The 119168-nt window shown below is 37.4% G+C and overlaps 5 protein-coding genes and 2 long non-coding RNA genes across 12 annotated transcripts; 2 read left to right on the forward strand and 5 right to left on the reverse strand.

Moving 5' to 3' along the window:
* Positions 1 to 9002: 9002 nt before the first annotated feature.
* Positions 9003 to 13305, forward strand: LOC139967614 (uncharacterized). The gene is made up of 3 exons (XR_011793055.1): positions 9003 to 9188; positions 10323 to 10481; positions 11336 to 13305. It is a non-coding gene; the product is annotated as an uncharacterized lncRNA (long non-coding RNA).
* Positions 13202 to 41490, reverse strand: LOC139967612 (TBC1 domain family member 12-like). 2 transcript variants are annotated; one of them, XM_071971575.1, is made up of 13 exons: positions 41332 to 41490; positions 38460 to 39623; positions 28005 to 28253; positions 27359 to 27441; positions 25023 to 25140; positions 24040 to 24146; positions 22861 to 22944; positions 22107 to 22192; positions 20196 to 20267; positions 19462 to 19590; positions 18665 to 18774; positions 18009 to 18112; positions 13202 to 17516 (listed from the first exon to the last, which is right to left on the reverse strand). In XM_071971575.1, the coding sequence occupies exons 2-13, from the start codon at positions 39563 to 39565 to the stop codon at positions 17320 to 17322; spliced, it is 2445 nt and encodes an 814-aa protein (XP_071827676.1). In that variant the 5' UTR covers positions 39566 to 39623; positions 41332 to 41490; the 3' UTR covers positions 13202 to 17319. The 2 variants fall into 2 exon arrangements, with proteins under 2 accessions (XP_071827676.1, XP_071827677.1); XM_071971576.1 differs by lacking the exons at positions 38460 to 39623; positions 41332 to 41490 and adding an exon at positions 33498 to 33802.
* A 2061-nt stretch (positions 41491 to 43551) lies between these two features.
* LOC139967620 (fidgetin-like protein 1) lies at positions 43552 to 57608 on the reverse strand. 2 transcript variants are annotated; one of them, XM_071971586.1, is made up of 16 exons: positions 57454 to 57608; positions 56950 to 57097; positions 56451 to 56587; positions 55501 to 55580; positions 54157 to 54664; positions 53279 to 53394; positions 52676 to 52764; positions 52131 to 52199; positions 51252 to 51387; positions 50572 to 50672; positions 50094 to 50173; positions 48908 to 48978; positions 48089 to 48250; positions 47051 to 47273; positions 45959 to 46059; positions 43552 to 45480 (listed from the first exon to the last, which is right to left on the reverse strand). In XM_071971586.1, exons 1-16 carry the CDS (start codon positions 57455 to 57457, stop codon positions 45358 to 45360), a joined length of 2148 nt encoding a protein of 715 aa, XP_071827687.1. In that variant the 5' UTR covers positions 57458 to 57608; the 3' UTR covers positions 43552 to 45357. The 2 variants fall into 2 exon arrangements, with proteins under 2 accessions (XP_071827687.1, XP_071827685.1); XM_071971584.1 differs by lacking the exon at positions 57454 to 57608 and adding an exon at positions 57206 to 57351.
* A 3555-nt stretch (positions 57609 to 61163) lies between these two features.
* Positions 61164 to 95114, forward strand: LOC139967616 (uncharacterized). The gene is made up of 19 exons (XM_071971578.1): positions 61164 to 61342; positions 62710 to 65967; positions 66304 to 66622; positions 67270 to 67321; positions 70134 to 70238; positions 70523 to 70669; positions 71390 to 71464; positions 72123 to 72213; positions 72896 to 72991; positions 73493 to 73639; positions 74345 to 74402; positions 82638 to 82778; positions 83327 to 83407; positions 83884 to 83962; positions 84995 to 85116; positions 85320 to 85398; positions 85948 to 86076; positions 86901 to 87053; positions 87591 to 95114. The coding sequence occupies exons 2-19, from the start codon at positions 62757 to 62759 to the stop codon at positions 88281 to 88283; spliced, it is 5778 nt and encodes a 1925-aa protein (XP_071827679.1). The 5' UTR covers positions 61164 to 61342; positions 62710 to 62756; the 3' UTR covers positions 88284 to 95114.
* LOC139967617 (uncharacterized) lies at positions 75969 to 82587 on the reverse strand. 3 transcript variants are annotated; one of them, XM_071971580.1, is made up of 3 exons: positions 81743 to 82587; positions 77565 to 80128; positions 75969 to 77144 (listed from the first exon to the last, which is right to left on the reverse strand). In XM_071971580.1, the coding sequence occupies exons 2-3, from the start codon at positions 80107 to 80109 to the stop codon at positions 76717 to 76719; spliced, it is 2973 nt and encodes a 990-aa protein (XP_071827681.1). In that variant the 5' UTR covers positions 80110 to 80128; positions 81743 to 82587; the 3' UTR covers positions 75969 to 76716. The 3 variants fall into 3 exon arrangements, with proteins under 3 accessions (XP_071827681.1, XP_071827680.1, XP_071827682.1); XM_071971579.1 differs by lacking the exon at positions 81743 to 82587 and having other exon boundaries at positions 77565 to 81734; XM_071971581.1 differs by lacking the exon at positions 81743 to 82587 and having other exon boundaries at positions 77002 to 77215; positions 77565 to 81732.
* Positions 92678 to 114510, reverse strand: LOC139967619 (lateral signaling target protein 2 homolog). 2 transcript variants are annotated; one of them, XM_071971582.1, is made up of 12 exons: positions 114315 to 114510; positions 112464 to 112617; positions 110942 to 111066; positions 109636 to 109785; positions 108881 to 109023; positions 107671 to 107760; positions 107463 to 107564; positions 105664 to 106956; positions 104299 to 104450; positions 98654 to 98911; positions 97670 to 97773; positions 92678 to 96972 (listed from the first exon to the last, which is right to left on the reverse strand). In XM_071971582.1, the coding sequence occupies exons 1-12, from the start codon at positions 114348 to 114350 to the stop codon at positions 96856 to 96858; spliced, it is 2724 nt and encodes a 907-aa protein (XP_071827683.1). In that variant the 5' UTR covers positions 114351 to 114510; the 3' UTR covers positions 92678 to 96855. The 2 variants fall into 2 exon arrangements, with proteins under 2 accessions (XP_071827683.1, XP_071827684.1); XM_071971583.1 differs by having other exon boundaries at positions 104299 to 104447; positions 114315 to 114509.
* A 2816-nt stretch (positions 114511 to 117326) lies between these two features.
* Positions 117327 to 118641, reverse strand: LOC139967621 (uncharacterized). The gene is made up of 2 exons (XR_011793057.1): positions 118026 to 118641; positions 117327 to 117599 (listed from the first exon to the last, which is right to left on the reverse strand). It is a non-coding gene; the product is annotated as an uncharacterized lncRNA (long non-coding RNA).
* Between the last annotated feature and the right edge of the window lie 527 nt (positions 118642 to 119168).

Here is a 119168-nt window from a genome sequence, read left to right on the forward strand (position 1 = left end):
TTCAAAGTATGAAAGGAAAAAAAGTGTCATCTTAGTCAGTGAAAGGCCTAATTGTGGTCTTGCTGGCATGAATATATCGGAATGATCGCTTCACTATATGTGTCTACATCTTATGTCCTAACTTCCATCAACTCGATTTAAAGAAAAATCTGCCAACCGTGTAATATGATACAGATGGATATAGGTGGTTGGCAACTTGAAAATCAGGATCAAGCGAAAATAGTCAATATAAATATAGTCGATATATAAATATGTAGTCGGTATATAAAGTCGATATATATATATATAGTCCATATATATAGTCCATATATATATAGTTGATATATATATGGTCGATATATATAGTCCAAATATATTTGTATGGTCGATATATATATATATAGTCGACATGTATGTGTATATATATATTTATCGACTATATATACATATATGTCGACTATATATATATCGACTATATATATCGACTATATATATATATATATATATATATATATATATATACATATATATATATATATATATATATATATATATATATATATATATATATATATATATATATATATATATATATATATATATATATCTCGACTATATATATATATATATAGTCGATATTTTCTTTTGGAGTAAACGTGGATTTTCGTTATATTATATATATATATATATATATATATATATATATATATATATATATATATATATATATATATATATATAAAAGAATAAACTGCATTATAATTGCTTGAGGTTTAACTTGAAGTAATGTTCAATTCAATCGATCGATCGATATCACACGATTATCATAAAAAATAACGCTAATTTATTCCATTAAGCTTTAAAGGAATATTGCAGTGGCTGAAGTTCAGTGTTTAATAAAATTCCTAGACAATTTTCTGCACCTTTAGGTCAAATCTAACTGACCTTTTTTATCGTGGAAATACAAGTTAATACACTTGTGGTGATTTGTTTTCATTGCATCTGGCAACAGTAGAGTTAGTGATGTCATCATGTGCAATCGAGCTTATTGTCTTTCTGTTATTTTTCTTTCTGTTATTTTTTCTTCTCTTAACAATGTACTAATCGATGATCCACTGAAGGAGATAATATTCATATAAAAAAGTTGCATATTAATTGGAAGTTGCAAATTCTATATCTGAAGAGAACATCAAAAACAAATATCATACTAGAAGATAAAAGAATAAATCTTTGAAGAACATCCAGTGTCATCTGAAATAAGTACGGTGGACAATACTGGCTAAGGTGTCGGACTTGTGATACAAGGATAACTGACTTGATCCCTGTCTAGTTCATTACGTTGTGTCCTTGGACAAGATGCTTTATCTCAATTGCCTCTCTCATGGGTTAAATGGGTACCTGTGAGGTAACTACATATATTAGTACAGCCGCATGGAGGGATTGTATCTGAGACAGGGGTAATATAACGTCTGTAAAGCGCTTTGAGACCTACTGCTGGTATAAGCGCTACGTAGAGCGAATATTATCATTATTAATATTATTATTATTAATATTATGATCATTATTACTATTATTATTATTATTATCATCATCATCGTCGTCGTCGTCGTCACCATCATCATCATCATCATCATCATCATCATCATCATCATCATCATCATCATCATCATCATCATCATCATCATCATCATCATCATCATCATCATCATCATCATCATCATCATCATCATCATCATCATCATCATTATTATTACTGTTATTATTATAATTATTATTATTATCATCATTATTATTACTGTTATTATTATAATTATTATTATTATCATCATTATTATGATTATTATCATCATCATTATGATGATGACATTACAGCATCTAGAATCATCCACCTCTTAGTGAAAGGAAAGGTCTCTCGGGTAGTAACAGTAATTAACTTTTAACTTACAAACATATATAACCTTAGGTTGAAAAGGATAATGAGATTGGACAGTTTTTTTACACTAACGATCTGGTATTTTTTCCTCTTCCATAATACTTTTTTTTAAGGAAAAGTCGCCCAGGAAAGAACCTGGGCACGAAAACCAAACTACCAAACGACTGATCCGCTCTCAACCCCAGTCCCCTTGCATCGGGACGGTGACTGTGTGATCATCGTCAGGTGTGCATCACCATTCCCCTCGAAATAATAAGTGTCCCATGCATTGTCTGCCACCGGGAAGCATGCCATAAGTGTGAATTTGTGGCCTGTTTAATCCATCAAATTCGTCCGCACGGACCTTGTCACAGAAATGACGTCACACATTTTAACTGTTTACGATGGAATTCCTACCATCTGACAATCATCCGTGCAGAGTTTCATTTTAAAGTTGACTTGTATACGCATATCAGCAGCAACCGCACGTTTTGAATGAACGTTCTAAATGTTATATGCTCCACTTTTAAATATTTTTAAGTTATTATGACCTGGACAAAACTTTATATTTAAAAGGATGACTTGAGGGCAAGAAATTAATATTGACACTATATTTGCAGACCAAAATGACTATACCTTAGACTGTTTCCTCAGTTCAAGACGCATTTATATAGACCACAGTAAAACAGCTTTGTGAAGTTAATTTATAGTCAACTTTGAACTCAGTGTCTTTAAGTTGAATCTGTAACAATATTGTGTCACCCTTAGAGAAAAGAAAGGATAGTTATCATTTTTTTTTACTTTTCTTTTACCAACATTTTGCAGAGAAAGAAAAAATCCGGTGTATAATGAAAGTGACGATTTGTACGAAATATTATGTACGAAATATAATATTTTAGAAATCCATCGAAATTAGTAGTTGACGGTGTTGAATTGCTTCAATTACATATTTCTTCCTTTCTTGTTTGATAACGTAATCGTATATGTTGCTAGCAATTGGTGACACAAGGAAACACATTGCAAAGCATGTAGCATAAGTGAAGAAAATACTTAATATTATAAGACAGAAGTTTAACTATGGATTGCCTAACAGCTTACTTGTGTTTCATATCATATATTTTTTTTTTCAGGGTATTTATCTTAAACTTTGTTGTAAGACTGCTTAAATTTAGCCAAAGGCAAAATTACTTGAAACTCAATTTATTTATTTTCTAAATGGAAAAAATAATCAATTAAGTGGGGTAACTAAGAGAGAACCGATAACTCAGCTGTTTTGTTGTTGTTGGTTTTTTGCAAATGTTTTGAACTGAATATAATTTGAAAACTATACTAAAGGTACAAAGAGAGATAGAAAGGAGGAGTTGGGGGTCGGGTGGGGTGGGGGGGGGTACGGAGAACATTTACTAAATAAATTTCACACGATCAGGTTTCATACATGGATATAATGAAAAAGTTGGACCTTTTTCAGGTCGACATTTTGAGATCGCTTCATTATACTGATCCTACAATCATGACGACACATTCTAATTTTGTTGAACTCTTCAATCATCAGAACATCATACTAAGAACATAACTCCAACCCCACCTGGCAACACGCCCTTTATGCTAACAACATATAGAACAGCAACGGAAACAAGCAAGGTATTTGTAAGATAGTAGAAGTTTCAAGTGGACGTTTAATGAACTATTTTGCGCGCTCTCCGAAGTGAAATCGTACTTGAGAATAGCGAGTTTGAGTCGCATACACCTTAACTTGTATACAAAGTCGAGTTAACATTCATTTCAAATCATGTAATGTTTCCAAAACAAATGTGCGACGTCATTGATCTGCGTTGGATGAACTGTGTATTTGATTGAATAATTGTCCATTAGACCTATACACATGATATAGTGTTATACTTCTGTATTTATGGGAATTCTCAAATAACCTTTGACATTCCAACTACGTATATCTCCATTACTAAGTTATTGAATTCATTGAGTTAACTTTAGTACTTTGGATAGCCATGCATGAACAACTACTTTCTTAAGTTGAAGCAGGTATTATGGCGCCATGAATACTGTATATGATACACACTTGATCATGTACTCAGTCTGTACACTATATATATATATATATATATATATATATATATATATATATATATATATATATATACTATATATATATATATATATATACTATATATATATATATATATATATATATATATATATATATATATATATATATATATATTAGAATAGTACAATTAGTTGTACAGTGTATATATGTTTTATAATGTTTTATAAAACCAAATCGTTGTCGCAGACAGACAGTGTCACGCATCAGCGAATTGGTTTTTTTTTTTTTTGTGGAATTTGTTTTTTACTGCATGTATATGCTACTTCAGATAATACTAACAATAATGCATACACATCTACAGACGTGCTTGCAATGCTTTGTTGTATTATGTGACAGACGACAACACCACCTTTATAGCCTAATACCGACAATTATACGTTAATATATAAGAAATATATTAATTCCAAATATATTGTTCATTAAATCATTTGCTTTTTTTTTGGTCTCATTGAAGGAGACTGAGATTTTACAGACAAGGTGAAATTTGTCGATCAATCTCATCCCTGAGGTAATTTAAATTCCAGACAAAACATTTGGCAATCATAATATAGGCCTTCCGCGAGGTCCTTGAGAAGGTACTTTCGTTTATAACGTTTTGAGGGCCTGGCATTTCGTTCTTAGTACATAACGCTTCTTACGAAGCTAACTATTTAATTAGCCTCTGAAGAAGATCGTCTATCCAGGCTCTCTAACTTTTACATATTTACCTATACACCGGTCTATTACAGTAGATAAGACAGTTTTTAACAATTTTCTCTTTCTCTTTTTCTCTCTCTATCTTCGATAAAATATTTTTGGTTAGTTACTGAATATACCGTATCGATAAATATGCTGACATCACACAGGTACACATGGAGTAGTGTATAGTAAGTGTTCTGGTCAAAGGTCACCTGTAATTGACTGCGTGTATGCCTTCAGTATATGGAAGGTGTTCTTGATATTATTATGACATCATATGTTTTTTTAAAGTATTTATTTAAGGCTTACTGCCGGACAGAGGTACATTTTATACTCAAGACTGTTTGATTTTGCTTGACAAACAGAAACCACGAGAGGATTAACAAGGTTACTCGATATAGTTGCAGAGTATATTATGCTAGTTGATTGAGGGAGATCCCACAGTTAGTGCACCCGATATGTATACAACGTATAGGCATATATACTTGAATATATATACCCGGTCTAGGCAGACTACATGATATAATCCTGGCAACATGCAACTACAACCGCTCGGTGGTTGCGTGGATGTTATACAACCCTTGACCCTCACGGCCTACAGCTTCTGTTCCGTAAGATATACGTGACTTACCCATACTTCCTTCTCATTTGCCGGGGAGACTGAGACATATAGTTTCCAATGGGAAACGAGACTCAAGTTCATGCTTTGAATGGGTTTGTGTATTTATATATCTGTGAGTTTTGTAGACTAAACGTGTAGTTTACTGAGGAAAATTCCACGACACAACGGGCCTATACATCGGCTGATTGACAATCTTTTGTCTTATTATAGTCGCACCGTCTGCGTCTGTTCCCCTTCATCCGTTACCATGGGTATCAGACGTGACAATATACAGAGGGAGGGAGTGAAACCCAAAACTAACAGCGGCACAAAAATAATAAGTTAGCCTAGACATAAATAGAGTTTACTAAATCGACTCAAAATATGGTTAGGTTATCTATGGGACCCTGCTGTGCAGAGAAAACAACCAAGACCCACATGCTTATATATGCCGACTGAATGCATCGCTCGATAACATTGAATGCTGTGATCTAAGTTACCAAAACATGGTCATCAGCGTAGAAAACCGACAGCAGTAGACCAACCTGCTGTCACTGAGTATATGAAGCTATTGCATGGGCGTCAGCAGGGGTGGGGGTTAAGGAAAGGGGAACACCGTACCCTAACCCTGGAAAATCAAAGTAGAAAAAATAGAACCATAGCATGAGTTTGATCATTCGCTTATAATAGGGTTGTAGCCGTTTATATATATATATATATATATATATATATATATATATATATATATATATATATATATATATATATATATATATATATATATATAGCCGTTAAGTTAGGATAAGCCACTCTTCAAGTATGAATGATAACCTCTCTCTTAACTGATTAAGTGTGGGAATCGCATCTCCTTGGGCTTCCAAATACTTACAAAGCTTTTCATTGGCAAAGCATAAACAATAAGTGCCGAGAAAATAAGGCCTAACAAATGACTCCTATATAACTCTGAGAGGTCATCCAGCGTGAAATGTAGAAAATAGTAAAGCTATAGTTGTCTAGGATAAAAATAGCTAAATTTGGTGAAAATATATTCTTTACATAACTTGTCGACCTCTAGTTGACACTTAAATGTGAAAACAAGACATTACATAAGCATGCATGGGCAATTTGTACATGCCCTATAAACACAACTGACGATTCAATAAGAAACATAAGCAGACTTGTACTTTTGATAAAATACATACCGTAACAAATTCACAGAAAATTTCACCATCGTGAAAATGTAAGAAACTTTTAACAGAATTGATTTTCTGATTTGAGAAAATGTAGGAAACAATTGCAAACAGACAGGCGATTCCATCGTCTGTGAAATCATTGAACAAGTTAAACCTGTCAAAATTGTGAAGACGTAACCAGTAGCCATCCATCACATATCTGACCATTAACCCCTGTAGCACCATTAGTTGAGAATAGAATCAAATCTCCCAAGATTGCCTACCATGGACGTCAGTGCCCTGAGGAAAGATAATCCATCTGAATATATATAAACGTCTAAAAGGGAAATTTCTCAATATCAAAGGGTTTTCTTTTTCTGACAGAGGGTATATTTATTGGCGGCCCTGCAGAGTTTTGGATTATATGGAACTTTGGATAAATAAGCTAGGATAAGTAATAGATTAACAGTGTTAATACACATGTAAGTACAAACATATCACCCAATGTGTTTATGTCATTTTTTCTCCACAATTTACAGTGGGACATACTATTGAAATTAAATCATTATCAGGAAACTAAATATTTGTCTGTTGTCAAGTCGACGTTGCTGGTCTTATTCTCCACTTGTTGGAGCTATAGTTTACCAACAATAGGTGAATCTGAGCCTGAACGTAACGTACGAAGTCCAAACAATTCTGCTTCAACATTTGCCTTGTAAAAGATTCCCATGGTAACCGATTGTGTAAACAAGCTATCAGCTTTTTCAATTAAATTACGGTAGCGTATTAGATATGCCTTTGTAATATTGAAGCAAGGTCGATAAGTTATCAAATATTATTGTATGAAATACCACCCGATTCACATGGTACCATACAATAATATTTTATCATAAGAATATAATATAAAACACGCACAATAATAATTGTTGCATATATAGTATCAGCTGTTCACATACTTTCATACAATAATATTGTACCATAATAATAAAACAATGTAAAACATCCACAATAATATTGTTGCATATAGTATTACCTGATTCACATAGCATTATACAAATTAATATTGCATCATAATAATATAATATAAAACATACACAATAATATTGTTGCATATAGCATAACTCGATTCACATAGTATCATACAGTAATATTGTATCATAACAATATCATTTTTTAATATCCACAAAGGTATCATGTTGCAAACATGGTACAATGATATATTATGATAACAATTATATATATATATATATATATATATATATATATATATATATATATATATATATATATATATATATATATATATTATATTACAATACGATAGTATTGCGTACTAGCATTTGAAACGGTTGGACAGTTAACTGCTCTGCTTTTACGAAAAGTCAAGCGCGCCATCACTTGGGTAGTAGTAAACTATTTGTAAAGACATTATTACGATTGACAGTTTGCAATACGCTATAGCTTATATTATTTTAATGTTAAGTATACAGAAACGTATTTGCAACACTGTCCATTTCATGATCGTGCAGAAACATGGACTTAAGCTAAGCCTATACTCTCTTCGACGAGTATTCAGATAATTATGAGGCAGGGGTGTAACTTCGCACCTATTCCTACTCTCGAGACCGCCACATAAAAGGATAATCCAGAGTAAAATATGACTTATGAAAAAGGAACATACTCGAAGCCTCTGGATGAAATTTACAAGCAATACTCAGTATTCTTGAGATATTGAGGATTGAGTTTGTCCCAGTTTAACACTAACCGAACTTGAAAACAACAGGGTTCATGCCATAGTCGCACAATGACTAATATATTTTGCTTTACTTTAATTTATTTTTCACTTGTGAAGTTATAGCAATACTATCATTTCTGATATTGTTTTCACACTAATTTGCATCCCAAGTTTGAAGTAGAAAACTAAAGGGAAATTTGAAACAAAATCACACGCTTCTGTGTGACGTCACACATGTATATGTTCGCTTTCATGTTCATGTCTACTGCCAGATGTAAGTTATCACGGTAGGCTATATTATTTTTGCTACAGTTAGTTTTATACGATATAGACCTATACACGACCACTAAAAGGAAGGAGTAAAGTATAGGCTTTCTCATTACTTTAGTCCCCAAGAACCTGCAAAAAGGTGGGTGAAATAAGGCGTTAACCTTAAAGACCTGCAAAAGTATAAATATAAACACCATTAGACCTTATACATCTAATTCATTGGGGAATTCAAAAAAAATACGGTATTAGACTAAACCGTTCATTACCCGATTACTATAGGAAGAGTAAAATGACTTATTCCATCATTCGACAAGGCAATCCCGGTGAAGCTATTGTCACGTTCATAGGGGAATCATGGCACCATGAATCCACCCCAAGTTGATGTCACAGCTCTATCTATAAAGGGACATCATATTACTCATCCCCCATATAGGTCACAATAGACGGATTTCATGTTAGCTGTTACAGACTCACTGGGTTTACTTGTGAAGTAGCCTGCAATAAAATAAAGTAGTAGTAATTAAAACGGGACATGTGATTGGTTGGATTACAACCAGGTCACAAAATATATAGAGGTTTTACACTCTTTGATGAGGATGACACAGTTTGAACAAGGGTTATCAGGAAAGAGATAACAAGTCTGAGGAGAAACAGATATTGAATTATTTTTGTTATCGAGGAGAAAACAACGATTGGTTGCAGCACAAAGCAGTCAGGTAAGATTAACAAAAAACAATCACTAGAACCGTCATTTAATCAAGTAAGTGTTTCTATATATGGTAAAGTAAGTGTTCATATATATGGTATTATGCATTTAAAGGCTCCGTTAAACCAGTTAGCGGTTGACGTTAATTGACGGGAATTCTCAAATTTATACCAGCCAATTGCGTCTGAAGTTAAATATTATCCTTTCATTTTGCTTTCTGACATCGCTACAAGGCAAGATTGGGGTAATCGTATTCAGTAACCGATATCGATGACTATCGGTTATATTGTTTTGAAGTAATCGTATAATCGATTACTTTTGATCAAAACGAAAAGTCAGTCGTAAAGTTGATTATTTTTAGCAAAGCAATCGTAATCACGTTACGATTACAACTGATTTATCAATCAATAATTAATAACATAATATAGAAGTGAAGAAGACTTCAATGACACCCAGGGACATATGGCAAGCCATTTTAACATTTACCCCCTTAAGATTACTTAAGTGAAATACGTTCTACTTAAGTGAAATTTAATTCCACTTAATTAAGTGAAATTGTATGTCACTTGAGTAGAATTGAAGTTTACTTAAGTAGAATTGTATTCTACTTTTCTTCAGCTTCCTATATAGGCCTATTCCCCTGTGCCCTGACGTTGTTTTCACTGTTTTACATTCATTTCACAGAAAATGAAGTCATTTCTGTTTCTCATAATCGTGTCCTGTGTGTCTATATTTTCATATATACTCCCCCTCCCCCCACCCCACGCTCCACAAGGCTTCACCCAAGTGACTCACCTCATTGAGGTGCTTTTGAGCTATTCATCTTAATATTCCACCAGTACGTAACTGTTGTATGCCGCTCGGCTCATTACTACCCCCCCCCCCCCCACCATCACACACATGAAGTAGAAAAGAAAAAAAAAGAAGATGAAAAGAGACATTATAATATACTTTTATAGAGTGAATATTAATAGTGAATATTAATATAGCTAAATAAAAGAAGAATGTCTTTATGTTTTGGCATGTGGTTGTATTTTTTCTTAGTTCATTTCTGGATTTCCCCCTGTATTAATTACTATTTTTATTGTTATTATTATTATTATTATTGTTGTTTTTATTATTATTATTATTTATTCCCCGACAGCTGCACTTTTTTCGTGCGAGACGTACAAAGCCTGGGGTGCTAGCACGTTCGACTGTAAATTCACAAATCAATGTTTTCCCGCCAAATATGAATGCGATGCTATTATTGACTGTCTGGATAATTCTGATGAGGATCACTGCGCACATGCATGATGGGAAGGTAAGTTTTAATAATTAACTAAGTTCAAGGCATCGAGGGAGTAAAAGAGTAGTGAGGGGATGAACACTCTTAAAAAATTACAACTTTCCAATATTCAACGATTTCCCAATGCGGAGAACTTAATCGCTGTTCTTCCGGGTTTTGCTCCTCTTTCTGTAAACAACTGCAGTTATGGAACAATGTGAGCGCGGGATTAAAACACGAGTATATATTACTGTGCGTTCCGAGGCAGAAAAAGATGATTGCTTCGAGAGACTGTAATGTTCAAAGGGTAGATAAGACCTCTCCCATCCACATAAGTGAACTGGGCACGGCGGTATTTAAAGATAAAAGTTCTCCTCCAGCAGCCGGAGCATACCAATTATTGTTTATGTATGTCTATACCTTTAAAATGAGCGATTAACGAACCTCATTTAGACAACACCCCACCGTCTTCTACATACCCACCCGCTGGGGCGCAACCAACATTTTTTTGTACCAGTGGGGGCGTACCAAGATGTTATGCGGTTGAGAGGAGGGGCCGGTCTATGGTGGAAGGCCGGCTACCCTTCCCTTTAAAAGGCAATTTCCCAATAACAAGTTCCTGGAGCATATTTGCCCTATATGTACCAGGTTCACTAGTGTAGGAGAGGAGCAACGAGAGGGGTAGTGAGGGAGGGAGGAAGTGGGATCAGGGTAAAGTACTGAGGGGTAGGGGGAGGGGCGTGTAACGATGAGAAGATCGGGAAAGTCTTTTCGACCTCTCCCCGCATCTACTTTCAGACGTGACAAGACACACGACTACATTACGTCTCCGACAAGATGTGTTTGTTTTTCTTTAATTTTACATCTTTTTTTCTTCTTCTTTTGTACAGAGAACTGTATCAAGGACTTTCAGGATAAGTTTATAAAGAACGGTGAGCCTTTATCGATGTATAAATGTGGTAATGGCCAGTGTGTTTTAGGCTGCGCACGATGCGATGGAGAACACGATTGTGTGGATTACACCGATGAGAACGGCTGCTCTGCGGAAGAGATCCTGAAACCTCCTCTTTGTAACTAAACTATATAGTTACCGACGAGCTTCCTCTATACAGGGAGTTGTTTCCATAACAACGAGCTCCCTCTATCTATCTATCTACAGTGTCTTGACAGCGGACTTTAGAAATGGAGAAAAAATTCTCTCAACCAACGTCACCTACAATTATCGTCGAATTTTGCAACTGTACATGCTGAATACATATATATATATTAGTAGTTGTTTTAAATTACGGTTGCGATGTAAAAAAAATCGCCATGGTGAGTCAGTCTTTTCAATCTTGTTTAGTTCAATTCTGTTTGTCAGTGATTAATTTACATTCTTTATTGCATTTCTTTCTCTCACTAAGATTTTATCCCGATATTTACAAACCATTTAAATTTACGTGAAAATGTATTTCTAAAACTCAGACTTTGACGTAAGATTATTTGAGTAAATTCATTTTGCAGACAATTTATGCCTGAATAGATATGAATATTCATGACAACGGACTGATCAGTATATACAGTTTTGGAAGTTTCGTCTTTATCATACACACGGTAATGCAATCAAACACGAGTCGTCCGCGCAAAGGTGGGCCTAGATTCTCATTTCTCACGGACTAGTTTTCGTCGACCTCCAATTTGCTCCTCCCTGCCCCCCCCCCCCTTTCAAACCCTTCTTCTCTGCCATGTTGATCCGTCTGAAAAAAAATCACCACAGGTATAAACACAAGACATACTGTTATTCTGGGGTGGTCGCAGGCACTCTATACTTCCTTATACATTTTTATGACAATGTTCAACTTGACAATTTTTTGTTGTAGATATCATGTGGGAACTGCATCTTAGAAATAATGTTTTTTTTTTGGTAACACAAATATTCATATGCACGAGATAATATCTCCTATAATCATATAAATATACATAATATCCATGTGTATTTAATTGTTTATTTATTTTTGGCAATTGTTTGAAAATAAATAATCAAAGAAAACAACATCCACACAGAAACCTCTTTTTTTTTAATTCATTATTTATTTTGTATTGCCTATTGATCCTCATCAGGATGAACAGCTCCCTCTATTGAGAGTTAATAAAATATTTTACATAATTTATTGAGCAATATGGTTGTCATTATATCCATATGTAATTAAATTTAAGACCAAAAAAAAAAAATTGGAAAAGTGATAATTTTAATACCATATATGAGGAAATACAAGGAATTTTACATTATTTACATTTTCATGACCATATAATTGTGTTCTTCTTCCATATTATCTTCCCTTTTGTATGGTTTTAGAATTTATACATACATACAAGATTGTTCACTGACACTTATAGTACTGCATACATTAAGACTGAATTCGTAACTTTTGCCCTAAATAAAAATTAATAAACAGGGTGTAATTCCGTAAAATGAGAAATGGAATCGAGAAAAAATAGACATGGACCAAAAACCAAGTAGCAGCAATCCGTTATAACCACAACCCTAACTGATACCTTACTCTGCAATCTCTGTTATTACTATTCATGTAGTAAGTAATCACACAATCACTTCAATCTACATTTCTTCTGTGATGAGGGTCATCTAAACCCTGATTCATATAGCGATAAACCTAATTCTGCCTGATGAATTAGCATTAAGGGTCATGTCAACCTTAATTGTGTTGTACCATGCACAGGACAGGACCTGTTAGATTCTTTTCTCTCTTCAATTCAGCTATCTTAGCTTTGATTATATCAAACCAAAAAATAAATAATCCCATAGATTGGCCTATTAATTCTGGAAGATACAACCAAAACTAATAACATGGAATTTGGCGAGCCGGCGACAGTGTAAAACAGACTGCAATCATAAGACTAACATGGTTTCTGGATTGGTGTCTATAGTGTATGTGATATTAAAAGAAAAAAGAAGAGCTTACATAATGATGAATAGAAGAGACTAGAAACCAATCGTCGTACTCCGAAATTTCATCCATTTTAAATGAAAATATATCAAATACTAAAGAAGAATAAAGGGAAAACATAACCATGTTGTAAGAGAGATCTCCAGTTTGTTGGCCAATCACTGATGAAGATGAGGCTTTTCAAACATATTTTATAACTCTCAGAGAGACTCTGGCATATTTTTAATGGAAAACCAGGGATCAAACGAACAATTAATTCATATATGAATGCATGAAAAATTGAGGTAACGTTACAATCAATGAATAAACAATATATATGGCAAATGGACAACAAAAGATGGGGGGGGGGGGTGAGGTGGGGTGGGTTCCTCATGCTGCTTTATAAACTCACAAATAATGGTGTACATTTATTTCCCCCAAAGTTATTCACAAACATAAACTGTGTCATCATCACATACTGGCCAAATGATACCTATAACTCAAGACTTTTTATGTCTTTTCTTTTTATTGCAAAAGAACAAAGAAACGTTTAGCAGAGATTGGAATCAGTGTGCTCTACCAACTGAACTATCCAGGCCTTTAGTTGATGGTGATCCCTATATATATGCCATTTATTTGTGGTGGGTGCACTCAGTAGCCACAGTATCTTCTATACCAGATAACCAGGGATCATGCCCATAGTTTCATTCGCTACAGAGAATATATATATAAAATATATATATATATATATATATATATATATATATATATATATATATATATATATATGTATATATATAGTAAATTGTCTTGTACTTCATCATATTGTTAGCTCAGGTGGTGGAACCAAGACATCTAATGCTTAACCGATTCAAATCCCAGTCTAGCCAATAATGTCTGTGCTCTTTTCATGGTAATAGCTTCCAAGTCAGTATTATGTTTTGAAAATAGCTTTATACTAGAGAAATTTTGATATTAAAAACTCAAAACCGTGAACTGAAATGTAATCTCTGTCCAGAACGGCTTTTCATCACATTTAGGGAGAAATATACTGGATATAAAGAGGGATTAAGAACAAAAATTTTGTTTTTAGGAAGAAGACTAATGAAAACTGTGGGAAAAAAGAAGTATAAGAGAAATTATGCATGAAGCAAAATCCATAGCTTCCATAAAGTTATCAAAAGTTCTTAGAACTGAAATTTTCTTGAATTGAAAGGAATACAGCTACATTTATTGTAAATTCTTGAAGTTTTGATTCTGAAAATACAAATTTGTTTGCAATGATTTGTAAATTGAAATATATATATACAATTTCACATAATCTGTTATCCTTTTCAATGCACAAAGTGAAAGCTTATCTAAGATATTTTTCTCGTTTGTTGGAATATTGAAGACATCTTTTTACAGTGCCATATGATGTAATAAAAATTTATCCATGTCCGAGACGTCTCACAAAAACACACTAGCTAGTGTACTAATCAACATCTCATGAGAAGATATTACCCAAGATTCTAACGTTGAACACAAGTGTGCATTAATAGAGAACTGGCTATATTATTCCGTCCTGCACATGTTGACCATTGACCAGTTTTATCATAGATGGACACCTTAAAACTAAAGGGATCCTAATCTCAACCTGGCCAAGGACAGTACAAGACATATGAACAGTATTAATGAACACAAAGGTTTCACACAGTCTTATCAATACTGGACCAACATTGGATGTAGAAAATATATTGCTATATACATGAATTATATGGCAGATCAATGTGTTATAAAAAGAAGCAGTGCTCAAACCGCCCAGCCACCTCCATAAACGTCCATCTATTCCCATGTCATGGTCCATCAACTAATGAGAGAACTCTCTTTCCCATGTAAAATGTAGTGATCTCAGATTAACAGATCAGAACAGATTAATCATGATCATCAAAAGATTTACAGATCAGAGGTAATGCCAACTACACACATCTCAGATTATTAGATCAGAGGTATGGATATCATCACACATCTCAGATTAACAGATCAGAGGTAATGACATCACTCATCTCAAATTATCAGATCAATGACAACTACACACATCTCAGATTAATGGATCAGCGGTAATGACATCCTCACAAATATCAGATTAACAGATCAGAGGTTATGATATCATCACATATCTCAGATTAACAGATCAGAGGTAATGACAACTACCCACATCTCAGATTAACAGATCAGAGGTTATGATATCATCACACATCTCAGATTAACAGATTAGAGGTGATGATGTCATCACACATCTCAGATTAACAAACCAGAGATAACATCTGATATCACCACACATCTCAGATAATGGATCAGAGGTAATGACATCCTCACACATCTCAGATTAACAGATTAGAGGTAATGACAGCTACACATACCTCAGATTAACGGATCAGAGTTAATGACATCCTCACACATATCAGATTAATGGATCAGAGTTAATGACATCCTCACACATATCAGATTAACAGATCAGAGGTAATGACATCATCACACATCTCAGATTAACAGATTAGAGGTAATGACAGCTACACATACCTCAGATTAACGGATCAGAGGTAATGACAGCTACACATACCTCAGATTAACGGATCAGAGGTAATGACATCCTCACACATATCAGATTAACAGATCAGAGGTTATGACATCCTCACACATATCAGATTAACAGATCAGAGGTTATGATATCATCACATATCTCAGATTAACAGATCAGAGGTAATGACAAGTACCCACATCTCAGATTAACAGATCAGAGGTTATGATATCATCACACATCTCAGATTAACAGATTAGAGGTAATGATGTCATCACACATCTCAGATTAACAAACCAGAGATAACATCTGATATCACCACACATCTCAGATAATGGATCAGAGGTAATGACATCCTCACACATCTCAGATTAACGGATCAGAGGTAATGACAGCTACACATACCTCAGATTAACGGATCAGAGGTAATGACATCCTCACACATCTCAGATTAACAGATCAGAGTTAATGACATCCTCACACATATCAGATTAACAGATCAGAGGTTATGATATCATCACACATCTCAGATTAACAGATCAGAGTTAATGACATCCTCACACATATCAGATTAACAGATCAGAGTTAATGACATCCTCATACATCTCAGATTAACTGAACAGAGGTTATATTTCTAAACCTCATGTTAAGAGGTTATGAAATAGTTGCTATCACATTACATAGATACCCTGTTTAAACTGCACACCCACATTATCTCCAAAAAAACAAAAACAAAATATAAAAGGAAACATCTTAATGCTTTAAATGTTGGTTTAAATTGATCTGTTTCAATATTTTGTTAAATATGAATGTGGATTCTCTGTGTACAGCAATGATTTGGTTAACTAAAGCGCAGTAACTTTAACTTTATTTTAATTCAAGATGACTAATAGTTCACTAATGCTTTTTTTTCCTCAATTTCTTTGTCCAATTGAAAGATACCAACTCATATGCTACTTTGTCACTGTCATAAGTTAATATTGCATAATAAAATGAAAGAAAATCGATAACATTTCCCAAACCTTTGTCCTTTTAAATGATAAGTACCAATGATCAGGGATTGATAATGGAAAGAGTAATTTTAGGGAAGGGGGGGGGGGTAAATAGTAAATACTTTATATCTACAAATTTTCACATGATACAATTTATCATCTCCTCGTTCCATTCCCAAAAACTACAGCTCAACTTCTTCATCTGTATTCTGATTCCCTCGATGCACGTCATCGAGTAATCTTCTTTATAATCCTTTAAATGGCATTATAAAGCTATTTTGGACCGACCGGCTGTATTCTATAGACACCAGTCTCGTACGATGAATCAAGCACAAAGTGAGATACGGTGAACTGTGCTTTCGGTAATGATTACTTCATCCGTTGCGGCTAGAGGGGCGTCAGCTGTTTGTGGTCAGGGCTTGAGCCAGATGACCGGCGAGAACCTCCTTAAACCGCTTCTGATTGTGCATGTCGATCTCTTCGATGGACTGGAAGAGATCCTCTGAGCTGAGTTGCGAAGGTAGTTTGCTGAGAAACTGGGCAATCTGGATAAAGTCCAACTGTAGAAGTACCTCCTCATAGTGTCTTAAAATACCTGTCAAAAGGTGAAACGTAAAAGTTATCTTACTTTCAATCCTACAATTTTACCTGCTGATAGTGGCCATAAAAAGTAAAACAAACTTCTATTTTTTTACAATTACTTATCATTTTTGTTGTTGTGGTTAACCCGCTTATAGTCTTTCTGAAATGAAATTAAAGTAACGATTCATCGATGCAATCAGATCAGCCGGCTCACAAGATTTATTCCGCTTTCAAGTACCTGCTGTATGAGAGAGACATTGAAGCCTGTAGGAAATCAGCCGTTCCAGTCTTTGTTACATCCTACTTTCCTGTCGTCGTCACAGAAATGATCACATGATCAAACTGTCAAAACAAAATCCTCCATCTCACTCTACAGTCGTATTACGACACTGGAGTTAATTATTTTTCATATTTTTTAAATTTTTAAATGAGAATATATATATATCAATAAAAAGCCAAAAGTTTAAGTCAAGTAGCATTTTGGAGAAGGTCGCCATCTACTTACCGAGAGCTGTCCTGAAGAGGAATTCTTCGCCGTCTCTGAAGAAGACGTCTAAGATTACGCAAGCTACGTCCAATGGCATGGATTTAATGTACAACGTGTACATCCTACAGATTGACAATCAAATATCACATAAATGATTAGGTCATAGGCTGGTAAAGTTATTTTCAAAAAGACATGTTTAATACATGAAGGCAAATAACAAAGTGGAGTGTTAGCTGTTAGCTGTGGAGTGTTAGTGTTAAAAGAGTTAGCTCAGTGGTTAACGCCGGTGCCTTCCAATCATAAGGTTCTGAGTTCGAGTCACTCCAAGATTAATGTATGTCGTCCAGTAATAGAATTGTTGACAATTAACAATTCATAATCAAGGACATTAAATATGAATGTAAGAGACTGACTTTGGTCAGCTTGCCGCTTTGATAAGCCAATGAGGCTTCTTCGCGAGTTCCTGCTTGCAGGAGGATCTAAAATACATACATCAGGTATCGCACTGCAAGAGAGCGATGTGAAAAATGGGCAAAATTGCTGTATTCCAAGTTTGGTATACAGGAACCATAGCATATTGTGAGAGAGAAAATCTCAGAGCCTTCCAAATTAATACACAAAATTTGGACAATTAAGTTATTCCCTATCTTACTCTGGTAAAAGGTAACACTTACCAATCTATAATGTATATATCTGGAGTTAATTTCTGTTCTTGGAAGTGTTCATAAAGTCTGGGCATGTTTTCTTGAAAGTATTCTTCATATGTGGCAAAATATGCGTGCATCTGGAAGGAGAAAGTTACACTTGGTCAAAACATACTACATGGAGAATACTAACTAATGCATCTGTATTAATGAAGTCACTTTAATACTTACAACAGGGATGGTTAATGTGGCTCTCTCCAGCGTTTTCTACAGAGGGCACAAGTAATGCGACCACAAGAAGAGCTCACCAGTGTGCTAACACCGGATAAAATTGCATACAGACATGCTTGGTGATTAAATAGTTCAAGCTTCCTCTTGAGAAGAGTTTGGCCGTACAAAAAAAATTGCTTTAGGGAGCAAAAGTTGTTAAGGTGCTTAAAACAATTTTTTTGACTTAAACCATGACACACATGACTACATTTACAAGAGACTGCTCAGGTCCCCATTGATACACCTGGATGAAGAGAGGCAAATAAGATCAGATGCCTTAGCAAAGAACACAACAATATGATCCAGCCAGGACTAGAACCTGTGATGTTCTAAGTCCATTGCTATATAAACCCCATGACCATCATCCTCTTAAAAATTGTTATCAAATGTTGAGACTTTTGTTGAAACTACTGAAGTTATCGACAGTTAATTGCACCCTTTTTGTCGGATGAGAAGGGGGAAAAAAAAGGAAACTTTTTCATCCGATGATCAGTGCTCGTAGGACAACAATTGCACACCAGAAAATGCAAATAACTCTACGCTTCAATTCTACTTACGACTTGCTGGTCCAATCTGAAGAAAGCTAGCTGGCAAGATTTGTTAAGTAGATTTGCAAAGCAGTGGAATGCCTGAGGTGGACTAAGGTAGAGAAGAAATACGGCAGCGATAAAAGACATCCCCTGTACCTGTGAACGGATGCAGCGAAAGAGAGAGAGAAAAAATAGAGTAGAAGAATAATACCAAAATCAGTGACGGAGATCCATGTGTATTAGTTAAACCAAGTTCTTGGCTTTGCATTGATCCAACAGCACTAATAGTGACGATATTCAAGATATGAACAAATCTTCTTCCATGAGCGAAAGCATAATTCATGATTTACATCACAAACATTCCACCCTCTAAGAGGTAAAGGGAGTACAGAAGATAGATGTTAGACCCTGCTTAGAGGTTACCTTTTTTCATATGAGTCAATATATTACATTGCTATGGTAACAAAAATGTATATTGCACAGTTTGGATGACATAAATAACGTTAACTTTTCACAATTACTACGTGGATAGTACTTCAAATAACTCAACCGAGAGTTTAATCATTGCTGAGATGTAGGTCATGGACCAAATCAGGGTTGCAAACAGACACTAAACAGTCTACCATCTGTGGGACAGACGTCTCAAAAAGTTTCAGGCCATCCGAGACGGAGTGACCCTACGTGAGTGACGCAAAGAACGTGGATCAAACCCACAGGATCGACTACGATCAACGTTGTGTCCTGGTTGCCAAGATACTTACATAACCGACGTCGGGTCTGTAACAAGCATAGGCACCCAAGACGCTGTGTAAATAGTCGTAGTACGGGCCACCCTGACAAAGATACAAAACAAGGAATCAAGATTTAAGAATATTTGTAAAGAGAGGCATGCAAAATTAAATGAGAGTTTACAAGAGTGATGATAAACCCAACCATTTTATCTTCTACCAATTAAGAAATATCAAAATTGCTATTATTTAAGGAAGGTCACCCTATTTTTCATTTGAGAGATGACAAGAATTTGGTGATTTTGTATTCAAGACAAACATTTTCAAAAACAATGTGATAAACAACAGATTAACTTCATCATCACATTTTCTGTTCCTTTTTTTTGTGATTTTATTTCTTTTCTTTCACAAGAATTGTACTTGCAAACACTGTTGGTAAAAATATGAAAAGTTCTTAAATAGCAAGAATTATTTTGGTTAGATGGAAGGTTAGACTGACATCAATCTCCACTTTTTCCTCAAACTGCGAGAGGAGAAACAGACCAGAAGTGAGAAGTTCATATTTGGTGGTATCTCTAGGTACACCAACACCAGACAAAATTGGCAGCCACCTCAGCTCCCAAAATCTGATATTTAAAAGCTTTAATATTTTCCACATGAAAAGAAGATATTTTCCACGGTACATTGGTGAATTATTTCACGGTTGGAATGTCACCCACAGAAATTAGCCATGAAGATACCCTGCCTTTAGTTTTAAATTGTGGCAAACTTGGAATGCGTCTAAATGGGTTCTTTGTAACATCGGAAGAGGAAACAATCAAATAACAACGTAAACAAATACAAAGACGACGAAATACAAACAAATAGAGGAAATAAAACAGAAACAATCTCTTTCTCTTTCTTTGTTTTTACTCTATCCCAGGTGTCACTTTGGAGGGTTGCCCAATGATGACGATCGCTACGCAACTTATCTATATAGGATTGTTTACATGGAAGTGACACTCAAGGCAACATCCTGTAATAAATCAGGTCACCATCACAATACTTCATGTTATATTCCTCAGATCTGTCTGTATTGGTTAAAACCTACCAGTTACATTCTCCTCACCTCACAAGCAACCTCCTTTAACCCCCCAACCCCCCCCTCAACCCCTCCCATCCATACACCCAAACAAGCTAATTCCCAACCAGTTTATTAAAAGAGAGCTACCCAACTTTCCAAGTATTATGCATTGAAAATAGGCCAAGATTTGCACAAATATTAGACACTTTGCTAACAAAAAAAAAGTAAAAAAGAAGCCAGGTTTTAAAATTCGACTGGCTAAATTTCTCACTGGCATTTTTCTGAATAAACAACACACATACATCAGTTACTGTACAGGATCCTATGAGAGGAGCCCAATAATATTTACTGATAATAAGCAGTAAATACACTGTTTTAGTTAGGAACAGAAATCAAGCCAATTCTATGACTGACGGTCGTTAACAGACTCATCATGAGTTTATGTTCTTAATATCTGCTGGCAGAGAAATTCAAATGGCTATTTTTTCTACTGGCAAACAGTGACAAACTACTGGCCATTAAGCCAGTTAATAGCCCAAAAAAATGTTGAGGCTTGCATTATCTTTGAAATCTATAGAGCTGTGACCTAGGAATGCCAATTTTGTTTGAAATTGCAGTGGGTGGATACAATTATACAGATTTGGATAGGTGAAAAGTATGAGACTAGGAGACAGAAAATGTGACTGATTTCCAAAAAACATTCCTTTTAAATGAGTAATGGAATAACTGATTGGGTAATTTGTAGACAATGTTGTCACCCAGAAGTCATTAGTTCAAAACATCAAGTTTCCAGCCATTAATTTCATTGCTCTTGTCCAGCTTTCTAAAACATGATTTAAAACAGATGATTCTCTCAAGGTTATCTAACTTGCTAAATTTACCTTTTGAAAGATGCATAGATTAGGAAATGTTCTGGCGATGTCTAATTTGATCACATCTACACTGTCCTCTAGACTCCCCGCTTGAGCTGAAAAGGGGTTAAAAAAAATGTATCGCATGAGAATAGACAAATGTGCACAAAAACACCATAAAAAAGGAAGGGAATAAAAAATCATGTAGGGATTTAATTACAAAATAATAAACAATCCTGCTCTTACACGAATGGGTGAGAATACTGTAGATGAGATTGGCGATATCAAACTAATAATAAATTCTCATTAAGGTACATCTACATAGTTGATGATCATTAAAGAAACATTAATTAACATGAATTAAAACTGTAGATGTGTATACAATAAAAATTAAATCAAGTAATACATGACATCAATTTATTTTTGTGGCGTTCTTTCCACAAAAAAAAAAAGATTTGTAATCAACCCAGTTAGGCCTCCAATAGTTAATGACAATAACTGCAGAATTTGTTTACGATTTCTAATATGCAAATGTATGTTAGGCTAGCTACCTCTGCAATAGAAACATGGTAGGTCTGGCCTAAGTGTACACATTTTGTCTTGAAAAAAAATATATATAATTTCCAAAGATTTACAGCAACTGCAGGTTAGAGGCCATTCATTCAGGGATTAGAACAATCACTTCTGCTAAAGCCTATTTGACGAGGAGAGCTTATAATTGATGGAATTAAAAATTTGGCGAGTTAAGTGATTATTTAGGGGAAATCAAACCAATCTATTCTACCTTCTTCTGATTCTCCATCTGAATCTAGGTCACTGATGTATTTTATCCTGTCCCTGGCTCTTAAAAGGAAAATCTCAAATAATTCTGCAAAAAAAAGAAAACATTAGTGAAGTAAAATAAACAATGTAGGATGCAGAAAGTGAGACTGTAATGTGCTTTATCTGTTTGCTAATATCATTACTAGAATTATGTTTATCTTGTCAGGGCTGATAACAGACAGATTTAATTTTCCGCATATTTTATCTATCACTAGCGAAAAAATGTTTCCATGGTGATGGTTCTCACTTTTCCTGAGCTCATAGCTCCAGATAACAAACTTTCTGAGGGTTTGTGATGACCGAACTGACATAAAATTACAGTGCGTTGATTGCCTTTAACCCGCTTATGTTTAATATTTGATTCCAATTCTCAATTTCTATTGTTCTTAATTTTGAGTTTAAAAGATAGAAACTACAAATACAACTGTCTTAATAGCTGTGTTGATAGCACACATTATTTATGTAGTCCCTCCTGTTGTCTACTACCCAATAATGACTTTCACTGCAACAGATATTTCCATGGTGGGTGAGATATGATTCTCTCTTAAAGATCCATAGCACTGGGTTACTTAATTTCAAAACAGCTTTCTGAAGGGTTTGTGGTGAAAGATGAAAAAAAAAAAAAAAAAATGAAAAAAAAAATTGCGGATATATTTTAACTCCTTATAATGCTTAATGTTCAATACTAGGTTCAAGTTTTCAACCACAAGTGTTTTTAATTGAGTCAGATATGATTTGATAAGTACTCGTTGGTTCTATTTAATAGGGTTACCAGACAGGTGACCAGGTCCCCCTCCCCTTCCCCCAAGAGGGTATTTGCTTTATACTAACTAGATCAGTATTGTCCACTTCTCAATAGAAGGTACGACCGCAGTGAAAGAGACATGTTGCTCAAAATTATCATATATAATTTATCTAAATAGGTTTTGATACGGCTGCAGCTAGCCATAAAGCTGTAGTATCTTATTCAACATCACACAAAAGATCACAGCCATTGTTATATTTAAATGGCACCCAAAAAAGGAGCAGGAAAGCAGGGTTATCAAAGATTTTTCGCAAACACCTGCCACTTTTTTAAACCAAGGCATTGGGTGCAGCTAGGAAATGAACAGACTGATCCTCTTATCCCTTTCTTTAATACCTGGTGTGATATTGAGTTCGTTGCCGATTGCTAACATCCACACACGACCCCTGACACTTGGAGGTATTCCTTGCCACCACAAGTCTCTTGCCTTCTTGTTATTTTTCCTGTACAAAGGAACAAAGGAAGGAAGATCAGTAGGATTACACATGCAACGTAAACACACTGGAAATTGACTGAGACTTCTGATGTAATCTAAACAATGGATGGTACCTTGATTCCTTATCATAACAATGCATCCAAATCTTTCTTTCTCTTTTGGCCTTTGTAGACCTTTTTGCCTTTGCACAGGACGGTACCCCAGGTCTCACTAATACCTTGGGTTTTAATACTTTTACTGTTTATTCTAAAGTTTTGTATTACTTACATTATTATAGTAGCAATATATATATACTATAGTACACCTATACCGTAACTTACAGCATGTTGTTACTCGAGTTTCACGCCTGAGCGGCGATCGTCAGACAAATGGACGTAAACGGTCGTGTGACCCTATTTTATCCTAGCATGGTTGGCCGGTTTGTTACCATGGCAACACTTTGAAATGAGCTCTGTTTTTTTGTATATTCTGTCCTTGGTGCGCAAGGATTGCCAGCTTTTCTCCTACGCAGAGGTTACACTGGCCCGATTCCCGTTTGTGTGCGTTCCATTCGAACACACACATTGCAAATGCACTTGGTGCATACGGTGTTATATATATACCACTAATTCCCATCGTCTCTTAGGACTCTCTCTCCCAAAATTTGGAATGTGGCTCAATTCAATAGAAATAATGCTTGTTTAACCAGGGCTCTAAATGAACTGAATGCACCAACATCAAATTTTCGTTGATGCCCCCCCCCCCCCCTACCACTATGCCACATTGCCCTATCAAAAACAAACAAAAATCACCCCGTACCGACATTGACTATTGTAAGCTTTTATGTTTTTCAAAGTTTATTTTTTCATCATCGTTGCTGATATTTGTTCTTTCTGTCACTTACATGGTTTCCCAGTTTGGTAGTATCTCATCCTGCCATGTCTGTAAGTGCATCTGTACACCATCCTCGTGTCTCAGTCTCACCTCCAGCTCTTTCAGCTGCTTTTTATGGTCTCGCACCTCTGAAAATATCCAAATAAAAATAGACATGAATCAAACCAAACTACAGCCCACGGAACCAAACAATAGGTTTACGAGTTCGACGACGGAATGAGAGAGGCCTGATCGTCAAAGGTCATAAATTTATTCTATGGATAATTAGAGAATGCATTCGTCGCATGCACGGAGAGCCAGGGTAACTGAGGGGGTAATGAACATTTTTGCACTCTGGTCAAATGTTTGTGATGGAAACCTCCCAATCTGGCTGAGATTTTGCTGGGCTGATTTGCGATCGACAGTGTATTAATGTCTACGCTCAATAAATACACACTGCCGTGTAACCAACCTGTGGAAGGTGGTGACACAATTCAAAACTGGGATTGAAAGAGTTCCAAGTCACAGAGGCACTTCCTTTGAAACTGTTTGTCAGGTTTGAAGTTTACTTGACTGCAGAAGGCTTGAAATCCCTAACTTATTGATCAAAAAATAGAAGGACGAATCACTTTTTCAAACGATGGTGAGGAGGAATGAGGTTGGCACCAAACAAGAGGTCTTAAATGATCCAAAGTCCATCCAGGGAATAATTTATCTGGGTAACGCATCGCAAAATGCTCATGCAAAGTGAACAACTTGCTATGCAAGTGCAAACATGTATAGCAGGTTTGTGCACAGGAACGATAGTACAGTATTTTATGAGAGACATTATTCAGAGCTGTTCAAACTCCTACACAAAATTTTAAATCTAAAATTAGAGATAGTCTTTGCCTTTAACATTTTACAAGCAGGAAATAGTATCAGTTGAATGTAACGTCACATTTCCTATGAAGATTTGAAATAGGAATAATAATAATAATCATAATAACTGGTTACTCTAACATTTAATAAGAGCAGGTCAACATCTCAAAGCATGTATTAAGATTGATAGGGTACACTGAATGGTTTCAAATGGGTATTACTGTAAATGACAGATGGGGAATCTATTCCCTGCTCGAATTAAGTTTCTGATTCTTTTCGATCTGTTATTATCACACCACACAGGGATAAACCGAAGACCACTCTTCGATGGGAATTACATTCAGTTTGACTCAGCCTAGGTTTCACCAACTTTTCTCCATATTCCGCTCACAACTGGCTGCTAATGCCTTCTCTCTGGGATTGTGAAGTGCCAGGTAATCAACCAATGGCGCTCTTTGCTTCAAGAGAAGTGTCGTACCTTTGGACTGTAGCTCACGCCTGTCCATTCCTTTCAGTTTGGTCTCTAAATCTTTGTGACAATTAGTCTATCAAATCTACACCAAATCCAAACAACTTGAATGAATTCCAAAGCTAAGACACCTTCCTAGCCATTTCTTAAGTCATAGCAAAAACTAATCGGTGAATGATTTTATTTTTATTTTTAAAATTTTCATTTTAATTAGTACACTCTCTCACATTGACGTGAACATTGAACACCGAGTCATATATTAATTGGCTACTGTAAATGATGACCATTGGAAAGTTAAAGCTCAAGAATCGAATCAAGATAAAAATATGGTACGGAAAAGGCATCAGATCGATGCAAAATATGTACTTGGGGGGAAACAAGATTACACTGTGTGTTTCAACACAAAGCAGAATGTTTTGGTCACAGTGTAGTTGTACTTCTATTGCTTGATTATGTCACACTGTTACAGTCCTTATGGTATTAAACAAATGACACAAGTATTTTCATCACGCATGACAGTTTCTTTATCAATGTTGTTCATCCATAACGCGGTTAAAAAAATTACTAAGGTTCTGCTTAGTCCTAAAACTGTAAGTATCGTTTGCATAATTTGCAACCAGATAGGATATATCTGACCTAACTCAGAAGACTATAAAACCAAGACATACAACCCATAGATGCAATGTTGGGTGTCCCATGAAAAACCGATCCGAGAGAATGATTTAAGACTCAGATGTGCAATTAACATTTGCTGGAGATTCGCTTTAACGATTTGTTAAGAGTTTTGATCACAAAGTGACAGTTCTGCGTACGTTTATTGCTTCTACACACCACGATTCCCCAAACCTTGTCGGTTTGGGGTTTTACAAGAGACGAAACTTACCTGTCCCCCGGTAAACGTATGCACTTTCCAATCTGCCTATTAAACTACACTACTGGAACATTTTAGTACTGCACACTCACTTTATGGGCACCGCCCACTACTGTACCTGTTCTTCTTTCCCAATCTACCGTTAGGAAGTTTATCAGATTCATACCTTTCTTTTTGGCACCTCTGATCATTTCTTGATATTCCAGGACGTGTTTCTGCTGTTCTTCTGGATTCTTCGCTGGCAAGTGTCTAAAAGAACAGAAGCAAAGAAAAAAAAGTTTGAAAGTAAAGGACGAAAGAAACCTCAGGTAGTTGATGCTCTAACCAAACCAGCAACCGCCTTTAACCTGTACCGGTACCTGCACAACATGTGTGTCGAGAAAACTGCTTCCAGAAGATGAAGTCCAGAACGGAGAGGAAATGTCCAAAAAAAAAGGGATTCAACGAAATATCGTCACCAGAATACGTCTGTACTTCAAGAATGGTAGAGGAAGAGGGTCAAGGGGGCGCAGTGCTAAAATATTACCAGTTTATTAGGCTAGCAAGATGGGAAGGTGCAATAGTACAGTTGAGACAGGTAAGAGAGGAGCCCAGAAAATACAGAATTTGAAAAGGAAGTTCTTATACAGTGCTTGAAGAAGGTGTTAAAGAGAATAATCTTGTTCCAAAAGACCAATCACCAAAAGGAAATGCAGTGGCCAATTCTTGGATGAAAAAGTCATAAGAGTTTACGACTTATATAACTTTTCTTTTTGTTTTCAAAAATCGATGAAGAAAGACTGTGTATAACAACCAGACCGAGTTTGACTTACGGTGGCCTGTTCTCAAGAATAAGAGCAGTCGTTGAGCTGGCATACGTCAGACCAGGTTTTCTGTTCTTCCAACTATTTGAGGAGGTCGGAGGGTGGGTTTGGCCCTTCTTCTGTCGTTCTTCTGCTATCTGCTGCAGACTCCTACCGGGGCTCCCTGGCGGTGTCTGGCTTAAAGATCCCCATGATGGATCCACACCAGGTACTGTATCCGTGTTGTTGGCTGCTTTGGTGGATTTTCTAAACGGATTTCTGTCAAAACAAGGAAATACCGAGATTCGTTATATGATGTGTTCAGTAACTAACTGTAACAATTACATGCAAAATTATCCTCTTAAATTTGCCCTTTCTTATCCACGGGTCCAGATTGTTTATATACTGCATGTAAAAACTTAACCAGTACAGTCAGTGCCATTTTGAAACAATGTTTAATGGTTTAACGGCAAAGTTTACAGAAAGTGTGTTAGATTTGCTGATACAGTATAAAAATAAGTTTAAATTAATAAATAGTGTTTCCTGAGGTGTACGAAGCCAACAGAAGCTGATGAGAGACCCTATTAATGTATTAATGAACACCTGCTTATCCCCAAGCCTTCGCTCTTCGATGAGTCTTCAGAAAGTTACGAGGCAGGCATGTAACTGTCACACCCATTCCAGCTACCGGGGACCGCCACTTAAACTCCCCATCTGACAGACAAGAGTGTACCTTCAGCATCCGACCGTACATATTTATAAATAGGACATAGTACATGGACAAATACATACATGTGACAATGTGCTATTGACACACTGATTTTAAGCATTTACACTATACAAAAATAGCTCTGTACAGTACAGTAGACCCTGACCCTAACTTCAGGTTGTGATGAGAGAGAGCAATAGGGCACAATGCACCAGTGACTGGATGAGGACAGGGCTAGAAAGGTTAACAAAGTAGGACGAGAGTACAAAACTGTGAGGAGACAGGTAAGTGAGGAGTGAAGTAAACCTTATGATATACTATACTACAGTACAAGAAGAATTCAAATCTGTGAGTACATACTAGACAACTAATAGACAGACTTGTACTATACACAGGTAGCTGGGAACTACAATGTAAACACCGGTTTGATAGATTTCGTGTCAGGATTCTTAGTGCGCAAAAGTGACAAAATTTCCGGCTGACGATAAGTAATAAGTATACAGTACTTTATCCAATGGATACATTGCCATATACTGTAACACTGCTGCAATAATTGGTCTCTTGGAATGAGGAACCAAAATAAGTCACTTGAAACTACACTTAATATATCCTCGAGACAGTGTACTATGTGATCAAGTCAAATTGTTGATTAGTTGAAAAACACTCGCACTGACTGAAGGGCAATTTCCCTCCATATTAATATCTCAGAGCTACACGTCACTGAATGTACAAGTAGGATACACGTTGTGTACATGTGGAATGGTTGTACCGATTGACTTGACCCAGTTGGAATCCTGAAACAGCTTAAATATTGTTACAAACAAATCAACAGAAGTGTTCTCATATTTAAAATGTAACTGTGCAACTTCCACTTAGGGCATTACAATTCTAGACAGTCATCACCAATTCCCTATGTGCACACTGTCAATAAAAAATCAGAAATTTTAACAAATAACATGGGAAAGCAAAAAAGAGATTTGATAATCCATGGCACAATGACATATCAAATTTGACAACACTGTCTGCCCTTGTCTGACGTGACATTTAAGCTTAAGTATTTCACAGCACGTTTTCCTGTTTTCACAGTAAGGCAAACATTTCTCTGCTGATGGGGAAAGTCCTTTTGTGGTGAAATATCGAGAATCTTTACTTGTTATATTATTATAGCTAGTGGTATTACGACACCCTTTAATCCTACCGTTATTTGATCTTGTGACAAGAATTTTGAAACTGTTTTTTGGGAGGATGCCAGGAAGTCGGAACAGTAGAAAATCAAATATTGGTTAAAATGCTGGCAGCAGAAAAGCTTGACACATTTATGTGAAAAAAGGGAGCAGATGTACAGGGAGCACATGAGTGTGAGTACAACAGCATGAGTGTGAGCACAACAGCACGAGTGTGAGTACAACAGCATGCGTATGAGCACAACAGCATGAGTGTGAGTACAACAGCATGCGTATGAGTACAACAGCATGAGTGTGAGTACAACAGCATGAGTGTGAGTACAACAGCATGCGTGTGAGTACAACAGCATGCGTATGAGTACAACAGCATGAATGTGAGTACAACAGCATGAGTGTGAGTACAACAGCATGCGTATGAGTACAACAGCATGAGTGTGAGTACAACAGCATGAGTGTGAGTACAACAGCATGCGTATGAGTACAACAGCATGAGTGTGAGTACAACAGCATGCGTATGAGTACAACAGCATGAGTGTGAGTACAACAGCATGCGTGTGAGTACAACAGCATGAGTGTGAGTACAACAGCATGCGTATGAGTACAACAGCATGAGTGTGAGTACAACAGCATGTGTATGAGTACAACAGCATGAGTGTGAGTACAACAGCATGCGTATGAGTACAACAGCATGAGTGTGAGTACAACAGCATGCGTATGAGTACAACAGCATGCGTGTGAGTACAACAGCATGAGTGTGAATACAACAGCATGCGTATGAGTACAACAGCATGCGTGTGAGTACAACAGCATGTGTGTGAGCACAACAGCATGTGTGCGAGCACAACAGCATGAGTGTGAGTACAACAGCATGTGTGTGAGCACAACAGCATGAGTGTGAGACTGTGAGTACACGTAGAATTTCCCATAAATATAATAATAATAATAATCAGCAGTTATTTTTACGACGCTTAAGCGACCACAAATGTGGGAGAAACCTGCAAGGGCTGATGGATTAACATTTTAATTCAAATTTGGAGTAATTCCCTTGATGTAATTATGAGTACAGTACAAGGATCTAAGCATGAGTATATAATTGTGTACTGTACATACTGTACATGAGTACTGGACATAATTTCGCACTAGTTCATTTGCTCCTTATCAAAATGCCTTGAGTACTTGTACGAGTACAAATCCACAGGACCCAGTACGACCGACCAGTACAGCTGCATATACTGTATCAAATCTGTCTTGAAGTTTACATACCAAACTAACTAAACTGACATCCCAACAGTTCAACAATCAATGATTTAGAGGGAAAAACATTGTTTGCACAGAATGTACCTGCATATTCGGAAGGAAAACGAGAGCGACCCAGAAGTGGGTCAAACCAGTGGTGGGATGTAAATCTGATGAGGATGGTAGATGATGGGTATGTGCAGTAATATAGGGAGACAGGCTGAATATTGTGGATAGGAGTGAAGTACAGTAAATACTATGTGAGTAGCGTGTGACCTGGTTTCAAACCCGCAGTACTGATTCCTGTAATAAACCTTTGATGTTCCCCATTCTCTACGGCAGTGTAACTGCTTTCACCAATCCTACATGCCCCCATATTATCCGTGATCACCGTACAGCAAGCCGTGATTTACTGCAGATTTATCACCGGTCGATTTATTGGATCATTTGTCTAATAAAATGTCATTGGCCAACCTACATTCACCGAAGAAGCAACCTCAGAGGCCGCTGTACACAACATCAATGATGAAGCTTTTAATCTAAATATTTGTGCCTGTGAGATCATTTTCGTCCACTGTAATGATTCAGTCCACTTTTGTTTCACGAACCTGTCTGCCTGTCAAACATTACAACTACACGTACTGTCTGTATAATGCATGTGAGAGAATCCAATCTCCCATTGAACAGTTAGCCTTAAACTGGCATCTTCAAATCAATACAGACAGAAAATTAACTGTCAAAATCAATCGTCCTTTCTTTGGCATCCTTAGAGTTCAACTCAAGCGCATAGACAGTACCTTACGTACAGTATGCTAGGTCAATAATAATTTGATACAACAAGGTCAACTTTATGAAAATAAATCAACACCATTACTGTATACTAACTCCAACAGCTACAGGCTCTGTAAGATAAAACCATTTAATGCAGTATACTGTGGACTACATACAGTGCTACTGCTGTCATCAAAACACAGCACATTTCATATATATGCCGTATGCAGCGATTTTTTACCCAGCCACGTTTTGTATACTACTGTAGTCAACACATACCGTAATCGTTATGGTTGAAAGCATCCAGGTTTCAAATTTGACGGTAAATAGGAAAATCCTTTTGTAGGGCTCTTAAAAGGGTGACGTCTGGAAAGTGCGATGCAGTACCCAAACACTTCAAGCAGAATAATGTCGAGACAGACAGGGCTGATAAGTAGGGTAAATTTCTCTCTCTCTCTGCAGAATATTTTGATAAAATAATTAGAGCTGAGTAGGTACACATTACTTTGTGCTGAGTAACATAAGAGGCCTCTGGCTAACAGCTGTACAGTATGGTGGTATGAAATTTGTGGAACAGAGAAAACAAAATAATGTCAAAGAGGACTTGACAAACATGGTACGATTGGGTACGTGCTGGTACTGGATGGAACGTCATAAGAGAATATTAAAGCAATCTCAGGGGTTGGCTACACATTTTTTAATATCTAATAATTAACATACATATATACAGTACTATATATAGCATAGGCTGCAATGATAGTATGATGTATGATCTTAAACCAAAAATCAATATCTCAAATATCAAATCTACCTCATTCTGGAGGAATATTCGGATCAAACAGTCAATGAAATTAAATAGCTGAGTGATTAAAACAAAAGTATAGCTCAGCGCCGCACAGACTAAGCAAAATCAGAGAGATTCTCATAACCATCATATATTTTTGCTTAATTTTGCCATTAGCATTGCTATAAACTTATTACAGTACTACTGTACTGTGCGATTCCATTTTACAAAGAAATTGATAGAAACACACTTTTAAGTTGCCTAAGTTATTAACTGACCAAGCCATGTGTGTTTGTAAACAAATTATTAATTGTTAATTATCCCCCCCAAAAAAACTTCTGTGCTTATCAGATTAATATGATTTACAGCTACTGTATTGCATTTCCCTAACATAATATGTGAGTTATTTGTTTAATTCAACAATATGAACATTTGGCTCCTACAAAGAAATATGGTTTACTGTTCCATCAGCAAAATTTGATCTCTGATTCAAAACTTGTATGAGATTTTGGGTGACCATTAAAAGAACAGAATGTTTCCAAAAATGATTAAGCTCCAAGAGAAATCGCAACATTGGTAGCCATCGTAGACAATGTCCCGTAAGTAACTTTGGAGCTCTACTGTTTTACAGGGTTTGCGAAATGCGTGCACATGTGTCGTCATTGTTTTGAATTTGAGACGTCAACCCATCCATCATTCTAATTCTACAACTGACACGCAACAGACAAGGCTTTGCCAGTTTTTTACACTCTAGAGATCGAATCATGACATAGACAATAAATCTGAAACGACCAATTATCGACATTGCTTATAGTAGTGCCGTACGATATATGACTCACCTACTGATGAGAAACATTCTGCATCCTCTGGCAGAGCTACAAAACCGTTACAGACACTTTCCAAGCTGTCAAGTCACGGATTCGCAGTAAAAAATGTAAAGGCCAGTAGATACTACATGAAGCAGGCTGGAATTATAAATTGTTCGTATTTTTGAGAAATTCTGAGTCTTTTTGTTTTCTTTTTTAATCAAACACTGACCAATGTTAAGTATTCCTCTGAAGTTTTATGAGTTCACTTTCAAATGATTAACTACAGAATATCCTTCCATGGTTTGATATATATGTATATCCTTGTTTCCAGAGCTTTTGCATCAGTGGACGTGACAGAGACTAGACCCTTTTGACAGCATGAGGGATATGTTCTTCAGTGGAGTAGTAGCATTAGAGACACTATTTATACAGTCCTTAACAGACCAATTTGTGAGCTCACTGTTCTGGCCAGAAAGAAGATAAAAACAGTTTCCTTAAAGCTCTCGGAGGTACACACTTTTGTAGAAGCTGTCCGCTAAATGGCGACAGCATAGATCTATTTGTGCTACTTTTCGAGCCTGGCTCGATCGGTGAATCCATTCCATGGCCATTTGGCTCATTTTGCTGTACAAACGATGTATCCACATCCTACTCAACAGGAAATCATACAACTATTCCAAGCTTTGTTAAAAGAGGTAATCACCACGATCCTTGCCAAGGTTTTATTTCTTTTAATAGCCGCCCTCTGACCCATGATCTTTTGTCTATATCCAGTGTCATAATGATGACATTCTGACATTAGAATAGTAGAAAGTGAGGATCATACACTCACAGGTGTTTATTAACACAATATAACAGATTGGTGACCATCTGAGCAGTCAGTGTGTGTTACTGTAAAGAATAAAACTATGTAATTTCCTGCTAAAAGGACAGTGCACTGACACTTGTGCGGTCAGCTTGACTCTTTGATGACTGGTATTCCTCAGACCAAAACCAACAATAGTATTAAACAATGGATCTGATCTTAGTACTGCCAGAATGACTCATAGATCTACATTCAGAAACAATATAGCAAGGATCAGAGAGAGATATTTAAAGTGATATATACCATTTAAAAGTCATAAATATGTGTGGCCACAACTACAAGTTATACAACTTCTGATCACCCCTCCCCCCCCCCTTACCCCTACATAGACTCACACACATACACTATTTCTCCTGCCCATGTTCCCAAACAAAAACCTGTGTTAATTGCTCAGTTTCCCAAAGGGAAACTTTCCTGTATGGTTCTGAATTTCAAACTTATTCATTATTTGAGGCCAAATGTCAGTTTGTGATTCAGTTGAGGAGGAGGGAGGGGGGAGGGAGGATGTATAAAGAACATGAAACCTACCCAGTTTAAATGCCTCTTTAGCAGATTTAATAGAGAATCATGACTCACTTTTATTGACGTTACTTTAACCTAGAAGTTAAATTACATATGACTGTGTGTGTGTGTGTGAAGTTGTGAACCATGATGTGGCAGAGTCCATTGAAGGGATATAAGCAAACAGTACACTGTGCAGAAGAATTACACTATTTACCACTCTGCAGAATCACACCGAATAATTTTTATGTTCAAATATAATTTTGAGTATTGTCAGACTTTATAAAATAATAAAGTTTCTGTGTAACCAATTCTGCTTCGTAAAATCTTTGCACATGTTTGTAGCCCAATTGTCCATTTTGCATAGCATAGCAACAGATGTGATATCACTGAATACATTACTCCCTGGCCAGTGGTAGCTCAAAACCATATTGGTTCCTAACCATGTAAGGTTCTTTCAAAGGTAACCTACTACTACCAGATAAATCTGCCAAGTTTTTCCCCCTTTACCAACGAAATGGATCATTTTGGACACTGGGACAAGTAGTCCAATGGATTGGGTAGTGCCAAACAGAAGTACAAGGGTCTCAAAAGTATGGGGCACGACCCACTATTGGGTCACAAACAAATTTCTGGTGGGTAGTGAAGAATTAAGTTTTCTAGCTTGCCGACAGAGATCAATTAAGTCCTTTTATGTAATGTCAAATCGATAGTCAAAGTTAGCTGTCATTCATTCTGAACATTGATACTGAGCTCTAGGTGGGGTGGGGGGGAGGGGATATCTGGTGGGTGGTGGGTCACGATTCAGCCCTCATGGAAGGATCCTTCAGTAGGCTGTGGGTTTAACAACTTGCTGAGTGCTGCCCTGGTATAAAATGTTGCTGAATCCTTGACATACGTACCAGTATGAGAGCATGAAGCAGTACCATTGGGATCATGTGAGATCATGTGACACTGTATAACAGAGTGCATCATGTATCAGGTAGGTAAGCTTGCCTGTCTAAATATTGTCTACATGGCCTGCAACAGTGCAACTTGTTGAAATTTTATTCCACAATGTCATGTCATAACATACATTGAGAAATAGACTTGTAAGTAAACATTGCGGAAACGTGTTACTGACTGAAAAATTAAAATAGGTTAGTATTTACCATTCAGCTTTAATACAGTCAGTATAAATTTCCCAGTTGATGTAAGGCCTCAAGTTTAAAAAACACATAGCATAGAAAAGTTAAGAAACCCTCCCAGGGATCCCAACAGTCTTGAGATGGAGGAAGGGGGGTTTATAGAAGCAAATGTCTAATGGTTTTGAACATGCTGCCTATGTTGACAACTCACCCCTGTGAAAATCATTACTTTCAAACTTATTGCTTCCTCCTCCTCCCTTCCTCCTCCCTCCCTCCCCCCCTCCCTTTTCCCTGAAACCTCCAGTGTCATGTAACCTGCACCCTTTATCATAAAGGCTAGAGAAAGGGAAATCCAATGTTCAAAAAAGGTTAGTGAGATTCTGTATCGAAAAAAAACAACCCAAAAACTACAAACAGTGGCAGTGAAATGTTGCTGTGACAAGTACCCTTAACGTATCAACGAGTACTAATTCTGAGTCAGCAGTTAAGATGATAATAATTTATACCCTCGTCCTGTCTCATCATTATAGAGTTTGCCACTGATTAGGCATACTGTACTTTATAATGGAAATTCATCACAAAACAGCAGGTTTGTCAGATTCAGTGTAATACAATTTGCACAAATTATTGCCCCCATTTCCAATTTCAGGGGACCCCCCCTGCTCCACTTTCCAGTTTCATAAAGGGAAAAGGATTTAATCAAATGTTCCAAGCAAGTTAAGTCATATTTTGTATACAAAATAACAACATAACAGAGCTCAGCACTTTGAAATGTTGTTCTCACAATTACCCTTTCTGAAAGAGTTTAGCAGTTACATAGATGATAACAAACACCCTCAACCCATTTCATCACTTCCTGATGAGAAATTTATGGCTAAGGAAAGAAAAAACTGCAGACAAGTACCAGCTCAATGATCAAAGTTACCAGCGATAAAGATTGGGGAAAGTCATAAACATGGTCGTCGCAACGTTAACCTTCTCTCAAACTTGTACAATCACTGTGAACAAGGTTGATGTGTACAAAATATCTTTGTAAGGGTCGACAATGTACACTTTCACTTTCCATTTTAGAGTCCACCAACGATCACAAGAAGTGAAACAGCAGCGTTACATCACCGATACAGTGCAATACAGTCCAGTTACATTATGACGGCTACATGTACAGTAATGTAATGTACAACCTGGTTAAACAGAAACGAGCATCTTCATGCAAAGTTGCAATGCAGCAATCACTTTAAGACTAGAAAGGACTAACATATATAAATATATACTGCAAAAATCGTCACCAGCCCATTGAAATACTGTACTGTTAAAATGACAGCTCTGTACTGTACAATACATGTAGAGAAGGCTATGGACAATACAGTTATGCAAATTAGTAGGAAATGAGACTTATCTGGTTCACATTTGGTGTAGAATTTCCTGAACAGTATATAAGTATATTGACCGCCACGTTAGTATACTTCCAAGGTTTGTTTGCACTGTACTGTATATATAACAGTATGTACCTGTCATGTGTTCAGGTTGCATGCATGTGATGCATTTACTGTATAGGTACTGTGTACATTAAGAACCCTTACGGTATTTGATATCACACTTAACAAGTTGAATCCGCTATGGTTTCCAGTTATGGAACACATGCGCCAAACATAGTCTCCTTCGACTAAAGATTTAAATGCTTGTCTCAAGACTCAAATGCAATCACACTGTTAAAATTTTCCTTTGCTTCATTTTATAATCACTTTTCCCTCAGTCCAGAAGGAGTGACTATAATTGTTAAAGGTCATGGTCAGGTATTACAAGCAGGACTTTGTGTTCAATGAGTAGTGAAGATGTATATAAAGAATACTCGCAGAGAACTGGTAAGGCACAACAGGCTAATCAAATTACCAAAAAAACACTGTTGACAAATACAATATTTCTAGTGACAAAGCTCTGCAACAGAACTGTTACTAGATCTTTGATGTGTTCTCATACAAATCACGTCTAAGATTGGAGCAACAATTTTTTGATTTTTTGGTTTCCCGAAAGGGTAAACTATGGAGTCAGTTTTGCCGACCTTGCAAACTGTGAGAGGCCGGCAATTACTCTAAAGCAGATCTCAAAATCGGTAATTACTATTACGGTTAGATCTGTCCCACACTGCAGCATACAGAAATGCTGCAGGCGAAGACTTTGTTGGTATAAATACTTTGGCCAGCAACGGCCACCCTAACGCATTACGAGTAGAACCCTGTGACAGTGTAAGGATCCTATACATCCATATTATTAGAGTCATAATATCAACCAACACCGCCCTCATCACCTTTCGAGAATCCTTTCAAACAGTAGTTTTGATTATTGAGTGATATACCAAATGTCAGTTTAACTTTTCTGTGTATGTGTTTAACTTTTCTCCTAATTGCTGACTAAGATATAGAGTCTGGGAAGACGCCAGGTCGTGTGTGCCTAACGGCAAGCTGATTAACATATAGGTCTGTTTACGTGAACATTACTTACTTGGCAAAAAATCCAGACAGGCCTTTCTTTTTTGGTTTGGTCCCAGTTTTCAGAGTGTTGCCATTAGTGGACGTTGGCTGACCCTGGAGGTTGACCTCCACAAAGTCTGACTCAACATCTCCTACACTTAGATCCTCTGTGGCAGCTGATGTACTGGAAGAATACTCTGTACTTTGGCTGTTAGCAGTGCTAGTTCTACTCCGGCTAACACCCTCGGGGGAAGAAACAATCTTAGACTGACTCTCCCCGCCATCGATCGGTGAATCAGACTGAGAGAGTGGCAGCGTTCCTGAGTGCGATACAACTGACGTGGATGGAGTTAGTGGGGTTAGTTTTACGGAACTCTCTCGTACCATCTTTGTGGAAGTTTCGGTAATCTGAGCATCCGTACGGTTCGAATTTAAACTAGTCTCAAAATCCTGCGGTCTTCTCAGTTCACAAGATTCCAATTGTGGTATTTCTGTGACATCTATAGTAGCAGGCGAATCTGGAGGATTATTCAATTCTTCCAATATTTCTGAAGCATTTTCTGGCGATATTTCCCCAAACAAATTAGTGTCGCTGGAATCCGAGACGTTCACATTCGAGGGTTCCTTACTTAAAGCAGACTGCGGCTGTTGTGTAGCGTCCGAACCATCACCTGGAAAATCGCCATTGTCCCTCCGTTGTAATGAATCCTTGTTACTCTCAAAACTGTTACTATTATCTGTAAGCACTTTAACGCTATTAGCGAGTACCTGATGCTCTGCTATATGCACAGTTTTGTTAACGGAAGTCGCCTTCCCATCATCACTTCCTGAATTGAGTGTTATGTTTCCCTTTCCACTGGCATCTTCGCTTTCCATTCCGTCGTCTGCTATGTTTGCGTGATCTGGCGTCTGTGAGGTGGTTTCCCTTATGTGCAACGCTCTGCCGTTGCCCTCATCCACCTGTTGACCTTTTGGAACCATGCTATGCGACCCATTCACGAGCAGGCCAACTTTTCTGTGGCCTGCAAGCTCAGGAGATCCACATTGGATCTGGTTTGTGGACATTGCTAACACAAATGGCTCGATTACATCTCTGGTCCTGATTGTGGTAATAGAGCACTCATCAATTAGTATCATCGTTACCTTGTTCTCATCATGCCGGAACTTGTTTATAATTTCCCTGTCTTTTCATTCACTGCAATGAAAACAATCCAGGTATCAATTGAAATTAATACAGGTTAGAGATTAGGTTATTCAAGGTATATTGCAATAGCTGAAGTTGATTGCTTAACAAAAGTGCTGAAAATTGTCTGCATCGTTATGTTAAAACCACATCCTCATAGCATTTTGTTTGGCAAAGATATGAAATTTTTAATTTGGTATAGTTTTTGAATGCATCTGGCAAAAGCAAAGTATATTACATCACATATTATTTTCAAGTCAAAATATTCCTGATTATTTTCCCGTTGTAATATTTCACTCACATATTCACAGAGGAAAATAATATTTCTACAAAAATTTTGCACTTGGATGAAATTCTGAATGAAGAGAACATTGATAACTTGGTAATCATTTCAAACGTATCACAATTAAAGGATAAATCAGCAAGAAGATTTTAATAGGAAAATAAAGCTTTTGAAAACATCTCAGGACTGTCATGGCATCACAGACCACCTACTGTCATCCATCCAAGAGAACAATTGAAAATTAAGCCATTTCTAAAAGGTTATATCATCACCATAACTCAAGTTGGGAACAAAATATAGAGATCGGGCGTTCAGGTAACATTGTCTTACATTGTCTGCCACTGGAATGTCCCTTTAGGAGTACTGTATTGAGATGTATGTACAAAGTACAAACATTAGCATACATGTGATAACAGAGATGTTACACTTGATACAAATAGTTTCTTTCATACTTAATGAATAGGCCTTCTGCTGTTCTGACTGAGGTTAGACCTGACATAACAATATAACAATGTTTTTAGAGACTTAGAAAGGCCAGATGCAAAAGCAAGTATTTTGTGAACATTCAAACCCTGATCCTGAGTATCAGTATTTAACTTACATTAGGTACTTATATTGCAAACCCCATTTAAAGTGAAATGGGATGATGTGTACTGTCAATGGAGAACTGACAACATGTACAAAATAGCAGTCTTCATTAAATAACTCTTAGGACTAGGCAATCCGTTAAGCATCCAGGCTAAATAAAATTTAACAGTTACTACTTACTAGGCTAATACTAAAGGCAAAAGTAAGGGTAAAAACTTACATCTTTTTGTGTGCAAACACTGACAGAGTGGTGAGATAGCCCAAGGACCTAAGCAACTGTCTGCTTGCAAAAATGTTCTGTAGCTTTTACACAATCATCTCTAGCATGTCTCTAACTAGGTCCTAGACTAACTCTAACACTTTATTAGGTCTAACCGTGGCCTTCATCTTTCATGTTTTAACCAAATAGGTTCAGGGCCCTTGGGGCTTATCCTAACCTTCCTCGTCTAGCTTTCGTGTTGACTTGGGTCTTCAGGATTTTAAGTCGAGTATTGTCGACTGTTAGTGTGCAACGTCGTGTCAATTTATTTCATAGAAGACATTTAAACTTATCATTACTAACGGGCCCCAGTATACAGAGCCATGACCTAACTGATCCGGCCTAGCCCAAGTTAGGCTACAACAATAACCTACAATAGTCACTAACATTAGTTAGGCATAGGCCTATGCCTGAGTTACACACAGTAGCCGATTCTGACGTAGTTGTACGAGCGGAAATGATAATGAAGAACCTTGTCGGCAATGCAACAAATGACGTTCGTCGTATTGGCGAAATAAAAAAGTCATATTTGCGTGTACAACACTACAGTTGGAGATAATGAAATTACAAAAATAAAGAATTTTTCACACCTTCTTTTCTATCGACCATCACCCACGGAGGATGTATAACAGTCCACCGTCAACATTTTGTTTGGGGGCGTAGACATAACATGTGTACGGGAATGTACAGTACCATTGCGTTGTTAGTATCACACTATTGTTCAGGGCCTAAGCTGCTTCTTTGCGGTACCGTGTCAACCGTGTCAATTTTTGTGAGTTTTTCTAATTTGCGTTATAAATAATAGCTTTCTTGGTGAGACGGGAGCATTGACCTATTCACATTTGTGAAAAATGTTGAGACTTCGTTATATGTTTTGCTCAGAAATATGAATTAGGATTCGTTGTACTAGATATAATTTTTTTTTAAACGAAACTAGGTCACTTTCAGACCGAAAACCAAACTAATTCGTCCAGACGTAGTGAGTTGGTAAGCTTGTAGGCCCACTCGATCGAGCTCCAATCATTATGTTTATTACAATAGACAAGTGCAAAGAAAGTTTTGGCTAGAACGGGATTCGAACCAGTGTCTTCATGATAACAAACCCCGTAATTATTCTCATTATTAGAAGTAGACCCGACCATCAGTTTCAAATTCTGCAATAGGTGTAATTATGATAGCAACTTGAACCATGATCTACCGTACTTTACAAACACTTTACATGGAATACGGTAACTTATTCCCGACAAGAAATTTTATGGTACCCATAAATTGAAATAAACTTTGTTGATATTCCTTCTTAAACAATTGCGACTTGGGAAAGCAATCAAAAGTTTACACCGGAAACGTAGAACGGTGTATATTTGCCGGATTGGTACGTACACACATCGCTAATGGGAAATACCGCTTTAAAGGGATAGTCCGATGGCTGAAAATGTTTTTTTTTGGCAATTTTCTCATCGTTATGTCAAACCACAATATTATAATAGCCTTTAGTAGCCTATGCCGACGGTATGATTATCTTTTAATTTTGGTGATGCATCGTGAACAATTAAATCTGGCAAAATCAGCGAATGACGTCATCATGGCGTAGTGTGCATGTCACAATTGAGCTGAAAATGTTATATTTTTCCTTACAATATACATGAGAAGAAAAAAAAATATCTAAAAAGTGTGTTTTCTGATGAAATTAAAAAAAAAAAAGAGAACACCGTATAACAGTTAAACAAACAGTCTGGATTACTGTACGTAATCTATGATACGGAATTAACAGACGACTATATACTTTGTCTAAAAGTTTTCAGGAAACTTTGTGGTTTGCCCGTATAAGTCCAATAAGTTCCATTGTCCAGTGGCGGAGCTAGGGGTATTGGTCAGGGGGGTCGAGAATAGTCTGTAGGGGCGCTTTCGACACTTTCTAAGCGGAGCGCCACCACAGGTTGGCGCGGAGCGTACAGAAATTTTATGAGTAAAGATACTCCCTAGATCGCCGGAAATGACCCTTTCCAGGCCTTGCTAATTTGCAGATAAACGAAGAATAAATAGGTGTCATCGCCAACAAAATGTGACAAATGTCAATAGGTAGATGAGAGCGCAATAAAAAAGTAAATAATCGCGAATAAGTAAAAAGTTGTAAAAAGCGGAAAAGGGCGCCAGCAGTCCATTTGAGTCCGTCAGGGGGGGGGGGCACCCGCCCCCTGACTGTATGGACGCTCCGCCACTGCCATTGTCTCTCAAAATGTTTCACCAACCCCACCCTACCTCCTTCGTCATATTTAACCCACTTCCCTTGCCCCTGTCTTGTCTCAGTCGGATTTATACTGGGTTCTATAATGCGGTAGACAATCAATTTACGAATGACAACTGGAGTTGAGGTTTCTGCGTAAGGTTAATCTTTCCTGGCAGGTCTTTGATTAGACTGTCTGTCGGTCTTCCTGATCCCGATTTTTCCATTAGTTTTACTATTTGGGGTCTGAACGTCCAGCCCGGCGTCACTTTTACATATTAACTGACACAGGCAATAGCAGTGTTAACTTTTCATGTGCCAAACGAGTTTAACTGAGGGCGCTCTCAAACAAATATGTAACTCAGTCATAATTTTGTAAGGGAAATACAAGGTGTGTAGAACTTTCTCCCAGTATTGTGGAAAATCATACACCTCATTCGAAACTAGGTCAAATTAACGGCATTAGACGTTTCTTTTTGCGCGAGTCTTCACACCCTTTAAACCAGAATGAGATTAAAGGTTACTTCACCATTTATATTTATGAAATGAGACGAGTGACGAGAGAAAGAAAAGATAAGAGAAAATGTTATGTTACCAGTGTTACTGGTACCCCTGTTATATTCAAGTTTGACCTGATTCTGTTATTGGACAAATATCTTCTTCAGCACTGATGCAACTTTACTTCCTGATGCCCCATTACATATACTAACATTTCTTACATAGAGAGTACCATGTGATGTAGATCTGGCTGTGCACTTACTAACATACACAGATTATGGATAGGTTTACAATATACTCTTTGTCACATCACTTACTCTAGGGGCTGACTGCATTTTCTTAAGATGTGGCACCTTTATGAAATTTGGCAGTCAATCTTGTACTTACAATCATATCAATAAATCACGACACCAGTTTTTACCTATTCTCAAAATTGAAAAGACTTCAAAAGATTTCGGACATTGTTTTCCCCCCTTACGGCAGTAACAGTCACCTGACCAGACAGGACAAGAAAACTACTGGGAATTAATCAATGTGACCTTTGAAATGAATTCCTTTCTTGTGGCATAACAAAAAATAAAATATATAGATTTATAACTACATACTTACAGCACAAATATTACCCTTACAAATATCACAATGCATTGCATATTTATGAGCTACCCCTAGAAACAAATGTAGGAGAACAGGTCACCTATTGAGTAAACAGCTGCTGCACACATATTAGTCACATGAACAGGTTAACCCCTTTAAAAACTCCTCAAATAATATTCTGGTTGTCTTGCTGCATGATGAAGGCCTGACATTGGACTGACCCCCTAAGATACACAAGGCAGCTCACAAAGAATGAATGCTCCCATGCCATTAATGGCAGACAATTATCTTAAAGTTACCAACACACTCTGAATTAAAACAATATCTTAAAGACAAAACTATTCCACACTATCTTGGCCCTAACTCAAAATATGGTTGATTGAATGTAATTGTTCTTGGCTAGCTAAACAAGTAGATCACAGAAAGTGATCTGTGATGTCATAAGAGCAGATGCTCTTTAAATGCTTTTACTTTCCTATTTTAATCTATCTGACTAATTTATCCTTGAAAATGTTTGATACATTTGGAACTTTAGCTTAACTGTTAATGTTCCTATCTGGTTAAGAATTTCATCCAAATGCAACTTTTTCATGCAAAAATAGTTACGTTACTATGCGGATGAATGATTTAAATATTACAAAGAAATAAAAAAAAAATTCTTTGACTCAAAGCTATGACGACATCTTTCCCTCTGTCATTGCCAGATGCATTCACACAAATATTAAACAAATTACATGGATTTTTCATCGCACAAAAAAATATCAATAAAATTACATGGATTTTTCATCGCACGAAATGCTAGGATGTGGTTTTTGATCTAAAGATGTTGAATTTTTTTGTGAGCAAAGTTTGTTAACCCATCAGCTTCAGCCATGGAAATGTATCTATGAAACTCTATTAGCACTGGTTACTAAATGAGCAGGTCAGAATCTTCCATCCGGCTTTTTGCACTGATCAAACAGTCTGCTAAGTACAATAACTATGTATGATTTGCGGTCTGATTACTACTTTTGCAATGAGTTGTCAATTGTCCTTGAGATCTAATGCAACAACCAAAAGCTGTATCTTTCCTTTGCATGCAAATATCTGTTTTGAAAGGAGAAATGAAACCCATTATTGTTTTATTAAATTTTGGTGGTGAAAAACTTAAGTACTTTCTTTACCTTTTTCATCTACTTTGCATCTACTTACAGTAGATATATGTACTTTAAGATTGATTACCTAATGCAATGTCTCTGAAATAACTAAAATATTTCTTTGTGAATATATTTCTTCCTTCTCCTATCTTTACATTGACTTATTATGTCTTCCCACTGCCATACGTCTTGTTCCATTCTAGATAGATCTCGAGGTCTTTCTGAGAGACGCTGGGCCTGACGTTTTCCACTGCCTGGAGGAAGTCTTGGTAGGAAATATCACGAACCTGAAAGAGAAAAACAGGAAGATATTGATTAGATAAATAAAGTAACACAAGATTTTCTAATGGGAGACTGGCAAAGAAGGGTGAGGGGAAGGAGGAGGGTGGGGGGTTGGCAATGACCGCTTCTACTTATAGGTATTGGTTGAGATGAATTGACTTACCAGTTCTTGTACTGAACCACCACAGCAAAGGGATCACATGTAATAATGGACTAGTTAGATAAAGAAACACAATAAACCTAACAGGAAGTGGACACAGAATGGAGGGGGAGTGGGGAAGGGGAAAAGGAGGCGTGCTGGGGGTGTCCCCTACCACCTTTAGGTGCTGCAAAGTTTGATACGTTATCCATGTAAGCCACCGAAAAAAATAGGTCAAAGCTTGTTATTTCTGTGCATAACATGGACATCTAATTTGTCCGACATTGGACACAAAAATTGTGTAAAAAAAAACAACAACGAATGTAAAGTATGCCAAGTCTAACCTCTTCAGCTGACACATGTTGGATACTTGAGGAATGGATGCTTCTGATTGGTCCAAGAGCAGCCTCTCGACACAGGTTAGCAACGTCTGCCCCAGAGTATCCTACCAGGATAGGCATGAAAAATAAAAGGTAAAACATTGCATGTTTCACTTCAGTCTACTTCCAGTCTCATTTGGTTGAGCTGATCACTTGAATTTTAAGCAGTTGGTTGCTTTTTTCCAATATTAAAGTTATATTCCATATTATATTCCACTTTCATCAGTGAAAAACTAGTTGGATGTTCCACATGAGCAGTATGATGTACTTGTTATACTTCTAAAATGTAATGTGAGCTTAAAATAAGCATAATTAGCGATGAGACAACTTCTGCTCTGATTCTTCTATGGAACAAAGGTACTTTAAGTCTGCTATGGAAGTTAAGCCAGACACAAACCTGCATGACTGAACACAACCCAACATAATCTGACTGCAGTGACCTATTTCAATAGTCCTAATTACACCTGCCCCCCCCCACCCCCTTTCCTGGCATGCTAAAAGTCTAATGAATGCACAGCGAACCTGTTTTGGTTAAAAGGCAGGTGCTTGGTTAGGTCACATGTAAAAATACTTCCCAGTGATTGGTAGTTACTATTGTTAAAACTGGGCAGCTGCAGTTGTGAATCAACGCACATTCCCAATTGCCAGTCAGCAAAAAACCCTACATGTAACTACTCCAACTGAATCTTGATCAATTGTAGTCTAAAAGCACAAGTACACTTCCCAAACTATCAACAGTGTTTCATGTTAGAAAAATGGAGAAGAGTTGGTGTGCATTCAGCCAGGCAGTATGTGGCCAGCTTTACGCTCAATGCTTTGAAGATAAGTGAATATTGTTAATATCATAAACATCTCATCATATAATCTTGATGCTGCCTTTAGGTCTGAGCACTCTCTGTCTGTTTGTCTTACCCTAGGCGTATTCACACACAATCTTGATTCTTGCTTTACTGTAGTCTAAAGAACCGACACATTGCCCATCATTAATGTTTTCACAAGTTAGAACAGTGGAATCTTGTGGCTGATTTTATATTCTTAAATATCTGTCTGCCTTACCCTCTGTCTTTTGACACACAAGAGAGACCTCATTTTGGGCCAATGAATAGTTTCCCTGTTTGGAGAGGAGGTTGAGGATGATTTGCTCTCGAGCCGATGCATCTGGCAGAGGTATGTAAAGTCTCTTGACGAGTCTTCTACGGGCGGCTTCGTCAATCTCTTGAGGCCTGTTGGTGGCGCCAACCACCAGGAGTCTGTCCTCATCGCAAGATGTTGCGCCATCCTAGGGGGGAGAAACGCAAAGAGATGTTTTTGGTGAGGAGCGGGTCTGTGAATGCATCTGTTGATATCGTCATGGCATATGTACTGTAAACGTGTTTTGTTGCTCTGCTTAATAGATACTGGAAGTACAATCGTACATCCACAGAGTAAGATAATATTCTTACAAACCTGTTTTGCAGGAGGCTAGAATCTGGAGGGAATTGAAAGTTCGAACAGACGTTTCCTAATGTAGCAAATTTTCATGTAGAAAAGGTTACAAAAGGACAGCAACATTTTCAAAGAAGGTTTGCAATCATGATTACACGAACAACACATTTTCTAGGTAAAAACTGTCTATCTGGGGAATAAAATTAAAATCTAGTGTTTGAAACACTAAAACAAGGTGTGGTTTTATGCTAGCAGTGAAGAATGTGTCTATTTACAGCAAGTTATCCTGTTTTATTTTTCAACAAAAAATTAATTAAAAAAAAGTTAATAATAAAATTGTTTTTGAAAAAAGAGGAAGATATCATACTACAAAAAAACAAACCATGAATGTTACATGATCCTGCATAAATCTTTGTGATTTACAAACCTGGAGGATGTGCTTCCTGTAAGTATTGTAAGATAATATGATCTGAGGAACTTTGAATGTTTCAACCTGAATTATACAACAAATTTAAGGTTGAATGGAGCCTCTCCTTTAATAGTTTGACCTTTATCGATGCCACCTTTGTCAAATTTGATCTTAATATTCACCAAATTGACAATTAATGATATAGCCGTTTCTTTGATTCAAGCTTCCTGTCAAACCTGATCTCTGCTTGCAGTGCTTACCAACTGGATTAAGAATTCCGTTTTGATCCGACGAGAAGATTCGTGTTCGTCACTCGAGCGTTGTGAAAGCAAAGAGTCAATTTCGTCGATGAATATGACGGCTGGTTGGTAACACCTGGCTACCGTGAACAGCGCTCGCACCATCTTCTCTCCTTCGCCGACCTGTAATTTAAGGGATATTACTTTAGCAATGACACCTGCGAATCATCAATATCCCGACCTGGAGGTAAGATGCATTGCTTTGAATGTCTCCCTCTCTAACCCTGTCGCTCCCCTCACTCCGCTCCCCTCCCTGCCGCTCCCCTCCCATCAGTTCATAGTACACCAGTTACCAGTCTCTTGCACTATGAAATTAGCACGACTTAAAGTAAAGATAGGAGATGAGAGAAACATCGCAAAGGCTTCAGAAAATATTTGTATTGATTTATTTCAGAAACATCGCAGTAACTGTGGTACTCCTCCGTTGATCTGTTAACTTCAGGATTCAACCTTGGGCAGTGGGATGTGCATCCTGTTTCTAACTTTGGTTTTGAAAATAATATTTGTACAAAACTTCCACGCTTGCAGACTCCAAAACTTGAACATTGTGTGAAGATGTGTAACACCTACCTAAGTGAGCCATTTGGTGAAACACCTAGCTTACATAATTACTGCAGAAATTTCCTTTCTTGCCTTCTTATGAATATGTCAGTTGGAGAATATTCTCCAATATAATATACTAATATATGTATCTTCCATATTAAAACGAAGTTGACTTTAGTAGGAGTGTCAAGTGGCGGTGTACAATAAAAGATGACCTAGGGTCACAACAAATCTTACCCATTTGGATGTCAATGACGAGGCACTGATACTGAAAAACGTTGATTTGGATTGCGAGGCAATACACTTTCCTGGACGGTGAGAATAAGACAAATAAGTACATTTTAATTTTATACGTCGGATCAGCACTTGGGGAAAGTTCATCCATAATTTTAACATTTTATCTCTTGTATGACAATTTCACATATCTATGTTGGACATGATTTCATCTTTAAATCAGCACATGGTAAATAAGGCTTCAGAGAATGTTCAATGTAAAGCTATCATGCAGAAAGCTATATGAGGATGGGTGTATTAAACCAGTGTGAACAGGGATATTCGTACTCCGGGTCGAACTCTGTGCAAATCAACATAGAATGGAAAAACTTTAGTGAGTGAGAAAAGTACAAACTATAAACCAAGTCATGCAAAAGTCAAGAAATTGTTTACATTGCAGATCATAATTCCCATCATGAACTGGGAATGAAAAAAAATGTTCTTAAGTTATGCAGCATGTTAACATGTATGCATGCTGCTTCATATTCTACAGCATATCTATTTTTAGGTGGTAAGGGTGGGAATATTGAGCGGTAGTCACAACAACAAAACAAAAAATGCACACTTAATACAACATTTATGAAAACACTTTGTCCCTGTGCTGAAAGTCTTTGCCCTCTTCTGCTTCCTTATCTACACATGCCCCCCCCCCCCCCGGCACCTTCTCAGGAAATAAGACTGAAAATATAACATGTAATATCTAACACAACTCATGATGAGAAAAAAAGGGAAATGTATACCACAGGTCATATAGAGCACATGTAGAAGAAGAACATGCTTTATAAATATGATCAAAAATGTATATTTTTTTATCTTGCTTATCATTTTCATTTCATTTAATTGTTTTTCACAACATACATTTAAACGTTTACAAATAACAAATAACATGTAGTCGTAGTGAATAATACATGAAGTGAAGGAAGCGGAACAAAAAACCCTTGCTGGCTTGACGGGGTGCTTCGCTCCCTAAAATACAGAGAAAGCGACCAATCAAAGTACAACAAAGCAAAATGAACAATTTCATACAATAGGACAATTAGACCATAACAAAACAATAACACCCTCCCCCCCCCCCCCGAAAAAAAAACAATCCAGTGCATCTGAACACCTGAGTTTGTCCATACAACAAATTGGAGTCTTTATTACTCACCAATGAGAGTTTTTCCTGTACCCGGAGGGCCAAATAGTAAAAGGCCTTTAGGAGGGCCCCGTAGTCCATGAAAAATGTCTCTGTGAGCAAGCAAAAAAAGTTACTAAATAAATAAATGTATAAATAAAAAATGCATAAATAAATAAATATGTAACTAAATAAATGTATAAATCAATAAATGTATAATAAATGTATAAATAAATTAAAAACACACAAATTTCTGATCTATGTTGATGACAATATTTCTATCTTGGGCTAAATATATTTGATCTTCACTGCTTCCTCAAGCATGGAATCTAATGGAAAGTATGTTCTTACTTTTGATTAATTTTTGTTTATTTTAGTCAACCTTATCCTACTTGAAACATCTATGTAACTTTCCTTAAAAATGATTTCCTGGTTTATTTTAAACCTGTTTAAGTAATACAACACTTGTATAGCCAACTACTAGACAAGAATATCTGATAATACAACTTACGGTCTAAGCATCGGCCACACAACGATCTCTTTGATAGTCTTCTTTGCATATTCCAAGCCAGCAATGTCTTCCCAGTGAATTGGAGGACCATGATCCATTATCTACAAGAAGATTCAAATAACATCCAGCACCATATACTAGTTTCGTAATATCCAACATTATACTGACACGCTGCATGTCAAAGGTTGTTAGGGACAAAAACCCAAGCCACACAGCTAACACTGATACTTTAAGCTTTTCAAACTTTTTATAACTCCATTCCACTCGTCCCAACATGATCACATGCTACCTATGTTGGCAGATTAGCATAAATGAAACCCAAAGTCGTCCCAATTGGAACGTGTCATACAAAACAGTCAAGACGAGCTTGTAGCTTTTTCCTCCAAGTAACACTGAACTCTATTTAATAATGATTAATATGTTTTGTGTACTTCAGACAATGAACCCTGAATGACACCCTTAATGACCTTGAAACCTTTCTCAGCACCCACATCACCCCCACCATCTCCCCCCCCCACAGTTAGACCTGTTACATCTGATAATCTTCTCACTACAACATCCATTTTTCCATGATAGTTTCTTTCACATGCTATGTTGTTTATTAATTCAATCTGTAAACAATACTAAAATTCTGCTGTTTGACAGAGAGTATCTTTCCTACTGTCAAAGACTGAACATACCTCTTTCATGATCAGCTCCACCATCTTTGGGTCGACACCTTCCAATCTTTCATCGACCTCTTCTGATTGTGGTTGAGGCTCATTCCTCTTGCCGAACAATGATGATGATGTTGATGAGGATGTTGTTGGGAAACTTCTGAAGACCAAAAGAATAAAGCAAAAAATCTCTTCTCATAACAGTCAATATGACAAAGAAATTATGAATCCAAAACCAAGCCGTGTCGATCTGAGACTCATCAACATTTTTCAATGCACACTGGGTTTATAAACCATAATATGAAAAAGTATGTTGTATTTGGAAGTATAAACTTCTAGCCATACAGCCAACATTGATACAGTAGGCCTTTCAATATCTTCCTTAACAGTTTCACACAATAATTGAATGAATTTTTTCTCCAGGATGATGTAACAGAATATTTTTCTATTGCATAAATTAGTCAAATCTTAAATTCTAGTGTTAAAGAGGACATTAGATATATCCAGTTTCATGAATTAGTTAAAATTAGTTAAAAAATCTTGAACTGAATTTCCTTAAATGTAGTGTTACCATAGTGTTATACAAAATTTGACCGTTAAAGAAACCTTGACGTCATTGAAACATAACCTGCAACTTTTCTTTCTCCTGAAATCAACAAAGGAATCGTGAAGTTGGGCCTACGATTTCAAAGGTGGCATAATGGAAAAACAGTAGATGATTTCATTAAATTTGTGAGAAAAGAAAACAAGAAAAGGCTTTAACTTGTAAATTTAGAGCAGCAACCTGGTTGTAACCTCACAGATAACATAGTTAATTCAGAAGTATGCATAAAAGTGTCAATTTTACATAGGTTGGTAAGAATGACAAAAGTTTTTTAAATGTTGAATAAACTCAGAACCAACCTCTGTTGCCCTTCTGGCTCATCGTTCACTACTGGAGGTATAAACTTGCTGTTTAACCCTCTTCCTTTCCTTTTTAAAGAAAAGTTTACAAGTTATGAATGAAAACATTAGGTTTGTCGTAGAACTTCCTCAAGAATGGAAAGAACCAATTAGACAAGTCTAACTCATCCCTCCATCAATAACAGTATAACATTGTGGTCTGCAATCATGACAAATTAGCAAGAAGAAGAAGAAGGAAAAAACCAGCAAGGCGAAAGGAAGTTTTAAGAAGGTGATTAACAGTTTTGAAACATTCAATGTTTATCAAATGTATCTGGTCAAACCTGACCAGCTTCTACCTTAGACCAGAATGAGAGTCCCTAAGCCCTTACACAAACTTCTAAAAGTATGCAAATTCCTCTTTTCCTCTGCATCAGGCTCTTCGGCCGGATGGATAGCTTTTTTGAAAACTTGAGGGCAGCACATAGCTTGCACTTTGTCCACCTGTACACTAGATCATGCTAAATTGTCAAACACCTCCCTTGTTGTTGTTGTTGTTGCTTTACCTTGAAACACCCAGTACCTTCCTTCCAGTCCCATAAGAAGATACACTCGGTGCCTTTCCTCTTGAGTTGTTGTTCTGATTATTGATGGACTGAAATCAATAATCAATTAGTAATCAATATCAATTATAAGTAGTTCTGAAGCAATCGTAACTGAGTAGGTTCTGCAAATGGAAGAATTTAGCTTTTTCGATATTAAAGATTGGATGACATGCTAGCATGCTATCAAGACCAAATTCTCTTTTTTGTATTCAGGTGTCATCTCTAGCCTCACAATATGTAAGCAATTGATAAATATAGGAGTAAATGTACATCACATTGAAATATTGTTGTGAGAGTTTGACTTTAATGGTTCAAAAGATAGAACAAGCAAATCTCATATAACTGAGCTTCATTCAATATCCATCAGCATTAGTGACTTTTGGGTCACTGCCTTAAAATAGCATTCATACTTTTCATTATTGCAATTTCTTACAGCGATGTCATTTACAATAATATGACTTAGACCTCTTCCAGCTTGAACTGTAGGAATATCCTTTCCCTCCTCCAAACCCCCCCCCCCCAATCCTCATCTGTAAACTTTAATGCAAGCAAAATAAAACTTACCAGTTGTTGTCGTGCAGTTTTAAAGTTTCCGAATGCTGACGATTCGGTAGTCTTCTCCTGTCTTTGCCCCTGATCAGGATCGGTTTTATTGAATGGCACCTCGGCAAGGTATGAACCTATTAGTATTGTAAACAATTTATATATTAGGTGTATTACAGTGTTTGCTTTTAATCACCAACTGGAGTTGTATATGTATATATATATATATATATATATATATATATATATATATATGAATATGGCACAATGGGAAGTAGCAGACACTTTTTGTAATATGAAAGTTATGTTCTTTAAATTTTTACAAATGAAATTATAGAGTCCCACCGTAGGTAAAATAACTTAATATACAAATTAAGCATATGTGTACTACACTACTTGCATTGCAGGAATCATTCCAAAAACCATCGGGTACAATAAATCTTCACTTATTACATTACAGCACTATGTCAAAAGTAGGATGCTGACAAGGCTGCAGCATAATGCAGTCAGGCTGTGTAGGATGCAATCCACAGTTTAACACAATATATGCACTACTGTTCGGCTGAGATAATCTCTATGGCTTGATATCGATTCGGCTTAGCTGCAGCATTTCTTTATGACACGGTGATTAATGTGTATAGAGTTACCCTCTTCACACTTTCAGTAAATCTTTATGTACTATATTAAGGCACTGTGTAAAAAGTAGGATGCTGAGGGGGCTGCAGCATCATGCAGCCACGCTGTGTAGGATGCAATCTCCACAGTTTTACACAATAGGCACTATTGTTATGCTGATATTATCTCTATTGTTTGATATCAATTCAGCTTGGCTGCAGGGGATTTTGCAGCTGCTGCAGTATTTCGTTCTGACTCAGTGCCTGATGTATCTATAGACTTACCCTCTGAAGGATTGAATTTTCTCTTCATCGGCTGATTCTGCCAGATATTTGGCACACCTCTCCTTCCTGTAGAGTGAGAGACGGGTTCTCTCCTCATCGCAGTTGGCTCCGAGATTAATTCTCCCTGCCCAGAGTTCACATCTTCAGGCCACATGACTTCATCTCTACTCGGCACTGTTCTGCAACTACTGGGAAGATGAGAATGCAATTGTTCTTTCAAAGAGCCTCCCTGGTTACTGCTACCTCTCCTGTCAAATGCAGGTTCCCAGTTTGCTTCGAATTTACCAGCGTGAGGATATTTTCCGTAAGTGTCTCGTGAGATGTCATTCGAATCGTTCCGTCTTGGATTAACTTGAGCTTGTTTCAGATCTCTCGGTGTATCTTGAACTCTGCCAAATGAAGAAACTGATTGATTACTGCCATTTTTCTTCTTCCCCTCTGAAGAGGATGCCGTCATTTCCAAAATGGTTAGAGCCTCCTTGAAGTTAGCTCTCAATTTAGCTTGTTCCTGTGACCAAAAGGAAAAAGATGGCTGGTAAGTCCTGTTCTGTACTGATATGTCCGGACCACTGATTCTAAATGGTAAGTCTAAGTTTTATAGTCCGATCAAGAGAAATAGTACATTATATCAATTGAAATGGATTGATGAGCTAGTATACAGACATCTGAGTCATTTAATATTGAAGGGATGTTTTTGATATTTGTCAATATTGAAAAGTCTGAATTGATTCAACAATTATGGAATATCAAGTTTGTTTTCTTCTCTTTGAAAGTACACAACCAACAATATTTCAAAAATGAAATATGGAATGTGAACCAACTGTGCCAAATGTGAATACAAAAGATATACAGAATTGAAAACTTGTGCAAAAGACATGGAATGAATGAACTTATGGACACAAAATAAAATACAGGAAGTGAACATAGACAAGTTTGATTGTGATAATAAAGGGAAATACAGAATATAAACGCAAAGGAAATGTCAACCCAAAGGCAAGATGAACATAACACTGGCAATGTACTCTGTGAAAACAAAGGAAATATGGAAAAGTTCCTTAGAATGCCTAAGTATGTACATTCTGTGTCCTTAGTTTCTGACCATTAATTTCACAATGTGTACAGTAAATATGCTGTTCAGTTTTATAAAACAGCATCATTGTTGGCATAGCATCATTGGAAATGAAATTTTAACTCATTTCAGAAGATTAGGGTCGTTGATGTATTAATCGATTTAAATAAAAGGTTAGTTGTTAACATATCAATTACTTATGAATGTGGAATATAAATCTTGAACAATATCACAATATCCAACCACAATACGAGAAATCAAGTTCAGTTCTTCACCTGTAAGGTGTGCGGCATTAAATAATCCACTGCCTTTATCAATTCATCTTCACTCAGAGAGGATTTCCATTGACTGCTATCTGCGAATGACAATCACAAACTAATGGTCAGTTTCGAGGCAAAGCAACCAAAGAGCTTAGATCTTCATGTGTTTATGGCACTTTTGTAGGTACATTTTATTTTTTTGTTCATCTTAATATTGTGACTACATTTCCATATTTTGTACATTTTATAGGAACGTTTTCATATCTATGTATATTATTTTACGTCTAATATGTTGTTTACAATTTTAAATGTTTTGAGCTCTTGTTATCAACCAAGTTCGATTGTATTTTTATATGATTGGCTGAAAAAATATCTATCTATCTATCTATACAGCATGTAATAGGCATAGCTGACTCTGCCATTCGCAAATGTTTATAGGAACTTTTGCTGGATAGGCCGAGTAAAATATGTAATAGAACTGCCCAGTAGGCTATAATCAGGTACATGTGGTAACAGCATCCGATGCAGACACGGTGTGCACACAATAACATCTACGTAATCAATGAATTACTGACTTATCCTCACATTCCAAACTTATAGACCTGTGCAGTGATGCATGCTGGAACTTGTTAAACAAATTAAGCTTACGAGTCATGAATATTCAGACTGAATCGTTGCTCTCTACGACACTTACAACACCTTTACAGGTCGAGGACTGTCACAATACTATAAAAAGGTCGATCTTATATCAAATGGCAGTATTAACATAATTATGGATTAACGGACACAGATTCATCCCCATAGCTGGATCTTAACGTCATACGTTTTTATACATTAGACAAAAGATCAAGAGTTAACAAAAACCTACACATATGAGCCGACTCTCAAAACAATGCAATCTACATTACCTATGTAATATATTTGGACATTTCTAAATGGTGATGAGTTCACACTTTCATGTATACCTGCAGCATGGTTACCAGCGAGAGCCAACGCACCATCAGCGTAGTTATTGACACCTTTTTCCGAGCTACAATCAACGGTGGCGCTGTACTTCTTCATTAAATCGTGCATAATGCCATCCCATGATGCAGCTGGAATTCTAGAGATCAAACAGAAAAGGACATATTTTGCTTTTAAATTTTGATATAAATGTACACTAGTTTTGGAGTAATAGTACTTGAAATGTTCTTCCTTTGAAATAGGATACATGTACAGTAGTTTTTACTTTGAACAAGAAATTAGTCCATAGAAAAGGATGGAAGGGATTGATAATTTTGCTTGAAAATGATATTAAAGAAAATGGCATCTTCCAAGCTAAATTGGGGACAGTTTTGCTTTATTTTACAAACAATTTGTAAAGGTAATATGCATCCTGAAACCACTCCATTCTTCTGAGTGTCTAGAGTCTTTGTTTTGGTCAAGCAGCCTCATTCACTATATAGAAAATACTCTTTTGCTTACCTGTTTGATGCTCTTCCCACGCAAACCTGAGACAAGGAACTTAGCAAGGCATCAGCTCTTTTTCTTGGTTGGTTCTCTTCATTGCTGAAGTTGAAGTAGTTGTCTTGTAACTTATGAAGCATGAACTGATCCTCAGCCATCATCAAACCTGCCAAATTTAATGAAAGGCAATTTCTTGCTGTCAACCACTGAACCAGATCATGATTTGATGTCAAAGTTTATTTGATAACATTTAAAGTAACACTACTGTACTCACAAGAATTCCAAGTTTTGACCGATGTTGCCGACATTCTGGTTTCTTGCACTGACTGTGATACTGCCTACATGTATGATATTATATTTCAATACAAGCCCAACAATTAGCCTATGAAACTTCAAAGTACTGAGTATTTTGTAAACATACCTATGAAGTAGGATAGGCCTAGTCTAGGAATCGGATCTGTAGAACCAGAACTGAAATATTGTGGCAATTTTAGCAATATACACCTACATAAAGTTACTTACGCATTGACGGTAAAAAGGTTAACAAACACCAAATTTAAAAAAATCGGACAATGCAAGAAGAACTTGAATCAAAGTTTCGTCTGCTGTTTAATTACGAGATGATGCGTGTAGTACTAACTACTAATGCATTTTTATTTCTCGCGCGAAAAGTACATAGCGCCGTCAATTTAGAGGTAGCACAATGGAAAGAGTTTCCCCAACTCAGGGGAAGTAATGCATACCAGCGTTCGCTGTTGCTGTGAGAAACCAAACCTACTCTTCACATTTTCCTAAATTTTAAACTAGCTAGAAAGGTTTGTTCAGGCAAAATTTTCCGCAACAAGTAAGAGAACAAATCATCTCAAAGATTTCAGTTGAATAGCATGTCTCTTCGTTTGTAAATGAAACTATGCCTGCATTAGGCCTGAGATTATGTACGCTCAAGTTGTTGCATAGGCTAGCTTTGGGCCTAGACTTGGTTTTACTGTGTAAACGTATTGTGATCAAGCGTAATATAGAATATTATTAGAGTAATGCCGAGGTGTATCAATTCCGCTGAGGACAGGTTCCATTGTCATTTTTCTTTAAGACTAGTAAGGTGAAACAGTGAACTATTTCACCTTTATATTGCATGAGTAATCCAAATTTGGATGAAAACATTGACAGAGACTATATCAGTATAATCTTGGTTAAGTTAGGCATAAGTTAGCCCTTCAATTTATGCTGGACAAAGATTATGTGCAAGCAATCATTCACAACCTCGCCTGTAGCCCCCATTCCCTGCTGTACCTTATAGTTTTGAAATATTTACATTGAATTACACATAAAATAGATTATACTGTTAGATGGTTAACTTATAACTTACTGTTGATAAATCCAATTAAATCATCAGTTACTCATGGCCTTTTGAACTAAATAACATGATTTATGATAGTATAAATGATAACCCATCACATTCTTTCTTTACAGGGTATTTAGAGGAACTTCACCATGCAGGAAGATAAGACTCGCTTCAAGGAGGTTTTACCGAAACAGGGACTTCTCTATCGAGAAGATCAAGTGTCTGTCATCCTTTGTAAGCCCAAAGTCTTGCCGCTTAAATCTGTCACTCTTGAGAAACTAGAGAAGATGCAGAAAGATGCACAGGAGAAAATTAAAGAGCAAGAAAACTCATCAATGGTCCTGGGAGATTCCCTAGCTGGGTCTCAATTACAGTCCTAATGCCGTATACATACAACCAAAGAATGATTGTGAAGATGTCATTACGAGGAAACTGAACAAGATGTGCCTTGATGTCGTGGCAGCTTCTCAAAGTAGTGAAGAATAGTGGCACAGTGTCCATTCAAGAAAAGAAGTGTGTGATATTAGGAAAGAGGAAATGACTTTTCCAGTCTAAAATCTTTTACATGCTCCTAAAGTCTGACATGATAGGTCACTTGTCACTCAAGTTCATACGTAATGGAATCCATTATTGTAGAACTATAGTGACCAAAACACTGGTTTGGAACATTCAAACAGGTATTCCAACATAACATTCGCAGTTTGTAGGTTGCACTATGTCAACTTTGGAAAATGCAGACACATTTTTTGTTTGTAACTGAGGCAAAATCATTTGTGTTTACAATTTTGGAATTGAATTTATGTTAAATTAAATTTAACAGTACAGTACTGCATGTACAGTATCTATGTTGCTACATAATTCTCTTTTTGTGAGCAGAGATGTGCATTTTGTTGCTGGACATTTTCAGTGATTTCAAGGTCATCAATGCTATTACCACAAAATTTTAACATGCTGAGAATTTGAAAATAAATCAAAAATAATGTTCTGGTGGTTCTTACCCAAATCTTTCTTAGACAGTGACAATGTTAGATTGAAATGTTCTTTTAGCCAAAGTTAACATCTCATAAAGGTTGAAAGTGCTTTAAATAAAATAACTGGGTATATCTTGCAAAACAATGCATCGATCATTCCTTGAATTGCAAAATGATGAAATGGAAGTTGATTTCAGTCTTGTATTGCTAGCAGATTGGAATGATTTTGGCCAAAAGACAAATTTCACAGCTTAAAATAAATACCATGAATGAGGTATTGTGGCTTCATTTGATTTGATATAATGGGAAGTGTTCTGAGATTATTTAATTAGTAATGAAACAATTCAAGTGAAAAGATATTAATTAATACTGTATTTGGTTTTGTAGTTTTTATAATTTGATACGGTCATACTGTACTCAACTGTTTAAAGAAATCTTAAAGGTATGGTAAATATGGGATGTTTGTTTTCAGTCCACTTAAATTGCACGAGTAGTTAATGGAGAATTTGGGTATGAGGTTGGCAAAATAAACAAAATGAGACATTTTAAATTTGTGTGACACAAAATTATATGAGTAAAATAATTAATAACTGGTAAACCATGAGTAAAACACATGAAAAGCTTAGTTACAAGGAAAGACATCCAGTTAAAAGGTGTAGTAAATATTAAATGAATTTGTGAGATCAACTGTATCCAAACTATCAACCTAACTCAAAATGCAGTTACACTGTCTCAGACCAGAGTATGCTCTTTTTGACATGAAGTGACTTTTCATTCTTGTAAAGTAAGCAAATTCTTAGCAGCATACCTGGGTCGGTTTATTAGGCAATCAACCATAAGGGTTGAGTTTTGCAATCCTGTTTTCTGTTTTTTATAGTATTTATTTTTTATTGTTAACTTCTGTATCTTTGCTGTTTTAGATTTGTTATGGTAAACATTTTAGTTGCTTCTGTAGTCAGCTATTTTTCTTTTTAGTCTAAGTGGACTTAGTCACCTTGATCTGGTCGTAGCACTCATATGCATATATATTTATTACACTCTGTCTGGTTAATTTTATATATTGGCAATCCAAATTTCCAGTTGTGAACATGAGAATGATTATAGAAATCATGTAAAAATTGTTGTGCTTATGGTATCATTTCTTTAAATGTATTGAGTACTTAAAAATTTACTTGCAAAATTATTGGATTAAGTTGACACATATAAAGAAATGAAAAACATTATTAGATACACAACTGTGTGTGGTCCAACAAACTATACATATTAAAAAAAAAAATTGTTTGTTTGCAGGTGTCAATTGAAGGATAATTAACATTGGGTTTCAACGGACAATTCTTCATCGAAAACCTATTGTAATGCCAAAATTATTATCAAGTTGAACTTAAAGCAGCTTTCCAGACATTAAAAGGCACACAAAATGAAACATTGAATATCAATACAGTCAATGAAATATTTTTCAAACTGATTAACATCAAAGGGTTGTATAGGTAGAGTTAACATATACAGTACACCATGTGTAACCATAGGTAAGATAGTGGGTGTTATGGGAGACTTATGGTCGATTCTTGTTGATTGGCAATTACAACATATATGAAAGGAAGTCTAGCCTATGTACCCCTAACTTGTTCTGTAGGAACCATGAAACAGTATTTGTAGGTGGGGAATTCACTGATAGGGCGAAGAACTCTAGTGTCCGTCCTTGGAGTCACCATTAAGTAATGAATACCACCGAAAACTACGTCGATTGACAACCTTTTGGGTAATTTTACACAGGCTTGCGAAGTCGATAATCCGATCCCCAAATTTAAAGCTGATCTAGCCTAGAGTCGATTATCTTATGTACAGAAGATCAGTTGGCGTGCCATAGCAAACGAATCAAAAGTGAGTTGTGTTGAATTTCAGTGGTTGTTATCCTTTACGCGCAACTTTAGTGTTATGAAAACTGGTGGATCCCCTGATCAATCATAGATGTAACCTATACATATGCAGTACCTGAAGTTCCCTAACGTTAGGAAATGCTGGCTTTGACCGGAAAATAAAACAGCCAAGAAGCGGTAGTAAGCGTTGTTTTTCACCAACGATGCATCATAGAAAAATGGTTGGTATATCAGGCATTAGTAGAGCATGTAATTCGCTATTCATCATGTTAGGGACATATTAGCTTCCATATTTCCCCAACTAGCGATAGCGGACTGCCTAGGGTCAGTCATAATTCACCTTTAGCTTAACGTTAGCCCTAGCCTAGGCCTAAGGTTAGACTCGACAAAGTTATTAGAGGCCAAAGCAAAGATCATGGGCATGTACCAGCCTACGTACTACTAGTAAGTAGTAGAATGGTGGGCTCATAATTGATGCACTTAAGCCTTGATCAACGATGTCTATCAAGGAAAAGTCCAAATCGCTCAACTGTATGTGTTTTTCAAATGTGTGGTTCCTCAACTGTAACTTTTGTTTAAGTAAACATCAATCGACTCTGAATGCTGTTAGTCTAAGACAGGTCAGGTCCCAGAGAGTAGTGTTATCATGCTGAGGTTATATTGGTTATATTTAGGGAGTAAGATTTCTAAATCCCAAAATATGTGCAAAACTGGGGTGCAAAACTGGTGTTAAAAGCTTAAAACACACAAATTGATCAGCACATAGCTGAAATGGATTCAAACTCATGAAATATGTTACTCTGCTTTGCTGCAAAAAGTTAAGGTTGCCTGCTATATCGTTGCTAGTAATATTGAAGGTGCTTTAATAACAAAGGTGCGTAAATTATGAAGCCTTTACTATACTACTAGTCCAGCGAAACATCAATGACTAATTTTTTCCAAGTCTCAGCTAGCCTGAAAGAAATATACATAGGTCTCTCTCTAGCATGATATAATTTAAAGACATGCATGATGTGCCCTCTAGACTCAGATTCCATTGGAACCACATTAGTCGTCTAGTTAAAAAAAAAACTTGGAAGATAGGTTCCAAACAGATAGATTATCCTGTCAATAGGTATGTTGTACTAAATTTAGCAGATCTATACAGAGATATTCTTGAGAATAAGGAGGAGAAATTTTAAGAAGCAAAATGGTAAGTGTAAACTGCCTGCAAGATCTTAAATTGCGCAATTTGTGGTAAAATTTGGAACTTATTTACAAAGAATTGAGGCCCCTCCAGCTACAGGCCTGCCCAGTCAGATATTCTGGGCCTTATGCCTCAGCCCCTCCTATAGGCCTGCCCAATCTGGGTATATATATAGTGCATTTTGTTTTTTCTCTTTGGGCCTGGAAGAAAATTAATTGAGAACTCCTGCACTGGAGGAAAGAAAGAATGTGGAAATTTGGACTCCATGGGAAATGACGCAGCTAACTTAAGAATGCACTGTGTTGTAGAAACTGTGTATTATAGATCACCTTATAGTTAGGACTAATTTTCAAGTAAAGCTCTGGAAACACATTTCAATATCATTTATGTATCTCCACACAGGGAAAAACGTGACCCTCATAGTAACACTCTGGGAGACACATTAAAACATGGATCAGAAAAAGGATCAATTGGGTGGAAGTGTCCAGATGGTACCAACTATCATTCAGTCAACAGGCCACAGGGGGCCCCCAGCTATTTCAAGGAGGGCTGATAGTGAAAACTTGATCGTTGTACCGTTAGCGTCCCAGAATCAAATTCAGGAGAAGAGACCTATGCCATTTAACAATGCACCCGCGGCATCAGCAGGCCACGGTATTCCAGTTTTGGGGGCACCAAGCAATGTTATGGCATTGCCACAGCCCACTGCAGTGGAACCTTCACACAGCTCCAGTGTAAAGCAAGCGGTTCCGATGACTTCTGTTAGTCCATCATTGACTAGTCCAACTACAGGGGGTCGGCTGATTGATAGTAGTAACCAGTCCAACAGTAACCATTCAAAGCTGGGAGTAACTTGTTTGGGGCAGTCTAAGACATTGCATGGTAACATCTCAGGTGTGAAACCACTTAAAACTATTAATATCACTTCTTGCCACAATGACAATCCTCCCACACAGTCACATGTCGCGGTCGGGTCGTCTCGAAAACCTGCCGAAGAGAACGTCCATGCTTCGAAGAGAGCAGCCCAGCAATTGCCAAGTCCTAGAAGTAGAACACATATTTCACCTGATATTCACCCGAAATCACAACATTCTGTTTCCTCGGTGACAACTGTTTCGGATCCAAACCATAAAGGTCTTTCCGTTGTGCCAACAAGGTGCTCGCCGAAATCTTCTGTCCAAGACAAGGAAAAGAAACGAGAAACGCCAACTGTGGTCACTTTGAAAAATGCACTTTCAGATCTAAGCGTGGCTATTAAGCTATATACAAAGACGAAAGATGGGAAAAAAGATAGTGTACCTACAAAGCATTCAGGGGTTCCTAAAGAAACTCATCAAAGTGTTGATAAAGAAGTGAAGTCAGGTGTTAGAATTACAGAATCCAGTAGAACTGTCTCTTCGACAAATGATATGGGAAGGAAACCAACTGTAAACTCTGATACAGATCACCACCTTCTAAAAGCTGATAGACTGCAACCTCTGGTGCCTGGCTCAATGCCGGCCGGGAGCAAAAAAGTACCAATTTTGGGCCTGCATCCTCTGCAGCAGGTGACCAATACCAGTCCATATAAAAGCCCAATAGTTCAACCTAATGTGCGGAGGAAACTAATGGTAATGTCTAATACCGATCGCCACCCTCTAAAAGCTGATAGACTATTGCAACCTGAGATACCTGCGTCTATGCCGGCAGGGAGTAAAATGATTCCGATTTTGGGCCCACACCCTCAGGTGACCATACCTAGCCCATCTAAAAGCCCAAAAGTCCAACCTGATGTGGGAAGGAAACCAGTGGTAAAGTCCGATGCAAATCACCACCTTTTAAAAACTGATAGACTATTGCAACCTGTGGTGAATGAAGCTATGCTGGCAGGGAGTAAAAAAATACCGATTTTGGGCCCACATCCTCTGCAGCAGGTGACCATACCCAGCCCATCAAAAAGCCCAAAAGTCCAACCTGATGTGGGGAGGAAACCAATGGTAAAGTCTGATGCAAAAAACTTAAAAACTGATAGCCTATTGCAACCTGTGGTGCATGAAGCTGTGCTGGCAAGGAGTAGGCAAATGCCTCTTTTGGGCTCTCATCCTCTGCAGCAGGTGACCATACCCAGCCCATCTAAAAGTCCAAAAGTCCAACCTGATGTTGGAAGGAAACCAGTGGTAAAGTCTGATACGACTCACCACCTTTTAAATACTGATAGCCTATTGCAACCTGTGGTGCATGAAGCTATGCTGGCAGGGAGTAAGCAAATGCCACTGTTGGGCTCTCATCCTCTGCAAGCTCAGGTGACCATTCCAAGTCCATCCAAAAGTCCACAAGGTACCAGATCAATAGCTAGAGATCCAAGGTTGTCCTCCAAAATGTACAGCAGTGTTCTTGCAGACAAGCAGCCTAGTACCATCCCTGCTGTGGGTATTGAAGATGTTGGCCATAGCAGCACATCCAGCAATCAGAGAGGGTCGTCTTCGTCCCATAGCAGGGCCCAGATAGTCACTGTACCATTGCCAAAGAGGTCCAGCCCTCAGCAGAGAAGAGGCCCTGATTCTGCCAGGTTCGTTTCTAAAGGAAGCAATTATCACCTGATTGGCAGTGGTGAATATATGAACTCAAAGCAAACAATTGAGAAGAAAGGTGAGGTGATGGTGTATCAACAATCTAGTTGTCCCAGAAAAGTAGGAATCGCTGGTTTTACAGGATTACTCTCGGTGAGCGAAAATAGTGGAGCCACTTCATTGCACGGTGTACCTCCCACCCACGTTGGAGCACCGGTGAAAAACGTATCAGGATTAAAACACATTGGCAATCATAAATTGTCTCCTCTATCTGAGGTTGGACATGTGGAAACTTCTAAACAACTTGAAGCAGACAATAATCAGGTATCTAAAGTAGCAGATTCACCAACCAAAGGCAAGAAAGGTGAACCTCACAGAGAGAATTCCACCAGTCCTCAGAGTACCGCAAGCAAGCCGAGCTCCAAAGGGCAACGGACAAAATTTCAGAAGAGCAGGACTTCCGTCCATCTCAAGAAGCAACCATCTTTTTCAGAGCTTATGCAGATCGCATCCAAAAATGCAGGTAAAGGGAAACCAGATAGTTCTGAGAATCTGAAAGATTCTCGAAAGAGAAGGCATTCAGATGGACAAATAAACAGGTATAAAATCCCAGAGGTAAGTCCTACTAAAATGTTTCCAGAAGTGTCGGTCTTGCTGAAAAGACAGAAACTGGGAAAGCTGCCAGAAAGTAATGAAATGCCTGACAAATGTGAAGCTATTTGCAGTGGGGATGATCAGAGAGACAATAGTGCAGTTACAGAAAAGACTATAAACACATTGGAAAGCATGGACAACAGAGCGAATGCTTCTGGTGCAATCTCGGGAGACAAGATCCAGCTATCATCGGAAAGTAAAACTGAAGTTAAGAATCCACCTGTTCCAGATCTACCTATCAGTAGCAACTCAATTCCTCCTTCCAACAACATTGTGACTTCTCCAGCCAGAGAGGTTTCTGCTTCAAACTCGGAACGTATCGTGCCCGTCGGTTCAAGCGATGTGATTCGTGCCTTGAACAGAGGCTCTGCAACTGCGGAAGTCAGGTCTCTGTCAAACAAGCCTGGATCGAAGACTCGGGATGAGTCGTCAACACCCGTGGAAAACAATTCAACGAGTGAGTATCTTTGCTTTAGAGCGGATATCATTACTAGACATGCTCAAGAACTATGAAAACAAATCCTGTACTAGGATCTTGAAGTACAGGATTGAACTATCTAGAAGTGACTGCTGCATTTGAAAAGACCGTATTCTGTTTTGTTAAATGAAATATAAGTACTTTTGAATCGAGGGAAATTGCAACTTACTACTTCAAGTCTTTTTTGCTCATTTTGTTCAAGCAGTCAAAATATATGCATATTCATTAAAATGTAAACTGTAGTGTACATATTCTTTTTTTGGGGGTTTGAAAATTGATATTCAAAATTCAAGTTGGTTTTCTTTTGTACTTCAGAGACGACTGCACAAGAACATGCAGAAGAAACCCAAAGACTGCAGAGTATTCAAGCATCAGGTGTCAAACCAAATCTGAAGGAATCACCTTCAAGGACCCTAGACAAAGAGAAGGAGGACCCACCTAGGATGAAGACCTGCAAGGTTGAGATAAAGAGGCAGAGGGCTCGTGGAGATGTGAGCAGCAATGGTGTCGAAGAGGAGATGGTTGAAGAGAAGATGGAGGAAGGTGGAGAGGATAGCAGTGGTGATGACGACGATGATGATAGCTTCCTAATGGACACTCCATCAGCATTGATTCAGGATGCAGCAGCCTTATTGTAAGTTATATACTAATTAGAACAATGGTTTGGAAAATATTTGGCAAGTTGCGGTTAAATTAACCCCAACATTCCTCCCTGAATTTGTTAGACTATTGCAATGAAATTATTTGATGTTTTGTTTGTTTGAAATAGTGATGTAGAATTTGACAGCGACAGTTGTTAAAACTGTCGCTTATGGAAATTTTAGAAATGGGCAGGGTTGGGGGGTCGGGTGAATGTTTATAAAAGCAGCTGTTCCGTCAAGCTTTCATCCTCCCACTTTGTGATACTTGGTGTGTATACATATGTTGTCATCGTTTATTCATTTATTGCAAACATGGGCAAATTTTGGACTTTTCAGCCGTCCAAATGTGATCTGTTTATGACATTGGAATTCTTTTGAAGCTATTGAAGGGTTCTGAATCTATTCCTGTTAATATAATTATAATTTTAATTGGACTTGTAATAAATTACACTATAAACAACTAGTTGTGGATGGGAAGGGAGGGGACAGTGCTGTTATTCCATAGTTCAGTATTCATATTCATATTTTAGTCTATTCAAAGCAGTTACTGTAACTCAAGATACTCAAGTAATACAAGATTCTAGTCTTGATAAGAAAATAAGCAACTCTATAATTCTTGTTTTTATGATCACCCTTCCAGAGACACACCCATGCCAGTCACTCCATTGAAAGGATCAACTTCAGACTTTACCGTGAGTGTATAAACCAAATGTGTTCTGTTTGAGTCAATTTAATATTGTCAGTTATGAATTTGTACAACTAAAATACTAGAATATTTTGCTACAGCAAACAAATGAAATATGACTGTGAGACTTTATAAATATGCAAAATGTGAGATAGTCAACAACCATTGTGTTTAACAGAAAAGTTGTACGTTATAAGGTGAAGCCAACTCAGTTGCGACAAAGGTGTCACTAGCTCGGATGTTCACAACTATTCAAATTAAAATAAAACTGTTAGCAAACTGCTTATCCACTAGATAGCCTGTGTTATAGAATGTGTAAAAGTAAGTTGGCCTGACGAGGGCAGCTACCTTCAATCCCCTGTAGGGACATGTCATTAACGACACTAGTACGAATCAGCAGAGAGAGGCTGTGGATGCAACGCCTTCGCACCATTCAACCTCATGGGCTCAACATTCAGGAAGGCAAGACTAACTTTTCTTCTGTCCCCCCCTCCATCTCCCCTTGTTCCCCCCGCCCCCCATCACTCCTCTTCTTACAGCTCTCTTCCACCCTTTTTATCTCCACACCTTTCTGTCATTGTCCTTCTCCAGTTTATTCACTACCCCGCTCCCTTAATCCTCTCTTTGTCCCTCATCTGTTTATCTCCTACCTCTCCTCTTCCCCTGTTGCTTTCTTCTCCCCATCCCTTGTCTACTAATCCCCTTACATCTATCTCTCTGTGTTCACCATGCTCATTAACCTGTCTGTACCAGGGCTTGAAATAAGCGGCGGCCATGGCCGCGGGTGCCCTCGCCACTGGCCGCGATGCCCAAAGGAAAATTACTACTATCAAGGCCAGTACTGGCCTTGCCCTTTTTACCCATTGGCCTCCGTGCCTTTTGCAGGAATAGGCATTGGACAAATGCAACTTTGAGAATGACAAAAAAACGAATCATATGTTCCTAAAAAGCGTGGCTATTATTCGCGGAAAATGATGAAGAGCATGCTAGCGTATCGCGGTCACAGGACGTGAATAACGAACTGTGATCGAAAATTGAACATCATCACAGTACTGACCTTGGTAGTTGGTGTGAAAACGTACCGCATTCTAACGGTACACGAATGTGAGCCTATCCGACCGCTCCGCGGGCTATCATTGCATTTTCGTAATGTAGTTCAGTGGGAAATTCAGTCGTAATGCAATACAGTGTTTCTAGAATCGCGAAGAAATTATTCCAGGGACAACAATGTGAACAAAATCATCATATTCCGAGAGAGAACATGTTTAGCTTCCTAACCATATCATTCACGTATATGTATGTATAACATACCTGTATTTATCGTAAATTGAAAGAAAGTTCGAAAAAGTTTACAACCAGTAGCAGCTACGGTCAAACCACACCTGCACACAGTAGTACCATAATACAGCTTTGGCTGATTGACGTCACAGAATCGTGCTCGCTTATTGGCTTAACAACCACATGAATGCGAGGTGATTGGTAGAATCTGGGAAATTCCCAGTAGAGTCAAAGTTACACAGGATTATTTCGGGAGGGTGTGTCACTATTGGCAATTACAAGTACACTCAATTTCAGGTGGGAGTTGGAAGACCGAATAATTATGTAGTGTAGGGTTGTACACTGGAAGCATATGCAGGTTGTATTATCGACAGTGTTTCGGTGTTGTGTATGAATTTCATATTAATAATGCTGTTTCATGGAGGAGTGTTACGCGGCGGTTTGAGGACCCAAACTGTAGCGGGTCCGGGTATGATCATGAAAGTTCGAGCATATTTTCGCCGATGTTTTTTTTGGGGGGGGGGACATTGAGACATTCTTCGCATCATTTTTCAAAGTGGCCTTGGTGCCCTGCTCACAATTTCATCGTTGGCCTTGCTGCCCTCCCCACTGGCCTTGATGCCCTCCCCAAAAACATGTATTCCAAGGCCAGTTGGCCTGCCCTAGAAATTACGAAATTCGAGCCCTGGTCTGTACTCTGTGCGTGTTTTTGTCCCTTCTGTTACTGTTACTTGTCATTTAGCCTCTGAAGAAGATCCTGCTAGGGTCGAAACGTCAGGCCAACTAACTATTCAAATTGTAAGATATAACTCAACTCAGATTCCACAACACATAGTGGTGGCACTTTGGATTTCTACCACCATAATACTAGACTGAGAATACATGTCGTAAAGCAACTTCTTTTTACTTCATTTATTATTCATTTTTAATGGTGGACCGGTCATCTATGATGAACAAAATTCTGTTGGGACGACCAAAATCGACGTTGGAGGTCATGTAGGGGACGACTAGCTGTTTATATCAAATTCATATTTGCATAGTAACTATTAATACCCCCAAATAGGTACAGTATATTGGTAAATTGGTATCAACCTACATCACTTTGGAGATACTGCAAAAAAAAAAAGTTTTGAGATTTTGGAACTTTTGTTCCTCACAAAATACTGAAAATGGTAGGATTTTTTCGTGCCCCCCAAAATCAGCTAGACATCCTTGCATTTGTGTTGCAAAGTCAAAATGAAGTGAAAACTATGTCAGCAAAATAAGTCACTGTGACATCACACCTGTTTGCTTCAAGTTCACTTTGGTACAAAACTGTGATAATTTCACTATCAAAATCTCAAGAACCACACCTAGAAATTGGATACAAAATTCACCAGGATGCTGAGAATGTGCCCCTCTTTGATCAGACCAAAATAAACAGTTTCCTGTGGACAATCCTTTTCACGTACTCGTCCGAATATCATGAACTATTGCATCACAGCATTAAAAGCAGTATTCGGTCTTTGTTTGATATATATATATTTTTTTGCTCTCTATAGTTTCATTCCAGTCCTACAGTCAAATTACCAATAATAGTTACCAAACCAAAGGAAATGAAAGTGGACTACACATTGGATAGAATGCTCCACATGAAGAATGACAGGGTATGAATATTTGTTATTTGGAAATTATAACCTTTGATTTCCTGGAAATTTTGACTTCATTAGAATGCATGTAATTTTCTTTTCAATAAATTTGGCTAGACAGGATAACACCACTCAGCTTTTATTTTTACTCTTGAATATATTGATTAATAGCTTGATTGATTGATTGATTTAGTCAGTTAGTCATTCCTTCTGTTACTTATTTAACAACTTATTCTTGTACCAGTTGTAAAGTAAAATATAATATTCACAAATCAATGTTTTCCTTTTTGTTTCTTCGTCAGGAGCTAAAATATGGAGATATCGCAACCATTCGCAGTAAACTGATGGATACCGTCTCTAAGGGAGGCATCGCAAAGTTGGCTTCCGAGAAAGTGACTGGTAATGACAAGGATGTCGACATGACAGAAATTGCACCGTGTCTAGCACAGGTAAGTATTCTAGGAGAGAAGAACAAACAGAATTATACAGGATGAAACACCCTTTGTAGGTTTGTTGTCGGGTTTACAGAACTCTAAACATGAGTGATCGCAAATGTTATGGAGACAACAGGCTTTGTTTCCATGACAACTGTAAAGACTGTAGGTACTTCAGAAGGGTAATTTGAGAAGGGAAAAAAACCCAGCATTGCAAGTACATGAGGACATTTCACTAAATGAAACAGTTACTAGTGATAGTAAGGGATCAGGATACAATAGTATACATTGTTATGAATGGCTTTGCACAGACGTATAACAGATAACAGTGTTATGTTTATAATTTAAATGTTGAGCTTGTGATTTCCTTGCGATGAAGAAAACAAGAACTTGCAGAGAACTTTTACGGGAGAATGTGCACGTAATTGGAGGGAAAAATGTAGTTGTGAGTTCTGAATGAATGTAAAAGTATGAAAGAAGTAATTTTAATATTTTGTACATTTTTAATATGATGAAGTGCAGATAGTTATCAATTATTTATTTTTTTTTTGGGGGGGGGGAGGGGGCTCTTGCCATGTAAGTTATGAATGCACGGAGAATGAATAAACATGAAAAGTAAAGTAAAAACACTGGGTTTTATTAATATCTTTAACATCCTTAATTATTTTTAATATTTGAATATTTGATTGATTTTATATTCAATAATTAATACATTTGGTCGTATTTTATCGGTAGGTTATGTCTCAGACAGAGAGGATACCCGATTCACCTCCAGGAGAAGAAATATTCTCTCGAGAGAAAGTCTGTCAGGTAGGCCTCAAGTTGTCTTCTTTCAAATTCCATTATGAACTAGTGAACTAGTGTGTTGAGACTGATGAATCCTTAGGCAGGAGCAATGAATATTCATTTCCATTGTTATATGTTGTAAACAAACTAAAATGTCTCCCAAAGGTTGAAAAGTCGATTGCAACAAAGTCTCGGGCCTCAAGGGTCGCTGGTATGAGATTTTACCGGCTTAATAATCGTTTTTCGTTGGTTTATACTTCACTCTGCCTGTGCCTCTTAATTTCTAATTAATTAACTAATTTTTAAGCAAGTCGACCCGTCTTGGTTTTCCAAATAATTGAATGCATTGAACTTCACCATACTTTTCTGTCAGAAGTTGAATAAACGAAATGGATTTAAAAAAAATAAGATTTGAATCCATTATGTTGAACTTTCTGTCAGTCTTAATATGATTTTATATGAATTTCAAAATTTTACTTCTTTCTTTGGAACCATTACATAATGGAATAAAAAACAATGTGACTTAATTCAGGATTGATTATGTCTCTACGAGATGTTGTTCCCAAGGTGATTAATTCACTGACATGATAACATATCATGTAGAAAATATATGACTTATGTAATGACTGGTTGCATCACTGATAGAAACTTTTCATCCAAGGTTTTATTTATTTGTTTGCAGTTGTTTACACCATCTCAGTGCCTTGTGGTCCAAAACTGGGATATAAACAGTTCTGTCGCTGTCGGTGATCTGTTATGCGAAGCTACAGCAGGTGAGGATCAGATAGTTCAGTGGTGATTTAACCGACGTTGTTAAAATAAGCACGTCGCGTTTGTTATGTGCCGTCTCAAAAAAACGTAGGAGCACAACTGATGTTCGTTTGTTGTATAACTGTCACAACAGATCTTTGCTGCTACTTTTCAAAACAAGTATCAGAAATTTCCATAGCAAAATCAGTTATAAAATAATAATAGATATAAAATTAAACGGAATAAAATGAACACATATAATAACTTGTCATAAGCTATCACAACATATATGTATTAAGTACTCTTCTCTTGCTTTTCAGAGAAAAATCAAACTTTTCATAATTTAGTATGAAAAGTGTTGTGGTGCTAGAAAGCTATTATGTGGCAAATAACCAACTGCATTAAAATTGCAATTGATTTCATTTTGAGAGCAAATACAAAGACCTCTTTACCACTGAAATGGGTATCAACTACTTTTGTGGAGCTGCTCGCATAAGAATACTGTCCTTGAGAGACTTTATACATCATATGTTATTTGATACATTTGATACATCATATGTCATTTATTCAGGGTAAAAATACAATCAGCTTTGTTTTTCATTTGATATTATGGTTGTCGTCAGTATTAAGCTCCCCACAGCTAATGCCTGGGGAAACCCTTGTCTTAAACTTTTAACCACTGTTCACATTTATCCTGGCTATCAGATGAAGTGGAAGAGATTATCAAGACTGGATGCCTAGACTGCTTTTATACCCGAAGCCAGATTCCTACAGAGATGATGCGATGGATGTTCATTTTGAGTAAGTTTGCCGGGGAGTTTTTTTGTAACCATGTAAACATGAAAAACTTGAATGTTTAGTCTTGTGCAAGACCAAGACCTTTTCACATGACTTGACAACAGTTACACCCTTGTAATTGGTTACTTGTCATACCCACGCACCTAACAGTGCACGATTCAAACAATTGGTCATAGGGCAAAACAGTGTGCCACATCGGGTGCAGTGCCCAGACTATATTTTGAAAGTTACATCGCAGTTCTCCATTTATACATCAGGGTGAAGAGAGGCAGTGGAGAAGTGCCTTGCCCAAGGACACAACATTATGATCTGGCCAGGATGCAAACCTGCAATCCTTAGATCACAAGTCCACTGCATTAACCACTTGACCACAACGATTACTTCACATAAATATTGGTGCATGTACTTTAATGGGATCTGTGGTCATGTACAATTCTCATGTACCCACTGTGTTTGTGCATGTGTTTGTGTGTATAAGATGTTATCCTTATCTTTGGTTGTCAGTGTCGATTCATCCATCCAGCATGGAAAGTCAGATGTTATATAATACTATCTGGGGCCAGCTGAACAAAGCTGACCTGATCCTGGATGAGCTTGGATTCCCCTGGAGACCAACCCTAGAGGATATCATAACTGTTCTCCTTAACTACGGTAAAGTATTGATCTTATCCACAACAACAGAAGTTAACGATCGGTAGATGGGTTTGAATTGTAATGTCCACTGACATGTATGCAAATTAATTAGCACAAGATACATCATGATCACTTTGTGTCGTTAGTATCGCAATGGATGTCTTAGTTACCGCACTTTTAGAATAACTTTTGGTTTTCTTCAGTTTATAAACCTCTAGAAACTTTGGTCCTCTTGCAAAATTTATGTCAAGACATTGGCAACTTCATAGCATATGATAGTATTATATAAAAATCTAGGCAAGAGTCATTATTGTCATCAAGTGAATGTGCTAATAAAGAGGTGATGTTACGAAGTGGAACAGCCAATAGATACGTCAGCCTGGTTCATTCTTTAGAATGAAAATCAGTCAACTTATCTAAATGTTTCACCTGGTGTCAGTGGTTAAGTTAGGAAGAACATATTAATTGATGGATTCATTGATTGAATAATCGATGGATTGATTGATGTATGGATTGAATAATCGATGGATTGATGGATTGATTGATGTATGGATTGATTGATCGATGGATTGATTGATTGATTAATGTATGGATTGATTGATCGATGGATTGATTGATTGATTAATGTATGGATTGAATAATCGATGGATTAATTGATTGATTAATATATGGATTGATTAATGGATGTATGGATTGATTGATTTGGTCAACTCTATATTTCAGGAGGGGATCTTGCTGGTCTGATTAGTGTGTCGGACTATGAGGTCAACAATACATCAAGGTATGTACTTCTGACCCCCTGGCGTATTCGATGTTGATAACAAATGTAAAAGATCACCTTCAGCATTTTGCAAACTGATTTGTCGATTTTCATAAATGCCACTTGATATTCAGATTCAGGTAATGAAACCTGCAGTGCCCACAACTAAAGTTTTTAATATACTATGGATAATATAGCACACCACTCTCCTGTAATAATACACTATAGAAATATATATATGTGGGTGTTTTTTTTTTTATGGGTACCAACTTGTGACATTGATACCAAAATTTCAAAATAAGTTGATTCCATAAAATAGTGACTCATTCTAGAGTTCAGTATATGCAATTGATAATTTACAAGCAATTTTTGAGTTCAGGTCAACCTTATGTGCACAGTCACAACTTTAAATTTGACGTTTCGGATATGGTTCCACGTGTAAGTGGGACACCAAAGTGACTTGAAATTCCTATTAGTAGTTACAAGCAGGTTGCACTTCTGAAACTTTTATCACTAATGAACTTTGTAATGAATACCGCTTGAATAAATCAGCACTTGACAGTTCTTGCTTGAATATGAAAAACAAATTAGTGATGATAACGAAATTGAAATTGGCAATAATGTGGTTTTCCCCATACATTATAAATATTTATTTCATTTTGAGTAAACAATAGCCTTCAGTTGAATGAAAAACACTTTTGAACATTGCAAAGAAGTTCTTTCACTACATATATCCATTTCATAGAACCATCCAAAAGAATCTTTCAGCAGATAAGACCAACTATCAAGATTCCCCGTGTAAGTGGGACACAAAATATTTGGTGTCCTGCTTACATATGGAACAACTACCATCGATCAAGTTTATATTTGCATAACATCCAACACTATATTAAATATCACTAGCAGTAACAAGAAACAATTCATTAGCAGTGTCTACATGGTAACTAGATACAAGTCTGAACTTGATATCCAGAATTAATATAACTGGAACAAACTGTATACTGCACTGAAATCCGAAAAGGAAGTCATGCTGACCATAAGTCAGGTAAGTTTGGTATATTGTATTAATTCCTTACTAGAAGAACCATCCCACAGAAATCAAAACCATTGCAGTGTTTCCTTAGCTAAGTACACTGGTTAATAGAGAGGTGGGTATGAGGAGGAGGGGAAGGGGGTCAACAGGAATAATTGTTATCAACCTGCATACACTGTTACATAACTTCCTATTTACTGTACAGTAAGGTGTACAGTACACTAACAAAAAAATTGTACGCAAACAAGGCTTGAGAGTGGACGGTTTTCTTTCTTCTTACAAACAAACAATTAAACTCCAACATTTAAAAAACAATTGAGAATATTAAAATGTAATTATATGAACTTTCACTATTAAACTTGCCAATTAAAGTGCAAAGTTTTTCATACGATAATATACTGTACTCGCTATCAATTAACTAACAAAGTTTGTCCTTTATTTTCAAATTTAAATTCATTTTCATGCAGTTTCCACAGACATCAAACAAGGCTTGAGAGTGGACGGTTTACTTTCTTCTTACAAACAAACATTTAAACTTCAACATTTAAAAAAAATTTAGAATATTAAAATGTAATTGTATGAACTTTAACTATTAAACTTGCCAATTAAAGTGCACAGTTTTGTCATATGATAAAACACTCACTTTCATTAAAATAACAAAGTATGTCCTTTATTTTCAAATTTAAATTCATGTTCCTGCAGTTTCAACAGACATCAAACAAGACTTGAGAGTGGACGGTTTTCTTTCTTCAATAACATTTAAACTCCAACATTTAATTTTTTTTTAGAATATTAAAATGCAATTATGAACTTTCACTTTGAAACTTGCCAATTAAAAGTGCAGTTTTGTCATATGATAATACACTCACTTTCAATTAACTAACAAAGTATGTCCTTTCAAATTTAAATTCATGTTGAGGCAGTTTCAACAAACAGATCTACTTTTTTCTTGTAAATAACTCAAACAGTAACTTTATTAATTTTAAAATATGGAATCGTGCAAAGAAAACACTTGCCACTAATAAGTCTTCTTTTAATGCATTTTCCAACAAGAAATCCATACAAAATAACTTTCTGACCTATGGCTACCAATTAATAACTTTATGCCTCCACCCACCTAAATTATCTGCTACATTCAACTGCTTAATCATTTTTAGATTCATCAAGATGAAGAATTACAAAACTCAATAAAAGTTACTTTTGAATGCAATCGCAATGCATCACACACATACATACACACATCATCACCATTGCATAGATTCATGTGGACTTTGGCATGGAATAAAAAGTGGGAATTGATTACTAGACTTCATGCTGAACGTTCATTTTCATTTCATTATACAGAGCATCAACCTTTGCTTGACCAACAATTGCAAAAGGCCCATTTCCAATCATGTGAAGTGGCCCATGAATAACATACTTTCCATGAATTTTCTCACTGTCAGGCCTTTTTGGCCAATCATATATCATGCTCTTTGCGTTTCGCACCCTGTGCAGGAATTTAAAGATAAAGAAATCCCCATCTAAATCAACTAATTTTCCAACATAGAACTCGTTGTCATAAAATACTGCATAGTATTTTTCTTTTTCCATGTTAATGCCCCGTTGATGTGGTCCAATCTTATATCTAGTCATTTGAGGGTCAGCAATGACTTCTGCAGAAGTATTAGGAGGAGAATCATAAGTCTTGGAGTTGCTGGGAGTAACATCATCAGTGTCACCATTGTCACCTGCAAAAAAGGATGTAATGTCTTCCTTTAAACAAACATAACTGTACATACATTGTACATTAATGTTAAAGCTGAAAGAAAATTGGTTGAAAAGAGAGAAATTCAAGGTATTAGGGAAAGGTTGAGTGCTCTCAGGTTTTGGATGGTAGCTATATTATATTGTAATAGTGAAATTCAGAGACCTATTGCTATTTGAAATTCCCACAACAAATTTAAAGCTGAAAGAGGAACCCCAGTTCTAAATTGTAGAATATCAGTAGTACATTTTGCTGAATAGAGTTTATTACCTACATCAGAAACTACAGCAAATAAATTATATATTATATTCATGGTATTATAGCATGAACTTGTAGCAGTCAATGCATATTTAAAACAAAGAGAGAAAAAAAATATTTGGTTGTCCTTCATTAGGTACTATACCTTGTGCAGACAGTTTAAAATTCTTCCAATCATTCACATAGAGATGGTTTTCACAGTCTGTGTCATCATCCTTCACACAAGCTGTGCAGAAACAGGACAGATTTCGGACAGAAACGACACCACCTTTGATGCTTTTCACACAATGGATATTTCTAGTACCTGGCACAGTCTTAACTGATCTGTGGTATCTTTCCCTGTCAACTTCCTCCTGATGTACATAAAAGATTGTGCGTAGAAACTTGTCACAACAGTTGCCAGACTCTATACCCCTTGTCAGCTTCTCCTGACAATAGTCATACAAGCCCCTTGCATCTTTGATGATGACGCTCCCAGTCTTGACAGCAGTTGATGCATGAAACTTGACCACAGCACTCTCACCGTCGCTGGCACCCTTTCCATGACGGGTGCCTGAAAAATTATGTTGGATGGGGAACCCATAATCTTCAATAGAGTAGCTTATGTCCGATATGGGGCCTTTCGACTTGTACTGACTACTGCATCCATCTGAATAGCGGTACAGCCTGGTGACTGGTAGCTTCCGAGCCAAAGTAAGGTGTTGGCAAACAACCTGCTGGAATGCATTAACAAGATGATAGTCATGGGTTAGGTCATTGCTAATCATAATACAGGATTCAGTGACTAGCTGATCACACTGAGGGCACCTATAATAATTGACAATGGGATGGACTGTTACAGAATCTTGCGAGTAGTATGCGCTCTGGACTTCTCTTTGATATGCACATTTGTAGTTTTCAGCAAAGTCCAAAATGCTGAGTACGGAGCCAGAGGGGAGATTCTGTTTTAATTGTAATTCTTGCTTGCGTTGCCAGTCCTTATTGAATAGATGTTGTGCAAATGGTACTGTTTCCACTTTCAGTTCTTCAATCATATCTTTCACTGTTCCGGTTTTGATTATAAGTGAGCGTTTCTTAACAGCCTTGGTTGCTTTGTTGGAATGGTACATTGTCGATACAAGTTCCCATCTCTTCCACTGAATTTGTTTCTCTTCCTGTGTCAGCAAAGGTGCCAGGTGCGTATCTATTTTGTCCACTCCACAAGTATCACATTCCCTCATAATACATATCAGTTTATGAAATTCTTCTCCTGTGGACTTCTCACAGAGGGTAAAACTAGTTAATGCATAAGGATCTTTCACATGTTGAGAATGAGCATCAATGGCAGACAACTGAGCATTGGCTGAATTTATTTTCAACTGTATGTTTTCACAATACTCACACAGACACCCACTGTACTTTGCTTGTTGTTTGGTTTTAACATGACTGGGACGTAGTTTTGAGAAAGTTGAGAAGGAGACCTGTCCATCTGGGTAACATTTGTTGTAGAGCTGGTGTGATTCCTTCAAACTTCGGTCCATGATGTACCTGGGTTTTCCAGACTTCTTACCGACGAACTTCTTGTCTGGCAATTCATTTGAACTAATTTCATAGTAATGTTGAATGTCTTCAATTGTTGAGAGGGACACTCTTTTCCTTCCTGCAGAATATCGGATTGCCTTGCCAAGAACCTTTCTACTGACACCAAAACGTCTGCTAGCTTGTCGTTGAAACTTGCATTTCTTAACCACTGAAAGGATTGAGGCTAAGGATCTTCTTTTCAAGGAGGTCTTTGGTTCTTTGAGACCTATACTCACAGCATCCATAATCACATCTTCTAATTGCTGTTTCTTACTAACTCTAACACCAGCACTGCTAAAAGCAGATGTTTTAGTAGGAGAAGCAGTGCTAATCAAATCAATGGTAGTTGCAACAAATGCAGCTGTTTTCTTTGGCATGCTTTTCCTTGCTCTTTCTAAGGCTTTTCGCTTTGCAGCATCTGATCGGATGTCAATACTCTCCTCCCCTTCCTTCTGTTTGGACTTTAACTCTTCTGTCATTAGCCTTAGTTCTTCCTCCTTTGCACGTAGCTGTTGTTCAAGCTCTTTTACACGTTGTGTTTCTGCTTGCAGCTTTTTCTGCTCTTCTTTAAAAAATTTGCTCATCGTATCTTTCTTTGATTGGTGATACTTTTCTCTTCTTCTCGCTTTAACTTTCTCTCTTTCCATCATCGACAAATTTGCACGCTGCTGCTGTTTCCGCAATCTGTCTTTGGATTTTTGTTTTTCATGTGCTGTTCTTGTCATTGGTTTCCTTTTTTTCTCTGCTTCTTTCTGAACTCGTCGTCGAGCTTGGTATTTCTTCATTCTTTTACGGCATCCATCATTGTAAGCCACTTTCCTATTGTACCATACAAGAGCATTTTCCTGTTCTGCTGGAGAGAGGTTTCTCTTGCGTTGCAATTCTGTCTCTGCAACTGCCATCTCGAGCCTGTATTGCTTACTGTAAGCTTTTGCTTTTTCTTTTTCACTCTCATATTTCTTAGGATTCTTGATTTTTAGTTTGTCCCTCCAGTTCTGGGTCTTTGACTTTTTCTTCTCTAGCTGTAATGTCTCCTCAGCGCCCCTGGAAGATTCCATACTCCTGGAGGCATCATGACCACAGTCTGCCGGCTTTACGAGGCGAACCCGGAGATTAAATGGCAGTGGCATATTTCACCACAAACTATACCTGCAATGCAATAAAAAATGTAGCAGATGAAATAAAGTCCTTATTACATCATAAAAAAAATCAAAAAAGATCACAAAAAACTGAGAGGATTGCTTCCTGGGCAGGGGGATAAAAAATATTAAATGAGGGGGGGGGGAGCAATACTAGAGACTTGAAAAAGATCAGCTTCAAATAATCAACACTTGAGAGTTGTACTATTTTTATTAGGCCTTTTATTATTTTTCAAGGTGAGAAGGGGGGGGGGGGTGGGGAGGAACCTATGATAGCCTATGTCATAGACAGTTCTCTGGTTAGATCCTCGATGCCTGTTTGTTGAGCTAGCTCATCCTTTCTCAACCTGCTCATTTCTGCCAGGGCACTTAACTATGCTAAAAAATGTAGCAGATGAAATAAAGTCCTTATTACATCATAAAAAAAATAAAAAAAGATCACAAAAAACTGAGAAGATTGCTTCCTGGGCGTGTATTTTTTTTTCCAGGACGAACGTGGGCATCGGCCAATCAAATCCCTGGATTCCAAACATGTGACGCTTTTTCCAAAAACATGTTCTGAATCTTTTTTCCTAGTTTTGACCCCAGATTATGAACGACAATCCTGCAATTTCATAGAAACTGTATCCTTAACCCACTTTCTAAATCCTAACTCTGATTTCAAAGGAATTTGTAAATTCCTGAAAAACCTGAAACCCACGTTCGTCCTGGGAAAAAAAAAGCTTCCTGGGAAGGGGGTAAAAAAATTAAATGAGGGGGGTAGAGCAATACTGTATAGACTTGAAAAAGATCAGCTTCAAATAATCAACACTTGACAGTTGTACTATTTTTATTAGGACTTTTATTATTTTTCAAGGTGAGAAGGGGGGGGGGTGGGGAGGAACCTATGATAGCCTATGTCATAGACAGTTCTCTGGTTAGATCCTCGATGCCTGTTTGTTGAGCTCATCCTTTCTCAACCTGCTCATTTCTGCCAGGGCACTTAACTATGCTATCCTAATCATAGCCTAATGTTATACTTATAGCTATGTCTATGTTAACACTGGGCTTAGTAACGTTAGGCTAGGCTTATACGTCTATGAAGTGAAAATAAAGGTATTAAAAAGATTTAGGCAAAGAATACTGAGCTATAAAACCAAACAGACCGAATTCCATACTTTTCGCTTCACAAAAGATGCCTAAAATCAACGAGAGTTTCTCATCGTAACAACGTCATATAGGCTCGGACCTAGGCCTAGCCTACACAACATTTTGGTGTCCTGCAACGAACGTTACGTTGTTACCAGTATTATTCCATCAATTCAATTATAATAAACGACAAAGCGTTTTAATCAGCTTAAAATGTGTTTGAAGCTACTTCGCGGAAAACATCCTACACATTATCCTACTCAGCCGCGCTTCGAACGTTGCATTTTAATATACGCTTGCAGTAATTAACAGTTTTGTTTACATCGTAAGTTCAGGACACGAACACCATAGTGTCACATTTGACAGCAACACTACATTGTGAAAGTAACCTTAGGATACCTCCGAGATAAACGATTACGGTGAGGGACTTTGACTTCAGTATTAACCTCGATCTAAATGTTTTGCATAGTTTAAGCTTCAAAAAAATATTTCTCACCTGTTTTTCTGCCACAGAAAGTTGTCACAACGTAAAATTAGCTACATCGTAAAAGTTAGGACACGAAATAAAACTTCAGCTTTTGTTTTCGTCTGCTACCATTTGTGTTTACGTAAAAGCGGGAATTCCCTCATCTACATCCGGGACATTGAATTAGCAGACGATAGTAAGCTTTACGCAATGTGTTAGTAAATACTGATCACTGAAGTTTATAACAACGTAAAATATTTTTAGGACACGAAATGAAAGACTAAAAGTTTCACCTGTTTATTTTCGAGACACTTTAAGCAATACCGTAACATTGTTTTCATTTATAGTATTGTTTGTCATCATTAACTCTTAAGCAGATAAAACAATGTAGTACATGCCTTTTATTTTCAAATATACATGGTGGAAAACTGATGTTCCCTACGTAAGTGTTAAGGACACGAAAACTTACGTCGTAAGTTGCAAAGTGATCACTTCACTGCATAACGAACACGAACCAATATAAAGCGAAATTTCGAATAACGTGAAGGAGACCTATGTTATTATTTACTTCGAACAAATAATCGACGAATTTACCCTGTTATGATAAAATACAGCATATTTAATAACAACTGTTGAAATGTCACAGATAAACAGCAAAAAATGATGGGACACCATTAACAAATCTACAAAAAAAACATGGTTGTCAACACATTTATTTTCTTGTGTTGGTACCATAACAAAGACATATTAATGCACATAAATATTTACCACATGAATAATTCATTGCAACTTAATAGTGAGAAAGGATTAGTACACAAGGAAAGTGGTGCATTAAACAGCATTGGTACCCATAAAAAAATAAACACCCATGTACATTTATCCATGCATACAAATATAATATTGTTTATTCATCTCTTGTAACAAGGGGTGAGAAGAGTGAGTCCATAGAGAGCAGAGACACCTACTGGAAGGATGAGGAAGTGTATGGGATGTTACTGGAATCACACATAGGACTGGTTGTCAAGATTATTACTCAGGCCATCATCACCTACATCAACCTGAAAGAGTAAGTTTAGTCTTCTGTTACAGTCAGAGACATGGGGAATGGTGTGGGAGGGGAAGGAGGGAGGGGGAGTGGGAAAGTCACTCCTTCTTTGTTAAGACTATCTTGACTTTCTAAGTTCTCATGGCACTTCCCTTCAGCCTCACTGTAATTCCCATCATGATGTATCACCATTCATAGCTGAACATTTCAATGACAACATTCTTTCTCCATCACCACATTCTCTTTCCCCTCCCCCTCCTCTCCCCTCCCCTCCCCCTCCCATCCTACCCACCCCTTTCCAAGAAAGAGAAACCAACCTTTGTAAAAGCAGTATTTTTTTAATAATACATGTGTCTCATTGGCATTCTTATAGGGACAGTAGTTAGGGCTGGTTGTAAGATGGCAGTGAATTTTTTAGCATTGTGTAGCAGTGTTTTTTTTTCTTTGGGGCAGGGAGGGGGTGTGGGGGAATAAGTTCAGCCATTTGGTACTGTTGATGATCTCTGTTATGTTCGTAGAGACTTCCCATTTTTTTTCCACCCTTAATATCCACCTCCATTTTGTTACAGCTGTTCAGGTTACCGTACAGAAGAGTTACAGTGTATGCTTATCGTCATGTTCAGGATTGCACTGGATAAGAATATTTTAGGGTAAGAGTTGGTTATTTTTTGGGTACTTTGTAATGATAAAGATTTCTACTAAATATGATAATGTTCTGTTGACATGGAATCAACAGCAGTACTATGCAGTAGCATGGCATTTCCATACATTAATCACAATATGCAAGTCCACAATTATTGAAGAAGAGATCTCTTGAAGCATACCTCCAACATTTCAAGTCAAGCTAACTGTACACCAGTTAGCAACCTAAGATGCTTGCTCTGTTATATGATAGGGCCCTCCTGTCGACATGCAAGGGAACCAATTTATGTAAAGTTTATTAAAATCACAGAAATCTACTGCGTCATTCACAAGTAAACCCCTGCATGCTTTGCTGTAACAGTTTGAAGTTAAAACCATGGTTTCTGCAGGAAATGATAAGACACTTAATAGAAGTGACCATTTTCAAGTATCTGATTATTGCTATCTACCTAATAATGCTATCGTTCTGTTTCTCTACCCAAAGACTGCCTGTGACTGTCGACATAGCTAATGCAATATCAGCGATACTCGAAGGGTTTGAAGACTCGGTGTGGAATCAGCAGGTAGGCAATGGAGAGTAGCTTTTAAAGTAGCATGTGACGTTAAATCTAACAATCTTCCGGGGGAGTAATCCCCATTATAATACAACTGTTTGTCTTCACATATGATTCATTTCACTTTATCTTTGAAGGGTTCTTGATATTTCCTGAAGCAGTTCCTCATTTTGGAATTGAATGCTATTGGTAATAATGTAAACAAAAAAATGTTCTGCCCGATAGATTTTTTTTTCTCTTCAAAATGAGATGAATGGCTAAGTAGTATTATGTATTGTATGTATGTATATTAGATCCTCCTGCAAGCAGGAACTCGCGAAGAAGCCTCATTGGCTTATCAAAGCCGCAAGCTGACCAAAGTCAGTCTCTTTGATTCATATTTAACGTCCATGATTATGAATTGTCAATTGCCAACAACTCTGTAACTGGACGACATACATTAATCTTGGAGTGACTCAAAAGGGGACCTTATGATTGGAAAGCACCGGCGTTAACCACTGAGTTAAAGTAGCAGTGATCTATTAGTGGAAAAACCGGCAAAGAGTTTCTTTGTTTGATCAATCACCAAAATATGTCTTAATGAATGTGATCATAACACTGAAAACTTCCTCATACATATTTGTATATGAGATTAGCTACGGCTACCTTCATCATCTAGATACAACCAGGAATACTTTACTGTCCAAGTATTGTGTAGTTTAGAGTATAGTATAACTCCTTTTCTAAGTGTTGATACTGGTTTTTGTAAAGAAACAGTTTGTTTGTGCTTAGCATGCTTTACAGATGTAATAGTGTGTTGCAGGATAAAACATTGCTTTCAGTTGAATAAATCAGGGTTAAGTACATCCATCATACATGGAAGTAGTATAGTTCCATTTCTAAGAGTTGATTCATTTATTTCTTTGAAAAGAAAGAGTTTCTTTTCTAGGTATGTCCTGAAGTGTTATTCTGTTGTCAGATGTTACAGTACAAACGCATGCATCTGTTTTTTTTAATATTTTTTATAATTAATTATAGTTAATTAATTAATTATTTTTCCAGGTTGAACGATTGTGCGTGTTATTCCCACTCATTACCGGTCACCATCATAACATGGTGTATATCCTGCAGAGCTGTATACCTCTCCACATAGAAAGAGGGAGGTACTTGTACAGAATGCTTGGGTATGTACAACCAAACAGTAATGTTTGCTAAACATTGCTTTTACATTTGAGTATTCCAAACAAAATATGATGAAATGTAGAATGAAATGAAATGAAAATGTAGTGTTTCTAGTTTTGGAAAGTACTATTTTACGTAAATTAAATAGTCTTGGTCGTAAATGTTTTCAATTGAAGGTCTAACAATGCATTTTTTTTTCCTGCAGGTACGCCGGTCTTCAGAACCTTGTATTTCCAGAGAAAGGTCTCCGCAACACGACAGATTCCAAAGAACTTGATATCAAAGTAAGAATTTTGTTAAATGTTTAGTAGATACACATCTGACTTACAAATTTGATTGATGGCATTTTGAATGCAGTTGAAGCAGCACCACCAGATTGAGTCGATTGATTGATTGATAACATTTTGAATGCAGTTATAACAGCACCACGAGAATGAGTTGATTGATTGATTAATAGCATTTTTAATGCAGTTATAAATAGCACCACCAGATTGATAGATTGATTGCACTTTGAATGCAGTTATAACAGCACCACTAGATTGAGTTGATTGATTGATTTATAGCATTTCTAATGCAGTTGTAAATAGCACCACCAGATTGATAGATTGATGGCATTATGAATGCAGTTGTAACAGCAATAGCAGTTAGATTTGGGTGGTACATAAAAAGTAGAAATCTATTTTACATGTACAATGAAGCAGTCAAACATGTTAAATTAAAAGGTTATTACCTGTGTAATGTTTAATGTGGAGGAACACCTTTGTGTGACTTAAATCTTCTTGATTGAAGATTACTAATTACATTCTCCTCCTCCTTGTTTGATCTCTGGACAGGTCTCTAGCCTGATTCCAATCCTACACTGTTGTAAACCATCTCTGGAAACAGACTACTATCAGCTGCACAGCATCATACTACTCCTGGATTTCAGCATCGGTAACGAAATTCTCAAGACCTCCGAAAAGGTAACGTTTCTCTGAAAGTCTACCCATTTGCCCGACGAAGTATATCATTATCGGCTTGTTATAGGTTTGAAGTAAACTATTTAAACATGATGATGGATTCATTATTTACTTGTCCATCCACCTCATTGCTGGCCCATCATCACTCCTGTTATCTAGGACAAGTGTTCAATACTTCCAATGGTATAAGTAAAGCAGCCAGAACTTAGCATACAAAAGCAATATTCCATTTCCCACTTAAGAAACTATTATCTATAATGTTATGAGCATATTCTGTGAAGTACGTAGTTTTAATCTTCTCCCCCCCCCCATTTTCCCCACTGCCATTCTCATTTCCCCACATTCTTTTGTTGCTTCCCCTCTGCTTTCCATCCACTTCTCTCGAACTCTGCACCCCTTCCTCCATTGCCCTTACTCCCATCCACTCCCCACTTGCCCTTTCCTCTCCCCCCCCCCCTCTCCCAGTGCAGTGAGCCGATAACACTATCCTTACAAGTTAACGCCATAACATATCATCGTACACTAAGTCTGACAAGAATATAAAGTGTAGCATTGATACAACAGCCATGAATAGATTGTATGCCTGAGCTAAGTGTTGATGGTTGTATTATAGGAAGTGTCTGTTGTGACATTAACTCAGTAAAGAAACCACATGTTCCTCTGGTGGTCATGTATGTCTACAGCAGGAGATGCTACTTTTCCCAAAAAAACAATCTTCTGTTTTCAGGATTTCAGATATTTAGTTAACAACTTGTTTTTTTTTTTTTAATTTTAATGCTTTGCCTTTAATTTTTAATATTTTTTTCTTTGGGTCATAAATATCGCAGATGGGCCTGGAACAGATGATTAGGAAGCTTCGTGAGATGGTCGGTGAGATCCGAGACAACGCACACTCCATGCTCAAGTCACAGGTCAAGTCTCTGATAGTTCGCACCGCAACCAAACTGAGTTTCATGACGCAAGCAATGGTCACCAAAGAAGTAGGTCTCCAGTATCTTTTAGATGCTGCCAGATTTCATCCCTTGTGGGAAACAGTCTCATTATTATTGTGAGGGAAGGGGTTTGTGGCTTGGGAGGGGATGAAGGGGGAGAGGAGTAGCTGGGGATAACTCACATTCAATGAACAAATCTCAGGTGAAGTCACTGACAGTTCACACTATAACCAAACTTAGCCGAGTGACACAACCAATGGTCACAACTGTCTGTTTGCAATTGCCTGTTTAGGGTTCAAAGAAAGAACAGATTCCTGTCAAGAAGTTGTATTTGTGCAACTTTGGAAGAACATCATACTTGTTGGATTGGTGTGTAAGCCTCCCTTCAGTTATGACCTTTGCAAGGCTGTGCATAGTAGAAGATCATAGATCATTTCATGAGAGAAATAAATCCTGATAATATTTCATGTACGATCCTTCATAACTCAATAAGCTAAATCAGAGAGAAGAAAGGTTGTTTCTTTTAGTTCTGGAAGAACCAACGTAATAACCCTTTGCGGTGTGTTTTCTCCTTCTCTTTGAAAGGCAAGCCTCTTCAGTTTCTTGAGAACCGAGAACGGGGAGAGTTTGGGCGAAGGATACGAAGAACTACCGGAGCACCACATCTCATCTCAGACGGATGCCGCGTCTCTTCCATCAGACGACGACGACAGCACTGTCGAGATGGAAGAGGAAGAGGATGCGCCATCCGTGGAGGAGGATGGAGGATCAAATGAGGTGGAGAGAGAGAAAGCTACGACTGGAGATGCAGCAGACCTCGAGACTGGGAGAGATACGATACAGAACCGAGAAACCCTCAACGTTAGCAAGGTCAAGAGCGGAGTAGAGGTCATCGAGACTCCGACGTCCAAACCAAGCGACTCCTGTCAAACCTCGATGAGTGTCGACCGGTCCAAGGGAGACATTAATAACAGCGAAGGTCCAAACGATAAACAGAGAGCTGAGCCGAAGGACAACTCGAAAGAGACGGCTGAGACCGTGTTGGTTGCGGAAGAGAGACACTTGGAAGAAAGATGTCGTGTGAGTCTGCAGCCCAGTCTGCCCCTGATGCGAATCAAAACAGAGAGAGTCGAAGTAAACAGAGTGAAAATTGAACTGCCGGACAGTGTGAGATCAGAGATCAGGCCAAAGGTCACAGAAACATGTGACAAGGTCATTGACCTCACAGAGTGTGACCTTTCAGATGAAGATGATGTAATATTAATATGCTTGGATTGAAGGGCTCATAGGATTTTTGCGTATCTTTTCAGATAGAGTCGATTATAAGTTGAACTTAGTGAACAGAGAGTGAGAGAGATGCAAATGGATCTTGGGAGGGATGTGAAGTCAGTAAATGTGGATGGAGACATCGGTAGACACCTGTCTCGTAGGATACATAGAAATGTATGGAATGCATGAGAGAGGCATGAGGCAGTATAGATGGATGGGTGGAATCCTTCTCTAGCAGTCAATGCAGTTGTGGATAAATTTGTCCCAAATAAAGGCAGTGTGGCATGGAACACAATGGAGTGAAGTGAAATGGAAGGAAACTTGGATAGAATCCTCCTAATAGTTAATGCAATTCTGGATTAATTTGCCAGGAAGGAAAGGATAGAGGCATAGAAGAGAAGGAAATGGTATGATGCAGTATACTTGAATGGAAAGATTGGTCAAATCCTACAGTTATATAAAACTGGGAGATTTAGGGACAAGTATGCTTTGAGTGGAGAAGAAAAATAAAACAGGACAAAAATGAAACAGTTTTGCTGTTGCGTACATTTTAGCATTGTGTTAAAACCAGAAAGAGGAAAAGCATGCCTGACTGGGTATGAGGAATGATGATTAGATTGATAAAGGTAATATAGGTTACTGGATTAATCAGGTAATGTAGGTAACAGGAGTTATAAAGGTGTAATATTGGTAACTGGATTGACAAAGGTGTGACATAGGTAACTGGATTGATAGAGTAATGCAGGTAACAGGACTAATAAAAATTAACATATATGTAACTAGATTAGTGGGGTAGTATAGGTAACTGGACTAATACAGTAATATATGTAACTGGACTAATAAGGTAATATAGGTCACAGGATTATTAAGGTAATATAGGTCACAGGATTATTAAGGTAATATACTTAAATGGATATTCAGACATCTGCCCTTTATTAATCTTCCATTAAGCTCAGAGTGCTTTGTTAAAGTTCCAAATGATTACCTTTCAAAATGGTTGTTTGCAGTAGTATACTATGTCACCTATAGAGACCTATTAATCTCTCTCCACCTTCCTCTGTCTCTCTAAGCAAGCATTGAATGAACCTGCTTTTATCAATCTACTAAAATTCTCCTAATAAACCTGCTTCAAAGTTCAAAGTAAAAGTTGTTTAAATACCAAAAGTCGTAAGTTGCAATAACGAAAAAAAGAAATATCAACAGAGATTTATGTGACAAAATTATATTAAGAAACACTAGGGATAAAACTGTATGCCAATAACTTTCATTTGTTTAGTATTCAATATTATTTCTACTCTGTTGTTTGTTAGTTTGCAGTACCTTGCCATTTGGAACTTGTTCTAAGTAAAAGAATAAAAAAGTCCATTGTTTGTACAATAAGTGTTAATGCTGGAACTATTTGAAAATTGAAAATACCAATACCGCAGCTGTGGTATGCATGTATTGGTGGATGAATTATTCATCAGATATCAAGACTCCTTCGTTTTAGTTTCTTGCCTTCAAAGAGTCTTTCAAGTTGTCATCTTACTAACATTTTTGTCACAGATTGTACCGTGTACCTCTGACATGTAGAATAAGATGGGACTCACAAGGTTTTATCTCATGACCAAAAATATTAGATGTATATATTCCTAGTCGTGTTTTTTTTTTGTCCCCTTTTTTTAAAATTCAAAGCTACTTTTGATGCGTCTTTCAAAGTTCTCTCCGACTGGAAAACATAAGCATGAATTTCGGTCAAATCAAGGACAGAAGATTATGTGTGCTTCTTGGCAAACATCATGTGGCTAGTTTGGGTAGCCATTTGGGGGGTTCAAGAAAAAGACATTGACATATGCTTATAATTAAGGTAGAATCATTTTGTGAAATAAGGGTCACATTTTTTGACAAATGTCTTATTTTGAGACAAGTGTCTCATTTTGTGACATAAGTGTCTCATTTTGGGACATAAGTGTCACATTTTGGGACAATTGTCTCATTTTGGGACATAAGTTTCTTATTTTGAGACAAGTGTCTCATTTTGTGACATAAGTGTCTCATTTTGGGACATAAGTTTCTCATTTTGTGACATAAGTGTCACATTTTTTGACAAATGTCTTATTTTGAGACAAAAGTGTCTCATTTTGTGACATAAGTGTCTCATTTTGTTTTCCGTTCATTATCATCCCATTTGGTAGTTGTCCACCAAATTCTGTCATTGCAAAGTTCATGTCCTTGAAAGGGTTTTCAGAATTCTTATTGGTTATTTTGGCGGTTGATTCAAGTCAAAGTGTTTGATGTAATCTATTCTTTGTGTTGTTTTGTACTCCTTCAAATTAGTCTATCAGTTAATAAACTAACTAATAATCCATAATTAAAATTGTTTATGACATTGAATCACCAATGTTTTTTTTATTTTTGGAAAGTTAAATCCTGTGATCATAGCAAGTAAACTCAATGCTTTTTCAGCTGAAAGGAGAGACCAGATCAAACTTATCTTTTAGTTGTAGGTTTAAATTAGGAGTAGCATCAGATCCAAAAAGTTCATTATGCAGGGCTTTGTTGCTTCATAGGTGGTGACTGCCGCCATTACTCAGTGAATTAGAATTCCATTGAGCCTTGATTAAGTAAAAACCCTTCTTTACCTTGACTTAGATGTGGCTTCTTTGTAATCACATTTATAGGTTTTGTTATGTTTATACACCAGTTTGGTACAAAGTCAGACAGTTCTGTTTTATAATTCTAAACTGAAGGGGCAAAAAAAGAAAAATAACAGTTTCAAACTATGCAATGTTTCACAAATCTAAGGAAGTGACTTTGCTTTCAAGTGCGTATCAAAATCATTCTTAACAATGATGACAAAGGCAAGACTTAACAGCTGCTTGTGTCTTAAACGCAATTTTTCTTGCATGTATATATAATCATGTATGAATGTAACAGGAGGAGGAGCTTCAAGGGATAGCAAAGTCTGAAAATTTCAAAAATCATTCAGTTCAAAACTTGTGAAAACTTTGTTTGTAGCACATTGATCCACCTTATCACTTCTTTCCATTGTTGAGATCAAAATAAAAGATTGCAGTCGCTTTAACTTTATTTGAATGAATGCATTGAACGATACCTTTGATGACATACATGGAAGACACAATTACTGCTGTTATTTTCCTTCAAATATTAAATGGTTATTACCTCAAACAATAATTCAATTGTGTGACTGCAGATGCTATTCAAATATTTTATTATGCTAGTAAGGTATGATAAAGTTATTTCAAAGTTCAAACATTCACTTCCGAGTCGTGGAAGGGTGGTAGTTGCACAATTATCAAAATTATATTGACCTATGCATTACCTCGTCCAAATAAGATCAACTTCAACATTTTTATATGTCAACTTCGGAGCAATTAAGCTGTTGAGATATAAGTAGGACCAGTGTGTTCCGTTTTAGCTGCGTGTAACTGTTGTTAGACTTTGTTATCCCTTTATTATTAATAATAATAAAAAATTGTATGATTTTTTAAATTTGTTATCCTTTGAAGCTCCTCCAGTGACTTTTATACACGAGTATAAACATGCAAGGAAAATAATATTAAGGAATAATAAAATTAAGAAAGCTTTAGTGGAAGTACCGAACCTTAATTTTGTGAAACAATGTTAAGTTTTAATGAGAAAGGTAAACAGCTTCTCTGAAGACGTATCTAGTAGACTTTAAATGTTCCTATGTTGTATATGCCTTAATTGTATGCAAGACTTGATTTTTGTAACAATTTTTATTTTAATTTTTCACATTATTTGTTTTAGAGAGATGAAGTGGTCTGTATTTGTGCAAGTCCATGTATCTGTAACTTCATATATAGGTCTGTATTTTACATAATACACAATATTATTTCTACCTAATCACCGCCTTCCATAATGAAGCAGCTATTTTTTTTTTTTTACTTTTGTATGTACATATCTTTGTAGCCGTGTCATTAAACAATAAACATTACAGCAATGAAATGATTATCCTCTTAGGTTTATTTCGTCTCGTCAAAGTAGAGGTAGCAGTCAGGGACCGTAGGTCATAGACAAGTCTTAAGATCAGACAATTTGACTAATTTCCTCATGTCTTAAATACTGTTCCGTACATCTCTTAAAAGTTCTTTCCGATACCCACAAAAATTAACCCCTCTCTGCAACAGAGAAAGGTTGAGAGTGCCGTCATATCTGAATGTCAAGAGGTGCTAAATTTGTCAAAATAAGTTCACCCAAGGACAAAACCATGTTTGGGTGAATGTGGACTTTTCCTTGGGAGGGGGGGGGACCCATTTCTATTGCTGCATCGGCGGCCAGCTTGCTCCTTGTTATGCCACTGGTGCTGGATAGTGAAAAATTTGCAATGAAGAACTTGAAAGAAAGTGCAAAACAAAAACAATACTCATTTTACTCAAAAATGCAATTTTGTGACAGTATTGTGTATTGATGTTAGAAGCCACTCCACATATGAAACAAGCATTTAATTGTACAACAAAAGGTTCTGCTTATTCATTTCAATGAAAAAAATTTACAGATTTTTGTCTTGTTTTCTTTTGATAAGCTTAACAAAAAAAAACAAGAACACCCTGAGGGCAGTGATAACTGCCTTCCATCTTTGACTCTGTTGACAGAGAATATATTGTATAAATACTATATTAAATATACTTGTCATTATGAAAATTAGTCCATGGCACAAAGTACAAACTACACTGCTGTCATGACAAACATGGAGGGTAGGGAGCAAGTGGGGTGGGGGAATAAGCCCCCCTTTGCCCTTCTCATTTGGCTACACCTGTCCCAGTGCCTCAAATAGCTCTATGCACCTCGGGATGGGTGGGGGAGGAGGGAGAGAGAATTCCTTTCAAAAGGTCATCTGCAGTACACTGGTAGTAGAAATTCTTGAAATTTATAATCAAGTTTTACATAGATGTAATGAAGAGAACTATTAAGGCAATTACATCAACTAGAGGGTGAAATCTCCCCATCACCTAAGACTTAATCGAATTGACCCCCTCTAGGACTATCGCTCCCCTATTAGTACGTCCCACTTGTATCTACTGCCACTCAATACCTGAGGTTAAATGCTTCTAGTTAACTAATTCATTCCTATTGCTTAAACACAAATCTCAGTTGCTTCAATTTCTACTTATTTTTATTTGGATGAAGGCAAACAATTTTAACTTTTAGGGTTTACTAAATGATATTTCTTTTTACATTAAATCTCAATTTTATCGTCTGGCCGACTGACATTTTATGCCATGCATCAAGAATAACAGTTTCCCTTGAAAAATAACCCACAAACTGTAAAGACAAGGAAGAAAGAAAACAATAATTTTAAGGAAAGTTAAAGATAGATTAATAGAGAGAAAGAAAGTGGGGGGCAGAGAGGGCACTTAATGCTAGGTTTCAACATTAAGTCTGAAAAGAGATAAGAATATCAGGCACTAAAAATAAAATCGTTTTAGTAACTTTCTATTATTACTGCATTATGCACCCCCCCACTCCTTCCTTACCCCAATATGTCCAGGAAAATGAAGGAGTAGTGATGAGAAAGGACAGATATTTTGATTTACCCATTTTTGTTTTGTTATGTCATTGTTTTTCTTGCATTAAACCCACTGGCAATTTGAATATTATCAAAACAGACAATCATAGACGACAAACGTTTACGGTTTGGGTCAATTGAAACAAGGATTTTGCAAACATAATCTGCTCAGCATCGAAGAAAGTGGAGACCATAGCCCTTCTTTTTTTACACCCATGGCCAAACGAAATACACTACATCTTAATGTATTCACGATGACCATATATTGAGGCAGGAATTACCAAAGACAGAAAAACAGAAAATGAGCCCTTTTGATGATTTTCAGAGTGGAGCCCTAGCTCAGCAAAGTATTTGTTCTATTTGTAAGCTCTTCTGAACATATTTTACAGCCGTTGTCAATATTTAAACCGATACAAGAGATTCTGGGTAAATGTTATGACTAGAGTTGTCACTTGACAACTGTCCAAGCTATGGAAGAATGAGGTCATGGAATATTTCCCCCCTTTTTTTTTTCTTTCTAATGACAATTGAAAGTTTCAACTGCCACTATGACCCTGGAACTAACAAGTACTGACTATTACTTTACATTTACTACTAACTTAATACTTCTTGATATCTACATGTTATTGCATCCTCACCCTACAGGCATTACGACTTTTAAATTCAGATCGAGAAGAGGGGGAGGAAGGGGGTACGGATGGGGGACAGGAGGGGGGGAGGGTGATGGTACAAAATAAGGGGGTGAAGAAAGTATTCCTGTATGATGACCAAGGAAGACATCAAAGAAATTGAAGAAAAAAAAAAGTATATAGAGAAAGAGAGATTATTATGAAACTTAAACAATTTCTTGCACAGAATTTTAACTTTTGCACTTGAGGTATGATTTTTTTTGTTTTTCTTGTTTAACTATTAATAAGCCTCTAAATTTTAGAGTCAAATTGTGCTATGTATATCTATTGCTGTTGATATTCAATATCTGAATCATTCCCCCCTTTTATTTTATTTTTTTTTGGAATGAGAACCACCCATTGGTATCATCCTATTGGATCGGGTTTGTGGGGATGGTTGGAGGGTAGTGTCTTACTGTACACATAGTATTGTGTGTTGGAGATTAAGATACTTTGATAATTTTACACCAAATAAACTCAACTTGCAGATGACAATAAGCGGTAGGTTTATGCCACCTTCAGTTTTGCCTTTTTATATGATGAGCGATTTTGACACGTTTGAACAAAATCATGGTTTTTGAAATAGTTTTAAGGATGGGAAGAAGTGGAAAGTTAAATGAGACCTGCTAAGATTTGTGCCCACCCTACAAAAATAAAGTAAAGAATAAAAGATTTTCTAAAGATGAACTATCTTGAAGAGTGAACTTTTGATTGCTGACATTGCTAGTCCCTAAAAGAGTTTGCCAAAAAAACACCAAAAAAAGGCTATTAAATGTGAAAGAAGATAAAAATAAACAATAGAAGGGCAGTCTAGAAAAAAGAAAAGCGAAAAAAACTTTGTTCCGATGAGGTATTCTAAAAAAAGTTCTCTGTCCAACTGTGCTGGGAAAATAAAAATTTAACCCCAAACATTCCTTCCTGGGTACGATACTGAAATAAATATAAAATTTCAATGGAAGCTATTTCCAAACAAAATGTACTTCTGCCAATAAGAGCATCTAGGGCTCGACACATTTGAGAGATAGATATAAACTAGAAAGTTTGTTTCCGAAATGTGTGAAAGATGAATGAAATTCCTGGCAGCCAAGTAAAACCAAACTATGTTAGGTGTTTTAAGATTAAAGAATGGGATAAAGTACTCTTTGTGGATAACTAAAAGGAGGATAAAAACAAACCAAAATTGTCCCACTCTGTTGTGGGACGGCTCTGAACATAAAGCCCTGTTCACACTGTGTAAGATATGACACGATAAGATAGGATCAAAACAAAAAATCTGTGTTCATGCTACGTGTGATGAGTTGATGCGATAAATGTGACACCGATGGAAATATTTGTTGTCACCTCTCTTGCAACCAACAGTCATGGTGTAGACCTTAATTTTGGGCATCACGTGTGGTGGCAACAGTACGAGATGTTGAACACCTTGGATGAAATTGAACTAGTTATTGTCACTCTGCTCTACATATGGAACAAACATTTAAGCATATGGACATTACGTTTGTGCTCATATCGGTCAAATCAAAATACCGTCAGTCTGACACACATTTATCATATGACAAAAGTTAAAAATATATTTTATAGCATTGCATCGCCTGTAGTGTTAATGGGCTCATAAACTTACACAGTTTTTCAACTTTATTTTGGTTTGTAACGTATTGTGTCGTGCCAAACCTTGTGGTTGATTGAAAAGAGTGTGAACAGGGCTTCACCCATAGAAGACTAATTGAAATGAAAAAATAACCACTTGGTGGGCAGAGGAAGTTCTACTTATTGCAGAAAATAGTTATACTGACTTCCAGAGGATAGATAGATAGATAGATGAGGGGGCTATGCTGAAATACATTCAAAGACATGTAAGGGCAACCTCAAATGCATTCAATACTATACAATGCACTCTCGGTACACTTGTTCATGTGAATGCCAAAGCTACCCTTTTCTTCTATATCTTTAGGTTACTTCCACTGTATATTTTAATATCTACATCCTTAGTCAAGCCCAAACTATGTAAATCTTCAATGGCAAAAGGCAGCAAGTTTGACACAATTTGAAGTCTCAGGACAACTAGGTTGGTATAAATAATAACGTAACAAAACAAACATATATTTCTGGGAGTATTCCTCTTAAAACAAAAACAGTTTAGTAACCTCTCAGGAAGAGGGTCATACCCTGCCTTTGACATATCCTGGCTATTTTAAAGGGCATCTTTGGGGGGGGGGGGGAGGGGGACACTACATGATTCGGTGGACTCAAAAAGTAAACATTTATTCCAGGCTCGTTGTCAACCTCACGAACTGAATTAAATACTGGTCAGCCTCAAAGAATCTTTAACCAAAAGGGAAGGTTACTATTTACAAGACTACTGGAGGAATGCAAGGCACACCTCCTATGGTTGAAATGGAGTGACCTGAAACATGTAACATCTATTGCACACGCGTACTGGTTTGGACTGTCCGAATCTCGGCAGAGGTACCATATTGGCTGAACATCGAGCGCAGAAAATCTGAAAGAGATTTACAAAACGATAACAACTTTGAGTCAGTTTTTGATGTCAGAGAGCTCCTGCTACTGATTAAAAGTGATGGCGATAAATCATCATGATAAATTATTCAAAAAATGGTCCTGATTTAATTTTGCTTCATCCGTTTCACATGTCTAGTTCTTTTCTTTGTTTAGGAGAGGGGGCGACCATGAAACGACCCAGTTAGACCGAATCCCCTCGTTTATTCCTTCTACTCATCGTGGTTGCGAATGACAGCTAAAGAGACAGAGACTTCACTCTTGGCTCATCTTTGTAACCCTCCCTCATTCCCCTACATCTCCATCTCCCATCTCCCAATTGTCTGGCTCCAGCATATCTAATCAAGACAAATTAAATCCGGCGCATAAAACTTGTTAAGCTAATCTAGGAGAAAGAAAACCCTGAACCTGACTGTTCCACCCTATTTATTACTCCCTAACAAATATAAAAAGAATAGGTTGTAACTATTGGAACCCTCGAGACTTAGCGGCTGGCTCTCCGACAATACTTAACCGTTAGAAAAAGTTCGGACATGACTACCGGACCATCGATAAAGGACTAATAACACACATATATAGTAATGCGACTCCATTTAACACACGTATATTCGATGCTCTTCAACGTTCAGTACTTGTTTTAATATTGTGCTAAAACTCCACTTTTTCAGACCTGCTCTTACCTTCCCACAGTTTCTGCAGTGGTGCTTTCGTCTTAGGACTGTGAAAGTAGACTTGCAAGCCAGACATTTATTGACACTGTCATCTGATACCCAAGGAGGAGGTTCTGTAAGAGATGGCAATTAAGAAATGCTGACTACATTACCCAGTTGTAAAAAATAGGCTTATGGATTTTTGCAAATATACAAATGGTAAATGTTCTCATATTATACAAGCTAATTGTCTCGGTTTCAAATTCATCATTTAGTTATGCCTCTTGATTTCTCTTGATACTAGTTTTTCCAATATACTTTGCTTGAAACACTTCCTATGAAACACGACCTATGATGCTACATTCCATATTGCACTTGCATTTCATACTTGTTATGAAACCAAGGTTTGTTTGTTCCATGCCAGAATGAGATGGCCTTTAAAAGACTCAGTCTGACCTCATATCAACATGCAAGCAGTACTGTTGTAAGACGCCCTCGATGCAAGTCAAACACACACTCGCTAACAACCACACTACTTTAGTGAGGTCTACCTCAAGCCCATCGCACACTGTCCGACTGATCGAGACAAGACTCAACGCAACCCTCGTTACGGCGAAAAATGTGGACGGTGTGATTAAAGACTACAACAGGTCATCGTCTTGGCAGTTTTACATCGCATCTTTATGAATCATGAAAACTGGCAGTTGGTAGTGTGCGGTGGCTCAGAACAAACAAGAAAACTGTCCAGCCTGAACAAATGTAACCAATCACAGCAAAGTAATTTTGAATCGGTCTTTAACGAGAAAGGAGTCATCCTGGGTGTCCGTCCTTCGTTTTGGCAATTTTACGCTGTGGGATCTGCACCACTATCGAAAACTAGGTCAAGGACGGTTGAGTCGTGATCAGTCAAGTAGTGTGTGCGTGGCCGGCTTAAGTCTAACGTAAAACTTTTTTTTTATGAACTGATGACCTAGTCTGTGACTCCACCTGTCCGGTCAATACCACAGGTCTCACCTTCCATAGAGTGTGCTCTGTTCCTGGACCCGTTGCTCCTATGTCTCCTCCGTCTACTGGCCCCTTCAGCTGCTGCTGGATCTTTATCCTGTGCGACGACTCCGTTGCTGGCAGCCTGCGCCTCCCCCTCTATCCATGTGGAGGTCTCCGGCGGCAGGCTACCGTGATAAGTGGGATTCTCGGCGCACACCTCGAACACTGTCTTCAGGATGCCTCTCAAGTCACTGGCATAATTTGTTTGCAGCTGGTCGGCCACGCCTGTGTAGAACGAGAAAATGACAGCATGACATTTATACAGTCAATGACAAGACGACAACCATTGTCTCACATTAGAAATAAGAGAGTAATATTCATATAACTGAATCTGCCAGTTGCTTCACCATTGGTACACAATTTGAAATATGGTGAATGCTGACAAATAGGAAGTTATAAACACGGATATATGCAAGTCTAAAATCTACAAAATTGACTGAGCCAGTGAGCGATAAGTCAATATCGAACAGGTACACAAACCAAATGATTCAATTCAACAATTGGAACATATTTCCAACTACAGGAAAAGACTGCAGAACATTGGAGACACCCCATATGGTGTTACTGTCCTGTATTGTACTGTAATGTATTGTAATTTACTGTACTGTATGGTACTGTACTGTTTTGTACCATACTGTATTGTACTGTATTGTACTGCATTGTACTGTACTTTATTGTATTATATTGTACTGTATTTTACTATACTGTACTGTAGTGTGTAGTACTGTACTGTTATGTTCTATACTGTATTGTATTATATTATATTGTACTGTATTGTACTATACTGTACTTTCTTGTATTATATTGTACTGTATTTTACTATATCGTACTGTATGGTACTGTACTGTACTTTCTTGTACTTTACTGTGCTGTAATGCATTATATTGTACTGTATTGTATTATAACGTACTGTACTGTATTGTATTATATGTACTATACTGTACTGTATTGTACTGTATGGTACTGTACTATACTATACTGTACTTTATTGTACTATACTGTTCTTAAATGTATTATATATATTGTACTGTATTGTATTATAATGTACTGTAATGTATTAAACTGTACTGTATTGTACTGTATCGCATTGCACTGTATTGCACTGTATCGCATTGCACTGTATCGCATTGTACTGTATTGCATTACCAAAAACATTACATTTCATGATTTTTGACCTCTGCAAATATTCCAATATTATTTCTGTCCTTATATTGAGCTGACAACACACGGGGACAGCGACGTAGCCAGGAATTTGAAAGGGGGGGAGCACTTTTTGCGATAGATATGGATTTTCAAAGTTGTAGGCATGACTATCTGAGCGGAGCGCCACCTTCAGTTGGCGCGGAGCGTACAAGAAAAATTTTTGGTTTTACAAACCCCCCAGATGGCCGGAAACGGCCATTCCTGAGTGTTCATTCTGGTTCCCTGGCCTCATGCTAACTTGAGACACCTCATTCAATATTACTTTTAATCCCAAAAACAAACGAGTTAAAATAGTACGTAATTCAATACTACATAATGTATTAAAATTAGCAAGGTACGTGTACAGAGTAGTCTAACTTTTCAACTTCTGATACTTGTAGATACAAAGATAGGCCAGAAATGTCTTTGATACAACTATAGCCAGTAGTTGTCTTTGATACAACTGTAGCTAGTAAATGTTTAAGTTAGCCTAATAAGAGAAGGCGAGAGCTATCTGACGATTGCCATCTGATGCAAATTTCTCAACTGTTTTCTCAACTGAAATATTATCTGCGTAAACGGGTTCTTAACTACATGTTAAAAAACTGACAAGATCGGATCCTAGTCTTTTTCGGCGGGTAGAGTGTTGAATGAAACGGCACGCGATAGAAATGACAGCCTATAGATGACAGAAGAATAGGTCACCTAATTTAGCCATATTCTTGCTACGTTCATTTCAATAGTTTTTCCTGTCTATACTCTTAAACTCGTCCAGCAAGCTTATCGATTTGAATTATGGGTGTTTTTAAAAAAAAGATAACTTGGCCAAAAAAATGTAGGCCCGGGCCTACAGTGCTACATACTGGCTACGCCCCTGATCATATGATATCATTATCAGCAGATTTTGTTTCCTGTTTGAATTCTTTTACATGTTCTTTTACATAATATATCAGAAAGACAAACATATATCAGAAAGACAAACATAGTGCTCTCAGTGGCGGAGCTACGGGTATTGGTCAGTATGGGCGAGAATGATCTGTAGGGGCGCTTTCGACACAATCTAAGCGGAGCGCCACCACTGGTTGGCGCGTAGCGTACAGACAATTTTTGAGTAAAGATACTCCCTAGATCGCCGGAAATGACCCTTTCCGGGCCTGGCTAATTTGCAGATAAACGAAGAATAAATAGGTGTCATCGCCAAATTACACCAACAAAATGTGACAAATGTCAATAAGTAGATGAGAGCGCAATAAAAAAGTCAATAATCTAGAATAAGTAAAAAGTGGTAAAGAGCTGAAAAGGGCGCCAGCAGTCCATTTGAGTCCGTCAGGGGGGGGGCATCCGCCCCCCTGACTGTATGGACGCTCCGCCACTGAGTGCTCTTTTACAATTTTTTCCAGTAGGATGATTCTTGTTTATTGTCCAATGTCTGGACTTTAATACATTTGACGAACTTAACTGATGGACAATATAAACTTTCATATTTTGTAATATAGCCAGATATGCAGTGGCCTAAAAACAAATATCGTTATCGCAGTGTATTAGCAGTGTAATACTTATTATAGGAAGTGCGTATCACGTACGATTGCTAGCTTAGCTTCATAACATGCTGTTCGTGCAACAACTTACGACGACTCATAGAACGAACGTTGTCGACGTTGTTGTGCACACAGTTCGTGACATTCCATAGAGTGCTGTTAGGTAGGCAATATGTATTTTATTACGCAGTGGCCAACTGTAGGCTTGTAATTGGCTATAAGCTAAATTTAGCTAATTGCATCTACCAAACTAAGTAAGTATAGTTGAATGAGTAGGCGTGAATGTTACTACGATTACAATCGAGTTAACGGAGCTGACGAGTATTCCAGATCAAAAGAGCACTGACAAAATACCATGCTAAAAAAACGACAGTTTAAAAAAAAAAATCGACACTGAAAGGGGGGGAGCAGTCGCTCCCCCTGCTCCCCACCTGGCTACGTCCCTGCACGGGGACAAGAATGTTTCTTAAATAAGATACACCTGTAGAGGAATGTTACGCTGCTATCACAAATCGCTTGACATAATCAGCATGCAGCCAAACAGGTGCAGTCTGCACATTCAATACGTATATATAGCGTTCTCCTGCTATGATCTGCATTTCCGGACTACTCATTGCCTCAGTTTTGTCAGTCTGAGAGCAGAGTAAAACACTAGCAAAGGGTGACGTCATGTAAAGGGAATTCTGCCAACATCCCTGCTGGGTTTGTCTCCACTCAAGCCATGACAGAGTTGTGTCATTAAAAGCAATATACAAAAACTTCTCATAATTATATTTATTATATATGTTGCCATGAGAGTGTTCCAAATACATCCATCAATCCATCAAAACTCATTGCAATGGTGCACTGAGAGTGTCCAAGATATATTCAATAAATGAAATATCAGGATTGGGGTTATCGATTACATTTTTTGGAAGTAATAGTAATCGATTACTTCGATCAAAATGCAAAGGAATCTTAATAAATTATACTTTGGCAAAATAATCATACTTTACGATTACAAATGAAGTATCAATCAAAATTTGCTAAAATTAAAGAAGTGAAGACTTCAATGACACCATGCACAAGGGGTCTTCATTTTTCTTGGTAATGGGGGTGGGGGTGGGGGCGGGTGTTGAAAGCATACAGAATTGCTGCATAATATTTTCAGTGTTAAGAAAGCTAGACATTTATTGTATCTATATTTCTGGATGAACAAGTACTACAGACTTACATACTCATTACGACAAACTTGAATCTTTTGAGAAGCATTCTCATTAATACTCATGCAGCTACAGTATGTGTAGAAAAAACGTTTCTTATCTTCATTTCTCTGTCTTTACTTCTGGCAATTAGTTTTGGGCACTCTGCCAGAAAACTTTGTAACCAATGACATTGGCAATGATAACAAAAAGAGGTATTACAGTAAATTACAACTATTGTTTATTTAGAATTCTTTCTTGTGGTTTTCCAATTCCTGTTTAAATTCCTACATATGTGACAATGATGATATTCATTACAGAAGAAGTGTGTGGGAAGGTGATCATTGGATTAGGCTGTTAGTTTAGTGCTTAATGATATCAGGCATGTACACCAGTTAGTGATAAATGATAACAAAACTCTAGAACTAGCCATAGCACACAGTCATAATTATGGAGTCTCTTCTTTTGTTTTATATTTTGTTGCACTTGGAATAACTTTGGCATCATTTGATTCACAGTGTAGTGTATTTGAACATTTTAACATGCCAAGTTTAGTGACTGAAAGCAGGTTAATTTTTTTCTTCACACAGAAAATTATATGTTATTGATCAGGGGTGGGCAACCTACGGCCTGCGGGCCACATGCGGCCTGCCAGTGATTTTTTTGCGGCCTGTGAGATGTCTCAAAATAAAGCAAAAAAATCTATTTTACATCATCACAAAAAACGAGCTGGCTGCTTAGAAATTATCGGCACTAATGGTGATGTCAGGTAGGCCTTTTATCCCCATTAATTATCAACTGTACTGTATTGACATTATGTTTTTGTGAATACAGATTAAGTACACACACCTATTGCTTGAAAGTCCTCGGAATCAAAGGTTTGAAATCAACAGCAGGTCATTGGTTAGTAGCTGCCCAGTCAATTTTTCACCCCTTATATCTGGCCCATTCATTCAAAAAGGTCGCCCACTCCTGATGTAGATATTTCTCAACTCATCAGCAATGTGTTACGGTTTGTTTGTTATAATTGAAAGTTTAATCTCTCTTATCAATATATAAACTTGTTTTACACAGTAACCTTACTCCAAATTGATTATTTTAACTTTTGTGATTTTGCAAAGTTTGCACAAATTAAAAACATAATTCTCTACCCTCAGTTTCTATTTTAAATGTTTTTCTTGTCTCACATGACTCCACTCTAACCTTGCAATTTTTCTGTTTTCACTTTGGTTGACCTGCAATTGTGAGTTAATGCATTTCTACTTTTGATTTCCATTGCAATACCCTTTTTGACACCTACATGTATAAATGAGCTACGATGTGAGAGTGTCATTAAACCCAAACCAAACTTATCTAAATAAAGTGTTACAATTCCTGTGGAATAGTTAAGAGCTCACTACATGTAAAACATATGGGGATCATCTAGGCAAACATAGAAAGAGCTCAAGACGTTTATCCACTTTACAAACAGTCAGAAAATTCATTTAATCAGACAACATTGTCATGATTGTAATCACGACTACATGCCCAAGTAATCTTATCCTTTGATTCCTTTGATTTTAGTCGTAAACATAATTGTAATCGTAATCATAAAATTTGAAGTAATCGTAATCCATTACATTTCACATATCATGTGGGCACATCCTTCCATAACAAAACAAATCATAGCAAAATAAACAAAACAAAGTATAACCCGGTTGGCAAAATTTACCTGATATGCAGACAAAGAGACGGTGAACCAGGTCACTGGAGCTGGAGAAACGGGATCGGACTTCTTGCCTAGCTGCGATTTCCGCTGCTTGGATCGCCATTTTGATCTCCTGCGCGTCTGGATTGTCGGTCAGACTTGATTCTGAATCGCTGCTGGAGGGAATACATCCATATCTTCAAATAATGCATTTTAACGGACAGTTATCTAGACAGCTTTATTACCCCTTTATTATTGTCATATGACGTACACAGTGAATGATTTATCCGGGTATCGCACCACAAAATGCCATGTAAGATTGCTGTACAAGCGCAAAGATGCATAGCGATGTTTGTACACGGAGTCATAGTATTTTATAAGAGGGCAAAGTTCACAGCCTTCAAAGAGTGCTGTTCAGAAAATGTACACTAAATTATTTCCTGTATAGTATAGTATGTATGGATTTATATGAGACCATGATATGTGTACGGGTTGACATTTCCTTTCATTTTCATTTTCTACAGTTTTGATGAATTATGCAGAGGGAGGGGTGTGTCTCTACTCATTCATTGCTTGCATGCTCAAGTCACAAGTTTAAATATTTACCTAAACCCAATGGGGTTTCCAAGATGAAGAAGGTTCACATGTAAACAGGGTTACCGATATATCGGGATGGAAAGTGGGACACTGCGTTAGTACTAACTGAAGGTTAGTCATTGGGTCTTAACAATGTTATGTTGACCTAATGTTAAAACTAAAGTACTTACATGATTACATAACGTAATAGCTACATTGACGTTAGTGTCACAAGGCTTTTCCCGCCTAGCTTTTGGGGCTAGTATGTCCTCATCAATAATGGTTTGTGTGTTGAAAATGCCTCTTATGATGCTTCCAAAATGGTCATGTATTGTGGTGCGTACTACTCTGCCTGTACTTTTTTTTAAAGTTTGGGTATCGTACAAACAGAGACACTTTTGAATGTCACAAAGACCTTTAGAATACCAGGACACTTTTGGTTATCCAGAGGGACAGTATATTTTCCTTTCAACAATAGGACAATCCGGATTAATCAGGACATATAGTGACACTGCATGTCAACAGTGACTGTCATGCAAAAAGGATAATGCACCCTTAGAAGAATTTGACTACTACTACTTTGGTTAGAATTGATGAAAAAGATGGATATCTACTGGCAATGGGATTCAACTCTTTTCTCTTTGTTCTGAACCTACTGGGAATGAGAGGAGGTGGGTAAAACTGATTTCTAAGGTAGAGAGGTATAAATGTATGAAGGGTGCTCAGGTGGTTTGGATTACCAGTCAGTGGACATCGTCATGATTTATACTAGGGTTCACAGAATAGTTTTCCCTGTGAGTAAGGAAGACATACCTGTCATCTGATTCCCACTGGTAGTCTGGTTCCTCTTCGCCGTCACTGTAGGAGCAGCAAGAGCAAGTGCTGCCACAGGACCCCATGCTGCTCCCCGTAGATCCCGTCCTGTTGGACGCTGCCGCCAGCCCTAGCAGCCCCGTGACTCTGTTCATGCCGCTGGTGGTTTGTATGTTGGACCCTGTGCTGGATCCCGACGGGTTGCGGAGCCTCAGGCGTGACCTCTGGGAAGATGTGCTGTCCGATTCATGGGAAGCGTCGCCGGAACTATCGACGGTGGCCCACATCAGGGAGTGGACCATCTCATTGTCAAAGACGTCGTGGATGGTTGTGCCCACACTATCTGTGGTGTTTAATTCAGTACTAGCTAGACCTTTACCAAAATGAAGAAACGAATCGACGCCGTTCGGTTTGAACTCGGCAGATTCCACCTGAGGCAATTTCCTCTTGGTGTTTTTGTCCTCTCTGAAAATATCGTCTGTCTCCGTCATCTTTTGAACAATGTTTTTGTCCCCCTGAGGAGGTTGACCTATCAACCCCTCGAGGGGGGCTCCGTCCCCCTTTTCCGACCCATCGCACGCAAAGTTATCCTGACAGGACTCGGGGGAGGTGTTCTCCATGGAACAGCAGTGTGAAGGGGTACCCAAGCCACTGTCCTCTCTTTCCACAGTCGTCCTGGCGGTCTGGCAAGGAGCACTAGCGGCTTCCACACCATTGCAGGTCACGTCCGTCTCCGGTCTGCAATTCGTTGCGTCCCTCTTCTCGCTATCGCTTGAAGATTTCCGCCTGGAGGTCTGCCGTACGGTTCCCTTCTTCCTACAAGAGGTGTCCACCTCCAGGGATTCCGGACTGACCACCGGCGGCTGGGAGCGGCGCCGTCTTCTCTTCTGGCTGGGGATGTTGATCCCTTCGCTCTTTGCATGGCCTTTATGGCAGTATACTACTTCGGCATCGGGGATGGGTGTTCCGGATGGCGGGAGACTAGATTTCCTGGTGGCCTCCATGCTGGCAGCGCCCACGCTGGCGTCGCACCAGCTGTCGTTGGCTTCGACCCTCAGACGGTCCTCCAGCATGCTGAACGATGGTACGCTGCTACAGGCGGTCTCGCACTCTGTGACCGAACTCTCCACTGGTGAAATGTAGCTTTGGGCATCGTAGTAAGATCCGCTCTCTTCGTACGAAAGTTGAAGTTCATTTAACTGCTTTTCGATATCTTCCCAAGAGTGTTCATTGCTGCACAGAGCCTTCTCGAGTAAGTGGACCTCTTCCGTTGTCAGAGTCCTCAACAACTGTCTGTAGGACGACGGAATAAGACAAAATGTAAATAAGGGCTAAACCATAGATCTCTATCAATGCTGGAAGAGTGAATTGAATCCCCTAACATCTCTCCTGAACTACACTATAGGACACTCCAATCCTCTCCATATTAAACGACTCATTCCACATCATTAGAAGCCAAAAACAGGAGACTGACAGAGAACTTACAAAGAAATGATTGACTAAACCAGTGAACTCAACCAATAGGAATATTTGACCTCAAATGACCTTTGATGGCCACAGATAACAATAGGGTTCTTCTACTCACTCAGATGTATCCACACACCCAGTACTGAGTTGAACAACCATACCTACTTACTGAGTTATAAAATTTACAAGCCAAGGCATCACACACACATACATGAACACACACATACCAACACACACACCATCACATAGATTCTTGTTGCCTCTGGAAACAAAAACATATCAATATATTACTTGTACATCAACCCTGGATATGGACAAAACTATCCTCTTACCTAATTTTGAACAGCAGTTGGTAAAATGGTTTAAAAAGTTCTGAAATATTATCAGGATTCGTGTCCAAGTTAAGAGGTCCTTCTGGAAATATTACTAATCCGCTGTGGACAATAAAAAAAGAGGAGAAAGGATGTCAAACCGTCCCAAAAAGCAAAGAATTTTAACCAAATCGATTTGTAAAAGTTTTGAATGGACGCCTGCTTTTACCTTAGAATAGCTAGCCTCGGTATTGTGACCATAAGGCCCGGTTCGTAATCATCAACCTCTTCTTGGGTCAGCAAACCGGTGGTCAGGGCCCTGGATGAGGACAAAGAATATTAGAACGGATCAAGAGCCATGGAAGAAGGTTTTGGACCTTAAAACACATTCCATTCTACAACAGAATTTGGAGATTTGAAGCATTCTTTTCCCACTTTTTATTCGATGTTTATTCAATGCTAAATTTCCATAACGACTGCAATTCATTAACACATTCCTTTAATAATAAAAATAACAAATAATAAAGAATTTTTATAGAATGTTTTTTTCTTTCCAATTGGTGTTTAACATGTGATTTATACTACAGCAAAATATGTCTAGACAACGGGTGAACGGTTGAATAGATGTCAATCACTACTTATTATTAGAGTCATTTACTTTCATTTGTTGAAAACATCTAAGAGTGTGTCATAGTTTTTTTTTCCAATTTTGCTATCAATTTGATTGAATCAAATTTCATGGACAAATCAAGGAGATTACTATAAATAGTATAGAGAAATGGTAAACTTCTCCAAGAAAAATTTACCATGACAATATCACAGACCATCCGTATAAACTTAAGAGATGAAGAGTTGTTATTCTCCTTTTCAAATACTTTTCAAAACATTTTGCCAACATAGCAAATTGAATCTGATGTGCGCAGTTTATCAATCTTTTAATTCCAGTCTCTACCATCTGGCACCTGCTATGTAACTTTGACCCAGCATGTACTTGAACTAATGGCATCTCCCACATATCCCAATTATCTCTCTCATTTTTTATTTCTCCCAACAATGACAGTCCAGAGGGAACCATGTATGAGCAAAAACACAATTGACACAGCTTGGTGATTAATAGCACAAACAATCTCGAATTCTTAGATCACTTTAAGTCACAAATTATCCTGACACCTTTGAAGAAAAACAAAAGCTGCTACATCTCCAAATCTTGGTAGCAACTTGCCAATTGTGCATAGCATTTTGGCTATTCCATAACACCCATAATTAGTTATATGGCGATACCCCATTAATGACTCCCTGAATGACATAAATGAAAGGTTAACGTACATGTCGTCCACTCTTTTCTCAATTATACCAGACGGATACATCGATCCGTTGGGTGTTACATACATATAAATGAGAGTAAATGATTTCTGGATGTCACCTTCATCTGCACTCACCTCTCAAGAGTCTGACAGAACATGACTATAACATCCTGCAGGGTGTCGTATTCCAGCGCACTCTTGACCGGTACCATTGCACTTACGTAACTTAGCTCAAACTCAGCAAACACTTCGTCAAATTTTTGAAGGGCATTCTTCACCTGCAGTGAGAAAATTGGGAGGGTTTCAATTTCTCTGGCAGCTTTCAATGCCAAATCAACATCTCACATTTATTTAGTAGTAAACAACTATTGACTTTCTTCACTTCCAATCCCAAGCACCTCCCCCCACCCCCCATGCATACACAACCTCTGTCCCTAAAACACCCATTAGTTTGTTTGCAGCTTCACTATAAGATGCAAATAAGTTAAAAATACATCTCTTTCTAACTTAATGCAAGTTAATTCTTTGAATCTCGGATCAAACTTGGGGCACACTGTGGTTATAAGATGTTTGTATTTATCCCTGTTTAATGTGGTAAGGTACAGTGGAACTCACACACCTGTAGATAAAGATCAACTCTGCTCAATTTCCATGTTGGACATGAAATGTTTAATTTCTTGACTTCCGTGCCAAGTTTGGAATTTGAATGTGCCAACTATCCATTAAGTGTATTATACAGGCAGCCAAGTTAAAGTTCAGAGGGGGTTCATTGTGTTTTCCTCTCTCATAGGGAATGATGAAACAGGAAACAATGATTAAAAGAAGCAAAGTATCAAAAACAAAAAGTTTTAAGCGAAAGATTTACAAGGCAAATGCTAATTTTAACAGACCTTAGTCGAGTAGGTAGTGGTGTTCTTATAGCAGTGATCCCTCAGAATCATCCTGAGACTGTCGATTGTTCTCGTCAGAAACCTAGCCAGCGGTCTCAGGGCTGCACTCTCGATTTCACGATTTAGAATGACTGACCCCGCTGCTAGACACTGAAATATAAAGCATTTGTAACATTTTATCGATATAAACGAGGAAGACATGATCAATTAAAAGAACGTTGGATTAGTTTAACTTTGGATCAAGAAACATTGCACCATTCTGACCAAGGCATTTAATAATTGTTCTAGAAATTTAAGAAAGCCTGAAATGTTTAAGAGTTCAAGTATATATCCTTTTAACTGCCTCCCCCTCCCACCCCCCCCCCACAAAAAGAAAACCAGCTAAGCAAAATCTTTGTCAGATTGGGAAATAACCTAGTTCAAATGTTGCATCTGGGTGCTGTCATTAGGTAAATCTGTGATGTCATAGTGCCCACTACAATACGATCTGTTCAAAAACGGTTTACTTTCTCCGTTTTTCTTTTCATATTTTCGACGTAGAATGTTGACAGTGCAGACACTGAAATTATTTCCCATAATGAGGTCATGTGAAGAGCTATTCCAATATTTTATATTCACCATTTGCAAAACTTGTAGAAAATATACTTTGTTATAAATGAATCAAAAAAATTGAAGAACACATGGCTTGATGATGTCATGTTTAGACTTGATCAAGTCTTCAGTCTTGTGTGTGAGGAACCATTAAGTCTGTGATATCAGTCTTGTGTGTGAGGAAGCATTAAGTCTGTGATATCAGTCTTGTGTGTGAGGAAGCATTAAGTCTGTGATATCAGTCGTGTGTGTGAGGAAGCATTAAGTCTGTGATATCAGTCTTGTGTGTGAGGAACCATTAAGTCTGTGATATCAGTCTTGTGTGTGAGGAACCATTAAGTCTGTGATATCAGTCGTGTGTGTGAGGAACCATTAAGTCTGTGATATCAGTCTTGTGTGTGAGGAACCATTAAGTCTGTGATATCAGTCTTGTGTGTGAGGAACCATTAAGTCTGTGATATCAGTCTTGTGTGTGAGGAACCATTAAGTCTGTGATATCAGTCTTGTGTGTGAGGAACCATTAAATCTGTGATATCAGACTTGTGTGTGAGGAACCATTAAGTCTGTGATATCTCCTACAAGGAATAAGACTTTTCTGAGCTATTTTGGGGATGTTGTTATCTATGACAAATAATGTTGATTGGGTCTGTGCCTTTCTTTAAGGTAACACCAATGTACAAAAATTAACATTTTACCAAGTCACCTATAAACTCACCTCAGCACCGAACCATAGTTGCCCACCTAGCGTCTCTTGTAAAACGTCGTCTGGAAACTTTGCCCTGAATTCTCTACTTGCTCTTTCATTTCCCAGAGAATCTTGCAGAATTTCTTCAATTATACCTTCAAGAAAATTTCAAGAAAAAAAACAAATGGTAAAACCAAAACCTAATTCTCTTTACTGAGATACAGGGGAAAGGGGAGAGCTAGGTCTGTGCTGTGATAAGCAAAACAAACATTACATACAGTAACATACTCTAAATTTCCCATTGCCATTGATTCTATGTTTGCACAGTAGCACCTTTGACTCAGCATGGTTTAAGAAAAGAAAACAACTCTGGCGGGAGATCCTGCCATGCACTCATCATGCTCATGTTCTAAAATTCCTTTCATTCACTTACATCACATCTGCAGTACATCCACAGTTATTTCAACTACAGGAATCTTTTTGAACTGCCTGTAAAAACATTGCATAATCCTGGCAAATGTTAGTCTTCCTATGCTGTATGTACGTACAGCCAATGACACAGTGCCACTCTCAGCAGCATCCTGCTACAAATACTAGAACACAGAGCAGAAGCAGTCAAATCTTCTACATGGTGATTTCCTTGACATTAATAAAAATTATGAAAACAGTCTTCCACACATACAGTACAGTAACGCATGTATCCATGTATGCTTAAAGTTTACATCATACAGTAGACTCAGACTAGGTGGGAAAATTCTTATCAAGTGTTGCATCACCAATTACTATGCAAAATGGTCAAATTGCTATATATATATATGCACATGACATTTTGCCAAGATACTGTAGCACTTTAATGTGAACATAGGAATCATCACAGTTTAATAATCTGAGCAAGTCCAGAGCCTTCAAATTCTGCAACACAAACTTTGAACACTAAATTGAATTTGAACTAAATTATATCCTGGTGCCGGACACAATTTTCTAGGTTTTGTTATTGTAGAGAACAGAGTATCGTCAAATCGAAGTACACACTGTACCCAAACTTGTAACATCAACATGCCTAAGTGATTATAACTGTGGACAGAAAATCCTATAGAGTACAGTATATACTGTACATACTGTAGCATGTACTCAAGGACTCACAGATCAAAACTGCTTCTGGTGCGTACTGGTGCGTACTATCTTTATTATGTACAGTAAATTGTCAATGTCAGAGGTGGCCCTAGATGGATCTTACATGCAAAAATGAAATTTGGTACCTAATTTGTGTGCTGCAATACTTAAGCATTCCTTGTCTTTTAACAATGTACTTGCAATTTTATCCCTAAAATGATTGGGAGAAGAGCAATTTATAGCACGTCGTAAACATTATTAAAGTGAAATAATTTTTTTTTTCATTCGTCCCAACTTTCCAACAGGTTTAAATTGGTCTTACAATTGTGTAATTTACATTCTCTCAGTTAGACATGAAAAGGTAGACAGTATTGTAACAAGATAGGTCCAAAACGTTGATCTGTTTTCGTATGCACTCATGTTGAGCAATGACACTTACCAAGCACTCTGTCTTGACATGTTCGCAGCCTGTTAACCAACACAGTACATCTTTCGGGATCCTGGCGTCCATCAAAACTGTCAAGTTCCTTAGAAATATCTACTAAGTCTAAATCAGCAAAGTAAAACCTACCAAGGGGATGGAAGTCAGTTTTCTATAAAAGATATAAACAAATTAGATAGCTTATAGTTGTACAAGAGCTATATATTTCTGTTATTGTGTCCACTGAAAATGGTGAAATGCAACAACTACAGTAGTTATCCTAATCAGTCACTTAATGTCAAAACCATCAGAAGTGAAAGTTATCTGATGTAAAAGTTTTTTTAGTTTTGACAACAGATTAGATGAAAATATCTCATGATGTGTTTGATCATGAGACTTTGAAAACAAGAATCACAAGAAAACTAAAACTGACATGTGAAGAAGGATAGAATTTGGGTTTCCTGATGCCACAAAACAATTCCCTTAGTAGAGAATTTTACATTGAATTTACCAAAAATGAAATGAGATTGATCATGTAATTAACAAAATCTAGAGAGTATTGTTTCACTTTTGACCCCTCAATGTGTGATGGTTTCAACCTTTCAGCCAGGCAAAAAGACAATTGGCATTTTGACTAATATCTGAGTCATGGTATGTTAACATCTTTCGATGGCTAGATCTTTTGGTGGCTAGAGTTTATTGTTGGCTAGTTTCTGATGGCAAATTATGTTAGCCCTAAGCTGTAAGCAAAATTTTGTTACTTTCCAGCATTTTATATTAAATTTAGCTACAGTGTACAGAGTAATGTGCTTTCAAAGGAGGCCCCACTCCCAAGATGTTACTGTTACTGTCCAGCAATTATTTTACCACCTGACCTACCAAACTTTCACAAAACAAAATAAACATACTGTAGCTCAAAAGTGGTCTCTGTGACTCAATGACACACAGTGTTGTGGTTGGCAGGAATATCACCTTATTTTAAACTCAAACTTTGCGTCAGGCAAGTACAAAATTAAGTATTTAGACCAAACTTCTAATAGCATGTACTCAGTGTTATAAATGTTATCCACAACATGCAAAATCTATGTTGATGATGCAATTAGCTGTCCTGTTGTTACTTAATAAACAGTCCAGTAATATCTAATTAACCTTAATTCATCTCACAAAAGCATTTAAATTTCAATTCTAGAGGATTTCAACTTCAATTTATAAGAAAATAATCGAGAAAGCTTTCATAATTCTTTGGTCTTTTCATTCAAAATAGGTGGCCAGATGGCAGATAGGAAAATGATTGTAACTTGTACACTAAGTCACACAATTCTAGGCTCGGTAGAGTGCTTCATCATAAAAAGTAAAGACATACCTACTTCTTTACAAAACGAACATAATTTCACTTTACATGTAAGTTTCTCTACCTCCCAACCGCCTCCCCCTTTGTTTTCCTTTCTTTGTTGGAAATACTGATCATCAAAGTTGAATCTGAACTGACTCACTTGTGGTTTACAACTTCACATGTGACATTCACAAGGTTGAGAATTATTTTGGGATTGCTATGCCCTACCATCTGCTACTGCTAGCAGCTTCCAATTTAGTTTTCATTGTTTAATTTAAGGCCAAACTAAGACATAAATTAACCATGTAAGTGTAACTGAGAGTAACTTGAAAGTGTATGTGTCCGATACTTTGGCCCAACACATTTGGGCCTAGGCCTTATTGAATATTCAGGAGTTACACCTGGCCTATTGAGGTTTATGCCTAACTGTTAACTGTTAGGCCTAGGATTACAGTAACACTAAATTACATCTAAAGGATAGGCTACAACTTGTACAAATTGAAATGGGCTAATCTTCCTGAAATAAATTAACTTACCTTTGGCTTGTAAAGCCATTTTCTTATGGCTAACATCGCGGACCTTTTTCATATCAGACAAGTATTGGTTAAACCTACATAAACGTTACGATTGGTACAGAAAACCACTAAAAACTGTCAGAAATATTTGGTATTTTGCTACACTTGCACAGTATGTTCGTTACTATATTGGTAAATTACCCAAAGCATGAGCTGGATGTTTCCAGTTTGCTTACTATTGACGCATCGGATATCCTAGATTCATTATCACGCGTTCGGTAACAAACTTGTTGCGCTTCCAATGTGTTCACCTTGAATATTTATTATGTAGGCTACAAACATCCGGATATATGTATTAAAAAAACTACAGAATGGAGGAGAGGAGTGGTTACAGCACGCATCAAACAGTTAAACCCAAAATATAAACTCAATATGGGTGTAGGTGGTGCAGGAGCCCAAAATATATCATAGGGTGCCTTAGTCATCAAACTTTAAAAACTTGTGCAAAAATATATATATTCCGCTGAGGTTAAGGTTGAATTTGCAAGTGACCAGTACTTTGCTATCAAAGTCCGCTTTAGCAGTATAGGTAGGTCATTTTTCATATTTATGTGACTAAAAGTTTCTTTTGCTTCTGTGAGAGAACACTATAACCTTAGTCAAAGCCATACATAGGGACTTCAGATGGCCCGGAGAGGCTACTGGCAGTTACATGTTTGTAGATTTATTTATTGCAACTCTTTCACGGTAAAATATGCCTCTTTTTTTCTTTTGTGTAAAATCAAGGTCACCGATCTCTGCATGCACATTATATATCTCGAAAAGGACGACACTGAACCCGTTATTCTTGGCCTGCAAGCACTGACACCCGCAAATTATGCAAAACACTAGACAGAAATGAGATGCTATGTGGAAAACATGCGGTAGTTAATAATCCTTGTTCGGTGTAATTTCATTCAGTTTCGTGTTTAGTCATGTGGTCTGCTTATTTTCTGCATACGCGGCATCGTTGATGACTGAAGTGAAGGGTTAATATAAGTCTTACTCAACCGCCTACACACTTCCAAGGTTGTAAACTCTGCTATAGTGTAATACTGCGTGCGCACCTAAAACGAAAGTACCTGCGGATATTACATCAGAGTTGTTCTTTGTAAATGTGCTAAATTTAGACATAGGCTTAAAGAGGCCATGACACGAAAAATCCAACTCATCGAGAGTAACTTCCTCTGAATCTATGAGAAAATCTATGTTCAAAACTATCCTCAACACCTTGAAAACCTCAAGGACTAATTAGTAATTAACGTTTTAATATTCGCATCCGAAAATAGATATCTGAGAATGCGATTTCACAACAAGACAATGATGACGTCATGTTAGGAACACACGTGCAAAGCTCAGGCATGTATCGGATGCGCGACGATCATACCGTTCCATATACAGTACACGCACATTTACACTGAGAGAACAACCACTGTATTACGCTATATCGTTAGAAATTTCAAGTTTGTTTTACAACTGTTGTAAACTATCCGAGAGAAATGCCGGTCCGTTGTGTTGTTGGGGCTGCATAAATATCATTACCCATGCAATTAGCCTTCATCCATGGCTGAAGGACGAAAAAAAACACGGCGATTATGACCAAGTTAGTGCACAACACCAGCGCCGATTTCACTGGACCTAGCCAGTATGCAGCTCCGAATGAAGCGAACACTTCACGGAAGCATACTACGATCCCTCCTTTTTGTTATGAAATAAAACAAATGGACTTTAACGGTTCGACATAAAAAAGTCATTCTTCTGTCAAGTAATCCACAAAAAACTACTCTGAAGACCAGATCGGGGAACAGAAAACCTCCAATGGGGCAAGTGGCGGTCCTTAGGAGGTAGCGCGCCGAGCACTAGTAGTACTATAGTATTAGCGTTACTACACTGAAGTCGCAATAGACGAAGAGATTTTACTGTATCATCTAAATTAACACCCCCTTCATTGCTCTATTGTATACTAATAAGCTATGAGGTTAGCTTCAGAAGCGATGGGTTACATCTTCTTGTGAACAAATCTCAGTGCCCCAATTTATTCTGGAATATGCTGGATCAGTTAATTATAGCAATAATTTCTTATTCCTATTCCAGGAAAACCATTTATTATGTTGTGGAGGGAGTGGGGTAATGGGGATGGGTCAAAATAGGTAGGTAAAAAGATTTTATTCCAAAGGTTGTTTAATTAAATCTCAAAGCGATTTATTTTAAAGTCACAGAGCCAAAAATTCACACAACATAGTTCAAGTGTTAAATCATTGAACAAAATTTATTCAATATCAGTTCTAGACAGTCATTCTGGACAATCTGAACTAACATTAACAACAATCATTGTATTATATGACATAAAAGTAAAACTGTACTTTCCATAAACATTATCATTCTTAAATTACACTAATGTAATTTGTGACATCAAAGGAGGTTAAAAGAAAACAACTTACATGAATTTTTTGCTTTAAGCCTACAAAGCAGTTGCATGTCCATCGCTATCAATCGTTGTTGTGACAAATTAATTAGAATAATCCAGAAGCAAATACAATACAGGGTTATTTAAACCAAGAAACACTGCACGACGCAACTCACATGCAAAAATGTTACCCACGCACGACGACACGTACAACACTGATGGGCAATGTGAAACACAGCATCACACGCATTAAAACAATCGAAGACCATTAACAGGGTGTACTGCTGAGTTTTTGAAGAAAGACTACAAAACAAACCAACTGCTGCTGAAGAAACAGTCTAAACATTCAAGAGTTCTGCTGCCTCCATTGGTCTTTATTATGACTTTTCTGTCAAATATCATTGGTGATATGGATATTTTGGCTTCCAGATTAAAGGTACGAATCAAACGAGGTAAATGCCCCTAAAAAGGTCAATGCCCGTTCCCTTATGCACATTTTATATGACATCACGGTCACGCCAATACTTGTGTCCAAATGCTTCAAAACATGCCTTTTCTTTTATTGTTGATGTTGGGTCTGGAAAATAACCTTTTCATCCTGAATTAAAAGTCTTGAATTTCAATATATCAACACTGAGGGAACCCTGACGGATTGATAATCCAACACAATCGTAGTTTAGAAAGGCTTCCTATACAATGAGTTTTCTCCTGGCAACTTGAATCCAGTGTAATGACCATTGGCTGGAAAATCACTTCTGATCCTTTGGACTGCACATGATGGTAGCACAACCCTGACGTGTCTTGCTAGGAACCCCAAGTATCATTGAACCTGTTGACCGTAGGCTATGTATCTGTACTGCCTGGGAAAAAATTTATGAAAGTTCAAAATGTATTAATGTTGGCCATGATGTCCACAATAACAAGCAGGCACACAATGTACAGTTATGGTTACATTTGTTGTGATTTTACACCTTCCATGTATCATGAAACATTCTTTTGTTTCAGAAAATTGATTTGCAAAACTCCAGGCCAAAGTACTAGCCAAGTAATAATGAGTATGAAATAACACATATGCCTACCTAGCATGGCTGCATAATGCAACTTACATCCCCGAGCCAAACTTTCAGTATGCAACCAACCCTACTAGTACTACACACTCTACATATGGGTTGTAAGTTACCGTAACACAACGCACAATACGGTTTAGGGTGTTCCGCGAATTCCAACAACACATGCACAAAATGGACTGGATTTTGTTTTTAAATGCTTCGTTAATAAATTCTTACCACGTTGTATGTTCCTTGCAATGGTTTCGAACGGATTTCTTCTTCGATATGTTGTGGAGCTTCAATTTCGGCTCGTTTAACAGGCTCGAACTGATACGGTTCTAACACCTCCGCTCCACCCTCAGCGTTCGGTTCAATATTGGAATGATCATCGCCTTCACTCTCTGCTTCGAATATGAGAAAGGGCACTCTAATTATAGCCCAATTTCACTGCCTAGTGAAGAACCATAATCACTTTGAACTTCGGTTGCCGCATTTGGCTCTGGATCCGCCATTTCACAGGAAATTTTGATTTGATATCGCACTTGTGATCGGTGTTTTGTTTAGTAACTACTAGTGGTATGTGTACTTGTCTACTGTGTACGTGAATGGTACCGTAGCAGCGACAACAAATATGTGTTCAAAACGTGACGTCACATGACGTCATGCGAATCGGAAAATTTTCGAGTAAACAAAGTTTCAAACGCCGAAAAGGGTAAATTCATTCTCAATTTTCGACTTGAAAAATCAAGTTTTAAACTGGCAGATTGGTTGATACATGTTTTAGAGAACATTCTTTGATGGATCCCAAAAATATAGGACTTTGAAATTTTCGTGTCATGGCCACTTTAAAGGCATTGAAGACTCGCCCTAAACAGTTGCGCCGTCTTTAAAAAGCTAACTTTCCGGCCCATATTTTGCGATCATAGCAAGAGGGCAAATTTCATTCACATTGAGTAATAAAGACGCGCACAGTGGCGGCGGAACCGGGGGGCTTGGGGGGCTCAGCCCCCCCCCCCAATAAAAAAGTTGAGGGGGCAAATGCATGATAAGCCCCCCCAATATTTACCAAGGCTCCGAAACGTGCATCTGCCCATTTTTCAATGCATACTTGTCGATCTGTCCGATGCACACGTAAACTATATAGGTGTAATAATTTTAGTAAAGGCTGGGGGACCCTCGGACCGTCCCCTGGCTATAGACCACATTGTCACCCCAACCGCGTCTTCACGCCCCGTGAAAAGTGGAAGCAGTGTGTGTGAGTACCGGTACACTACGATTACACGCAAGGTGTGGAACATGGCTCTTTGTTTAAACGCAATAATTATTAAACGAACAAACTCACAATATTAGCATTTCACCTGTACTGTATAGGGTACTAAA

Source organism: Apostichopus japonicus, chromosome 5, assembly GCF_037975245.1.
Source record: "Apostichopus japonicus isolate 1M-3 chromosome 5, ASM3797524v1, whole genome shotgun sequence".
Lineage (NCBI taxonomy): Eukaryota > Metazoa > Echinodermata > Holothuroidea > Aspidochirotida > Stichopodidae > Apostichopus > Apostichopus japonicus.

Bases quoted from the DNA above. Each gene is read 5' to 3' on its own strand.
- LOC139967620 (XM_071971584.1), bottom strand. From the start codon at position 57,239: ATGTCGGCAACATCGGTCAAAACTTGGAATTCTT. The intron at 54,665-55,500 runs GTGAAGAACTGA...TTTTGGTCACAG, and splicing joins TAATGCCGCACACCTTACAG to GAACAAGCTAAATTGAGAGC. The intron at 52,765-53,278 runs GTAAGTTTTATT...TATTGATTTCAG, and splicing joins AAACTGCACGACAACAACTG to TCCATCAATAATCAGAACAA.
- LOC139967616 (XM_071971578.1), top strand. From the start codon at position 62,757: ATGGATCAGAAAAAGGATCAATTGGGTGGAAGTGTCCAGATGGTACCA. The intron at 65,968-66,303 runs GTGAGTATCTTT...TTTGTACTTCAG, and splicing joins CGTGGAAAACAATTCAACGA to AGACGACTGCACAAGAACAT. The intron at 66,623-67,269 runs GTAAGTTATATA...TCACCCTTCCAG, and splicing joins CAGGATGCAGCAGCCTTATT to AGACACACCCATGCCAGTCA.
- LOC139967619 (XM_071971582.1), bottom strand. From the start codon at position 114,350: ATGTTAGCCATAAGAAAATGGCTTTACAAGCCAAAG. The intron at 107,565-107,670 runs GTAAAAGCAGGC...TATTGTCCACAG, and splicing joins CCGAGGCTAGCTATTCTAAG to CGGATTAGTAATATTTCCAG. The intron at 97,774-98,653 runs GTGAGACCTGTG...CATCTCTTACAG, and splicing joins CAGAGCACACTCTATGGAAG to AACCTCCTCCTTGGGTATCA.
- LOC139967612 (XM_071971575.1), bottom strand. From the start codon at position 39,565: ATGATACTAATTGATGAGTGCTCTATTACCACAATCAGGACCAGAGAT. The intron at 27,442-28,004 runs GTAAGTCAAACT...CTGTTCTTTTAG, and splicing joins ATTCTTGAGAACAGGCCACC to ACACTTGCCAGCGAAGAATC. The intron at 17,517-18,008 runs GTAAGTAGATGG...ACCTTTTGACAG, and splicing joins CCTCTTCAGGACAGCTCTCG to GTATTTTAAGACACTATGAG.
- LOC139967617 (XM_071971580.1), bottom strand. From the start codon at position 80,109: ATGCCACTGCCATTTAATCTCCGGGTTCGCCTCGTAAAGCCGGCAGAC. The intron at 77,145-77,564 runs GTATAGTACCTA...CCTTTTTTGCAG, and splicing joins TTTTAAACTGTCTGCACAAG to GTGACAATGGTGACACTGAT.